Source organism: Camelus bactrianus, chromosome 23, assembly GCF_048773025.1.
Source record: "Camelus bactrianus isolate YW-2024 breed Bactrian camel chromosome 23, ASM4877302v1, whole genome shotgun sequence".
NCBI classification, from domain to species: Eukaryota; Metazoa; Chordata; class Mammalia; order Artiodactyla; family Camelidae; genus Camelus; species Camelus bactrianus.
Window position 1 is genome coordinate 3,894,464 of NC_133561.1, and position 123,804 is coordinate 4,018,267.

A 123,804-nucleotide genomic window follows, 5' to 3' on the forward strand; every position below is an offset into this window, starting at 1 on the left:
GGATGCTGAAAACATTTTCCATAAATGATAATTTAGCACACCACTTATCTCATCGGCTATCATGGCATACAAGCCTCTCACCGGCAGACACTGCCATCAATAGTATTATTGAAAGTACTCCATCACTGCTCGGGACAATCGCTTTTCCCTTTCACAGTGCAGTCTAGACTGTACCGAATGTTAATATCAGGGACCCATTATCTCACGTACCTAAGGTCATCCTTTCATTTGATCGATGATGGTGAAGAAATCAATGGCCACAAGTGAACTTTACTCTCTGACCTTACAGTAGGGAATTCAAGTGGAAAATGTGCCCTGTTTTTTATGCAGCCTGAGTTAATGATTTGTGCTGCTCTTACTGTCGCCCTCACTGCTTAGTGTGTTCTTTGTGGACGGTGGCATGAAAAGTAATGTCAGTTAACACAACTGTGTATTTTTAGTATTCTTCTAAACTATTTTAAATGAAATACAAGGCTTGTTACAAAGGGACTTAGACGTCGTAAATAATTAACTTTTTTTTTTCAGGAGAAGTACTGTGTACTTAACAAGGGGTCCCTGGTGCTGTAGCACTGGTAACACCTTTATTAAGCACACCGCTGAAGATGGGATCAAAAGACTTGGCTGTTATTATCCTATTAATCATCTCAGGAGAACTCTATGCAGAAGGTAAAATGAACTTTTTAATATTCTTTATTGTCTAAAAATTATCAAGAGAAATTCTAACATTCATTTCTCTTGAGCATTTAATATAGTCTTTCATTTATGTATACCAATTTTATTAAGAACATATTTCTTATAAACATAATTTGTTGTAATATTTAGACAGGATTTTTTTCTTTGGGGAATATTACTGAACTATTTGCAGAGTAATATAACTTTGAAAACCAAAACAAGACAAAAAGAAAAATAAAACACCTTTTGCATGTCTAGTTCCGAGGGCATAGGAAACCAGGACCCAAATACTTTAAAGAATTTCCAGGCTACGAGCGCCAACACTTGGAATTTGTATGCTAGGCTTAATTCTAATTTCAGACTAGAACCCATCCCTAACAGCGCAAAACTTGTACAGGGCCACTTCTGCGCTCCTGACGTGAGCTAACGCGGTAACTTCGGGAAAGAAGTGGCGGCAAAGCGCCAGCAATACTCTTGCCTCTTGACACCTTGGCTTTCGTCCGGATTTATTCTTCGGTTGGAGCCGTTAAGTAGTGTTGGTAGGAGGGCCGGAGGGTTGATTTCACCAACAAAGACACTTCTAAGAGTGGGAACGGGCTTTGTCAACACTCCTGTGGGAAAACGGGTAAATCAGGACCGTCCAGACAAGTGACACCCGTGGCCTCCCGCGCTGTGGAAGGCTTCGTGGGCGGACTGCCTAGTGCGTGGGATGGCTGTGTGAGCGAGGCCAGCTGGCGGTTACTTAGGAACAGTCAGTGGCGTTCTTGGCCTTCACGGATAAGAAACCAGGCAGGTCAGTGGGTGGCAGCAAAAGGCTCACCCCAAATAGGAAACCACAGCAATAAGGCTCTTTTAAAACACTTCAGGGAATCTGTTGAAATAAAATTCCTTACAAATTATAATCGTCTTTTAATTGAATAATTTACTATAAATTTTCTACCAAGAGGCCCTGAAATTGAAATTATGAAACTGAAATGAATAGCATTCATCTTAACTGATATATTTACTTCTACGATAAGAGAACTTTTGCGCGAACAGTTTCTCTTGATTTTATTTTTCTGTTTAAATAGGGGGAAAGCAGATAATACAACTGTCTATTATCTATACCATGAAAACATTGCAATATTCTGGCTGATTTTCTAATTATTATGTGGATATGATATTAATGTTATATTCTTTACATTATATGTTATATTATTATACACATTAATATTATATTAAGAATGTATATAATATAAGGAATGTAATATATAATGTAAAGAATGTAATCTTCTTTCACACAAACAAAATGTGTCAGCTTCCTGAAGACAGGGACCACCATCTCTTATGCCCATGCTTTCCCCATCCCCATCGGGAAACTTAGGGGCCAGACTGAGTTAATTGTACTTCTCATTTCATACAATCATCACTGGCCTATGAAAGGTGTCACTTTTGCTTTTTTGATACATTTTCCCTCTTTATTCCAAACCGTGAATTCCATTTCTTGGAGGACCAATTTGGACCCACTATAATGTGTTTGATCTATCCTTAAATATGCAAATATCTTTGTAAACTATGTCTGCATTTTATATATTCTCATGAACAGAAGCTTGCCGTAGATTTTATCCCCTTACTGTTTCCATTTACTTTTATTATATAAACATATTTCCCTGCTGCTGAATCTAGTTTGTTGCTCTTGGTGTTATGTCGTATTGTAGTGTTTCATATATTTGCTTATCCACTCTCCTAACGGTGGACACAGAGTTCCCTCGAATTTCCTCCTAACTACGAGCAACTCAGAAATGAATTCTGTCCTGTCATCACCTTATTTCTCTGCGACACTTTTTCTGGCCAGTATCTACTCCTTTGTGGGACAATGGCTCAATTCTTTTTCTTGATTTCCTGATTTATATCAGATTAGCATTTTTCTCTGCCTTCTGCTTCTAAATAGTTGATTTGTGGGAGCTTTGCAGATTATACATTTTAACTTCCTGTCAGTTTTAGACATTGCAGTTTTTTTCTTCCAAACTGTGATGTGTGTGTTTTGTGAACAATACTTTTCATGGAAAGAAATCCTTAATTTTAATTTAATCAAATTCAACAATTTTGCCTTACAGTGTCTGTTCCCTGCCTCCCCCCTATGCACGTCTGAATCAGACAGTGTGAATGGTGCCTTTGTAATTGTGCACATGGAGACCTTGGTGTCATAAACTTGGAATCTTCAAAGTTTATATTCTAGTGTGCCAATTTGCCTACAACCATTCTGCTACTTCCCACATTTAATGGGGCTGTTTGCATTAAGTAGCATGTTTCCATGCTTAGAGCTTCTGCTTATTTCTTCTTTATCTCACCAGCACCTTCCTGTGTCTAGTTAAGGATATTCACTATGCAAATTTGAAATCCTTGATCCTGTTTTATTACTTGTGCTCCATTGGGCATTGATTGTCCGTTTGGCTGACTTTCTTTTATTGTGGTTCAGCTCCTCCTGTTTCTCATTATGTTTTTCTCATAAATTCACCTTCCCCAAGACATACCTGCCACTTGGACAGGTAACGAGACTTCCTGGGGCAGGACGTGCCCCTGGACAGAGAGTCTTTGAAGCCACCACCTAGGATTGGCCCTTGTTTGCTCCCCTCCCCCTTCTGTGTTCACCAGAGCACTGCTAGTTCTGAAGGGTCTTGGTTGTAAACTGTGGTGGTCTGGGTATGGAAAATGCTGAGAATCCTCAGGGTCAGGGGTGCCCCTGCACATGCTTATGATCTGCTCCGCCCCTCCATCAGATTCTGGAGGGTTCTGTTACCCATAACTCCTTGCCCACGTCCCCCAGCCCTGCGCTGGCACTGCTGTTATTTTTTGTCTCCTGGGTAGCAGGAAGGTTGACTGTGACCCCTAAGGCATTGCAGGCAGGGGAGTCCCCGCTGCCCAGCCCTTCTTCCCCACACCTCTGTGCCCTCCCAGCCCAGCCCTGAGGGACTGCTCCAGGGTTTGTTTAAGTGTTTTTATGATTTTAAGGTCTCCATCGTTAAGGATGGATTTTTTTTTAAATAAATGTCTTATTTGGAGTATAATGTACACAGAAAAGTGCAAAAATATTGCAAAAATCATAAGATCCCCTTCTATAAGTGGTTATGAAATCTTCCCGCACCCAGATCAATATATAGAACATCAATTAGCCAGAACCCGGAGCCTCTTAAATTCTCCTCTAAGGATAATGCCCAAGTCGCCATCCTGACTTCTCTGATCACGGACGACTTGGCCGCGGGGTGATGTGCCTACGGTTAGGTGGAAGGAAGCTTCCAAAGGGATGCTCTCAGGACTCAGGGCTGACGGGTCTTCCAGAACAGGGGCGGCGCTGCCAAAGCCCAGCTCCCCAGATAGCAGGGGGAAGCCTGCCCCTCACCCCCTGAGCCGGAACACATTCCCAGAAAGAGGGCAGGAGCCTCAGGAGAGCTGGGGACTGGCCTGGGCCGACGCCCTCCCTGTGGCATCCTCCTCTTCATCCTGGCCAAGGGGCAGAGGACGGGAGGAGGGCCGTCTACAGGGGACGCAGGCTCTGCAGACCACATGCCCGCAGCATGGGCGGGGATGAGCGCCAAGGGTGGGGGTCAGGGGCTCCCCTCTGCCCACCTCCTGAGGCTGGGTGCGGGATGCTGGCCTGAGGAACAGGCGACCTGCCCCCGCCTGGCCTGACTGCCGCCTCCAGAATCTACAGTCCTCGGCCTTTGGCCTCGATTCTGGTCCTTGCCTCTCAGGTCACCGAGGGCGCGTGGAGCCCAGGCCGCTGCCAGCCCAGCCCCTCCTGAGAAGCCAACCAAAGGCAAATAAAGTTATTGCATGTTTGAGTGGAGAGAAGAAAAAAAGAAAAGATTCAGCAGAGTTTCGCAGCGGGTCTGCCGTGCCGCGCAGGAGGGGTTCCGTTAGGTCAGCGTCCTCTCGGAAAGTCCTGCCCACAGCCCTGGGCACCGGGTCTTCCTCCCAGAGCACCCCCCCGCCCCCGCCCCCGCCCACTGGGTCCTGCGTCTGCGCGGAGACGGCTGCAGGTGCACAGCCTGCCCAACAGCGTCAGGCCCTATGGTCCACCGTCGACCAGCGGCAGCCTCGGCTCCATCACCCGCGGGCTGACTCTGGCTCCCGCCCGGCTCCGCTCGGCCGGCACAGCTCTCGGACCGCCCAGGGCATCACCAGAGGCCGTGCGGTACCAGCGACTGGCTGCTAGTGCTGCCCACATCCTCGCTGGAGCAGGCCTTGCTGATTCCTCCTCCCATGAACGGGTTTCATGTTGCTCTGTGGTGTGGCTGGAGCCTTGGGGCATCAGAAGGGACTTCTCCATGGTTCCGGGCCCCGGCGGTGCTTCTGAGCAGCTGTGGTCAGAAGCACTGTCATCTCTGCTGGCCTTGGAGCCAGTCCATCTCCTGCCCCATCCTGGGGCTCCTCCTTCAAACCACAGCCAAGGTCAGCCCAGCCGGAGCCACCGCACACCCAGCACCCCCAGCTGGGTGCCTGGAGATGGGGGTTGGGGGGGTGAAACAGGTGAAGGGGGTCAAAAGGTACAAACTTCCACTTATAAGTAAGTCCTGGGTCTGTAATGCATAGCATGTTGACGATAGTTAATGATACTGTATCACATCGTTGAAAGTTGCAAAGAGAGTAGATTGTAAAAGTTCTCAGAATAAGAAAACAGAACTTGTAACTATATATAGTGATGAATGTCAACTAGACTTAATGGTGGTGATCGTTTCCAGTATATACAAATACTGAATCATTATGTCATATGCCTGAAATTAGTATAAAGGTCTATGTGAATTAGATCTCAATTTACAAATCACACACTTACTCATATGTGACTGGCTTCACTCAGTCGTGTGTCTGTGGGATCTGCCCTCAGCATCCACCATCCCTGTTGCTGTGCGGTATCTCCCATGTGCACAGTCTGAGGTGCGTTTATTTTCTGCTGTCACTTGGCTGCTGTGTCTGGCTGCACAGATCTGGTTTATGCATATTCTGCTTTGACAAAAACTGCCCAACTGTTTTCTCGTGAGATGTTGCACCAGTTCATACTGACTTGCAGTGGTCTGAGAGTTCCCTCTTCCCTGCGTGTTCACCAGCCACTGAGGGAGTCTCTGTTTTCCGTGTCAGTCATTTCAGTGGATGTGCGGACTATCTCACAGTCATTTAAACTTGCGTCTCTCTGGTGACTGGTCAGGCTGAGGCTTCCTTACTAGATTTCTCACCACTTCAATGTGAAGTTCTCCCTCAAGTCTTTTAATTATTTTTTAATTGGTTGTCCATCTTTTTCTTAAAAAGCAAAACAAAACAAAAGTCATTCATTTCAAAATCTGTAACTTCAAATATCTTAAGGAGAACCTCATCTATTCTAGAATTCTGTCCAATACTGGTGGCCACTAGTCACATGTGGCTCTTGAAATGCGGCTAGTCCAAATTGGGATGTGCTGTGTCAATGCACACTGGAGTTCAGACTTAGAAAGAAAAATACTTTTAATATATTGGGTCAAATAAAACCTGTTAGAAAAATTAACTTCAACTGTTCCCTTGATTCACGTGGCTTCTAGATATTTTAAAATTACGTACGTGGCTTGAGTTATATTTCTATTAGGAAGTGCTGTTTGACAAAATCAGGAAAAGCTTCTCTGAGGAAGCAGCCTGCCCAGACTTATTCTGACTGTTAAGTGTTGGGGTTGGTGGCAGATTAATTCTGATGGAAAAGGATTGTCACAAACATGCTTCAAATATTTAGGTAATAAAAATAAGTACTGAAGTACATGCAAACACATTGAATTTTCAAATGTATTGCAGCTTGATCACAAATTGTATGGTTTTAAATGACATTTACTTGACATTTACTCATTTCAGAGAAACCCTGTGGTTTTCCAAGTGTGGAAAATGGACGGATTGCCCAATATTACTATACTTTTGAAAGATACTACTTTCCGATGAGCGTAAATCAGAATTTGACCTTCTCCTGCTTGGCCGGTCACACAACTAAAACGGGGAAACGAGAGGCTCGCACCACGTGCACAGCGGCCGGCTGGTACCCAGAACCGCGGTGCTTCAGTAAGTCGAAGGGCTTGGCTAGTGTGCGAATGTGCAAACTGATCAGCTTGTAAAAACTGGGTCCAGTGAAATAAGGCAGGTGTTTAAACCTTCGGTGGATAAGAACAAAATCATTGGCCATAGTCTTCCTTACAAAATGAAAGCATATCCTGAAATTCTGTAAATCATGTCTTTCATTAAAATGTGATCTTTTCCATCTGTTTTTAATAATACCCTGTGAAAAGGATAAGGATAATTATTGAAATTGTTGTTATCACTTTGCAAGGAACAGCACTGAGTTACTTCAAGGAATGCAAACTTATACAGATAATTGTGCAAAAGCCAGAAAAATACTTTATATTGGCCTAAGGATGAACAAATTATTATTCTAATGTTGAATCATTCAAAGCATCACCTCTCCTTGGTATGCCAACTATCTCCTCTTCGAATACCCATTGAAAAATGTTTTTTTCCTGAATTTTGAGGTCACACTTGTGAAAAAGAAGCCTGATTAGTGCATCTCAATGTTTCACGTCAGGCCATGCTGGAGTCAGACTGTCAGCTGGCTCCCATTGGGTCCAGTGGCCTCTCTCGATTGAAGGCTTCCCGAAGCCCTGTTTTGCAGAGGAAGGGGGGGGCTTTACTTGAGTCTGTTTCATTTAGAAGAGAAAGTGGATATGGTCAGTATGGCGGCTGATATGTCCAGTAAATGTGTCCATGGGGTAATTATCCATTCTATGACCTGAGGACAGACTATAAATGTGAGCATTGCACTTTTAGTGTGAGCATGGACCATAGATTAATGCTAGTAAATAAATCTCACTTATATCTAGAACATTAGGGTAAATTAAACACCCTAGGTTTATTGACTCTTCTAGATTGGAGGTGAGAGCAGTGAAGTAGGGGCCAAAGCAGGATGAGGCGGGTTTAGCACTGTAGTGTCATGGTCAAGACACACCCTCTGCGAATGGACTGCTGTCTGTGAATCCCCCTCCACGACTGGGAAGTGGCTGAAACATTCTGAACCAGAGTTTCTCAGCTATAAAATGGGAATCATGCTGCTTCAATGAGATAATCCTTATAAAGTGCTTGCCACACAGCAAGTACGACATCGATTTAAACAAACGTGAACCTTGGGCAAGTCTCTTTGCCTTTCTGGGTTGATTTGTTATGGGGTCCATGAATGAGGCTTAAAAAATGATTGAACTCCATACGATGCTAAGGTAAATGTGATATCCAACACATGACTGTTCCAAGTCTTCACTAAAATACTCTGGACTCATATGCTTTGAGTGACACGTCTGTGATTCGGTCACAGTCTATGTGGCCTGACTCTGTCTGAAGTCCTGCCACGCAGGTAGCCCATCAGATGCCGAAAAAAATGAATGAACACAGTTTTCACACTAAGTTGTCTGCAGAATGGTTTAAGGATCCACACAGTAGGTATATGTTCTTTAGTTACATGATGTTAAAAATTATCAAACACAGTGGACTCAAAAGTACCAAGAAAGTAAGTCCGAAAGAAATTCCTCTTATTTGCCATTAATGACAATTAGTTAGAGGAAGAGCTCTGGATATATTTTCTAAAATAGTTGAGGTAGGGGTAGGAATGACTCTGAGAGCTGAAGTTAGTACATACCAAGAATTTCGGTATCAAATTAAATCCACATTTAAAGAAATTTGATGCACAACATGCAGGGTATTTCCAAAATTAAACTAAATCAAGAACTTGTGGAGTGAACATTTTTTCCTCTCTCTCCTTAAAATTCCAAGAATAATGTTAAACGTTTGAGAAACTTCATTTCATCAATTTAGAAAAGAAATTTTTTTTCTCATAGAAAAATGCCCTAAGCCTGACTTGAGAAACGGCTACATCTTTGATACAAAATTATCTTACAACGTTCAAGAGAACATGCGCTACGGTTGTTCGTCAGGATATAAAACCACTGCAGGGCAGGATGAAGAAGTGGTTCAGTGCCTCCCTGATGGATGGTCCTCTCAGCCAGCCTGTAGGAAGGAACATGGTACGTGCTTAAGAGTCATCTCCTAAATCTGTAGATAAGGGCCTGTGAGTTTAGTGCTTTCTTGTACTGGTAGGCATTTTTATTTAATATAATTGTTAATATAATTGTTCTGGATGCAGGAAGTTGTTATATTATTTCTCTCAAATGCTAAGTGTTTCCTTAATCCAAGGATTCCCAACTGCTACCACACCTACTCCAGGAGTTCCTACTTTCTACTGGTAAAAAAAGGAGTTGGAGTGGAATAAAAGGAAAGAGTCTTAATGAACATATTTTTTGCAACATACATAATTATTATTTCCTTCATTAGAGAAGAATTCAAAACAATGCACATTATTTTATACTATAAACCAATATCATATAAACTTAAAAATAATCCAATAATTTGTATATATATACACACATATATACAAATACATATATATATATATATATATATATATATATATATATATACTTTGTTAACATGTTGTTAGTTGTTTAAATTATACAAATCCACAAATGGGATATCATCAAGAAACACTGCAAAAGCCTTCTCTTGAATTATGGCTTTTGGTCAAACACACGGGACTAGAATTGTAAGAACAGAAGACGGCTGGGGTTAGGACACAAGGTGCATGAGAAAAGGGAAGCGAGAAGCAGAGGGAAACTTTGACTGTTTTTCAATGTTGCCAAGAGTTGCTTCTGTCATATATTCTTAAGATTCAGGGAGAACACTTTTTGAGATTTCTTTTTAATTACTCTAGGTTTCATGATAAAGTTCATAAAACAAATGACTTTAATTTCTTTTTAGAAATGTGCTTGGCCCCTGAATTACATCATGGAAATTATTCCACAACACAGAAAACATTCAGAGTGAAGGACAAAGTACGATATGAATGTGCCCCCGGGTACCACACAGCTTCCGGGAAGAGGACGGAGGAGGTGGAATGTCACTCGTACGGGTGGGCTCTCCGCCCACGATGTGCCAGTAGGTTCTCACTTTGAACACAGCTGCTTTCACTCTGAAACTCCCTCTCGAACAGAAATGGGTACAAGTTGCCTGCTAATTATGTTCCTTCTTTTATACTTTGTTTCTGGTTTTAATGACGTTGATAGTAGGCTTTGATCATTTCAACGTCTCAAATAGGAAAAATTCTTTTTAGCTCAGATAATTTAAAATCAGAAAAGCTCAATGTTATTTAATAAATACATCAATTGACAAGCTTTTACTGTGAATAACAAAATATGGCAAATTTGCTGATTTCTAGTTCAGATGTGGCACATAAGTAGGAGGTGGATTTTGTTCCAGCAAAAAAAATAACACTTCTTTGTATTTTTATTCTTTCATTTTTAGAATTAAAATGCTCTTCCTTAAGATTAATAGAAAATGGTTATTTTCATCCTGTAAAGCAAACCTATGAAGAAGGAGACGTAGTTCAGTTTTTCTGTCATAAAAATTATTATCTCAGTGGATCTGACCTAATTCAGTGCTATAACTTTGGTTGGTATCCAGAATCTCCTGTCTGTGAAGGTGAGTTTTAAAATTTAATACTCACACAAATACAATGTCATGTCTGAATCAGCTTTAATTTCTATGAAAAAAAAAAAGTCTCTGATGACATCTAATTCTTGTCCCAAGTGATATTTTTAAAAATAAGTACTGCCTTTTAGATCAGTGTTATTTTCTGCAATCTTAAACACATTTAATCTGAAGAAATCTTAAGTTTTATATTAGTTTGTAGAGTGGATATATGTTTTAAACATATTTTTAAAAATCTCATTATAAATTTCAAATCTCTTACTATAAAGAAAAACTTTTCTTATTATAATTGATCCAGTTGTCCCCAGTTAGCAGCTATATGAAGGTACTTTCTTATTATTTGGCCACATGTTTTCTGATGTGAAAATGCTGTTTTTAAAACAGTGGGGGAAAGAGCAGAAAAAAGCAGCAGAATGTTTCCCAGAGTGAAAATGAAAAATGAGGTCATCTAGTAAGAGCTGCCCTAAAATGGAATGTCTGTGGTTACGTTGCTGTCACTGGATGTGTTCAAGCAGGTGGTGTGATCGCCCGTTAGGAGACAGCAATGCAGTCTCACGTGATCACACCTGCAGTGCTAAATGAAGGAGGTCCTGGTCCAGCAGGGGAAACAGAGAACAGAGTAACTGATACAGTGTGACAAGCGGTAGAATAAAGTCAGGTGTAAAGTATTTGAACCAACTTTAAAGCCTCCAATTGATACTGTACGGAACAGCGTGACAGAGGTGATGGATGGTGTTTGACCTGAGCCTTAAAGGATAAATGGGAGTTTGAGGATTGGGAGGGAAGGGGTAGGTGGAGGGCTTGGTCGCCTCCATTTTCTCTGTAATGTAGAAAATAGTGCCATTTTAACACGCAGGAGAAAGATGGGGAAGTAAAACTTGGAAGACAGTGGTGAGGATCTGAAACAGTTGCTGGAAGGTGTGGAAGAGGGGTGACCAAGAGCACATAATGGGATTGCACAGAACTGCTGTTATTTCTAAATGCACTGAACAATGACTAATTTTTTGTTGTTAAAAATAGTCTTTTTAAAATTTCCAGTGGTCTAATAGTAGAAAGGAAGATTATTAGCAAATTGTCTGTAGCATATTATTCCAAAAATAAATGGCAGACATACTTCTCACCAATTCCACACTCCCCCAACCCAATTAGTCTGGTGCCAACGTTCCCGCTATGTTTTCTAGTCAATAGTCGTTAGATGCAGACTAGGCAGTGTAGTGGTTCGAATAACACCTCCTGCCCTCCCAACACACCCCCACCTCCCCAAAGACACCCAAATCCTAACCCCTGGAACCAGCGAGTGTTACCTTATATGGCAAAAGGGACTTTGCAGACGTGGTGAATGTAAGGAATGGCGGTGGGAATAACATCTGGGATGACCTGTGTGGGCCCTAAAGGTAATCACATGCATCATAAGTATGAGAGAGGAAGAGGGAGATCTAACCAGAGAAGGTTGAGTGTGAGATGTGACTATGGGAGAAGAGGTCGGAGTGGGAGAGCAGAACTGAAAAGCCCAGGCGAGCGGGCAGCCCCCAGAAGCTTGAAGAGGCAAAGACGCAGCTTCTGTCCTAAAACCTCCCGAAGGAGTGCAGCTCTCCTGACTCTTCAGTTTCAGCCCAGTGAAACCGATCCTGGGCTTTGGCTCCCAGAGCTGTAAGAGAAGAGATTTGTGCTATTTTAAGGCACTACCTTGTGGTCATTTGTCACGGCAGCCATGGGAACTTAACATAGTCAGTATTTTAGAACAGTTAAGAGCAGGGGATTTTAATTCAGACACGGGTTCAGGAATAGATCCACCACTTACACATTATTCACTTACTTTGTAAGTTTTAGTTTCTCCATCAGATGGGAGATGTAATAGTCCCCACTTAGCAGTTATTTTAAGATTAAAGGAGGTAAAGAATGTAGAATGCTTGCTTCTTTTAGTTTTCTATTGGCACGTGAACCACACACTCAGCAGCTTAAAAACCACACACTGACGTTCTTTCACAGTTTCCGTGGGGTAGGGTTCCTGGTGTGGCTGAACCAGCTCCGTGTCTGTGTCTAACCAAGCTGCAGTCAGGGTGTCAGGCAGGGCTGCGGTGTCATCTGAGGCTGGCATGGGGAAGAGTCTGCTTTCAAGTTCACTGAGGCTGCTGGCAGCTTTCAGGGCTTGGCAGGGTGCTGAGCAGAGCCTTGGTCTCTTCCTGGCTGCTCACTGGTGTGCCCCCTGCCCTGTGACCCTCGTCATTTGGAAGCTTACAAGGAGACAGCTTGCTTCCTTTCAAAATCTGCAGGGAGAGGGTCTCTGGGCAAGAATGGTCTTGCAATATTATGTTGCATCAGCACGTGTGTGTTATCACACATCCCACCCTCCAGGCTGTGTTCACTGGTTAGAAGCAGGTCCTACTTCCTGCTCTTGTTGGGGTGGGGGTGGGGGCTTGACTCAAGGAAGTGCAGGTCAGGATGTGGGGATCTAAGGGGTGACCCCAGTCTGTCTGCCACAATTCTTATGGTCCTTGGCACGACAGACAATTTATGAAATCTTAGGCTTTGTGCTCTGTAATTATATGACCAAATACCCCGACATTTTTCCGTAAGGAAGAAGAAGTCGGTGTCCCCCTCCGCCTCTGCCTGCGAACTCCAACGTTCAAACGCACTCAGCCACTTACCGTCACGGGGCAGCGGTGCGGCTGTCGTGTGAACTGCACTTTGAGATGCAGGGGCCAGAGGAGATGCGTTGTGAAAATGGAAAGTGGACAGAACCTCCAAAATGCGTTGGTCAGCAACACCTCAAATCAGCTTTCCCGAAAATGAAATCTGTGGGTGGAGCTAAACGGTCTCCTCTCTTTAACTTGTCCCTTTTCAGAGGCAGGCGAGCGGGTGGCCTGCGGCGAGCCACCCTTCGTTGAGAACGCGGCGGCGCAGCCCTCCTCCGGGGGCTTCCACAGCGGGGATAAGGTGACGTACGCGTGCGCACCAGGGTACCACCTCCGTGGACCCCCGGAGATAGCCTGTCGCGGTGGGCAGTGGACCGCGCCCCCCGCGTGCGCGGGTAGGTGGGCTGCAGCGGACGCTGAGCCTGCGGCGAGCGTGTCCGTCCCGAGGCGCTCGCAGCGCGCTTGCAGCGCCGGCCCGTTGCTCAGAGGCCTTTCAAGTCGGTGCCTTTGCACAGCACCAGCTCTGCTGCTTTTCATGAGTGTGTGGCGCCTCTGTAGATCATAATCCAAGGTAAAGAGGTGGGAAACTAAAGCAAGTTTTGAATGTCCTGATGGTGGTACTTTTGCGTCGGGCCATGCTTGGCCCTAATAAGCCCTTCTGAGCCATATGCCTGGTCGTTCTGCTCCCCGAGGGGCACAGCCAGGCCACGGTACCGCTCCCGTCTGCTACCCTTCCTGTGAGCCTTCTCGTTTCTTGATCAGGTCCGGGAGGGACCTCCACAAACATGTTTACACAATAGAGAAAAGCTATTAAGCATGCTGGAGAAATGAGCAGAATGAGGGAAAGACTCTGAAGACAGAGAGAAAAACGGAAATTTTCATCCCTGGGTTGTCTGAGATCTGAGATGAAGAAGGATGAAAAGGGAAAAATCATAATGGATAGTGACTAAGGATAGTTTTAGAACTGACCATAATCTTCAGGTTAAAGAACACTGTTTACCTTTCTGTACGTCCTAAGATTATCTATATTATGATTTCTTCATAAGCAAGAAAAGTGAAAAATATGCATACTTGTTCTTAGGCAAAACGTTTGCCATTTACTTTCACTTAGTAAATTTTAACAATACTTGAGCTGAACGTTTCTCTCATTTCTGGTGAATTTAGAAATCAGTTGTCCTAAATTACATAGTACAAATATTGAAGTGCTCTTGTATGGGTAACTGTATTATATCATGATGTCCTTGTAAGTCCACGTTAATTTTAAAATAACCTCTTTTTCTTAGAAAATACTGAGAATTGTAATGCTCCCCCTGTTGTAATAAACGGGGCTGTTGTTGGTGAAGCACTGACCAGCTACACAACAGGATCCTCGGTGGAATATAGATGCAATGAGTATTACCTGTTGAGGGGAGAAAAGGTATCTCACTGTGAACAAGGAAAATGGTCACCCCCACCTGTTTGCTTAGGTAAGACAGAGAACGCATAGAACCAAAAGATTTTTTCCCTGGCTTTATTGAGATACATTTGACATAACATTGTGTAAGTTTAAGGTGTACAATGTGATAATTTGATACACAAATATATTGTGGAATTATTACCACAATAAGATTAGTTTACATATCCTTCACCGCATGTAATTTTCTTGGTTGTCGTGATGACAACATTTAAGCTTCTGGCCACTTTCAAGGGTACAAAACAATACTGCTGACTCTGGTCCTCATGCTGTAATCAGATCCCCGGAACTTATTCTGCTTGTAGAAGAACACACTGAATTTGTTTCACCCTTGTGTTTGTATTCTTTGTAATCTATTTAAAAATTTTTTTTCCTTCCAGTTTTATAGAAATATAATTGACATACAGCATCTTTATACTTTTTGGGGGAGAGTGGTTAGATTTTATTAACAGATTTATTTTTTAAATGGAAGCACTGGGGATTGAACCCAGGACCTTGTGCCTGCTAGGCAAGCACTCTGCCACGGAGCTGTACCCTCCCCCTGTGTTTGTATCCTTATGTGATTTTCATATAATGTTTTATGCATGGAAAAAATGATTTTGTATAAATTTTTTTTCAAATATTGTCCCTTATCAGTTCTGTAAGCAAAAAATCCCTAATATCTTAGCGTTTAGGAGTGTACTAGTTGTTGCCCCACTACTTTTTTAAAAAATTGTGGCAAAATAAGAACAATAAAACTTTACCCGTTTAACTGTCATTAAGTGTGCATTTCAGTGGCATTAAGTATTTTTATATTTTGGGGTCTGATTACATTGTGTTGCCTTTCTCCTAACTGAAATTTCCCCTTAGTGCAGTCCTCAGGGTCTCTCAGCTGTCCTCAGAATGCTGAGGAGCACTGAGAAGAATAATCAGTCTACTGCTTTCCCCGGGAGAGCGTGGGGTTAGTAACTTTCTTTGCCACTGCTTCCTCGATTGAATGGTCACCTTTGTTTTCTCTTGTTGAGCAAATAAAAACATGTTTTATTCACTGATGTGTACCGAGTGGTAAGCGTTCCACAAATATTATACAACTAAATGCATTTTCTAGCTCAAGAGTTTTATTTTTTAGGAAGGAAATTATGATGAACGTAAGTGGTTGATGGTTCTAATTTATTTTGTTTGTTTTTAACGTTTCAAATTAAGTGGTTTTAATTTATGATACAATGAAGAGAATATGAAACATAAATTCATTTGATAGCAATAAAGGATCTACTTTGTTATGTATGTGTGCAGAGAGCTTTAATGATGACAGATGGTCCATATAAAATACAGCTTTTGATGCTTATCACCATTTTTATTGTAACAATGTGTCACTTTCATATTTTTCCAGTGAGTTTTAAAAAGAGCCTTTGTTTTACAGAGCCGTGCACTGTGAATGTGGACGACATGCGCAGAAGTAACCTGGAGATGAAGTGGCAGTATGAAGGGAAGATCTTACACGGAGACTTGATCGATTTTGTGTGCAAGCAGGGATATGACTTGCCCCCACCAACTCCGCTCTCGGAGTTGTCTGTGCAGTGCGACAGAGGACGAGTGAAGTATCCCTTATGCGTTAGGAAAGGTAAACCAATAGCGCTTCCTGACAACGTCTCAGCCGATCAACATCACCGCTTGGGTTCAAGGCAGAAGTCAGTCATCTGCTGCCCGCCTTGTCTGTACAACTGGGAACCATCTGGTCCATTTCCAGTCAGCACATACACTTAATAGGGTGGTTCTGCTGACACCCTTCAATTCTAGGAGTCAGTTTTATAAAGGGAGAAATCATGAGGCTTTGTAAATGTCGCCGGACTGTCACAGGACGGCTCGCCCTCCTGCGGGCAGTCAACACCCCTGTGAACCTCGCTCTCAGCGGGGTGTCCTGGGGAGCGGTCGCAGGGAGGGCTGGATGTAAGGGAGAGATTCTGTGTACTCCCTGGATGCGGGACGGTCACTTTTACCAAGAAAAAAGGGAAGAGAATACATACAGAAAGCATGGCTTCAAGAGGGGTCTTCCACACTTTCACTCTGGGCTGACGGAAACGGAAAGATGCAATCATGATTGTTAATACTTTGCTAGTTTTAAATGTGCATTTCATACGACAAGATTCGAATTGTCATCATAAATTTTATGGTATGAAGTTATGGCAGAAATGCCCTCAATATTTAAAAGTCACTTGAGCGTTGTCTTAAAACCGCCCTTACTGAAACACCTGCCCTTGTTTCTGCAGCAACTGTGGAAGCGCTGGGTGCCTGTCCTAGCGACTCATGACTTTAACGATTATTTTTGCAGAATCTGAAAGAACGTGTGCATCTCCCCCACTTATTAAGAATGGAGTCATCAAGGGGTCAACGGCGGGCACCTATGAAAACGGCTCCTCTGTGGAGTACAGGTGTTTCGAACACTATTTCCTGCAGGGGTCCCGGGAGGCCTACTGCTCCGAGGGCGCGTGGACGGCGCCGCCGCTGTGCTTAGGTACGTGCGCTCTCTGCTTAGCAAAACCGAACCGCACCTTTCCCTTTCCCTTTCCGTTCTCTCTTGAGTTGCTGTAACACTAACATAATGCTCACTTGGGTGCATCTGTGTGGTTTTATTAGTGTGCCTGTTTAATGACTGGCTTCTCTTCTTTCCTGGAGACCACACATAACCAGAGCCCAGCTCGATCTAGTGCTTTCTGAGCACAAACCGCACAGCGGGCACTGGTTTGGTGGGGGCTTTGGATGAAGAAGCCGTTGGTGTGACTGGCGCGCCACGGAAAGCACGAGATCGGGGCTGGGCGGGGGCCGAGATGGGAAGGGCCTGTTTTCAGGTTTTCCAGTTCTCAGGAGAAGTGCTGGTCTGGTACAGGCTTCTCTGTCACAGCTGAGAGCAGAAGTTCCGTGGATCAGTTTGTAACTAGTTTTAATTTAAACTGCATGTTTTGTAGAACAATGACCTTCTACATGACAGCACCGTTTGGCCTCATTTTCAAAACAATTTGGCTGCGACTATAAAGACCCTATTAGACTCTTTCTAGTAATCCCTGTCCACTCGTCCCCCATCTGGAGCACGTCCGGCGCAACGTCGGACACGTGGCATCTGTGAATGCTTGTCGGGAGTGACTGGGTAGAGTTCTGATGTGTCACGGTTACAGGTTTGATACGCTGTGTTAGCAAATCTGGACCTTTCATTGCTCTCAGAAGCCACGGCTTAGTGCTGGGGCACCCAGGAGGCAAATGAGAACACAAGTGGCCCCATTTTCTGAAATGATTTGATAGTTGACATTTTAAAAATACCTATATTTTTATCTTAAAAAAACAAAAAAGTTTGTTGGATATCCTTATACTTAAGTTTTTATTTTGTTTCGTTTTAATGCACAAGGAGAAGGTCACAATAATACTGTCAAAGCTTAGAATTTAAAGCATCTCAGTCCAATCTTGATATTTCTTAATAATGGGGAATTTAAAAGAGAAGAAATTGTCAATTACTTTGGATACCCTTTATGCATCAGGTCATAAAGTCTGAGTCAGTGTTGAGTATGCAGCTTATTTCTGCATTTCCAAAAAAATACTATCTGTCCAATAATCAATGATTTGTCTCGTGGGTATTTTATTTGAACTTTCTGAAGAAGAAAAAGGAAAAAGAATGTGATTTCAGTGACTATGGGTAACTATCAGTATTCTTTAAAAAAAAAAACACCTGTTTTTGTTTTCTGTCTTTGAAAAACTCAGTAACTGACAGGACGTACCCTTTTTCCAAATTCAAGGCAACAGACATAAATGGCAGACTGTTTTCTGTGAACTTTGAACATATTTTCTTTTAAATTTTTATTTATTTATTTATATTATTTATTTATGTTTTATTTTGGGGGGTGGGAATTAGGCTTATTTGTTTGTTTATTTAATGGAGGCACTGGGGATCCAACCCAGGACCTCGTGCATGCTAAGCACGTGCTCTGCCCCTGAGCTCTACCCTCCCGACCAGTGAGCATGTTTTCTGCCTTGAACATTAACCCTAACTAACTTACCGGCAGCTCTCATGCCTGGGAGCTTTAAGGTCGTCATGAAGGTGACTCAGTGGCTCCTGTTAGTGCTGAGGTGCATCAGGATAGTTTTCTGCTCCTTTTTCTTTTTTTCAGAGCCTTGCACCTTATCTCTCATCACAATGGAAAATAATAATTTACTCCTGAAATGGAATTTTGACGATAGGCCTTATATTTTCCACGGCGAGTATGTTGAGTTTCTTTGTAAGAGAAATACTTTCATATCCGACTTCCCTAGCATGGGCTCTGAGCTCCGAGTGCAGTGTGACCGAGGGCAGTTAAAGTACCCGAGGTGCATTCAGAGAGAAAGGTAAGAGAGGCTCGTGCCTGCAGCTGGTTTGTTTTGTTTTGCTTTGCTTTCCTTGGTCAGACTTATTCATGAGATTTATTATGTTACACATTTCAGAAATATCACATTCTCCAGTACTTTTCCTTTATGGTCATTAAAAAGGAAAAAAATTTATGTTTTGTTTAACTTTTTAAACCAAGTGAACTCCTAGAAGTATTAATTCAACAAGTTTTCTGTGTTGTCTAAAGTCAAGGCCCTGTTTGCTATTTGACATTTGTGACACTTTGGCAGTCGGGTAAATAAATCCATTTATATGAGCAATATTTAATGTGGAAAAACTAACCTATAAGTGCTGAGATAAGAGAGAAGCACATTTTCTCCCACTTCCCAGTCGAGGTTCAGGAATACATAGCAGCGAACTGGAAACACAGCTGTAGAAACGTTCTTCTGAAGGAAGAGCATGTTAGTAACAATGATTAAAATTGTGGTACTTTGTTTCAGAAACACAATTCTATACAAGATTTTGGACTTTCCTTCTGAAGTGTTTCTGATGTACCAATTTAAAAAGTAGATTTTCTACTACTTGATCAATCGAAAATAACCCCTTTCCTTTTTAAGAAAAATATTAAAAGAATGCAGTGAAATAATGTCATTCATTTCATGGGATCATATTTTGATCCTTTTGAAGATACATTATAAAATGGAAATTACACTCTGTGTTCAACTAAAATATTTTTTAAATGATTTATGGCGAAGTGCATATGGTACTTTTCTAGTGGCTATCAACAATGAGCTTTATGAACTACATAAGGAGGTCAGCTTTTTAGATACTTTGAACACTAGAAAAACTTTATAAGACAAACACAGGTGGAAACTTTTATTTTTAATTGTGGTAAAAACTGTGGTAGAAAAATTTATGTGTTATTTACATGTTTTAGTATATCCTGTCTTTCTCAATTCTTAGAGAAAAAGAAATAAGTAACTTAGACAAAAATTAAAATGTTATTGTAGTTAATGAGTTTTAAAAAGAAATTGGTGGTATAATTTTCTAAGGATGGTTACTTGCTTTTGTCAGTACTTCCTTAAAACAAGGACTAATTATCTGAAATGTTGAAGGGCTAAGATTGTAATAAATACTTGATCAAAAATGATGTTTATTTCAACTCCTCCCTTTCTTTCTTATCAAGGATGTTGTCTTATCAAGAACCCTAAAAGACATAAAAATGAATGGCAGAAAGAAGAATAGTATGTCAGCACATCACAAAATCCTTTATAAAACATAATTGTTAGAAGAAAAATGTTGAATTAAAAACCTCTAAGTTTTTGCTTGCTTGAAGAGTTGAATCTAACGTGTTTATGCTGAACATTTTCTTTATTTATAAAGAAAAGGCAGAACATGTTGTTTCATTTTTGGTCTGGATAATTTGACATGCGACCTAATCTTTGTTACATGTCTTTGATCTATTAAAAAATCAACCTGCACATCAAAATATTTCTGGTTCCTAATGCCCACTCACTGGACTATACTGTTGTCTTGAATATCTGTGCAAAAATTCACATTTGACCTTACTGTCTTCACTAATGTTAGCATTTTCTGCTACCTTCAACTCAATATTTATGTCAACACCAAAGAACCGAGCACACTTGGGCTGAGAAACTATACATTATGTTGGAGGACTTATTTTATTAAATTCAGAAGAGACTGCCCTTCAGACTTCCTAAGTGTAAAGAACTTTTGAAATCAACTGTTCTGTTAGTGCCGAGGCTAATAATCAAACTGTGAGTCAGCAAGCTGTCCTGAAATGAGATGCTTACAGGGGTTTTCACAAAGACACCGCTGACTGCAGTGAGGACAGACGGGGCCGAAGGAGCAAAGTGCAGGTTGGGGGAAAAAGCTTAGGGAAATCATCATCCAAGGACACTATGACAGCTTTCCCACTGCGGGGGGCGGGGGGCGGGGAGCAGGGCTGGTGCTAGGCAGCCTGGCGCAAGAGAGACTTAGGATGTGAAATCGTCACAGATGATTAGATGGGGTGGGAGGTGAGGTGGAGGACTGAGGTTTCTGGCTTGACTAAGGGGATGGGATGCCCACTGAAGCGTGACAGGAGGAGCTGGGGGAAGACATGATATGCGGGAGCGGGGGTTAGCACGAAGATGTTAGTTTCAGAAAGGTTCTGTTTAAGCTATTTGTGGGGTGGTCAAGTAAATGTTATGAAGCAAGCCGTTGACTCCTGCGGTCAGAGCTGTGGTCAACCACCCAGATTACCTTCACAAACAAGACGTAGCTCTCAGCTGCTGGGAGCTCTCCACGGTCAGCTCCGGAGGAGATGGCCTCATGGAAGAGAACCTTTTCTCCCAAGGTTATAACCTCTTCCCAGAGTGCCTGCACCAATGGCTGGTCAACAGGCGTTATAAAGACCCCACACTCCTACTCAGGACAGCCCCACTCCAGAGCTCCCCAGAGAGCTGGCTGATACCACTGGTTGAAACTTCATTGCAGCTCACCCTCTCTTACCTGCTTCCTTCCTCTCCCGTCCACAGGTGTGGATTCTAATAGTCCTCCCAGAAAACCTCCCTGGCTCTTAATTTCCATCGCAAAGCCTGTTTTCCTGGGAACCCAACGTGTTGCTTTTTAGAGAACTTTATGTTGCAGGACAGTTTTTATCACGGTGACTATGAAAGCACACTTTGCTTAGGTGATGTGCCATCCTTGTGGGACAGGGTTTCTGTGACAAAGATGAAAGGGTGGCTAACCCAGGGATGCCCCTAGGGCGTTCCAAAGCTCAGAGTGGCGCGGCCCGCTTCTGCACAGGGAAACTTTAATTTTTCAAAGGGACGTTAAGAATTCATAGACAGCTGTCTATTTCTTTGTTAAAAAAAAAAAAAAGGTCAAAACATTGGAGAACATCACACATTAAAACTGGATTCAGGGCAACTCAGCATGATTTCTTTGGAGGAAAAATGGAGAAAACGGGAAGAGTAAAAAGTCAAACATAAACTGGGAGGGTTGCCTAATACTTCTTCTCAAACGCAAATTGAAGACCAGTTATTAGACAACAGGCTGGTTTCAATCTGACAGAGATTTTAACTTATTTTTATATACGTTCAAAAATAACTTGAGAGAAAAATAAGAATTCAGTTATGTATTTATTTAGCATCAAGTCATTTTTTTCTATAACCAGATATCATAAGAATTCCAAGTTTTAAACTGATTTTTTTCCCAAATATAAGAGCTACTTGTCAGCATTGTAAACAGCTCAAACAATACAAATGTAAATAGAATAAAGAAAGAAAATTTTCTTTATTCTTCCCAACACGCTGGATCTATTTCCTCAGTTCAGAGATTAGCCCTGAAAATAATTTGCTCCATGTCTTTCAGACGTAAATATACCCACTTCAGTGTGTATTTATATACACACATGCATATTTTAATTTATATATATGAAGTGAGATATATAAATATTATATATCATAGTGTGTATATTGTTCTAAGACTTTCATTTTTACCTATTTTTACCTATCACCTACAGACCTGTCACCTTATCAGTTTATGTGGATCGATCTATTCTCTGATTGATGGACTTCGCAATCGTTTTATCTTCCTCACTTCCCTCCTTCCTTCCTCACTCATAGGTTGTAAGTGGAAATCAAATAAAAATAATGTAAAGCTGAAATGAAATAGTAGAATCCTAAATATATTTAAAAGAACAAATGTAAACACCGAAAAAGATCTTAATATTCAATAAGCTTAGATGTTGGAGGAGAGGGAGGGGAGGAGAAGGAAGAAGTCGTGAGCTGATGATATTGTTTCCCAGGAGAGGAACAGACAGACGTTGCCCCAAAGTTGAGGTATTAGTAAAAGAATTAGCATAAAGATGACTTTTCTCTTACCTCTCAGGAAATTCCAAGGGTTTGGAGAGCTATGAGCCAGGAACTGCGGATAAAAACCAAAACAGAAAGACACAGAAAACAAACAGAAGAGGAAAGCGGGTGGGGAGGGATAAATTGGGAATTTGGGATTTGCAGATATTAACTACTAAATGTAAAATAATAAACAGCAGGGAACTATCATCAGCACCTTATAATAGCCTATAATGAAAGAGTATGAGAAGAAATACAGGTACGTACGTGTAACTGAGTCACTAAGCTGTACACCAGAAACTAACACAACATTGTAAGTAGGCTATACTTCAATTAAAAAAAAGAAACCACAAATATGTATTTCTCATACATTTTTGGTCATCTGAATGACCAAATGTGTATTTTTCCTGTGACTAACCCAAGCCCACTGTAGAACGCACACACCGAGTGAGCCCCAGCGTGAGCGTGGATGTTGCGCTGCCCTTGCCCCCTCATGTAGCAAGTACCCCATCTGGGCTGGGAAGTTGGTAGTGAGGGAGGCTGCGGGTGTGGTGGGAGGCAGGGACTACATGGAAACAATCCGCACTTTCTGCTGTTTTGCTGTGAGCTGAAAACTGCTTTAGAACATAAAGTTTATCTTTTAAGTGAAAGTAATCCGTACGATACATAGTATGATCAGCTTGTCCATTTTCCGTGCTGGACCGCCACCTAAGAACCCCCGTGGGGCCCAGCGGGTGGAGTGGTCTCTGTCTGGAACTCGCCAGATAAAGGCGTTCTTGATCTATTTTCTGCTGTGGGTTCCTGGCAGTTTTGTGAAGCTCCTGGTCCCTTCCCAGAACAATGTTTTCAAATATAATGAAACCACAATTACCGTATTTAAGTACAGTTGCTATCAAAAGTGTTCAATATGTGGTATTTTAATACACCAAACCCTTGCTTGTCCCCCACCCCCAAATTTAGTGTTAGAAAATCCCCGTCTGATCTGGAGACGTGCCTTTCCAGCGAGAGGACGTTTCCAGCCTCCCTGGAGGCTGGTGGCCGCAGGACTACCCAGCGGTGAGCTGGTCACCTAAGGGGGCATCAGATTAGGAAAAAGTAAATTTTAACAACAACCAAATGCTTGTAGATTATGTTTTGAAATGTTGTATAATTAATGTATATATATAGTTGCATTTTAATAGAAAGCTTTTAGAAAGATTATGATTTTCTGTGGTTCTTCCACATTGTGGGCATAAGAGAAAAATATAAACATAGATTTAAAATGGTGGAATGTTCATAAATTTGGAGTGTTTGTAACCACTGCTAGCTGAACGAGGAAAGGAGGAAAAAGGGCCATTTACCACATAGAATAGCTTAGCATGACCTTGCTCCGTGTGCAGTCACTACTGTGGACACTGCGTGTGTTAGAGACAGACGGTCAAGACTCTCCAGCTGAACTGCTGGGTCCACGTTTATCGTCCCCACCTAACAGGCTGTGTGACCTTGGAAAGCGTAACTAGTTTTCTAGTGTATGAACTAGGAGTAACAACTCGACGAAGACGTTGTAAGGTTTCATACAGCTTATACTTACAAGGTGCTAAAAATAGTACTTGGCTAATGTTAACAAAAATTAGCTATTATGGAAAAGAATCTGAAAAAGAATATATATATATTAAATATAGATATATCTGAATCACTTTGCTGTATACCTGAAACATTGTAAATCAACTATACTTCAATAAAAAGACTAAACATTTTAAAATTAGCTATTTAGATTGTTTCATAATCTTATTTTATCCTAAAATATTCATCAGGTTGATGTTTTATTAGTCCATAAAAAAGATTATGATTATTAATTAATTTAATATATTTTTCTACTTTCAGATCCATGTATAATATCTGAAGAAAACATGAATAAAAATCACATACAGTTAAAGCTGAAAATGACAAAAATATTATGCAAGAACAGAGGAAATCATCGACTTTATGCATAAAATAGGGTGTAGCGCAGATACGTCAATGCCACCGTTTCGAGCGGTGTGTTGGGAGGGGGTGGGGGGCTGCCCCAGGTGTGCGTAAACAGGCACTGCCACCCAAGCGTGTGGCCACCGCCCAGCCAGCCACCACGCTTACTCTCTTGCTAAGACCACTTTTGATATTTTTCTGCTGTTCACTACTTTATTGCAAGAAAATAAAACTGACACGAGTTTCTTTTTTCAACTTTGTATCTTCTCACGCATATGTTAAAACAAATTAAACCATTAAACTTGTACCAAGACGATATTAACTATTTTTACCTTAGTCCCTGATACTAGACTACTTAACAACAGACTAATGAGCTCAGGAATGGCGGTGATGACTATATGGCCTTCTCCATATTGAACAGTACATTTAGACATTCAGACAAAACCAGTGAGCTTACAATTTATTTGGGGAAATATTGCAAACATAAAATTAGGTATTAAAATAGCAAGTGAGAACATCCACACTGGGGCCTAGAAGAAGAAGGACAATCCAGTCCCGAAGTTAGCAGGACGGGAAGAGCAAAGACCAGGCAGAAGTAAATGCAATCATCATAGGTTACAAAATTGAGACTTGCTTTTTTAAAAAGATAAAATCAACAAATCTTTACCTAGACTATGAAAAAAGATTTAAATGCATAAAATCAGAAATAAAAGTGGCAACAGATATAACAGAAATACAGCAGCACGTAAGAGATTACTATAAACAATTATATAGCAACAAATTGGATGACCTAAAAGAAATGCATAAACTCCTAGAAAAATATGACCTAGAATCACAAATAAATAGAAAATCTGAACAGACCAATAACAAATTATGGTTTGAATTAGTAATCAAAATCTTCCAACAAAAAAATGCCCAGAACCAGATGGTTTCCCTGGTGAACTCTACCAAACATTTCGAGAAGAATTAATGTCAACCCTTCTCAAACTCTTCCAAAACACTGAAGAGAAGGGAAGACTTCTAAACTTATTTTCAGGCCAGCATTAATCTAATATGAAAGCTAAATAAATGATGCTACAAAAAAGAAAACTTAAAACCTAATACCACTGATAAACATAGATGCAAAATTCCTCACAAAATACTAGCAAACCAAGTTCAAGAGCACACCAGGAGGACCACTCACACTGATCAGGTGGGTTTGTTCACAGGTCGCTAGTTTGGTTTGAATACGCATATCAATATGTGTGACACACCATAACAACAGGGTAAAGGGTATAAATATCATATGATACTCTCACCAGATGCAAAAAAGCATTTAAGTTTCAACATTTTTTCATGATAAAAATTCTCAAAAAATTAAATATAGAAGGAATGTACCTCGACATAATAATAAAAAAAAACAAGCCCACAGCTACAACCACACTTAACGGCAAAAGGTTAGAAGCGTTTCCTTTAAGATCAGGAACAAGACAAGGGTGCCCACTCTCACCACTTGTATTTGACGTAGTACCAGAAGTCCTTGCCAGAGCAGTTAGGCAAGAAAAAGAAATAAATGTCGTCCAAATCAGAAAGGAAGAGGTAAACTTGTCTGTTTGCAGATGACAAAATCTCATATAGAGAAAATCTTAAAGATTCCACCAAATAACTGTTAGAACTAATACACCAATTCAGTGTCCTTTAATGTGCTGTGGAACTGCTAAAAGATTTTGCTGCGAGTGATGATACACTATACCCTAAAAATACCAGTTTTCAACACAGATGGACCTAGAGATCATCCTTCTAAGGGAAGTCAGCCAGAAAGAGAAAAATTCCATATGATATCACTCATATGTGGAATCTTAAAAAAGAAAAAGAAAATAAAGATCAACATGAACTCACCTACAAAACAGAAACAGACTCGCAGACATAGTAAACAATCTTATGGTTACCAGGGAAAGGGGTGGGAAGGGATAAATTTGGGAGTTTGAGATTTGCAACTGTTGCCACTATACATAAAAATAGATTTTAAAAAGTTTCTTCTGTATAACAGGGAACTATATTCAATGTCTTGTAATAACCTTTAATGGAAAAGAATATGAAAACGAATACATGTATGTATATACATGACTGGGACATTGTGCTGCACACCAGAAACTGACACATTGCAACCGACTGTACTTCATGAACAAATATATCAGTTTTATCAATATCAGGAGCACTGTTTAAGGCCTTACCAAGGAAAGTAGGGGCCTGTCTTGGGATTCAAGAAAGTTTGGCTAAGGGAGAAAAAGGAGAGTCAAGGACTTCTTCAGCATCCTGTTAAATACCTAAGTGGCCTGCCACTTTCCCACCTGCCCAAGTGGAGTCATCTGGAGATGTTCGTCTCCCTAAACCGTTTCCCACTATGATCTACTGAATTCAGCAGTGTCACTGCGTGTGGATTTTTCCAAGCTCTGCTATGAAGACATTTCCCTCCAGGAGAGGAACAGAGGAGGATGGGAGCAGCCAATTTTTTTTTAACTGTATAAATATTTCTCAACAGTATGCTCTTTGACCAATTTTCAGAAGCTATAAATGCTTATTTTTTAAAAATAATTTTGCCCAGTTTTATTTCCACCTTTTGGGGAGAGACTATATGAAATTCCTCATGTAGCCAGTCTTAAAGCCCCTCCTAAATAAATTGATTTTGAAATACAATTTGTTCAAAAATTTCACGAAGCATTATTCGGCAAAATTATTCTTGACTAGATTTTCAAAATATCTAGAAAAATATAAAGATGATTAAGAGGGAACCTAATACTTAGTGCCCCTTGAAGAGGAATTTATAATAACCACAAGACTGAGGCTGTGTTGGAATGAGGACTGAAGACCTGCACTTGGCTGTCTTCTGAAAAAGCTGACTTCCTGGTCAGCAAGAGGACAAGGGGCTTCACCTCTCCTCCTCAATGGTCCATTTCTGAATGCTTCCAACTCAGACGCTTAGTAACTGCAACAGCAAAGAAGGTGCATGGCTATTATCATGCTCAAATATCAAGTGATGAATTCAGAGTATTAATGTGAAAACATGATAAGACATTATTTAATTATTTCACACTACCCTCTGTGAACTTTGATATTTACCAAAAGGATTTCGTTAACTAGCTTCCTGGTAGTGCACTGGATTCAAAGTCATGCTTATAACTGTAAATGAAAGCAGGATTCCGATCAACACTACGACTGCTGGACCATTTATAATTACACACGACTGCAATAATCTAGCCTGTTGCTCTTAATTCATGTCCTTCTAATATGGATTTCTACTGTTGGGGGACAAGGTAAGTTGAAAACATGAAAACAGATCTGAATATTTAGTTCCTCTCTCAAATGTGTGTACATCCATTTTTCAATGTGGTGAGAACATTGTGAATGAAGGATTATCATTTTAATGTATTTGTATGAAAATATTTCTAGGGAAAACAGAATGAAATTAATTTTCTCTGCTCTTTAAGTTATAAAGAATAAATAGCCACCAAACACATTTGGAGAAGAATTAAATGATGAAAAATCTGCATATAATGAAACTGAAAGGGCAAAGTACCAGTGTAATTCTGCACAAATCCTGCAATGCCACTAGCCAGGAAAAGCATCCCAAGAAAATTCGAAGACCTTCAAAATGTTTGGATATCTCAGATTTGTTAATTTAAGATTTAAATATTCTTAAAACAAGGAATTTTCTACTCTAATTTAATTACCATTTAACAAAGAAAGTCTCTTATTTATTCATTATTTTTTAATTAAAATATAGTTCATGTACAATAGTGTGTTAGTTCCAGGCATACTACATAGTGATGGGGTATTTGCATACACTCATTTGCATAAGTGATCACCACGCAAGTCTAGTAACCATCTGTCCCCAAATTATTACAATATTATTGTTCATATTCCTTACGCTGTATACTACATCCTTATGGCTTATTTATCTTACAGCTAGAGGTTTGCACCTCTTAATCCTCTTCATCTACTTCACACCCCCCACTGGCAACCAATCACTCTTTAGCTTTCTGTATCTGTGAGTCTGTTTTCATTCTGTTTTGTTTTTTAGATTCCACATGAGGTCATACAATATTGGTCTTTCCTTGTCTGACTTAGTTCACTTAGCATAATACCTGCTGGCTTCACCCACATTGTCACAAATGGCAAGATTTCATTTTTTATGGCTGAATAATATTCACATATATGTTTATGTATATTTCATGTTCTCTGTCCATTCATCTACCAGTGGGCACTTAGGCTGCTTCCACATCACGCCTATTGTAAATGCTGCTGCAGTGAACACAGGGGTGCAAATATCTTTTTGAACTACTGTCTTATTTAATAAAACAATACAGTATATCCTTATTTTTATATGTAATAAAACCAGTGAAATATCAGTAAGTTATTTGCCTTTTCTAAGTTTTTCAACAAATGTTGAAAGTGGAGAGAAATTGTACCTCACTTCCTCATCAATACTATAAAATATGTCTCATAATATTTTAAAAATTGTTTCTTGTTTCTCCTTATTTCCTATTGAAATAAAACCTATCGTATTCATCTAATTGCAAATGAAGCCTCTAGCAAGGTCTGCCAGAACTACTTGTTCCCGGGACTCCCGCGTCTCTCCCCTGCTCAGCTCCGGCTGCCTGTTTTCACTTCCATTTGGTGGAAATGGAAACGGCATTTGAGATGAGCTGATGAGCTCCAGCACCAGGCGGCCCACTGGACGCGCACCAGGCATCCTCCTTCTGTGGCCAGTTGATCCCGACATGCGTCAGCCATTGAGGACTGTTGTGAGCAGCACTTGGGTAGGGGGTGCGCTTTTGGATCAGTTGGTTCTGACGTGCATGTGCCCCTGAGGGCCCTCTGCATTTAAGAGAGTGCCTGATTATAGACTGATGAGAGCCCAGACTAGGCAGGCTGACGGCGTGCTTTGTTCTCTGTGCTCTGTGTTGATCTGTGGCTGTCACTCTGCCTGGGGAAATGGGAAATTCTGGTTCCATCCGTGGAACCATCTTGGATGAATTCTGACTGGAAAGCTTTTAGCTATGAGCCTATCACTAAGAAAAAGATACTTTACTGTAACACTGTGTGGCCACAACATTCTTTAGACTCCAGAGAAAACTGGTTAAGGTGAAACTCTTGAAAATTCCACAGTTTATTGGAATAAAAAAAAGGCAAAAAAGTTACCCCCAAATTTCCAGTTAATTTCAGTATATTAATATGTCAATAAGGTCTTTACATCTATTCTAACCAAATCTCAGACAACTTCCCACTAATTGGGTTTAATCCTTCTTCCAACAAATTAATTAAGTAAGTAGTTAACTGGTCTCTCCATTTCTAACTATTACTGATATCTTTTAAACAGTTAAAAACGGTCTTGGCCCGCATATCGAGACAGACTTTGGGACCCTATCAGATTTCAAACAGCCCTGACATCAGGCTTCTGTGGCCTTGGGCCCACATAATTCACTACAGGTAACAGGGACCCAAAGCTACAGAAAATAACAAGTTGTGTTTCAACACTGAGTCGTTTCAGGCCCGTGCTGTGTTTCTAGACAAGTTTCCATTATAAGCAATAGCTTGCTCTTCCCAGGTCAGTGGTCACCCCACTCAGTTCAAAGTTGAGGATTTTCAGTATATGAAGGGATAGGTTGAATTCATCTAACTTACCCAAAGGGCTCACCTGCCTGTCTAGGTGATCCCGTCAGTCAGGAGACACAAGGATGTTTTCCAAGATATTGTGGGTTATTATATCCTCTTCTCACTTCTAAGTGAGTTGGCAGAGTCTTACATTTCCAAGATTTATTTTAGATAAATGCCTCAATATACCTACAAAAAAGGAATAAAAAGCTAATCTTTTGCCTTTAGGAATGTGACTATATTCAAACTAATATAATATTTTAAGATGACAGACATGAATAACTGTTGAAATCATTTTATAACATTAGTCTGTTACATGCGTAAAGCTATTAAATAAAAGAAACCAAGGGTGTAAAGTTTATTTGTTATGTATCTTTTTTAAGTTTAATACAAAGTCAGATTTTAAAAGCTGTACAAAGAGAGCAAAAGACACTTTAGGTGCGTGTCACCAGCTTTAAGCTTCTTTCACTGCCCACTCTGAAGCGTCTGCGTCACTAACAGGGGATGCCAAGCGTGTCCATCAGCATCTGAATAGCTTTTAGAGGATTCATGCTTTCTTCCACCTTATCTCTTCTCAAAACCCAGTCTGGCTTCAGTCTGTGAGAAGAATAAAAACCTTGCATTAATCAAGGTCTTCTCTTAAAAGAGTTACCTCTACCGTTTTGTCTTAACTGAAACGTGGCTCCTCTGGACACCTCGCCTCCCTCACAATCTCTCATGTTAGGTGGGAGGCTTCGTATTCCTGCCTTTCCCGACTTGGAAACTATTTCTCTCCATCTTCCCTGAAAGATGACCCTGGCTCCTTGGAAGCTGAGGCTATTCGGCTACCAAACTCATGTGTTTGTAAACCTGGTTCTCCTTCTTCTCAACTCTGGTCCCATCCTCTGAACGTCGGCCTCCCGCGGCCAGAAAGGCAGCAACCTCACCTGCCTGTTTTGCCCCCTTTCCTCGGATCACCCTCTGCCCACCCCTTCGCACGCGATCACGAGACAGTCGTCCTCAGGACGTGCACCCGCACCGACAGCGCGGTGTGAGGCTCCCGCGCTCCAGCGCCACATCTGACTCGCCCCGCGCGCGCATCCTCCTCCCACGGCCACCTCCACCCGGCAGATCGCTGCCCTCTTCCCCCTTGTCTCGCCTGGGTCCATCAGCACAATCTCCTCCGCAAACGCCCTTAACTCTATTGTCGCTCTTTTCTACTGAATTCAACCGGGAAGTCCCATGCGGATTCCAAGTGAATCCAAAGCTCTGCCTTCTCCGTTCCTGGACAGATGAACGTGGATAACGAAAAACTACAGAGCCAGGCTGGCTGCTTTGATGCCAATGAGTGAAATTGCCTGGAAACTGCTTCCTCTCTCTTTCCCCAAGTTGACTATTTTATTCCTTCCTTCTTTTCAAAGGTCCTCTCCACATCCTCCCAGATCTGCTTCTGAGCTAGTGTTTACAATCTCCCACTTCACTGAGAAGACAGCAGCCTGCGAGGGGAGCGCCTACGTCTTTCTCACACGGATCCCTACCACTATGTGCAATTTCCATCTTCTTATTCTTTCCTGGGAAAAATCCAAATTTCAATTAATTGGGGAGTGGCCAGAGGCCGGAGTGTGGTATATCCATACAGCAGAACAGCACTCTGGGAGCTGAGAAGAAAATCTAAGCCATGCGCCGACACGGATGAACCTCAAAAGCATTCAGCTAATTAAGAGTCCGTCACAAAGAGCTACATTCTGTTTGACTCTACTCATGCAACAAAGCAGAAAAGGCAAAACTGAAAATACCGAATCATATCAGCAGTTTCCAGAATCTCCGGGTCAGGGGGAGACTGACTGCAAAGGGGCACGAGGGGGCTTTGCTGTGACAGGTGTTGAATCTTGGTGGTAGTGGTTTCACAGCTGAATACATTTGTCAAAACTCGCTGAACTGCACACCTATGAAACGGGGCATTTATGCTGTTGGGAGTTCTATCTCAGAAAACCTAACTGTCAAAGTGGAAAAAGAAAGAATATATTCATTCATGTGTTACAGTTTTAAAAACATAATTAAAATTATAATTATTGAGCCCTTAAATAAAAATCATATTTAGAAATGGTTCCCATTAATAAATTTAAAGCAGATCTACTTTTATCCTGTAAAACATGCATGTGCAACACCAATTTACAACTATTATACAGCTTGTGAGTAATTATAAAGCTAAACTGCTGTATAACCCAGGTCATGAAATAGTGCATTGTCAACACTGTAGGATTTATACCTAGTGGAGAACTGCTGAGTCTCTGAAAGGGAAGGAGAGTGGAAGGGAGAGGGAAGAAGGAAAATTAAACGTGAGTTAACTTAGTTCATCAAAATCAATTAAATCATTGTTAGTAAGTTAAAATTAACTTAATCAATTTGAAACACAATTTTACTGTCTGATTGGAATGTAAAGTCAGAGCTGAAGTTCCAATGTAATAAATTCTGGACAGTAAGTGAATTCACGAATAATAACAAATTTGTACCTTAAATCAATATAATATTTTTAATTTTATAGCATCTAATGAAAGAACGCTGCCAGAGATCTCTACAATAGAAGACTACTACTTCATAAAAAAATTTATCAGATATTACACTTGAAAATAGTACAGTGAAAGGAATTTCACTGTATGTAAACTCGTGGGTTTATAACAACAGTAAAGGAATAACTTGCAAGCATCTCACATGGTGTTCCATTTTGGTCCTTGTTAATCTGCAGGCGCCACCAGCCCCCAGTGGCGCCAAATCCACTTTTCACCCTCGGCTAGCCTCACCTCTCAGCAGCGTCCATTCTCTGTGGTGTCTTCCCGTCTGAGGAACGATTCCCTTTCAGGGCTCTTGCCTGGCTCTTTCTCTACTTGATTTTTGAAGAAACAGGGGTTACCCTAGGCTGAGTTTGGGACTTTCTTTTCCATGTATTCCCTTCTTCTGAGGCCGTCACATTCCTCTCCAGGCTTTAAATGTTACCTAATGAGTCCTGAATGTAATGATTCCCCTAAATTAAATCTCTAGGCTGATTCTTCTGTGCAGAACCACAGGCCCGACTTCCTAATGGCTGGTTTGTACTTGCCTCTGATGCATGTCATAGGCCCCTCAGGCTTCCTGGAAGCAAAACCCATGGTCAGCATCCTCACCTTCCCCCAGCCCTTCCCCCGTCCTTCCCTCAACTCTTCCTTCTCACAGTTACATCCCAGAGATAATGTGACGTCCCAGCCACCCTGTCTGCAGGCCCCCTGGTTATCCTCCATCCCAGCGGCTAACACAGGCTTTGTGACTTCATCCAGGTGGCTGCCTGTTGACTGTCATTCTCCTGAACTACCGATGCGGCTCCACACTGCACAGTGACACCAAGTCCACGGCCACAGTGGAGCAGCCGCCCCACACGTCTCCACGCTCTGACAGCAAAGGTGCTATCTCTTTGGTTAACCAGCTCCACTAACACCTGTTTTTTTTAAACTTCTAAAGTTACATGTTTTAAGCTAGTTAAAGCCACTGTTACCTCCATAGGTCTGCTGTAAACTGAATGGTTGGCCCCCGGAAGATAAATTCACATCCTAATCCTCAGGACCTGTAGTTTGGTTGGAAAAAGGGTCTTTGCAGCTGAATTTAACTGAAGGATCCCAAGCTACAATCATCCTCGATACCTGGACTGACCTTAAACCCAACAACAAGTGTCCTGACAAGAGACACGGAAGGAGGGGAAGTCTCGTGAAGACTGAGGCAGAGGACGGAGTTCCACAGCAACAAGCCAAGGACGCCGAGTCACCAGAGACAGGATGAGCCAACGAAGGACCCCACCTGAGAGCCCCAGAAAAAGCGAGGCCCCACCGACACCTTGATTTTGAACTTCTGGTTTCAGGAACCGTGGGAGAACAAGCGACTGCTGTTTAAGGCTCTAAGCTTGTGCTAATCTGTTACAGCGGCTGCGTCACTAATGCAAGGCCTCACAGAACTTCTCCAGAAGGAGAAATTCCGGGTGTCAGGGTGATCAGGAGAGGAGCTGGAAGCTGACGTTTTGGCCAATGAGGACTTTCGGCACCTCTCCGACAAGGCAGCTTGTCTCACGTGCAGGGAAGGGAACGACATGGCAGAGCTGATAAAAAGCTAGTTATTAGCCTTAGCATGTAACTATTTAATACCAGGAATTTATTGACTAACGACTAAATACTCAAAGCTGCAGGTTATTACTTCATCAACTACTGCGATTGTCTCCTGTTTTTTCACCAAAGGTTCTCCCTTGTTCACATGCGGTCTCTCCATCCTCAAGCGCCCTGTCTTGCTTACAGGAGGTACTCAATGGACGTTTGCCAAGTGGATGAATGAATGAATCGACAGTGACACAAACTGTAGGGTACCTTGACTGCTCACCTTGAAACTGTTCTGGTTCTTACAGGCGTTTCTGGAATGAAGGGAATGCTCATGGAAGAATTCTTCTTTTGGTTACAAAGTATTCTTTCAGTGTTCACTTTATGCTTATGAGCTGTAAGTCTGTAGAGACTATAAATACGGTCAACAACTTTGGACCTACTTCGAACATCCTAAAAAAGAAAGTGTACCTTTAAACTAGTAAGAAGTAAATTTTGTATATCTTCTATGCTAGCAAAATCAATCACAAACACACCATGCAGTAAACTATAAACTTTTAACAATGAAAAGCCAAGCTCTCCAAGTTCAGCAGTTAGATTGGTTTAAATTATGAATGAATTTATAGCAATTATGAAGGCAAATATTCAAAAATTATACACTTAACCCTATACTGAATAAAAAGCCAAACATTAAAGTCAAGATACCTATTATATATACAGTTTCAAGTCATATGAATTTTATGTCTTCAAAGCTTCCAGTTACTCACTGACCTCCGGTTTAGATCACCACATATCTACACCTGCCTCCTTCCTAGTGGTCTCCCCACATCCACACACATGCTCTCCGCAAACCATTCTTCAATCAGCAGCCAAAGTGATACTAAAACTTAAACATATTCCAGTGTTTAAAATCCTTCAGTGGTTTCCCACTGTTCTCAGGATAAAAACCACACGGCCTTTGGTCACCTCTACGCTGACTGTAATGCCTGGAGACAATAACAACTCCAATATCAGCACAAAAAGCAGGTGTGAACACATACAAAACTCTATTTCAGTTGTGATAATTACTGAAAAAGTATCAAAGTCTTAGACTTAAGAACATGTAAAAATAATCTCAAAGAAAGGAAACATTAACACTCACAGAAGCTCGATTTGTCGTCTTCAATAAAACAGCTAACAAACAGCAAGTTTTCGTGAAAATGCTTCTACTCTTGTCTGCAACTTTGTCACCGGGCTTTTCCTGGTACATCTGCAGAAGCTCCAACAGTGTGTCTATACAGTTTTCCATCTCATAGACTGCCGAAGCCGTTTTCTCATACTGGACGAGAACAGAAGGAAAGTAGAAGTTATAACAAACACAGAAACTCTTAAATAAGCAGCCCAACCAAAATGAAAGCTTACAGCCAAATCCTGGACCACGTGCAGCAGGTACTAAGGACTTCGCGGAACGACTTTCTGACGTTGTTCTCATTTCTGAGCCCATCTTATATGCACCTGCATTTTACTGTTTTTCTTCCCAATCTACTTTAAAGTTCCACAAAAAATGAATCAAATTTGAAATCTCTGAAAATGTGCATCTTGATGTACATAAAAGCAAGCTTAAAGACAAGGCCATTTTAGTGAGAACCTCTCAAAAAAAGGTAACTTATCTGTGATAGTTAATCATAGGGTAAGATTTAATTAGCTACCCTGGAGAGGAAGGTGAGCTTGCTTAAAGTAAAATAAATTTGATGATCGTTAGTCTAGAATATATTTTTCATGCTTCAGTTTCATATTGGAATTTGCATGGTGACAGATAATGCTAATGATACTAAGATAAAAACAACAGAACAATATGAATACGGAACACGTGCCTGGTCTGCGGTTCAGGTGCCTCACGCAGACTGACTCATCTAACCCTCACAGCAACATTGAGAGGTAGGTCCTGTCACTACGCTCACTTCACAGGTAAAGGAAGGGAAGCGGAGAGGCAAAGTAGCCTGTGATGCGCGGCAGAGCTGGGGCCTGAACCCAGGCAGTCTGGCGTCAGGGTCTGTGCTCTCAGCCACGACTCCTCAAAGAGAAACCCCCAGGTAAAGCCTCTACGTTACGGCTGAGAGGCTGGCGGAGGGGATGAATCTGTCATCTCAGTTCCTCTGCACGCATTATAGTTTAGCACAGATAACTGCCACCCATCCAAGGCCAACAGGCTCACCCCCTCACACCTGGAGTGTTACAGGGTGCCCAGGTTACAGCAGTAGCTTCATCACGTTTACCAGACATGATCAGAAGACGTTCTGCTGCTGACTCAGTGCAGTGGGTGCACGGACATCAGCTCTGGAGGCACATGAACACGAGCCCCAATCCAGCTCCACCACTTATCACACTGGGCCTCAGGCAAGGGACCTACCTCCCGTAAGGATGACTACTCCTTCTCTATGCAATGAGCAGAGTGATAGGAGCTCCCTTGGAGGATTAATGTGAGGACTAAATTAGATGGTGTGTGAAAAGCACTGCACATGGTTAACAAGTACTCAACATACGTTAGCCATCAGTGCTGGTAACACCATGAAAACAGAAGACGTAGTGTTTCTACGTACAGTCATGTTAACAGAGTAAACACGTCCCCCCGAGACTCCTGCCCCTAGTAGGTGAAGTTGAGCTTGGATGGAAGTTCTAGTGATGAACAAGCACAAACGTAATCCGCTGGGTCAGATTTCCTGACCGATGAACATTTCATTATTAAAAAGCAAAACCACCTTGGCGACATTAAGCAAGACTTGCACAGCATATCCGATGACTTCCATACAAGGAACGCTACGATTACAACTTCGGATCAAGACAAATATTTTTGAAATCGCTCCACTCTCGGCCATGTTCTCACAACAAAGTGAAGACAGTCTAGTAACTACCTCTGAAAGGGAAAAACAAGAGATACGTTCAAGGCAGCAAAATGACATCGTATTATCACAATGCGCTTCGTACACTCAAAGGTGAAAATGCACTTCTATCCTGCACAGGACATTGTTCAAACAAACCCACCGAGGTGCTTCAGCGCCTCGAGAATAGCAGAGAGGTACTTGTACGTCAGGAGGTGATGGAGAGCAAGAGCGGTTCTGTGGTACAGCTTGTTTTCCTCCCGAATCTCCCTGTTAACACACTGAAGTCGCTGCCGAATAGCTTTCATTTTTGTGCAGTCATTTTTCTTCCTCCAGGAATACCCTCTCCACAATGCCTTAAAGAGACAACACAGCAATTTTAAGGTTACAACCCCTGACGCTGCGAACTTATATCTACATCCACTTCCACAAAGTAAGTATTTTCAGTCAAATTATATGATGTGATCAGATACTTTGCAATTAAAACTTCAAATCGGGTCCTAATAAATAGAAAAATCAATTTTCCTAGGCAGAAATACATATAATATTCCTGTATATAAACTAAAGCAGCATAATTGACCAAGATGTCCCAACCTATTCAAATTGCTAAAATACTTTTACAACTCTCAACATCAACTTCTTCTAGGGAATTTGAAAATAGAGGGCTTAACAATGAAATTATGGTTGCATAGTGTTTATGAATTATTCTATTGGCCAATCTCAGCTCTTTAAAATGTACATGACTGTGTTTTTTAAATGTTAGATATCATGTAGATGAATTGCAGATCACAGTCTTGAACCAAAATCATAATATGTGCAGTTACCTGAATTTTAGTGATTCTGTCATTAAATTTTTCCTGCTTTCTACGGAGGAGAAAACGGCGTACTGCTTTCTGTATTACTGACGCGGCTCTGTTTTGCTGGCTTATACAATTTTGAGATTCATGCTGAATTTTTCTGATGCTATGATATTTCTGAAGACACCTCTTTTGCTGCAATCTTGCTCGAAACCACCTCTGTTTGAAACATACGAAGTTTTTTTTTTTACTTCTGGTTTCTTAAAATATATGTATGTATACATAAATGAAATAAATAGAACACTGTGTTGAGATACTGGCCAACCACCCCCCGCCAGGGCAGGACTTTTCCACTTCACTTGGCACAGCTCCTTCCAGGCCCCAGTGGGTGAGAGAGAGTGTGTGTGTGTGTGTGTGAGAGAGAGAGAGAGAGAGACAGTGTGCGCGTGTGTGTGTGTGAGAGAGAGAGAATTTAACACCGCACACCACAGTCCTCATTTCATAATTTATATGTCTTATCAAGCTACGTATCATTCTTCTATTGGTTTTAACTCGATGTTTTATATATAAGTATGTTAACATATACAAGCAAGATTCTTATCCAGGATACATAAAGAACTCCTGTAATCATAAGAAAAAAGAACTCAACAGGAAAACGAGCAAAGTATATGAAAAAAAATTTTTAAAGCACATCATACACAGAAAAGAATTTGAACAGCCCACACATATGAAAAAGTTTTTTACAATTGCTAGCAGTCAAAGGAAATCCAAAGCAAAAGAAAGACATAATTTTCTATTCATCAGAATGACAAAAATCTGTCTTCTAATGCCACGTGTTGGCAAGGATATCTAGAGAAACACGCACCCTCAGATGAGCGAATAATCATAGCTTTATCCTTGTACCAAAAAAATTAACTTATTTCTATTCCATCAAATCATCCTAACAGCTATATGGCAAAAGCTAAATATTATATGACCTTATTTATTAAATATCAAATAATTTTAAACAAAAATTACATCATAGCTTTATTGCAAAGGAAAAGCTAACCTGAATACAGATGGCTGAGTTAACCTGTTTATTATTTGCATTCTTCTGAGCCACGTGAAGTTTATATGCTCTCTGAATCCTAAGAGCAGACAGGTGGTAAAAGGCAGCTGCTGTGAAGCAAAGAAGCCTCGTCTTGGTTTTCTCTTCTAAAGTCTAAAAGGGGGAAAAAATTAACAATCAAATATTTGACTCTTAAACAATCAACCAATGTTTATTTTTGTATATCCTCAATACCAAATTATATAAATTAATAATAAGAAATTAACTCTTAATTATTAAAATTATTTCCATTGTAACTCAAAGTAATTATAATTCTTTACTATACAATTTTTTTCTTTTTCTTTTTTACCTCTTTCATGTGCACAATTTGTCACTGATTTATTTCTGATTGCAGAAATTATTCTGAGGGGGGAAGATAATTAGATTTATCTATCTGTCTAGCTAACTAACTAGCTAGTTATGTATTTGGAGGTACTGGGGATTGAACCCAGGACTTCATGCATGCTAAACACGTGTCCAACCACTGGGCTATACCCTTCCCCACTTACAATATTTTCAACTGTGTAACCTTTAAGTCAGAGTATAGAAAGCAAAATTATATTTGAGCAACTTCACTGAAGAATAATAGCAGTGAATTTAACGAGACTACACAGTAACGCCTGGCTAAGGCTTTGAATGTACTAACTATAGTGGGAGAAGTCTAGGAATATTAAACCCAGAAGAGGTTAGAGTGTTCCAAGCAGAACTGTTGAAGACGGTGATAGTAAAGCAGACAAGCACGCGAGGCGACTTCTCGGGTGTTGGACAGTCGCGCACACGCCTGGCACCAGACTCTTGCTGCGGAAGCTCTCTACGGTGGCTGCTGGCCTTCAGAGTTCCAACTTACACTCAAAAGAACAAAATACGAAAGATTTCTCCTTTACTTCAGTTACTTTGCCTCTGCCACTGCCTCATACATTGGATGCCCCAGGCATCGCCGATTCCCTAGGAGGAATTCTCTCTCACTGAAGGTGCGGAAGTTACCCCAGGAACGGTCACACCCCCTCAGAAAGCAAAAGGCGACCTAAGTAGCAACCTCCTTCGCACGGAGCCTCCCTCCTGCCCCTTTCAGCTCCCTCGTGAAGATTTATTACACAAGAGAAAGTGTATCTTGCGTTTTCAGTGGGCATCTATGGGAAGTGGGCTCATGGAACAGACCTCTCTGGCACCATGACCTTGTGACACGGGGCCCTGCAGAAGCTGAGTGGGTTCAAGTAAGTGGTTATATCAGCTTTGAGATTATCCTCCAAAATCTCACATTTCTTAACACAATTTAACATCAAATATTTTCTCTTCATGAGACTGCGATATTCTACTTAAAAACACTTAGCCTTTTCCTTACTAACCAAGCACGTACCAGTGCTTGTAGAACAAGCGCAGATTTCTTTAATTCAACATATTTCCTCCTTTCACACCTCCCCGCCTTCCTGGCTCGTAGGTATCTTTGTATGGTCAGAGCAGCAGACTTCTGCCGGAGAAAAGCCTGCCTTCCTTTATACCCTCTAAAATTTGCTTGGATCAAACAAGCAGCCTGATGTCTCTATAAGGAAAAATTTGCAAGTGATATTAATAGATAGAAATAATAATTCAACCCACTGAGGTTCTTGAATTTCCTTTTGTAAAATAAGATGGTGTAATTATGATTTTTTTTTCACTTTTAGTTTAAGAATGTCATGTTTCACACACCAGAAAAGGTGGTGGTGTGTGGTTTTGGAATTCATCGAGGTCTAGAGCTAAAAATAAGTTCTGATGAAGGTGCAAACCTGGAGCTTTTCCCCTTTTATCGTCTTGATACTTTTCATTGTGAATGAGAAAAGGACTAATGTCACGACAGGACAAATGCATTTGGTAAAAAGCCAGCTACACTCCAGAGAACGGAATGAGCATCACAAGCAGCTATGAGGGAAGCTGTTTGCAGCTTCGAGAACCACAGCGCGCCCCCAGCACATTCTAGATTCTTCAAACTTGTGCCATCCTTACAATCAAATACCAAGACACACAAAGTATCTGAACTGAAACGGAAACTAGGTTTGTTTTACAACATAACACCCCACCTACTAGCTGATTGACCCTGAGCAAGACCCTTCCCCTCTCCAGACCTTGGTTTACTCATCTGTAAAATGGGAATGCTAACTGTAAGTACCTCATAGAGTTATTATGAGGATCCAATTGGTAAATATATAACACAAGGCACAATAATAATAATGCTATATAATCACACATTGTGATTACCTGAGCATCGAAGTTTATAAGTATAATTTTAATTTTTATTTCTTTAATCAAAGACCATAGCTACTATAGCTATTCTAAAAACTGATGTTAAATATTTTAAACAGATCACTAATTGTGGCTTAAAGAGTATATTATTACGTGTTTGACTTACACAGGCATACTTCTACATCTATTAATGACTTTCTCCAAATAAATTATTTATTCTAAAAGTCACTTTGAGAATATTTTATAAATACAGATATATAAACAGAAATACTCACAAATGTATTTTTACGAGTGAATATAATTTTTAATTGACTGCAATGATGTATTTAAGATAAATGTATAATTATTGACTTATTTGTTTTCTGTTTTCTAAAGAAGTTCTTTACAAATGAACTGTAGTTTTTTTTAACACCTACTTTCATCATTAAGAATTGTTCACGAGCTGTTCTTCCAGAAAGTATAGCTCTCCATTTTCTCTGAATGATAATTGTGGATGCTCTCATATTCAAAAACCTAAAAAGTGATTATTGGAAAGCAATTTCAAATTACTTTAATTTATTCAGAAAGTATTATTGCCTCCCCCCATATAAATAGTAGAGGAGAAGGAAAAAATAAGAAAGACAATGAGAGAATAAAAAAGTGGAAAAATATAATTTATACTTAAGTTCTAGCAATCAGAATTTTACAAACACACACACATGTTAACACAATGCAAAAGAAGTTTTACAACTGGCAGTAATTACAGTGGTCAGGAAATACTATGTTCCACAATGAAAAAAGATTCTGAACAGGATCAGAAGGAAGCAGGATCATCCAGATGTAGACAAAGCCTAGATAAAGGGGTGGTGTGCAAATGACGGCAGAGCATGAACCCGAGTCCACGCTGCAAGAGTCTGAGCAGACAGGGTGGTCACAGAGGGAGCTTGGGAGGGTGGGCCAGCGTCAGGCAGATGAGAAATGTACGCTCGTTTGAAAGGAAAGATGGGCACCATCAAAAGATCTGAAAAAAAATATTCTGTAAACAGAACTGGAGAAAAATTCATGTTGTGAGGGCTGGAGATTAAACTTTAGGCATCAAAATAGTGGGAAGAGGTAACTGAGAAAGGACAGGCTGTTTGATCTGTTCATGGAAAAAGTGGAAAGATTAACTTAAGTCATGTTGCCACCTTTCTTAGAAAATAAGGCTGTCAATGGGAAAAATTTGGTATTTTGGTTCAGGAAAATTGGATACCGGTCCTTAATAGTGGAGTGTGGCAACTATATTTTTATTTGATAAGTCCTGATTCTATCTATGGAATTGATCAAGAAACTCTTCTAACACTAGGGTGCTCTCCTAAAATGATCTTTAAAATTGTCACTGATACACTAATTCATCAGTTCTGGGGACTGAAGAAAAATTATTACACTATGAAGTCAAAAATAATATAGACAATCTGGCAAGAGCTTCTGAATATGTGTTTAAAAGAAATGGACTAGGAATAGCGAAACAGAATTAACTGAGGCAAGTTGGGGATTAGGTCTGCATCACTAAGCGTAGAGTACAGGGAAGAATACAAAGTAAAAAAAAAAGTGAGAAACAAGTGTTGCCTATAGCTAAATAAACAAACAAAACAAACCAGTGAAACCAGGGCCCTAATAAGGAAACCAAGATTCACTAGATTATTTTATTTGCTTCCCACGCCTCCATGCCTATACTTACCCTTATGAACCTGCATGAATCAAATCTGACAATATTTTTTAAGGCTGTCTTAGGCATATATTCTGTTTCATTAATGGAGAAAACACCAACAAGCCAACCATACAAAGTAAGCACAGCAACTATTTAAAAGACACATCAAGGAGAAGTGTCATTCTCTGTACAGACTCGGCTGCCGCACACAGTACCGTCTTCTCTGCAGTCTGGCGTGGACGCAGCCCTGAGCGGTCCGGACGGCGCTCAGAACGGCCAGGTACTCTGTGCGCGCTTTCCGACACCGATACCAGGCTTGAATCTTGCAGGCAGCTTTCACTTTACATAAATACTTCCTGGCTTTATGTCTCCTCCACACAGTCTGTGAAACACAGAAATGTAACAAACATGCAATGAGATGTCAAAATTTTTGTAAATTGCAAAAAAAAAAAAAAAAATTAGTTATTGAAAAGAGTTAATGTACGGTTAAGCAAGGTCAACTGCTGGAATGGTCACACCATGACCTTCTGTTAGAAGCACTCCCTCCTGACACAGCGGGGCTCACCAGGTGAACACCTGCTGCTTCACCACACACCCTGTGGCTGGCTGCCCGCTAAGCTTAATACAACTAGATATTTTAAATTGTCAGATATGCACAGTGTCTGGAAAGCCAGATATGGGCACTGACCTCACCATCTCCACCCCTGTGAAAGAACAGAAGGGAAATGAACACACTGACCACCCTACTTTCAGGGACAGAATCGGAATCCTTCCCACCTCCCTGCCCATCCACCTCAGATGCCTCCTGGGTTTTCTGTCCAGCCTGCTGCAGAGTCCCGAGAGCATCCATCTCTCTGAGGACCATCAGATTTTCTGATTTTGGCAACCTTGTAGCACCATGATTGAAGGTTTCAGTGACAGCTATAACTTCTTAAGTGCTGAGCACTGTGCTAAGCGCTAGGAGCTCTTACAATAACATGGGTGAGTGATATTATCTCTAAATTAGAGAAGAGAAAATGAAGGCCCAGAGCAGTTGGTCCCCCCCTAAAATAACTTGTTGATGTCCAAGGTTAATAAGTGGCAGAGGTATCTTACTGAATCTTCACAAATATCTTCTGAGATGATTAAGGTCTCTATTTTACAGAAATTAATGTTGAGAAAGAAGAGAATTGTTACCATGTAGCCAGTATGCAAGAGTCAAGATCTGAACCCGAGTCTATTTGACTTCAAAACACCTACAAGAAATACGGCAGCTGCGCCTTCCATGGGGATCAGGTTCTAGATTTAGTCAACAGGCAAGAATTACATGAGCGGTCAAACGTCTCTTGTGACGTCCTGAACTCACTCAGGGTATTTCTATCTGGCATTTATGTAAACAAACCTGAATACCAACGTACTAGTATTCATAGTGGGAGCCAGATACCAGTATTTTTAACAATTCCAAAGTGATTCCAATGTGTGCTAAAGTTTGAGATTACCGTATATGTTGAAAACTAGATGTGTAACAGGTAATTTTATAATTTAATTACATAAAAAACAGTTGATGTTTCATAGGACTGTTATTTTGGCTTTTCCACCATTTTAGCTGAATCTAACCCTCATTGACACATCCTGTTAACACCTATCAGTCCTTAACTTCCCACAGCATTTGGAATTTGAGTATACCTCTCCTCTACCCTTAGTTTCTTTACACCATAATCTTACAGTTTTCTTTGTTGCCTCTTAATACCATGTATTGGCTTCTCATCCTTTAAATTGTGACGTTCTTCAGGGCTCCAGTCCTAGGTCCTTATCCTTTACCCGTGTTACACACCCTTCCTACACGGGGACCACCAGCTCCCACAACTTCAGTCACCAGTGTGTGCCAACAATGCAGAAATCACATCCCCAAACCCGCGCTACCCTCCGAACTCTGGATGAACACACCCAGCTGCCCCACTGGACGTGTGTGCACTGGGTCCTTCAACCTCACACACCCCGAGCTCAACTCTTCACCAGGATCCAAACCTGCTCTCTGCGCCAGTGAACGGCACCATCTGCCAAGTTACTTAGGCCCTAAGTATGGCTCGGTTCCTTGTCAAGCTCCCTGTAACCCTATCCCCCACTCACAATGACCCTCTTAATTCCACTGTTGCCTCTACCAGACTGTGGCCTGCTTTCCCCCACTGCAGCGAGCAGCCTCCTAGTGCCCAGGCCTGCTCCCCTTCCAGTCCATCTTCCATGCTCCTGCCTGAGTAACTTCTTAAAAATAAAATATGATTCCGCCCTTCTCCTGCTTAAACTCCTCTAGAACTTTTTAGTCCAGAGGGTAAAGACCAAACTTTCTCTGGCCTTACAAAGCTAGGCACACCTCACTCCATCGACTGCAAGCCTGGTGGCACATCACTCCATCGCACGTCCACGCTGTGTCTCATTTTTGAGCTCCATGTGATCTCCTAGAGCTGGCACATTCCTTTGATGCATTTCACTTGGCTATTTCCAATTCACCCTTCAGCTTAAGCTTGACATCTCAACTTAAGTGTCACTTACTCTGGGAAAAATATTCCATTTTGGAAGATAACTGAAATGGTTATGTAAGCTAAGCATTGTTCTTTAACCTGCTTAAACTCATTTTATAAATTCCAAGAAATATTGGTCAAAGAAAAAAAATGAAAGCTTTACATTTAAATATGCAAAATACCTGGATTTTTATGGCACTATCTTTCATTTTCTGAAACTTCCGTTTCTGTAGAAATCCTTTCATTCTAGCTTGAATAATGATGACACTGCTCCTTATTTGTGAATCAACTTCTCTTTGATGTTCTGCAGACAAAAAGGCTCTGTGGTGACTTTTTAAAACCACTGCTGCTTCTCTGTACGATGAAAGCTGCTTCCTGGCTTGCCAGGTCCTGAAGCGCTGCTGTAGAGTGACAGCAGCCCTCCTCTGCTGCACAAACCTTCTCCGCTGCACCGCCATCTGAAGGAAGGACTGAATTCGTACGGCAGCACGCTTCTGTGTTTCCAGTTTCCTTGTGACCATTTTACGGAAAGCTTTCTGAATTGTAACTGCAGCCTTTCTTTGAGAACAACGCTCTGCCTCCTGTAAAGGACCAGTGAGAGGGGCCCCACGCAGCCTGGGACTCCCAAGTGCTGAGCTTTGACCGGTTTCACGCCGAGTTTCAGGTCCAGAACAGCAGGACGCGGGCTGGGTGGTGAGGGCTGCCGTCTTTTCCTCGGGCATGTCTTTTAATTTCTGTCTAACTTTCATACCTCTAAAAGCGGCCTGCAGAGTTCGAACAGATCTCTGAACGGCTAAAAACCTTTTCCTTTCCATTTTCACTCTGACATATGACCTGTAATAATTCTGTATAACCACGATCGCCGTTCTCCTTGCTTGATAATCAGCTTTGGCCCTGTGCATTCGGTAGGATGACTGAATTCGTGTGGCCGCCAGGTGCATACGCTGGATACTGGCTCGTGCCTTAAAACCTCTGTAGTGGGACTGTATACAAACGGCTGCCTGGGTGCGCACCGCACTTAGCGCCCTGTATCTCCTCTGAACAAAAATCACCTTTGCTCTAAAGTGGAGATAGTGCTTCCTAACTTTAAAGGCTTTAAAATGCTTCTGAACAGTGATGGCAGCCTGAAGCTGCCATTCCTGAATCTGTTTCCCTGCGATCGTATCCTGAAAATCCGCTTGCACACAGGCTGCTGCTTTGAGTGCGTTGTGTTGAAGAGCTTTCTTTTTGTTTGCTCTGTATTTTTCTTGTATTAATTTTGTAGCCCACTGAAGCTTCTGGTAGAAAGAATACTGCCTGTGCATTCTGTATGTGCTTTGTATTATGACAGCAGCTCTGTGTTCTGCCCTTAAGAGCTGTCTTGCTCTCATCCCCCTGTATGCAGCCTGAAGGACCACTGCAGAACGCCTTTGTCTGACATAAAGTTCTCGTTGCAGTTTTGCAGCTCTGTACGCTCTGTAACGTCGCTGAATTAGAATGGAGGCGCGTTTCCAAGTCTGAAAGGTGGCACGTGTTCTGAGCGTCCTGAAAGCTGCCTGGATGACGGTGGCAGCCCGGTGCACCTCCTGTATCTTTTTCCTCACCAGCCACCTTCTGTACGACGACTGGATCTTGATGGCTGCCTGTTGGAGCCGTCGGAATTGTTGTAGGTGATGCTTCGCACAAGCATTTGCACGATATTTTCTCTGAATCCACACGGCAGTTTTCCTGAGAGACAGGAAACTTCTCCTCATCATCAGAGTCCTAAATCTCCTCTGGATAAGAGCTGCGGCTGAGTGCATCTCTCTTAAGTGTCTCCTGGCTCTCATCCCCCTGAAAGCAGCCTGAATGCAGATTACGGCAAGTCTCAGTCTGTTGTATCTTTGAAGTTGTAAGTTCCTTTCCCTCGCTGCCCGGTACTTCTGCTGCACCGTTTTTGTCACCTTCTTTAACTTATAAAAGTAAGTTTGCTGTCGGTGTCTTCTGAAGTGGGACTGGATGAGCGTCGCTGCTGTCTGCATCTTTCTCAGGGTCTGCCTAACTCTGCCTCCTCTAAAACTGGCCTGAATTAGAATAACGGCTTTCAAAATTGTCAGGTACTCTGCGCGCTGAGTTTTAGCTTGATGATGCGCTCTGTATCTGACTTGAATTACCACAGCTGCTGTTCTCATTTCCCGGTATCTCAACTGTGATTGATGCATTTTAAACACGGCTTTAATAAAGGTGGCTGCCGCGTGCATACGCTGAATCTGCCTTCTCACTCTAACACCTCTGTGAACAGCTTGCACTGTCACTGCTGCCTTCCTGAGATTCAGATAGTCCTGACGCTGACGGTGCGCAATTTTGGTATCTCGATACCACCTCTGAATTGTAACAGCTGACGCTCTGCAGGTTGCATATTTCTTCTTGGTTAGGTGAGCTCTGTACCTCGCCTGGATGGTGGCCGCCGCCTTGTGGCGCTCCTTCATTTCCCTCCTCACTCTCACACCCCGGTAGGCCGACTGTAAGATTACTACCGCGGCTCGCGTTTTCAGATACCAGTGACGCTGTGTCCTTCCGGCCCTGTACGCCCGGTAGCGCGCCTGAATCACACAGGCCGCTCTCCTCACGGCTCTCCACTCCCGCCGCTGCGCGTGCATGCGGTAGTGCGCCTGTATGACCACGGCACAGTCGTGCTGCTTCTGCAGCCGCCGCCGCGCCGCCCGGCCCCGCCACGCGGCCTGCAGCACCACCGCCGCCCGGCGCAGGCCCGCCAGCTCGGTGCGCAGCCTCCGCCCGGCCTTCCGGGCCTTCAGGTGCTGCTGGACCGCGCGAGCGGCCGCTCGGAGCGCCCTGAACGCCTTGCGGGCCTTGGCCGTTCTGAAAGCGGACTGAATCTTCGCGGCCGCTTGATGCTCCCGTCTGATCTGCTCCCGAACCTTCCAGCCGCGATAAGCAGACTGCAGAGAAATCACAGCTGCCCTTGTCTTTAAAAAGCATGTTCTTGTGTCAGAAACAGCCTTGCGCGCCCGGTACCATCTCTGAATCTTGAGGGCGGACCGAAGCACAGCGTGGTATGCCGCCCTTTGACGGCGGCCCCGGAAAGCAGCCTGAATTTGGAGGGCAGCTCTCCGTTGCTGTTTGACTAGCTGGCGCACCTTGTAACCTCTGTAAGCAGCCTGCAAGCGAGTGACGGCTCTTTTGACTCGCAGGAAGTCCCTCCTCTGACTGACCTGTGCTTTGTACGCGCGGTAGTGAGTCTGAATGACGACAGCTGCTTTACGGATTCCCAGGTAGGACTGCCGCCTGTTTCTCATCCTGAAATAAGACTGCAGGGAAACGGCAGCTTTTCTCTGCAACCTCACCTGCTTTCGGACCAGGTACCCTCTGACAAATGCTTGCAGTTTGATGCAGGACACCCGCTCGCATTCTTCTCTCTTTAGCGCAGCTGCTCTTAAATGTAAATACTGTTTGCGCGTTTGTTTCATCTTGACCACTGATTGTAACTTTACTGTAGCATGTTTTAGCCTCAGAAACTTTTTTCTGGAAATATAAGCCCGGTAATATGACTGAATCTTTATAATAGATGTGCGGATGTGAATAAACTCTTTTCTGGCTCGCATCCCTCTATAGGCAGACTGCAGGACAATGACAGCTGAACGTGTCCTCTGGTAAGATACTAGAGCTTTCTTGGCGGAAATATAAGCTCGAAGATGAGCCTGAATTACAAGAGCGGCTTTCTTCATCCTCCTGTATTTCTGCAATTGTTGACGTTTTCTTACGTGTGCCTGCAATCTGATGACAGCTTTCTTCAGGTTTAGAAATTGAAGTCTGTCGCGCCTCATTCTCCAGTACGACTGGAGGACCCGGGCGGCTCTGACCTGTATGCGCAGGCGCCGCGCCTGCATCCCGCGGAGAGCCGCCTGCAGGCGGAGGGCTGCCGCCCGCTTCTGCAGGTAGCTGGCGCGCTCCGCCTTGCCCCTCAGGTGCGCTCTGCAGTGCTTCTGGAGAGTCAGGATAGCCTCCTTTTTCCTTTTATATAACTTTTGGGCTTGAAAGCTCCGAAATCTTGCCTGAATGATGACAACACAAGATCGAATGTGAATGTATTTCCGTAATTCTCTGCGCATCCTATACCACGACTGTATGGCCACGGCAGATTGTTCCTCTCTGGCGCGTTTCCTGACGTGCCATCCTCTAAAAGCTCTTTGCAATGTTATTGTAGCTTTTATTTGTAATTGCATTTTGCGTTGCTTCCATCTTCTGAACGTAGACTGGATTACAAGGGCTGATGATTTTAGCATTTTGTATCTCTCTTGATCGTGCCTTCTCTTTAAAACAGCACGCCAGTGCCTCTGAATTGTAACTGTGGCCCAAAGATATCGTTTGTAAGAAGCAACAGCAATTATCATTCTTATCCTAGATTGCAGGATGACTGAATAATGTTTCAATTTCAGAAACTGTTTTCTAGTGGAGTATCTTCTCCAACATCTCTGAAAAAGGTAAGAAAGGACACAAAGTAAAACAGACACAACTTTCTATACTTAACATTTTTTAAAGTATTAATTTTTCTAACTTTTTTAAAAAAATAAACACATTAAATTTAAAAGCAGTATATTTTTAAGAAGATTGTTGTTTCTTTTGTTTATAATTGAGCTCCTACATGGGTGCAGCCTTATTCCTCTACCATGTGTCCACCGTGGTTTTGTTCCTGTCCTTCAGCTGACAAGAAATGATGTGTGCACCACATCTCTTCAGATGAAAAGATGCAGAAGTAATTAAGACATTTACCCAACTACAGTTAAGCTTATTTATGCAAAATGACTTATTTATGCAAAATGGCGCTACACTTTGTACACATGTAAAGAATTGTTAAGCTGCCTTAAGAGAAGCAGGACAAAGTGAAGCAGGCTCCGTGCTCAGAGTGGCAGATTCCATTCTTTTTTTTTCTCCTTAGTTGGTTGGTTGTAAAATCTTCAAATTCAGAAAAGGGTCAGTGTAGATAGTGTTACTAATAAAGTAACTAAAAAGAAAGAAAACAAACTAAAATGTAACACTAAAAAGTGTTAAGATTATTGAAAAGACAGGAAAGGGGAAAGGGAAGAATGAAAGGTAACACTCAGAAAATAAACAATAAAATGACAGACCAAAATCTAAACATATCTATAAATATCTAAAATATAAATGGTCTAAATCATGAGTTAAAAGACTGAGATTTTCAAAACATAAAAACTGTATGCTGTCAGGACTTCAAGTCATATATAATGAGGTAAGCAATTAATAAGTAAAAGGAAGGAGAAAATATACCCCGCAAATACAATCAAGTGAAAGCTGGAGTGGTTATAGTGATGGTATAGCAAGGTAGACTTCAGAGCAAAGAACATTACAGAGGATAAAAAGGAACATTACATGATATATATAAAAAAAAAAAGCTCACCAAGAGAACAATCCCAAATGTGTATGCACCTAACAAAAGATCTTCAAAACACATGTGGATAAAACCAAAAGGAGAAAGACATACCCACAATTATTGTTGGAGACTTAAACACTGCTCTCTTAGTACAAGAATTAGCAAACAGAACATTGGAAGGATATGAAAGTACCGTCAACCATAATCAACCAAGTAGATCTAACTGACATTTATAGAACACTTCACCCAACAACAAAAGAATACACATTCTCTTCAAGTACACAGAACATTCACCAAGGTCAAGGACCGTCAAACGTTTTCTGTAAAAGGCCTACAGATTGGGAGGAAACAGCTGCGAGTCACTGTCAAAGAACTTGCATCCAGAATATAGAAAGATGTCTCAAATCTCATTAATATAAGCACTCAGTTATAATAGGCAAAAGATTTCAACAGACACTTGGTAAAGAAGATGATCAAAAGGCAGTTAAGCATTTGAAAACATGTACATCAATAGCCATTAGGAAAATGGAAATTAAAGCTACAGCACCACCACACATCTACCACAACAGCTAAGAAACACTGAGATCAGCATTGCCAAGGATATGGAGGATATGCACACTGGGTGTGGAAATGCAAAATGGGACAGCCACTCTAGATACCAGTTTGGTGACATCTTATCAAGCCAAACATACACTTAGCAAATGACCCAGCATTCCCATTCCTAGATAGTTACCCTAATGATATAAAAATCACCTAAAACTGGAAACAATACAAATATCCTTCAACAGGCTGACATATAATCAAACTGTGGTACATCCGTACACTGGAATACTACTCAGCAGTAAGGATGGCTCCATTTATATGAATCCTCAAAAAGGCAAAACTATAGTGATGGTGGACAGAGCTAGGTTGCCTGGGGCTGGGTGTGGAGAGAGAAAGGACCACAAGGAAATGGAATGCAAAAATCTTCCTGGGAGATGGAACTGTTCTGTATCCTGGTTGAGGTGGTGATTACACAAATCTGCAGATGTGTTTAAATTTATGGAACTGCACACCAAAAAAAGAAAAGTGCATTTCATTGAGTGTTAATTAAAGAATTTAAATTAAAATGTTGATCAATGTACAGTTAAAACTTTTAAAATTTAAATTAAAAAACATATATGTTATACCTAGGAACAAATGAAGATATTTAAGACCTCTTGCATCAGACCATAAAACCATTTTAGGAGACATTTAAAGAAGGTCTAATTAGATAGGAAATAAATATACCATGGTCAGTAGCTAAAGATATCAATTCTAACTAACTAAACTGACTTATTCAAGTAAATCTCAATCAAATTCCAACACTTCTTAAACTTCAGATTCAAAATGTATATGAAAATGCAGAGGCCTTAGAATAGCTAAAAACTTCTTAAAGAAAAACAAAGGGGGACTCAGCTACCAGACATCCAGATTTCATGTAAAGCTAGAGTAAGTACATGGCTCAGTGGTAGACAAAAAGAACAGTGAAATAGAAAAAGCTTCTACCAACAGAACCGCACACACAAGAATACTTGACGTATGCCAAAGGTAGCTCGGCGGTGAGGCAAGTATGGTTATTTCAGTAAAATGTATCTGAAACAATGGATAGCCATATATACAAAAGGAAAATGGCACCTAATACAAGTCACATGCAAAAATTAATTTCAGGAGAGATCTAAATGTGAAAGACAACACATTAGAGCTTTCGGATTACAACAGGAAAATATTTTCAAGGCCTTACGTTAAGAAAACACTCCTTAAATGGTTTACAAAAACCCACTAACCATAAAAGAAAATTAAGGACTTTCATTGGAAAGACATGAAACTGTAAATCATAGTCTGGAAGAAGATATTTACAACACACATATCCAACAAAGATCTAATAACCAGAACATACAAAGATCTCTTATAAATCCACAAGAAGGCAAACGATCAAAATAAAAAATTGAAGAAAAAGATACTTGAAATAACACTTTACCAAAGAAGATTTTCAGTATGAAAAGATGTTCCATGTCATTCATTATCACTATACAACCACTAGAATGGCTAAAATCAAAGAGGTAATTTCCAAGTATAATGAACAGTTGGTGCTGTCACCGCCTTAGAAAACTCTTTGGTAGTATCTACTAAAACTGAAATACGTATAACCTTAGACAAATAATTGTACTCATGGGTATATGTCAAACAGAGTGAATATATTTCACACCAAAAGGCACGTTCATGAAAGCTTTAGTCAGAACAGCTCAAAACCAGAAGGCCAGGTGCCCATCAACAACAGAACAGATAAATTGTAAAATGTTATAAAATGAAAGTTAAAACTCAGCTACATTTAACAACACCGGTAAATCTCCACAAATATCATGTTGATTAAAAGAATTTACACTGTCTGAACCGATCCATGTAAAATTCAAAAAACAGGTAAGACAATAGGATACTGTTTAAGGAAGATATGTAACAGGAAAGCTGCGTGATCAGCATGTGTTAGGATAGTGTCTGCCTTGGGCTGGGCTGGGGGAGTTAATTGATTGAGAAATGGCTTCTGAGAGGCTGGCATTTCTTGACCCAGGTTGTGGTTACACAGGTGAAAAACCATTAGGCTCTACATTTGTGTTGTGTGCAATTTTCTATGTGTAATAGTTCACATTTTTAAGAAAGGTTCAAAGAAAGATCATTTATTGAATCAGAGTCTCTCACTAACAGTAGTAGTAGTAGCCAGAAACAAAAAATCTCCAAAGTTATAAAATAGACAAAATTATGGGATGAAGTTTCAATGGCATTTACATAGGGTAAATTTAAATAGTACATCTCTCTGATGTTATTAAAACAGAATCTAGTATCGAAAACTAGCATATAGATGCAAGGAATATCTCCATTATGCGAAAAGATATGTTACTTTTCTTTCTTTCTTTCTTTTTGTTTTTACTAAGTAGAAAAATAACAGAGGTATTCTATAAACTGATTATAAGTAATATTTCCAGTATGTGCCAACTAAGTGGGCTGGAGAGGAAGACGTGCACACTTATCCCCAAAGAGAAGTTTCCAGGACTCATAGTAAAGATAGAAAGAGAGCTTGGCTGGGTTGACGGATACATAAGGGAGAATGGAACTGCATGACCCACAGAGTGGAAGGCAAACCTCGAAGGTAAAACAAAGAAGACGGGTCAGGGTACAGAATTAGATTGCTGTCCAGAGCAAAGTAGGCATTTTGGTTGCGGAGGTATCAAATATTTGTTAAAGTACCAGAAGTATAATAATTTAAAACTTTTTCATGTTTTATTGGCATCCTTAAAAATGTTTAAACCTTTTAAAATTCAGAATACCATACCTGAATAACGGATGCTGATTTATTTTGAACTTTTTCTAGTTTTTCCTTTTTTAACATTAACAATTGTCTCTTTGCTAACAGTCCTCGCCAGTGTTTCTGAATGAGCAACGCCGCATTAATCTCCTTTTCAAATCGTCGTTTAGTTAGAAAATTAATTACAGCTGATTGAATAATTCTTGCAGCTTTGTCTCTCTCCTAAAAAAAAAGCAAATATGAATTAAATACTTAATCACTTAAAATCTTAAATTATTATTTGTAAGAAAATCATCTGTTAAGTATTAATCAAATTGACACTGGAAATAAAATACGCCCCAGACTTATTGTGTCACATGCTCATCTCTGTAGTGCAGGTACCTCTGGGCATGTTGAAATAGCTGATAGGCAGACTTGCAGATGAGACTTATATGATGAAACAAAGATTCCTAGGAAATATCATCCTAAGATAAGATCACAGACATGTTTGATTTATCACAGATCCTCAGTAATCAATATAAAGGCAATTTAACTGTGGTACTTTTCTCAGATTATGGTGCAGTGAATTCATGCTTGATTTTTAGGAAAGCGATGAATTGTAGGAGGGAAAAAAAAAAAAAGAAAGAGACCCTAAGGTAAACAAAATGCCTTAGAGGAGAAGGTATTATTGCTTTGTTACAATTTGAACAAGGAATTCACAAAAAGGGAGATTCAAAATATTCACCTCAGCACAGAACACACTGTGGCTTTCGGCCACAGAGGCTCAGGAGAGCAGAATGTTGGGTTGTGAGAAGTGGTGTCAAGACTGCCCCACTGCATCCGTGGCCCCAGGGGCGTCAGCTGCCCCGGAAGCACCAGAGGTCAGTACCCTGCACATCTCTCTTACTTCTAATGAATTACTATGAATAACAGCACATTAAATACTAGGCTTGTGGCACTATTCTGAGCACTTCCTGAATGATCCCTCTAACCCGGCTACAACCACAAAAACAGATGACCAGTACTTCTCTCTCTGGGCCATGGTCAAGCAGACACTCCACTGGCTAGGACAGCCAGAACTTGACGCAGGCAGTCTGGCTTTAGAGTTTGTGCTCTTTACCACTTTGCTATACTCCTCAAGGCTAGATTTATCACTTCGGTTCACCTGAATTGGAAACTAGAATATAAATTATTCCTCTGGGATCATGTGGAAAGGAACAACTGATAGTGTGTCTGAGAACTTACAGCATTTTGCTGTCTGGGACAGCCCACCACGCAAGGGGGGGCTCCACAAAGAAATTAGCCACAGATTCTAATTATTATCAGTTGTTAGTATCTCATTACAGAATGAAAACGCAGCTATGGAGGGGATCAAACTGCTACTCTAGCAGAGGAAAAGGCAGTTAATGAACTGAGCCAGCTACTATGGAATGGTGAGGGCCATATACTGGGTCATTTCTGGGTGATAAAAGACTAGATGGTTCCACAATCTGGCTGAGGAATTATGTCCAATGAGCTGACTAAGCCATCTGACATCACTGCAGTGCCCCTGTGAGCCTGTGGCCTGCAGGCTATTGAATCCAGACTAAAAGCACACCCCTCAACACCCACAACTTCAAAACATATCACAAAGCTCCAATAATCAAACTACGGTACCAGCATAAAGACAGACATGTAGACCAATGTTACGGAGTAGACAGCCCAGAAATAAACTCCATGTAACTGAGTAAATAATCGTTAAGTAGGATGCCCAGACCACTCAATGGGAAAAGAACATTCTCTTCAACAACCAGTGTTGCAAAAACTGGTGTTTGGATATCCACATACCAAAGAGTGAAGCTGGATCTTTATCTTACACAGTATACATATATTAACTCAAAATGAATTAAAGCCCTAAATGTCTAACTCAGAAGTATATAACTCTTAGTGGAAAGCATAGGGTAATGTTTCATAACATTGGGTTTAGCAATGTTTTATTAAATATGACACCAGAAGCACAAAAGCAAAAAATGGACAAATGGAATTACATCAAACTTAAAAAATTTTTGTTCCTCAAAGGACACAATCAACAGAGTGAAAAGGCAACCTACATATTGAAAAAAAGTTGTAAATCATATATCTATTAAGGAACCTGTACCTAGAATACATAAATATTTCTTACAACTCAACAACAACAAAAAAATCAGATAACTCAATTAAAATATGGGCAAATGAACAGACACTTCTCCAAAGATGACATACAAATGGCCAACAAGAATATGAAAAGATGCTTAACAGTGCTAATCATCAGAGCAATGTAAATCAACATCAAAATGAGGTATCTCTGAACTTTACAAACAAACAGAAAATGACAAGTGTTGGCAGGAATTGTGGAGAAGTTGCAATCTTCGTGTACTGTTGGTGGGACTGTAATATGTGACTATGGAAAAGAGTATGGTGGTTCAAAAAGTTAAAAACAGAACTGCCATATGATCCTGCAATACCACTCATAGGTAGAGATCCAAAAGAACTGAAAATGTCCATCAACAGATGACTGGATAAAGAAGATGTGGTATATTTATACAATGGAATACTATTCAGCTATAAAAACTGACAACATAATGCCATTTGCAGCAATATGGATGTCCCTGGAGAATGTCATTCTAAGTGAAGTAAGCCAGAAAGAGAAAGAAAAATACCATATGAGATCACTCATATGTGGAATCTAAAAAAAAAAAAAATACAAAACAGAAACAGGCTCACAGAAACAGAATACAAACTGGTGGTTGCCAAGGGGGTGGGGGGTGGGAAAGGGCAGACTGGGATTTCAAAATGTAGAATAGATAAACAGGATTATACTGTATAGCACAGGGAAATATATACAAGATCTTGTGGTAGCTCACAGTGAAAAAAATGTGACAATGAATAGATGTATGTTCCTGTATAACTGAAAAATTGTGCTCACATTAGAATTTGACACATTGTAAAATGACTATTACTCAATAAAAAATGTTAAAAAAAGACAAAAAAATTCATATAAAACAAAAAAAGAACTGAAAATGGTCCAAAAGAGATGTTTGTACACCCCTGTTCAAAGCTGCACTATTCACAACGGCCAACCTAATGCCCATTGAAGGATGACTGGGTAACAAAATGTGGTATATACACACAACAGAACACCATGCAGCCTTAAAAATGAAAGGAACTCTGCTACAGGCTACAATATGGATGACCCTTGAGGACAAATGCTAGGTGAAAGCTAGTCACACAAGGACAAATACTGTATGAGTCCACTTATATTACGTAACTAAAGTAGCCAAATTTGTAGAAATAGAAATAGGAAAGTGGTTACCAGGGACAGGGGGAGGAGGAAATGGGGAACTGTGCTTTAATGAGTACAGATTCTGTTCTCCAAGTTGGAAAATCTCTGGAGATCTGTTTTATAATAATGTAAATATACTTAACCCTACTGAATCATAGTGTTCAGCAAACTTAAAAAATATGAATAACTTAAAAACAGTTAAGATGGTAAATTTTATGATGTGTTCTTTATCACAATTTACAATAAAAAACAATTCGGGGGAGAAAAAGCACCCCATTTATTTGCCTTAAAAAAGTATGATGCTGTTCAAAAGTAGCATTTGAGTCTGAAGCTTAGAAAAAGCTCCGGGGGCATTTTTGGATGCAATCAGCTGACATAAAATGAAACTTAACTCAGTTTGTAGATCATCTGAGTCTCTGGCAAACTAATGTGGAGCAACCGTAGGTGACACTAGAGAAGCTACAGAAGGAAGGCAGATAGATCCAAAGAGCCAAATACACTATAAAAACTAGCAACTATTTGAAAACTTACATAAACTAATGGCCGAAGCTCCGATACCTGCAATCACTGACTCTGAGGCAGCCTGTATGCCCTATTTAATCCTGCACTGTGGCTGAGCCAACCTGTTCCCTGTCTGTCTGTCTGTTTATTTTTTTGCTTTGTATATGGGCCAAATACAGGATTTACTTTGCTTTGGAGTTGGTGCCTACTCACTCAGGAAGAACTAAGAGGTAGAATGTGTCTGGGGACCCTTGGACAGGCCTGCTTTATTCATCAGGTAATTTGGGCCACCAGCCGCATCACTACAAGAGCTTGAACCATTCTATTTTCACACTTCTGGTTTAAATAAATTACAATAATGACTAAAGAAAAATATAAAACTTGAAAAATAGCTACCACAAGGTAACGGTTATATGCTTACTAGTTTATAATACTTCTACGAGAATATGAAAGGAGCCTGCTGTTTAATGTTCCAAACAGCAAATGAAATGGTACAGACGCACCTCAGTATAACTGTATAAGGAGCATGGTCACCTGGAGAAAGGAGAGAAGCAGTGGTTTTCAAAAAAAGGAAATTTCCAATACTTGGACCAAAGGAATAAATCAAGAAAAAGGATCTTGTGAGGAAAAAGCTAAGAAATTTCTGCAATTAATATGTGATTAATACAAGACTATCCTGAGCAGAAAATTAAGCAGATTTCATTACAAAAAAAATTAATTGATACCTGTTTCTTAAAATCTTATAACTCTCTCATTTAATGCCATGTAATGAATTAACGAAATAATTTGAGGACTGGCCAGGAGAATGTCTTCCCTGAAAACTTTCCTAAAACAATTCTCCTAGAAGCCTCCAGAGGTACAAGTTATCCTCCAAAGATATGCGGGCAAGGAGGCAGATCCCAGGAAGATGAGGGGCAAGAGAAGGCACAGAGGACGTAGCAGCAGAGAAGACGACCTGTGAGCGTAAGTCACTGCCTGTCGCCCAAAAGTTACTACCAAGACTTCGAGTGGGGCAAGAGCACAGCTATTTCAGTTAGTGATGTTGGCAGGTCTGATATGGTGGGAGAGAACACAGGGCACGCTGAAGGGCTGCCAAAATTTAGCTATTTTACACAGCTACTGAGAACTTTATCACCAGTGCACTGCAATTCAGAACTGAGGAGCAATCTTGGGTGAAATATGTTCTTTAATATCTGATAAGATTTATTAAGCATGCTGCTGCTATTATTTTGATTTTTCCAAGTAAATACAGCATTATTAGTGGAAAGAGTAGGGCGATAAAAGGATTTAAATAGTTTGTTCAATGTCATCAAAGAGACCATTTCCCAGATTGTTAAACATGACATTTTTCTCAGAACTCAAGAAAACACTTATTTTATGTTAATTCAATATATTCATACTACAGGGGTCACAAAGGGAAACAGTAAGTAACATCCTTCTCCCTGTGCCCAGTTCCTAAACATTTTGAGAAATAAAACAATGGAAACCAAAATGCCACTTTTAAACTAGTAAAGGATAACCTGGAAGACAGTTTCACTCACGGCAGAGGAAGTGAGCTGGCTAATTGCACTGCAGAGTTAGACAGGTGACACCCACGCCCCAGGGGCACTGGTGGAGGTCCAGCCACACCCCAGGGGCTCTGGTGGAGGTCCAGCCTCCCAGAGCACAGCGTGAGAAGTTAAGGGAAAACGTCTGCTTCCTGGAGGCAGGGCAGAGGCCGAGAGGAAGGAGGGAAGGGGCAGTCAGGCATCCCTGGCTTACTTTTCACACACTTACAGCAGGGATAAATACATTATTCTACTTTCCCTGGAGCGGACTGAGGAGAAGTGTGGACAGAGGCGGGAGAAAATACTGAATGTAGGAAACATCAGGAGTTCGGAGAAATATTCATCCCCACCTCCAAACACTCAGCTATGAAAATCACCTCAATAATTTCTAATGTCGGTAAAACAGAAACAACACCAGGGATCAGCCAGCTGACGTCTTATGACCTACAGTTTACATCACAGCGCTTCCGCCCCTGAGGAGTACCTGATGGCGCTTTCGATCTTCTCTCAGCTTGTGTTTTCTCCAAGCTGTTTGTATTAGTCGAGCAGCTCTCGTTTCTTTGCGAAGATCCAAAAGCCTTGCACAGAGAAATGACAAATAGGTAATAACCACCTAAGACAAAAATAAAAGGTGAAAAGAGAAGTTCCCGTGAGACAGAGAACGCACAGCTCCCTTTCGTCTTCTGTGAGCAGCTACTGTCGGTTAAGAAACTTCCACTCACCTTTTCGTCCGGAATCGTGTTCGACATGTCTGAATGCTGGATCATAGCAGGTATTCCACCAAGGTCTCGGACTGCGGACCTGACCAACTGAAAATTTTTCTTTTCATTTTCAAGGAGTTCTTTGTATAGTTCTGAAGTATTTTCTGCAATGCAGGTAAGAGAGAGCGATTAGATTAGACTGCTCAGGCCAGAAACCAGACAGGGCAATAGGAAAACTGGGAAAGTTAATCAACCATCAGGGACTAACCGTGATCAAATGCTCGAAGAGACAAATCCAGAGAACTCTCATCAGATTCAGACGAGGAATTTAGCACCACTGAGCCAGTCTGCGCACACTCCACGGTCTGAGTCGTACGCTGACATATAGCATCAAAAGGCACGTAGCAAGGATGGTAGTGGTGGATCAGGTAACATAACACACGGCCATCTGAGAAAGACACTGTAAAGTTCTCCACCTGATTGGGAATATCAGACAAATAATTAACAGTGTTTAGATAATAAGAAAGATACCAGTGATTTTGTAGTCCTTGTTTCCTTTTAATAGCTAAGACTATCTCATCAGTTCCTATTAGTACCTAGTGTAATACCACATTCATAGCCAAATTCTCACCTGTAATATATTAGCTATTTCAAAAATAGAATTTGATTATGTTATTGTGCTGGGTTGGAGAGCATTTGTCAAAAATTTATGTTCCTCCCAGTATCTCAGAATGTGATCGTATTTGGATATGGGGTCACTGCAGATTTAAGTAGTTAAGATAACCTTGGAGTACGATGAATCTTAATCCGGTATGACTGGTGTCCTTATAAGAAAAGGAGAGACATGGAGCAGATACACAGGGGGAATGCTGTGTGAAGACAGAGGCAGTGACTGGAGTCAAGTGTCTGCAGAGCAAGGAAAGCTAAAGATTGCCAGCAACACTGGAAGTCAAGAGAAAGGAATGGGGGTGAGAAAGGATAAATTGGGAATTTGAGATTTGCAAATGTTAACCACTATATATAAAAATAGATTTTTTAAAAAAATCCCAAATTTCTTTTGCATAGGACAGGGAACTATATACTCAATATCTTGTAATAACCTTTAATGAAGAAAGAATATGAAAATGGAAAAAAAAAAGAGAGAAAGCCATGGAACATTCTCCCCTAGAGCCTTCAAGACTCTAGCACTTAATTAAAACATAGAATTTATCTATATATTTGACAGTTTTTCTACTGATGTGTGTCAGGACAATTCATCTTCATGTGTTTATACTTAACATGCATTTCATACAGAAACGCAGCACCAATCTAACAAATGATTATGTAAGATTCCTTTCCTCCCCACCTCCAACAGCGGGACGAGGTCCTCTAGTGCCCCCTTCTGCACGGTGGGTGTATTTGCATTTGGCTTTATAACGGGTATGATCCTTTGGGTGCACCAGTTCTATTCAAGTATCTCCTATTAAGACTCCCAACTAGGGCGTTTTTTTCCTTAGTGATATGTAAAATATTTGTGCATTATACACTTGGTGGCAGATTAGATGAAACTAGGAAGGCGACAATCCCTTACTCATTACAGGAAATGTTTGTTTATATATATCAACTAAATCGTTTAAGAAATTAAAGAAAATATTTTATGCATTAGGTGTAATTGACTTTAACCAAAATTTATTTAAAGAAACTGGGCTAAAACAAAAACAAAGAAACTTACTTTCTTATTGTAGAAGTCGCAGACAGCATTCACCCAGTCCATTAGGAGTTTTGTGCTTTCACTGTGCTGTTCAAGGTAAGCGCTGCGCCTTCTGTCCTTCTCCTGATTGACATGGCCATCAGAACAGCCTGGCAGAGCAGACACTGCTCTCTTCATGGTCTGTGTGTGCTTTAAAAAGTCAATTTCTTCCTTTAACTGATCTACATTAAGGGAAATATTCACCTGAAATACAAAAGGAGGATAGATATCTTTATTTTTTCACGCATTATTTTTGACCCACAGAAGCTAATGTCTTCTATTATCTTTTTTTTTTTTTTTTTAAAGCAAACACCATCTACGTGGGAGGGATGGAATGTGTAAGTGGTTAAGAGCGTGGGAGTTGCGGCCACACATGCCTGGGTTCTAATCTCATCTCTGCTTCCTGTCAGTGATGTCACCTTAACTTCATTTTCCTCCCCTAGGCAGTCATGATAACAGCTACCTTACAGGAGCACCGTGAAGATTAAATTGGAATATATATAAAGTAATTATCACAGTTCCTGGGACTAAATAAAGTAGTAATTAATAGTTACTGTTGTTACTTTATCTGATGAAAAATGCTTTTATAAATCAATACTGAAAGTTGATAATATGAAGTACAAAATGTGTCAAATGTACAATACCTGAAAAGCCAAGGCTATTTTCCAAAGCAACGCCAGAGTTTTCTCCCTGTGCCTGTCCACGATATCCTTAGATAGGATTGCATTTCCTGCAGATGGGAAGATAGTCCGTAAGCACAGCATATGGACACATCAATTTTCAGTGAGAGGTTTTATCTTTACTCAATTGTTACCATGCTCATCATTCAGCTGAATTCCTTGGGACTTGAGAATCTGAAGAACAATGTCAACATTGTGCATTTTTTGAAGACGACTTATTGCAGGAATCCTGAGTTTCTTTGAGAGATTCCAGTTTCGTGTGAGAAGTTCCATGATTCGCCTAACAATAGAGGAATTTTCTTATGAAACTGTTAGATAACAACATACATGAACGATGAATTTCATTTAAATACAGTATCACCCAAAGCAGGCACTGGTCACTCACTGTAGTCACGCCAAAGTAAGTTTTGAGGATTCCAGTTTGTAGTGAGGAAGTACTGTGTGACCTGGAGCAAGACACTCTGAGTTTATGTCCCACTGTCACCATATAGAGTGTTACTTAAATATTTGATAGCTTAATTAGTTCCATGCTTTTCCCCAGTTCATATTCTGGGGCATCAGTAGTCCCTACTGAGACCCTGTTACATGCCAGTAGGGAAAAAAAAACGTGGCGAGGAGACAAGGTTTCTAGACCTAAAATTGACACCATTCTCCTGAACTTATCCCAACTTTTAAAAATCTTAAATTTATTTCATTATACAGAAGAGCAAGAAAGATTGTATATGTACAGAAAAAAGTGTTTTCCAGAAAATTTTAGTCTATTCCACTGAGCAAAATAACTCCATTTCTCCTACTTACACGAGGCGCACCCCACACTGCAAGTCGACAGCAAGATTTGTAACAGCAAAATCAAATTCATCAAATGGTGTCTGAACATGGTTCACAGGTAATCCTAATAAGCTAAGGTGACGGGAAAGATCACCTTCACCGCCCAGGAAGTCTCGTGAAAAAGCCAGAAGGATTTCTTTACTAGCCTATGGAGAAACGAGTGGCAGGTATTATAGCCCAGTGTTAGACTTTTATTTACAATAAAAGCAAATTCTTCAAAACATTCTGTGCATATAGAAATAAAGTAAAATTAATAATAGTATAAAAAGATGGTCAGTTTCATATTATACAGTAACGATGCAAATCTATTTCCAATTTAAGACTTTTAAGAAAGTGCTCATAATTAATACTACTCTAAAAATTAGTAGGAATTTGATAACATACTAAACTAGGAAAGAAAATTTCCCCCAAATTAATTCCTCAGAGACATAGCTCCATCATTCTCAAATCGAAGCTAAGAACAGCATGATGTGCTGGTGAAGCATCAACCGAGTCAGGCAGGGTCAGAGCTCCTGGTAGGGCTCACCAGGGAGGGGGTCCTGTTCTACTCCAGAGAACTGTTCTTCGGGAAACTCACTTTTTCTAAGGAGAAAATATACAATAAAGCAAGCAAAAGTCTTACATGTGAAACATAAAATATAAAATGAAAACTGTACCTTGAATTCAGCATCTTTACAGAAGAGACAAGGGTCATGGTCAATCAGTCTGGAGATTTTCGCATAATCAAGGAAACAAACCAACAACAACAGCTTTTTCAGTGTAAACTTAGACAGAGCTTCTTCATGACCTGAAATGAAGTACAAAAAGGGCAAAGCAAGTTAATCTGTGTAAGATAGTTTTTTTTTATTTGAAATTATTTTTCTGTATTTATTTATTCTGCTGTGCTTTTAGTCTGCATATTTCTACTAAGGATTCTTGAGATGTGACTTATATTTTAAAGTCAAATTATCTTGGAATTCTTTATAAGATTATAAAAATCCTCATATTAACCTTTCTTTTTTTTTTCTGATATTGTTTGTTCGCTTGCTTGTTTGTTTTGGCAGGGGGAATGTAAATTGGTGCAGGCCACTATGGAAAACAGTATAGTAGTTCCTCAAAAAACTAAAAATAGAACTACCATATGATCCAGTATTTCCATTGCTGGATATAGAGCCACAGAAAATGAAAATGCTAATTTAAAAAGACACATGCACCCCAATGTTCATAGCAGCATTACTTACAACTGCCAAGGTATGGAAGCAACCTAAATGTCCATCAACAGATGAATGGATAAAGAAATTGTGAGATACATACACACAGATACACACACACGCAATAGAATACTACTCAGCCACAAAAAAGAATGAAATTTTGCCACTTGCAACAACGTGGATGGACTTGGAGGATATGATGCTTGGTGAAGTAAATCAGACAGTGAAAGACAAATACTGTATCATCTCACTTATATGTGGGATCCAGAAAGTATAACATACTAGTGACTATAACAAAAAGAAGCAGATTCACAGACATAGAGAACAAATCAGTGGTTACCAGTGGGGAGAAAAAAGATGGGAGAGGCAAGATAGGGGAAGGGGATAAAGAGGTACAAATTACTGTATGTAAAATAAAATAAGCTACAAGGATACACTGTACAACATGGGCCAATATTTTATAAAGCTGTAAGTAGAGTATAACCTTTAAAAACTGTGAATCCCTACATTGTACACCTGAAACTTTATAGTACTGTAAATCAACTACACCTCAGTTAAACAAAACCAAAAACACAAGTTTTACCTGAAAGTATGATAGTAATAATGTGCTAGAAACACAGTCCTAGTAAGCACAATGTGCCTTTCTTAGTGTCTGACATGTATGAATTCATTTGATACTCACAACAACTCTGTGGGGCAGGTACCATGTAATAACTTTCAATTCATGGAGGAAACAGAGGCACAGAGACACTAAGTGTTCCAACAACAAATATTTAATGAGCACCTACTATGTGCAGGCACGAGCCCAGGTGCCACATGTACAGTAGCAAACCGAAACAGCTCTGATCTCCATGGGGCTTGCAGCCTGCTTGGGAGGACAGGGTGGGTAAAGGCAACAGGCAAACGTAATTGCAGTGTTGAAGTGTTGGGGAATGACAGGGAGTGCTGGGGTCAGGAAGGGAGGGCAGTGGAAGGAGAGACCCACTCACATCGGTTTCTCTGGAGGGTGAGGCTTACACAGACAAGAAGAAAGACAGCACAGCGCAGGGAGAGTGCGGCTGGGGCGGAGCTACTTGCCGTCTCTGTACAGATGAGGAACGGTTGGGTGCCTAAACTCCGCTGCAAGATCAGGATTCCAAAGTAAGCGATTCAGAATAAACATCGCCAACCCTGTGACATCACTGTTGTCTTCCAAAGGGATGAGTTCTCCATATATGGTCTAAGAAGAAATTCAAGTTAAAGTCAGGGCTCTGTTATCTCAAAGGAGCACAGGGATGCAGAGGGAAGGGCAGACAACGCTCTTCTAAGAAACTGGAGACACTCCCTTTCCTAAAGAGCACGGGAGTGATGGAGAGACTTGCCCAACAACCTCTTTGAACTGAGCATGTATGTTTTGTGCAATTTTTAGTGTATATGGTATACTTCACAATGAAAAAAGACAAATGCTCAGGACTAAGATAAGTTCTTAAAAATCATGTGACAAGCAGTGTTTATAATTTCTTCCTTTAAGTTAAAAAACTATCAAATGTGGGCCCGTTGTTCAAATTTAAGTACAAATTATTATAGTAATTATCATAATTACAACTTTCCCCCTAAGTACATCAGGAAGGCACAACAGACACCTGAATAATTCTAAATTGTCTAATAGTTAACAAATGGAAAACCATCTGTAAGGCAACTAAGATAATAACTTGGGATGTGCAGATCTGTATATAATTAATGATTTTAATGTGACATTAATTTAACATCAAAACACTAATTATTATTGATTTTAAAAGCCACTTTCTAGAAAAAACTAAAAACACATCAACACATCAAATTATATTCCATAAACTTACACTGACAAAACTAGACAAAAGCATGGCAAAGTATTAATACCTGCCAAAATAGAGACATTTTAGATTTACTTACTTTTTTTTTTTTGGCCTTTGATGCTTTCCTAAGATCCTTAAAAGCCATGCCTACTAGTGGAACCCTAAAGTGTGGTGGTAAGGGAGAATGTTTTATTCACAGTTATTCATCCCTCCCTTCCCTTTAAAAGGTCCTTTTCCCACCAGATGGCATAGACTTGCTGTGTCTCTTGTGAGAGAATAAATATTTCTGCCTCATTAGTGTTTGGCCAAATAATGCTCTTTGGCCAGAAATACGGGTGGTACTGACGCACACTACATCTAAGCAGGAGCTTTGAAAGGCATTGCAGGCTTCTACCTAGCTCCCCAATTTTTACTTCTGCCACAAAAAAGCTATGTCCCAAAAAAGAGAGATTCTACTTTAACTGAGGTTCTGGAATTACTTGACATGTGAAGCAGAGCCAGTTGATATGTAATTTTCTAATTAATCATTCATTGAAAAAAATAAATTGAATTGAAATTCAATTCAATTGAAATAAGAATTAAAACAAGAAATTGTAGCAATGACACTGTCAAGCGGGGCGACCATAGAGGCTCATCATTCATTCTCTCAGCGCCTCCATTTCTTGATAAATAAGAGCTAGATTATTGTAAAGATTCCTTTCAGTTTTAAAGAGTTTTCTATTACAAAACCTACAATAAATTGAAGTAAGAATAAGACATCCCTCATGACAAAGGCAAAAAGCCTTCAGGAAATATGAGTTTACCAGTAAGACTAAATGAAATGGAAACACTACGGATTTTAATAAAAGCATATATTTTTTTAAACAGCAACTCTTAGTGGCTTTCTAATTCAGTTTGTTTTAGCATTCTAAATATTATGGAACTGTGCAACATGTGAACAACTCAAAGTACAATGATGTTTTTATGAGCAGGGTTCCATCAGAATGGTTCCAATGGCACCAGACTGGTGTAATTCAAATCCTGACCAGTCACTGGCATTCAGCAAGTCACTTAACATCTAAGCCTCTGTTTTGTCAGTGAAGTGGAAATAATGACACACACCTCCTTGGGTTTTATACAGGTTTAAAACAGCCTAGTATCGTCATTGGTAAATACTCACAAAGGAGCTTAATCTACTTGTTATTATATCCAGTATCAAATTACACATATATAAGAAACCGATAGGAAAACTGCTACATAACAAAATGGCAATAGCATATAATGACATGGTCTATTAACCTAATGAGCATTTCTTAAAGGACCTTAAATTTCATACTGAAAGATCAGTTAAGCTAACCAAATGACTTTATAAGTAGAACTGTATTTTATTAAAGAGTCTATTAAAAGTATCTAATAAAAAAGTATATCTTTTTTCAAAACCAGAAAGGTGTACTTACCTCTAGGCCGATTCGTAGCCACAAAGGATTATATGACAGCAACCAGTTCAGGACTTTCTGCCGTTCTCCTGAAATGCACGTGAAAGGCAAGTGAGGTCAGGGAGAGAAATCAGCGGAAAAAAGGATAATCACTTACAAAGTTAATTTGAATAAAGTATAATTCCACTCTTCAATATATATACATTATCACATTTAAGTATGTGAGATTTTAGGCAGCCAAGGCAAACTATATATACATGTGACTCTGAAATACAAAATTTCTAGCGTGTTTTTAAAGAAGTAAGCGCAAGATTTCTGTAATCTTCTTACCCACATCTTTCCAGAGGTGTCTGTCTTTTCGAACAATTAACCGCTTAGCTTCAATTTCAATTTCAAGCTTTTTCATAGCTTTAACCATTTTCTCAGATGTAAACAAGCGACACGCAGCACGGCGTAATCTGTTCAGCCTGCACCGAGCAGTGTACGTTCTAAGCGACATTTCATCTTTGGTGGGAGCTCTAGGGACACTTATCTTATGTTGACTCTCTACTCCCAGAAGAAGAGTGGTAGCATTTACTGGGTAAAGACAAAAGAAAGAATGTTTCTGGTTAAACAGTATTTTTATACATTTTAAAATCACATTTTCTCTAAAGAGAACTAAAAATCATGCTTTGTTTACTTTTGGAAAAGAAAAGTGACCTTAGAGATCATCTAATCAAAGAGCCTCTTGGTGTAAAAACCCTAGACATGCTTCTCTAACAAAACAGAGCGGTCTCTGCTTGAACTCTGCCACAGTGGAGAAACCGTCCTCTTAAAGTTAGCCTGTGCGGTGCTCTGACAGGTTAAATATTAAAAGGGTTTTTCCGTATCTTGAGTTGAACTGACCCACAGCTTCTGTGGGACAGCAGCCCAGGCGATGCTTCCTTCTCTTGCAGGAGAAGATCCCCCAAGCATTCCGCGGACAGCGTGTTTCCAGCCGGTTCTGCACTCGAGTCTTCTCTTTTCCAGAACAGACACTGAGATGTTTTAAAAAGTCCCCATATCAACTGTTTTTTTGGATTCCTCATAATTATACACGTGCCTACACACGTCTTAAACTACGTTATGGTGGAGACAACATCCCTAAAGTGATCAGGCCGCACAAGACGGTTAAATTGATTCACCAGGACGTGACACTTTATTAATGCAGCGAACACTGAACTGGATTTCTAGGCAGTCATGATGTGCTGTTGACTCAGACTGCATCTTTATTAGAATAGCATCCAGTCACTCAAAAGGCTAGAATCACATCAGCTGCTGAGTGAGAAAGGAAAGTAAAAAGAAAAAGTAAAGTTTGGTACTTTCAGCACAAAATTCTCACCCACACAGCCTTGAGCATTCACGTCAGTGGATTAGTGAACCATGCCATTCACTACAATACAATAAACAAATACGTATAATGAAAGAATGAAAAGTCATGTTAGAAATGACCTCGTAAAACAAGAGTATCATTTAATTTAAGCATTAATGATGTTTACCTTCAGAAATACTTGTTTTCACAGTGAAGTCATCAGGAGTTAATATAAAATTTAGCCACCAAGTAAAGCCCTGTTCCTGCTTTTCCTTCCAGCGTTCGTCATAAAACACGTTTTTTGCAGCAAACGGCATTGGGTGCCTAGGAATACCTAAGAACACAATCAGGTTATTGCACAAGAAATTCTCCTTTAAATTATTATACACTCTATAGCAAAAGACCATTTTAATCAGCAAAACCAACTTTAAAACACTGAACAATGTTTGCTTTTCCACTACTTGCTGGAAATGGTTGAAAGCATTTTGGGTATAAAATGTAGTCAAAGTAAAAAGAGAAAATGTAAGGCAGTGCTTCCTGGTTATTGAAAAGCTCCAAGTAACGTGAGTCAATTTCATTAGCGTCTGAGAAAATATCCTACTTATTATCTGAATACACACTTCAACAATTCTTCAAGGCTTTTATTTGACAAAAAAAGTACCAACTCATTTCCATTTGAAATGCAATTAAAACTTCACTTCAGAAAAAAAAAACAACTTCACTTCATGTCAGGTTTTAGTAGACTTTAACGATATTAAATACTTGCCTGTTTTTAGTGGCTTTATGAAGGTCAAATTAGACTGCGCCACAGGAACAATGGGTCTTGTCCTTCTGATTGTTTTAGAATTAGGAGTTCTGTATCCTAATGAATCTAAAATACATGAGAAAGCAGAATGATAGCATTTAAAAAATGAAATAATTTCCCAAATGAACTGCCACCGAGTTAAAATCTATGCTTTCCACAATCATATCGTTTAGCAAATATTGAATAACCAGTAAGTGCCAGGTACTATGCTATGAACTCAGGCAGTAAAACCTACGTCTGGAAGTTACAGACCAGAAACTATCATTTATGTTGTGTTTATAGAAGCTGCGATTCAGATGCAGCCAGTTCACTGTGTGTTTATTATGTACAGCAGACTCTGTGCCAGGTGCTGAGATGCAGGATGTAGAGATGCGGTACAGAGCTCAGGATGTCTTCAGTCTAGTGCAGAAGTTCAGGAAGAACCACCACATCCTATGTAAAGGAGAATTACATATAAGGGGGTAGGAGGACACGGAGGGGGAGCGCTGACGTCACCTAAAAGGCAGGATAGGCTCCTGGTGGGAGGACACCCGAGCAGTGGACATTACACACCAGGCACAGGGCCTTTGTCAGAACTGCAAAGTGGCCGGAGCCAAGATCACGCATATAAAAAAATTTAAAAATCAAGGCAAAAAGAGGCTGAAAGAGGGAAAAAAGAGTGTAATCATATTAAAAATAACAGTGGCAGCTATTTGAACACTTTGTGCCAGGCACAATCAGAGTCTTGTAATTTAGGTTGCCTCGTGATCGTCACCAGCAACCTATGAGAGATGCACCAATTTTATGGAATTCAGACACTGGAGCTTAGAGGAGCTAAGCCAGTTGGTCAAGGTCACACAGACTAGTAAGTGGCAGAGCTGGACCATCCAGCTCCAGGGCCCGCACTATCACTCTGTGAAGTACCTGGTTTGTCAAGGCAGGATTTAAGCCTAGGAAGTAACATTGTTATCCATACTTTAGAAGACAGTGTGGACGGTGGAATGAAAGGAGTCAAGACAGAGATGGAAAGCTAAAAGGAAGCTATCCCAGAGGCCTACGTTAGCTCCGATGAGAATTCAAATGAACACATGAGTAGTGCAGACAAATCAGAGAAGAGTGATTTTCACAGAGGAACTCACAAGACTTAATATCAACTGACAGGCAAGTGATGCAGAATGAACCCCAGATGACAAAGTAGATGATGGGTGGTACCTACAAAGGGAAGCGTGTGAAAGTCACAGAGGCAAATAACCCAAGCGAATGCAGTTCACTGCCTCAAAGGCAGGTTTACACCAGCTCCTGCTGCAACAGGAGACAAACAGAGCAAGCTCAGGCCCAGGACAGAATTCAGCCCACAGCTGTTTGTGGACAGTCTGTAAGCTAGGAAGAGTTTTCACATTTATAAATACTAGTTGAAAAAAGTCAGAACAATTATATTTCATCACACATGAAAATGACATGAAATTTGGTTTTGGTGTCCATAAAGTTGCATCGGCACACAGCGTTCATTTACACACTGTCTGTGGCTGTCCTCCCTTCTACAGTGGCCCAGCTCTGTGGCTGTGACAGAGATCCCATGTCCTGCAAAACCTGAATATTTACTTTCTGAACCTGTAGAGAAAGTTTGCTTAGCTTTGATTCAGAAGAATTGCAAATCTGTGCCAATTGTCAAAATAAGGAACATGATTAAATTGTTACACAATATTGATTAGGCTATAAAGTTCTTTGCATTTTAACATATTTAAAGATTAAAAATACAAGGAAAAGTTCCTCATTTTGAAGCCTTGCAGAAGCTGGTCCTTCTGCAAGGAACCGTTTTACTTTATGGGAACCTCCAGTCATTCACATAAAGCCAAGCAAACTGCCTCCACTGCTGTGCTTCCCTGATTCCCTGTGCATTGCTCAGAGGACTGGGAGCAACTCAAGGGCAGGAATGGTCTTTTCTCCTTGTATCCAGAGCTTAGAACAATGCCTAGAACATAGTAGGTACCTTAATGTTGAATGAATGCATCTTGAAAAACTGACTTCTCTCTCTGCCCTCTTAAGTTTGTCAGAACAGAAAGAAGGCAGAAGCACTCTTAGTGAGTTACCATGCTCATAAATCAAACATCCAATGTGTGCAATCCTCTTTAAACCTTGCAAAGAGGCTCAGCTCAGCTCGTTGGCCACCTCAAACAAACTGCAAGTTCAAGTGTCAACACATCAATGGATTATTTGCTCATTCATTTACTGCGTCGTTCATTCATCATTTATTGCACATCTTGTAGGAGATCAAAATAGATGTGTTCCTTTATATTCAAAGGATTTATTTGGTCAGAACATTTCTATAGGAAAAAATAATGCAGGCAAACAAATGTAGTTAACAGGTAGATATGAGATGTTGTATGCTGCATTCAGATTTGCTAAGGGAATGTACCAAGAGGGAAAAGTCATCAGAGAACAGAGTACTTGAAATCAGTGAAAGATCTGAGTTAGTGAGAAAACAACAGATATGAAAATTAAGAAAAGAATACATGGTCAAGAATAAGACAAGGATGCCCACTCTCACTTTTATTCAACATAGAATTGAAAATCTTAGCCACAGCAATGAGGCAAGATAAAGAAATAAAACGAATCCAAGTTGGAAAGAAAGAAGTGAAACTGTCACTATTTGCAGATGAAATGATACTATAATATGGAAAACCCTAAAGACACCACTAAAATACTGTTATTAGAACTAATAAACAAATTCAGTGAAGTTGCAGGATACAAAATCAGTATACAAAAGTCTGCTGCATCACACTAAACACTAAATTTACACTAAATACACTAAGAAGAAACTATCAAAGATTTTTATTGCATCAAAAAGAGTAAAATATCTAGGAGTGAGGGGAACGATGTCCCCAGGAGCCTGGGGTGAGCAGTGGCCTCTTCTGCGCTCCCAGATGCAGAGATGAGGCCAGGTCTTCGCTGGGCCTTCGCAGCAGGGCCTGGACCAACGCGAGGCACGTGAAGTGCCTCCACTGGGGCAACACTTGGCAGGGCGGGGGGGTCCTCGGTAATCCAGACACGTGTTTCAATGCAATTTTTTTTTAAAATAGAAATTAATGCAGAGAAATCTTGATGAACAAAACATCAAAAGTTTAAATAAGAACACGATCACAACACTTGACTTCAGAATTCAGCCCCACACTACATTGCACTAAGCAAATGGGTAAATAAAAAGTACAAGTGAGTTCAAGCCGACCAACAGCAACTTAGTAAACCAAAAGAAGCAGAAAATATGCCCTTTCATGGTACACCTTCATTAAAGACTTTTTAGCAAGACTTACCAGTCTTCTTCTTCAGGTCCAGCTTCCCCCTGTTGTGCCCACGACGCGAGGTGGACGTTATCACTCTTCTCGTGCTTCTAACAGCTGAGGTTTTAGCCTCCACAGGAGAAAAGTGGATCCTTTTGATTTCTTGCACTTCTGTGTATTCTGTGACTGTAACTCTTACATTTTCACCTCCTGTGTTTCCCTCACTCTTTCTTTTACGAGCAACTGAAGCTATCTTTGGGGGAGGAGTTACTACATTTTTATAATTCTTAGGTTTACTTAGCATTGGATCTGTAGCTGGAAGATAAGGATGAAAATCATCTTTCTCGTTTTGATCATCTATTTCTTTTTTACATTCACCCACTACACTGTTGAGACACCTTTTTGCCTTTGGTTTATTAGTCTCCGTTTGGTTTTCTCTGGCAGAGGTGGGCTTTCTCTTAGTAACAGTGGCAGAAAGTATTGGACGTCTCTTAAGTGGTTTATTGTGGCCGTGACTGGGAATAACCTGAACTACAGAAAATTTAGGCTGATCCTGTTTTTTAAAAGTGTAACAGTCTGACTTCATTTCTAAAACTTTGGATTCTTCAAAAATAGCTTTTGGAGATTTTGAACCCTGACATTTAGGAATACCAGGTAAAACTTCATTTTTTCTCCCATCTTGAGGAGACTGTGAGGCCTGAGAATTTACATTTAATAATGGTGATAATTTACATGTTTGCTGAGATATACACACATAGGCCATATTATCTTTTACAAATTGACTTGGGGATAGAGTTGGATTAATTGTCTCTGATTCTACGTCATGATTTAGTCCATAATTATCCTTTATGAAAGAATCTGGACTTAAAATTGTCTGGTAAGTTTCATGTACACTTTCTGGTTCCAAATGTACAGACCTTGAATTACCACTGACAAACATATCTGGTGAAAGATGGATCACTAATTCTGGTTCATTATAAGCTGCATGGCTATTATTCACAAAGGAACCTGGACTTAGAAAATTTCCTTGGCTTTGTGTAAAGTTCAAAGTTGAAGAGTAAGTTGGGGTAAGACTTAGTTTACTATTCTCTTCAATTTGGCCATTGACATTATTTACGGAGTCAAAGGAAGTTTCAGTTAGGACTTTCTCATTAAAATGAAAATCTTTGGAAACGTTGGCACCTGCTACTTCCAACAGCCCCCCGTTCTCAGCTGCAGGAAGGGACGTGTAGGTCGTAGACCGACGCACAGAGAGTGGCACGCGAGTCTCTCCATGGCACTCTTTGAATGCGGGACTAATAGGTGATATAGGTATTTTATTTCCTTCAAGGATTAGAGAATTGTTTTCTATTGGGGAACAGCTTTCACTCATGGCCAGATTTTCACAGGCTTGTAGTGGGCTCCTAACTCTGTCAGCTTTGGGGGAAACACTAAATGTTTTATTAACATTTTGAATATTTGAAATCTCCTTGTTACGACTTGAGGAAGCTGACACTTTCTTCTTATTGATGGTATCCCAAAGACTCCTCTGCAAAGTAAGCAAAACAGACAGTTTGTTGAAAGCTATTGAGTATTACCTTTAAATAAGAAATATTATGTATGTTACTCACTTCAAGACTGTTATCAAAATAATTTTTACATATTATTATTTTCTTAAAGTAAATTACAGAGTGATTAAAACATTACCTTTTTCTTTTTCTGCTCTTCTGCATTTCCTAGTAATATAGCTTGGTGTTTAAGAATATCATTTACAAGAAATGTCACAATCTCTCTTACTCGGCCTCCTTTCAAAGGTGTCCAGGTAATAGAAATAACAATTTTTTCTTTAGGCTGTAATAAAAACAACACATTTTAAATGACTGTGACAGTAGTGATGTATAATAACCAAAACATATTGTATACCATTTAGACTACAGTAGAGGATTAATGATTGTCAGTCACCTGCACTCTACACCCTAATGACATTTAACACGTCAAGTATATTTTCCTACTCTTATCTCATTTCATTATAAGGAAATCAGCTACTAGTAGTAACAAGGCTCACAACAAAATAAAATTATAATAAACTCTCAATTGTATATGAAGGAATGAAACAGTCTCCAAATCACTTTATTTTGGTTCAGTGGTTTTTTTTTTTTAACAACTTAATCATGTATTTCTACTTCCTTAGGATAGGTACAGAACTTCTATTTCAAGTATAATGAGCTTGTGTCAGAAAAGACTTTTCCAAAAAGAAATGTAAAGATGATCAACTAAACCCCTTGTTCCCCGTGAACTTCTCTGAAATCCACTTCATTGTTATTGATATTTGTCAAACACTTATTATGCTCCAGGCATAGTCTCAGGTATCTAATAGAACTAGCCTCACCCTCACATCCCTAGGAAGCTGGGACTGTGATGACGCACATTTTACAGATGAGCTCATCAAGGTCCAGAAAGCTTTCTTTGTCAAAGTCATACCATTAGTAATTAGAACCCGGACAGTCGGAGCCCAGAGTTTAAACTTTAACATCTACAACCCACAGCCTGGCGGGAATTTGCCAAATGCAAAACCCTAACATGACAAAACAAACCCTGTGTCTGTTGTTTTTCAGAGGAAAAAAGCCAAATTTTGTTTTATTTATTTAAACAAATTAAAATAGAAGTTTCAGGGCTGGGTGAAGCAGCCGGTGCTGACGCAAAGCTGCAGCGGCTTCTCCAGAAGATCCAGCCACGATGGTTCACGGAGGTGCTGCCCTGAACCAGATTGCCAGTGTGGGTGCAACAGCCTTCTACTGGGAGAAGATGCCACCTTGGACTTCCGCAGTGACAGAGGAGTCAGTGCTTGGCTTCAAAACTTCAAAGGACCAGCTGACTCTCTCCTTAGGGGCTAGTGCAGACAGTGGCTTCAAGGTGAAGCCAGTGCTCAATTTCCTCTTCTGGAAGTCCCAGGGACCAAAAGAATTATACCAAACCTACGCTGCCTGTGACGATGTGACTGAATTGCTGCAATTTCACCATAAAGCTTGAATGGATGAGAAGCTGCTGCTTATGGATGAGCAAAGAGAGTGGCTTCTTGAGATGGAATCTACTCCTGGTGAAGATGCTGTGAAGATTTAGAATAACACATAAGCTTAGTTGATAAAGCAGTGGCAGGTTTCGAGAGGATGGAATCCAATTTTGAAAGACGTTCTTCTCTGGGCAGAATGCTATCAAACAGCATTGATGCTACAGAGAGATCACTTCTGAAAGGAAGAGTCTATCAGTGTGGCAAACTTCATTGTTGTCCTATTTAAGAAATTGCCACAAACACCCCAACCTTCAGCAACCACCACCCTAGTGAGCAGCCATCAACACTGAGGCAGGACCGTCCACCAGCAAGACGGTTACGACTTGCTGAAGGCTCAGATGATGGTTGGCATTTTCTAGTAATAAAGCCTTTTTAACGTAAGGTAGGTACATTGTTTTTTGAGACATGATGCTATTGCACTCTTAATAGATGACAGTGTAAACTTTTACATGCTCTGGGAAAGCAGAAAATTCACGTGGCTCACTTTGTTGTGAGTTTTGCTTTATTGCAGGTCTGGAACCAAACCCACAATACCTCTGAGGTCCGCCTGTATAGCTGACTTAATCGGCATATCTATCAAAATTCTTTCTCATTGAGATTCAAATGAAATTTCTGTTTAGGATAAATTCAAGAGTGTGAACTCTTACTACTTCTCAATTTATATATAGGACATTTTAAGAGGGGGCATTCCTTCTAAAGAGTTACTGGTATTTAACAAGTAAGTTATCGAGTGCCTAATGGTACACATAGTACCTGACACATAGTAGGCACACATTAAATATTTAAGTGACAAGATTCTTGAATGAATGAAAAATCGACATGGTCTCTGGCTTCTTTATTCTTTCCAATGAAAGAAATTACAAAATCTAAGTGAAAAGACATATACAAAAATGTAAGTTCCAAGTACTGTTACCAATGAAACAAAAAAGGGTCTGAGATTCAGAGCAATAAATAGTGAAGGGGACCTATCATCTCTGAGTGGGTGATAGGAGATTGTAACGTCTAAGCTAAGACAAAGTACAAGAATGAGGTGGACAGACAGAGCTAAGGGAGGAGCAGTTTAGCAGAACATACAGCATGTGCACAGGCCTCATACAAGACGTTGCCTAGTGTAGCTCCAGGAACAGATACAGGACCAGCATGGTTTAATATTAACTAGTGAGGGGGAAATGACCTGCAATCCAGGAAGCTGGAGAGATGAGCAGAGGACTGCTGTATATATGTAATCTCTTTAGCATATCTGAATATTATAAATAACATTACTTAGCTGTACATTTTGTGGCTGCAGAGGTTTCATTTTGTTTTGTTTGTTTGTTTGCCTATTTTATTTAAGGCATACCAAAATGTAGTTCTAGTCTTTTTATTTCTAATTGAAAGCTTAAATCGCTAACCCAGGAAGTGAGCACATTTGGAAAAAGATGCTCAGTGTTCACTCCCTTTTCCTTTCCCTGCCTCCTCCTTCTTTATCCACCTCCTCATGAGGAAGTCCTTAGTTAATCTATAACAATCTATAGACTGAGGCAGTGAGACCAAGTTAGTTCTGAGAGAATTTTAAAGGGACTTATATAACTGATACCTGCTTTCTGAACTGCAGTGAGAGTCTATCAACAAAACTTCATCTATTATGGAGACAAATACTCTCAGAGGTGTAAAAACTGAGTTAAACATAAAGATAAAGCATTTTGCTTTTTTACTCCTTGTAAATCCTCATTTGTTTCCCCTATTAACTCCCCCTTGCTTTTAAACTCTTAGTAACTCAAATAAAATAAATGAAGGAACAGATCTGTTACTTATTTTCCTTTAAATATGCCACTGTCAACTTCAGTAATGACATTCTTGGATATGCATCACTATTAATTTTTTGAACAGAGGCATTGCCATGAGTCTGCTGCAAGTGTTACTCTTTTACGTACATTCTGAAAGACACCGGAGAGTCAGAATTACAATGAAAAATGTGGGCTGCATCTTCCTCCTTTGGGAGAAGATGAAAACAAAGGTTGACAATCAATAAACAAGATGCTCTCATGCATTTCCATTTAGTCCTAAGATTCTGTGGTCTTGGTTTACAGAAAGGTGACACACTTTTACTAGTGACAGATAGAAAAGTGACAGGGGTAGCCAGTTAGCTGAAGCTGCTTGTTGTCAAATGGAGCTGGCCCGCCACCTTGTGGCCATACGTCCAATGAAACACAACTATTCCAGAAACCTGGCTGTGAAGGAGCCTGGGAAGAGCCAGGGCAAGCTCAGCCAAGTCTTTCAGTGACACCAAAACAGCATCAAACTCATTGCAGACAGAAGACAGGATACTTATTTTCTTAAAGAAGCACAAGAAGCTCACGTTACAGCCCCTACTCGTCTGTAGCAGGAGCTTCTATTTCCACAACTGGCACCAAGGGGCCTGTGAAACAAAGAGCATCTACCTGAGTTGTTCCCAGCCCAGGCTGCAGAGCTCACTCGAGGGGTTTGTGAGAAGCAAAGACCCCAGACCCTGCCCTGAGCCCTCCCCACGAGGGATGCTGCAGCGGGGCCCTCGAATGGCTGGTTTCAGCTGCAGTCAGGGAGCAAACGCCACGGAGCTCAACCCCATTCAGTAGGGTGGGTGGCGATTTTAACTGAATGTCCTCAAAAAGATCCAAGTTATTCTGTTCAAACACAAACCAACCAACCCCATACACTACGGCCGTCATATGGAGATTCTAACACACCAATACTGTCCAATTAACAAAATGTTTAGAAGATTAAATGAAACCCCAAATTTCATTTAAAATTTTTCCTCAGATAGTTTACCCAATAACCCTGCTCCACAAAACATATCCCCACTGACAGTCTCCTGACCTTCATTCCTTTTTAGGCCTAGGTACGTGAACCTTGTAGATTCATTTTTATACTAATAGTGAATTTCTCTCTCTCTTTGGCAAATATAACACTTTACCTAGTAAAGTTCTGTGGTTCTTGAGCTGTTATCTTTGTACATAAAACCTGTTTAACATGCAGTTTTCTGTACTTGTCCCCAGAAGTTCACGTTAGTAATTCTGCAGTGGTGAGTAGAAATCTCCCTTAATTAACAAGCAGCGCAGACACGTCTGATGCAAGTGGCTGCCCTGATCTCAGACACACGCTGCTTGTCGCTGTGACATGCTCCTTCACCAAGGTTGGGGGAGGTGTTTCACTCAAGGGATGTTCTAATATTTCTTTTCCACTACACTGGTTTTCCAAAGGCGGGCCCTGGACCCAGTAGCTCAGGCATCACCTGGGAACTTCTTAGAAATGCAAACTGTAGCCCTAGTCTACGCCTAAGGCATGAGAAAGTCTGGGGGTGGAGCCCCAAAAGCAGGTTAGCCAGCCCTCCAGGTGGTTCTGATGCACTCTTAAGTCTGACAAGCACTGGTCTCCTCAGAGCATCCCAGACCCTTAGGGGCTGTTTGATGGAGCTTCTTCTTGTTCTTCGAATTTACCCCTCATCCTCCTGACAGACGTCTTTAGGAAAGAATCATGCCCCGTGCCTATAACAGTATAAGGGAAAGTGCATGGCATTTCAAACCACAAGACCTGGATGGGAATCCCAGTTGTCAATTGCTCGGACTAAAACCATGCATAAGTATTTTTACCCTTTTATTTCCTCATTAAAAATTTGGAGAACATTTATCCGGGACACAGAGTCAAGACCTCTGCCTGAAGCTCTCTCATTTGAGCACCCTGCACGGCTGCCGTTGGCAAGACTTCCAGGTTACAGATGAGAAAAGAGACACACAGAAGACTCAGGACGTGAACTTGCCTGCTGCCTTGCCTGGCCCTGACCCATCAGACACAGACCCTTTGACAGTGTTGCCTTCTCTCCAAATGTGGTCAATGCTTCCATGAGTTTGTTGTGAGGATTAAATAAGGCAACAGAGTTTAAAAGAACTTGTAAAAAATAAACATCATGTTTGTATGTATTATCTTAATGGTTTGGTGTGTTGAGTGGAATCAGCACTCAAACCTGAAGCTGAGGGAAAGCAACACCTAATAAAAGTTTTGTTTTAAAGCAGAAACCATAAACCATCAGACACAGAAGGTTTTAAAAAATAAGATCTGTGAAATTTTACACTATAAAAGTGTAAATTATAAAAAAAAAACACTTTAGTTCCACAAAACTAAAAAAGAACATGTAAAAGTATTATGTAGATAGAAAAAAGTATGTATCTTTCTATGAAAAGAAAAGCAAGCATTTATAAAATAGAGAAGGACAGGTTCTTAAGTGTGGCTGAACCACTGCTTATGCACAAGTCAGTGGACCTCAGGTTAGAGCCTCTTCTCACAGCCTTGTGAAGTGGTTATTCAGATAAGGAGTGAGTCGCCCTCAGCTAATGTTTGTGTTCCTTCCTCCCGCCCCCCCCCCCCTTCAGAGGTTCTGTACAGTGGAAAGACCACAGCAGTCAAAATAACAAATCAAATTATCTGGCTTTTGGTTACAGGAATGGGAGCATTACTCTGGGCAATGCAGTGCAGACAAGCTACCTAGGAAGTTCCTGAAAAACACATTCATGAAATTAAATCAGATTCACGATTAAAACTACACTACAGCAAAGGGGGGAAAATAGATTAAATGACTAACTCTCCATACTTGTTCAAAATAACCCTGAAGAGGTGTTTTGGTTTTGTTGGCTACAGACATTTAGCAAAAACAAAGCTCACTCTTTCTCCAGAATAGGTAGCTATCCTGACTCTACAGGGGGTCAAGTTTCCCTATGGAAAGTAAATTACATACTAAGATGACTAAATGGAAAGCAATTAAAAAACTCTACTCTAACCAAGGTAATCCTGGCTATCTTAAATATTTGGATATTTGGACAGATAATATTAATTTAAAAAGTGCCATCTGTTACTCTAGAACCCAAAACTTTCTTAAGGCCCGGAGTCTATGAGAAATGCTTCTCTGCAACTGAGGGCTTATAGAGTGCGTCTAAGGACGCTGCGCGCACGCGCGTGGACGAGCTGTCAGCGCCAAGCCACCTAGACCCGGCATTCTCTGCACCTGGGACAGGTGCTCACCTCGAGTTACAGGAGGGCACTGGCTTTTTCCTCCGCGCGTCTGTCGTCCCTGTTAGTCCCGAGCCCACCCCTCCCGAGAGGCGGCGGGAAACCGCGGGCAGCGGGGCCCGGCCCGCCCGAAGCTCCCCTACCTGCAGCACAAAGGTGCTCGGAGAGACTCGGAAGCCCAGCTCTGCGGCCGGGACGCGAGACAGGCTCACGGCCGCCGCTTCCTCGTTGGGGTTGTCCAGGACCAGAGGCAGTGTCCGCGAGGCGCCCAGGCGCAGGTCCCCGAAGCAGAGGAAGGGCGACCTGCGGAAGTGGCTGAGGGACAGGACCGCTGGGGACGCCGCCTCCTCCTCGGCCCGGCGGCCCCGCAGCCCCGCCGGCGGCCTCCGCTCTGGCGGGCTCCGCTCCCAGCAGCCGCGCCCCCGACGCCGGGTCGCCATGGCGGCCTCGGGCCCTGCCAGGCTTCTTCGAGCGGCACCTACAGGAACGCCGACAGCGTCCCCTCGGGGGAGCCGCGGAGACCTGGAGCGAGCTCGCCCCCTTTCTTGTCGGGAGGCCGGGACCCCGGGGAAGCAGCGGCCCCACAGAATCGCAAACTCCAGTTCAGGAGCGGACGGCAGAGGCACTGCGCTCGGTTTAAACTTCCCGCCTCGGCCAATGGGCGCGTCAGGGCCCGCTCACATCCGCGGGGGACCAATCAGCGAGCATCCGCCTAGCCAATCAGACGACGGCGCCTTATTTAAACGTGCCGACGCCGCGCGTCGCTTTCTGCGCAGCAGGCGAGAATGGCGGCGGTTTCCGGCGCCTCTGAGACCCGGGCTTAGACTTGAACCTCGCTGCCGGTTTGTGAACCTGTCGGTTGAAGGGAAGAGAGTAACAGCACTTCCACAGTAAACGCAGCAGTCACTGCGGTTGCCGGGACAGCCTTAGGTAAAACCGTTAAGTAGTCAGAATGGGTTCACTCCTCCCTGTTCCCCCAAGTTCCGGCCCGGGGTTACGTTCCCGAGCTTTCCGCCCGCGTTTCCTGGGGCCGCAGTGGGGGAAATGCGGACAATTAAATGTACAGGGAGTGGGAACGTGCTGACCTCAGTGACTGACCCCAGCAGGGCCGCAGTAGTTTTACAGGCGGGTTCTTACCGCGGGATACTGGGAGCAAAACTAGGTCAACCGGCGAAACCTGAGATCCCAGTGACTCGTCAGTGATGGTTCTGACAGGCATTGCCCTTGACGAATAACGTCTTGGTTTTAGTTTTACTTGTAGGTATCAGATAATAATGATGGCAGCTTACCTGTTGCTATTACTTTTTGCCAGAGTGTTTTAAACCCTCTGCATGTTTATCTCAGCCTTCACTTCAGCCCTGTGAGGGAGGTACCACTATTTGTGTTTTACAGACGAGCAACGCCTGGCGTCCAAGCCGGCTAGGAAGTGGCAGGGCCAGGAGAGGCACACGGCCGGTTGGGCTAGTCTTGCTCTTCCCCACTACGCTGTACTGACTCTAAAGACAGTAGGGAGCTTTAAAAAATGAGGTGGGATGTGTGTGGGTGCGTGAAGTGTGTCGGAAGGAACGTCCCTGAGTGGAAAAACAACACGAGGACGGTGACATATGAAATTATATTCACTGACACCCATTTTGGCCTATTTTTTTTTTAAAGTTTACATTAGCTTTTACGCTTGGTGGTGTACGGCCCGTGAATTTTGATGAATGTATAATGATATATATCCATCGTTAAAGAATCATACAGAATAGTTTCACTGCCCTAAAAATCCTCAGTGCCTCATGACCTAATGTTGAACCCTGTTACCTTAACAATATTTAAACCAAATTGTTTATAGAGCTTTTTTTTAACAACAAAAAAAAATCCTTTAGGATTGATGCTCAATGAAAAACTACTACATAACTTTTCAGCAAAATGTTAATATCAATTAGAGTAATTTCAAATACACTTAAATTATATCCATATTTCCTATTGTGAATGCTATTTGTTAAAATAACATTGCAAATGTAAGCCCTCTTAAGCTTAAGACATTGTTTGTTTCAAGTCTGTTTAACATGATAACACATTTTGTTCATATATGCTCTCCCCTCCTAGTTTCTCTTCTTAAAGCAATGCTGTTGACTCACAATTGAAAAGAAAAGAAAAAAAAGAAAAAAAAAACCCACCAGAATGAACTGTATTGGATATTTTAAATTTGCCCTCCACTTCCCCCCTCCACCCTTTTCCAGCCTGTTCTTTGCTGTGGGATGCTGATCTGTGTTATTTGCTACACCCATAAAGTTTCTTACTCTGTGGCTTCTGCTTTGCTTCAAAGGGGGAGGTGAAGGTACTTTCATCCCCTCCCCCCTTTAGGCTGGCTACATCTCGACATAAAAGTCCCACGTACCTAGAGAGGTTCCCTATCTGGGGATGCGGGTGTGGGAATGCCATGTTGTTACTGGTCCCAGGCTATTGCACGACTGCTTGTTTCCCTGCATCCCAGTCACATCTTTGCAAATAGTCCCTTTATTAAACTTCCTCGAATTGCACTAAACTGGGGACCGTTTCCTTAATGACCCTAGCTCAAACTGGAGCCTTAGGAAATTACCTCTTAAGAGAGAGTTCTGAATTGGGTGGCTCCTGTTTGAGGAGCCCACAGATAAACTCTTGCTGGGGAGAAACACATCATGATGACTTTAGGGATGTGGTAGCATCATGATTCCTTACATTATCAGAGGTGGCAGCAGGGAACAAAGTGCACGTGAAAGGCAGTTTATTCAGGATCAAGTGTCTGAGGCTCACAGTTGCTATGGCAACAATTTACACATGATTATAAAGCTTAGAGTGTCACCTGACCACAAGAGAGTGCATACATAGGGGAAGAAAAATGAAAATCTATGAATATCCAAGGGTACCACTAAGAACGTATTTTGAGAACAAGAATGTGTGGACAGAAACTGAAGAAGTCCCTCAATTCCTGTGGTCTTAGGGAAGATGTGGCCAAGGACTGAGCCCACGTGTCTGATGGTAAATGATGCAGACGGATTACATACTCAGCCCTGCCAGCTCTCTTAGCTAAGGGGAGGAGTGGGACCCTGGGAATGAGTATGATATTTGGGAAAATTTAAAAGGTGCGAATTTGTAATTCTCCCCATTTACGCAAAGCTTTCTTCCTAGGAGAGACAGCCCCCTGTACAGTTTCATTATACTGATGACATTTGCTAATTAAATCTGATGAGTAAGAAATAGCTGTCAAGAAATGTGAGGATCTGAGATTTTTAGCCTACTAAAGTTTTATTGGAGCACAGTGGCACACATTTGTGTACATATTATCCACGACGGCTTTCACATTGAAACGGCAGAGTTGAATAGTTCCAGCAGAAATCATATGGCCTGCAAAGCTGGAAATATTTAGTGTTCGACCATTTACAAAGTAGTTTGCTGACCAGGGGTCTAATCTGGAGAACCATATAACTGATAAGGCGAGCAACATTCTATTATCACGTCAAAGTGGGACATACCAGCCCAGGGCTGAGCAGTCCCTGAGTTCACGAGCTGCACAGACAACTTGGGTCCAGTGCTATCTCCTCCTACTACTTTGCTGACTCTAATCTGTACCTCGGGAAAATTGGAGATTTCTTTGTGGCCATTTCATAAAGGAAGAAAAAGCCTGGTTTATGGATGGATGTGTATGGGAGGCCAGATGCAAATAGAGCCACACTTGGGCCTCCTCCCAGGGTTAGGTGAGAATACGCTAGGTGAGCACAATTGTGGATGGTGATGCATCTAGTCCACTTCGGAAGGAAGAAGACATGTCTAAGGTGAAGCTCTCTGCTCACTCATGGGCAACAGCTAACAGGTTGGCCAGCTGGTCCAAGCTTTGAAAAAACAAAATGTAAAACTGGTGTCTAGTAGGTTCGGGGAGGAGAGGCACGTAAAAGGGCCCCTCGAGGGACAGCAAGCTAAGAAGTTTGTTTCCCAAGTAAATGCCCATCAGAGATCCAAGGCAAAGGAGCTCAAAAATCAGGCAAATAAGACAACCTGTCCTGTTGGACGTCGGCCTCTTTCCTTGCTTGGGGAACCCATGGATGAAGTGGCTGTGGCAGCAGAGATGGGGGCTATAGAAGAGCTTAGACTCTGTCTGCCCCTTACCAAGGCTGGGCTGATGTGCCACTGCTGATCCGTTACCAGAGGCCAGTGCTGAACCCCCAGTATGACTCCCTCCCCGAGTGGGACCAAGCTGCTACCTGTGGCATGCTGGTTACAGTGAACCCTTTCTATCGTGGAAGAGGTGACACCTTCCTCTCTGGGATAGGTGCATCTTCTGAGTATACACTGTTGTTGTACTTGTACCCCCCCCCCACACCCACAGAATTGTAGAATGCTTTCTCTAGAGCCAGTGAATCTGTGGTGGTTTTCAAAATGTGTCTAAAAAGTCTAAGCTACACCTCCCTTCAAGAGGGGAAGCTTAATTTGTGTCCCTTGAGTGGTGTGGACTCAGTGAGTCACAGGGCAGCGTGATGCAATATCACTTCCTAGATTAGGTTATAAAAAGACTGCAGCTTCAGTCCTGGCTGTGTTCTCACTCTCTCTTTTTCTTCCGCAGGGGGAAGCCAGCTGTGTATCACCAGGTAGCCCTGGGGAGAGAGGTCGTGTGGGGAGGAACCACCTCCCAGAAGTGCGCTTGGAGGTCAAGCCTGCTCTGGGACGGCCCCTGGAGACTCAGCTCCCGTGAACAGTGGGCTTCGACCTCACGAGAGATCCCAGCCAGAGCCCCGGCTCGGCCTCTCAGCCCTGACCCACGGAAACCGTGAGGTGAGAAATGTCTGTTGATTGAAGCCACTAAATTTGGTCTCATTTGTTACACAGCAAGAGAATTAAGTGTCCCACACACCACTGCCTCCAGAGGGAAAACTTACTTTGCAGAAACGGGCTCCTGCCTATAGGAGTAACTGGTCTTCTAACACTTGGAAGCAGCTGCCTGCTGAGGCTCTGCTGTGGATGGTGCGGATGGAGACCCAGCGGGCAGGGTTGGGCATTGTCCTGGAACACTGTTCATGCCTTAAAGCAGCAGTGGTGCCTGAATGAGAGGGTGGGGTAAGAGTGGCCCCTATCACTGTTACATGCAGTCGCCCATTAGTGGGGTTTTGCTGCTGCAGACTTCTAGCCATAAACAGCATGTGACTGCTTCATGCGTATCAGTCACTATTAATACCTGAGTTTATATTAACTAGCCACTTAAAAACCATTAAATAGTTTGATAAGTTATTCATTAAATATATTAAATATTTCAAAATGATATCTAGCTTATGAAAAATAAATAAAACTGTAGTAACTGTGCCCCAGACACTGGTTTTCTGTGTCTGGTGTTCTGTGGTCTTTTCCTTCAGTTTTTAGGAGGTAGGCAGAGTACTGCATTGCCATGCTGTGAAATTGTTCAATAAAACTGAGAGATGCTTTATTAGGACCAAGGAAATTTATATTTATTTTAAATATCAAAACAACACAAAGAACTAGCTCAGTATACAATACACTTCCTAGTCTTCACAGAGAACTGAATTTTTCTATAAAGACATTTGTACTCAAGAAACACGAGACAGCCAAAATATCTATAAAGTCACAAGATACTTTACACACAGTTGACAAAATAATGAATTTTGATATTTTAGATTTATCTTTGTAATTGTTTTTAAGAGTCCTTAATGATTGAAAACAAAACTTAGGGCTGGAGACTGGAAAGTAAGTTCAAAGGCATTTCCACTGTAATGCACATCATGAACCCCACAATGAGAACAGGTGCTACACAGCGTGGAGCAGCCAGAGGCCCACCTCTGTGCTCACTTTTGGGCAGCCACGCTCGCCACTTGTAGTACACTTGTATTCACAGGGAAGCAAACAGTCCGCTTGTTGGGAGGAATACACATTTTGTGATTACACCACAGTACACTGTCCAACTTTAACACAAGCAGGAAAGCAAAGAGCAAAGTAACAATAAGTGTACGTGCTCTTCATTCAAGAGATGTTTTAGAATCTCCAACAGTAACGCAAGCACCGAGATTACTTCCTTACCTAAGAATTTGGGAAAAAGCAGAACAAAAGGGGTGTGTCCATCTTTGTATAGCCTCTACTCTTGGAATATAATTCTTATTTTCTCTTTATATGTATGGTTGCAGAGGCCAAATTTAAATTGTTCAGGGAGTTTTCCAAGTCACAGACTTAAGATCAATGCACATGAAGTTGAAAGATGAAGAGTGAGTGGAGCACACGCTCCCCCCCGAACCTTCCTCCCCTCCTCCACACACCCTGACCCTGTGGCTTCAGCCTTATTAAGGCCACTTCCAAAGAGGAAGAGCAGGAAGTGTGCCTCAAGTAGAAATAATTTAAGAGGAAATAAGGGAATGATCCCCCCAAAAAGATTCTGCAGACTTGACCGACTGAGGAATGTGCAAAAGAAAGGGGAGGATCTAAAAAGAATTGTCTCTGGTTCCTAGAAATTAGTAGGAAATTCTTCTCACGTTACCCATTACTCAGTCTAACAGTACATAACATTTACTGTAACACTATGAAAAGTTTTAGAAATGCTACTTGTTCCTTATTCAAAAATACATTTTGAGTGACTTTAAATTTGGCACTGAATCTTAGAATAATCCAAACACGACTTTAGAAGCCCTAATGTTTCCCTAGTTGATCGACTCAAGTTGTCTGGTGGTTGGTGTTGCTGCTTCTAAAGAGACTCATCTGAAAGCCTCACCTCTGGTTCAGCTTCAGGCAAACTGGGAAAGAAGCTGTTCAGTGCAGAGCTGGGTAGTTGGTAGCTGATTATTGAAAAGAAAAGGGGTGAATCGGAGGAGGATCGGAGAGGCAGACACATTATTCTTTTTATTTTATTTGTCCAAGCCCTCTGATGAGCATCTAGAGACAGGCCCAGTGTGGCTTCACAGTGACTATAAGGGCCACAGTAGCAGAGACTGAAAAAATAGAAAATCACTCTAGTACTTGGTGGCAATTTCCCTACATAAACATAAAGCAACCTCAAAAGAGAACTTTCTTGGAATACACTTTTTCTGTAAGGTAAATATACTTATCTTTAGTTATTACTGTAGATAACTTAAACCCAAATAGTGGTTTGCTCCTTTATAAAGTGCTTTCACAGTGTTCGTATTTAAACCTCATAGCTGGCTCTGAAATAGATGGGACATGCTGTATTCCCATTTTATTTTTTGGTTTTTGTGGGGTTTTTTGTCTGAGTACTTTTATTTTTATTTTTTTTATTGAATTACAGTTGATTTATAATCTTATATTAGTTTCAGGTGTACAGCATAGTGATTCAGTATTTTCATAGATATTTTCAATATTTCACTGATTATACTCCATTTAAAGTTATTACAAAATATTGGCTGTATTTCCCTGTGCTGTGCCCTATATTCTTCTTGCTCATTTACTTTTACAAAGCAGTTTGTGTTTCTTAGCCCCATACCCCTATGTTGCCCCTCTTCCCTCCTCTCTCCCCTCTGTTAACCACTAGTTTATTCTCTATATCTGTGAGTATGTTTCTGTTTCATTATATGCATTCGTCTTATTTTTTTAATTCTACATGTAAGTGATAACATGGAGTAATTGTCTGACTTATTTCACTAAACATAATACCCTCTAGGTCCATCCATGTTGCTGCAAATGACAGAATTTAATTCCTTTTTATGACTGAATAGTATTCCATTGTGTGTTTATACCACATCTTCTTTATCCATTGATCTGTCTTGATGGAGACTTAGAGTGCTTCCATATCTTGGCTATTGTACACAGTGCTTCTATGAACACTGGGATGCATATATCTTTTGAATTAGTATTTTCATTTTCTTTGGATATGCACCCTCAAGTGAAATAGCTGGATCATATGGTAAGTCTATTTTTAGTTTTTTGAGGAACCTCCATACTGTTTTCCATAGTGGCTGCACCAATTTACAGTGTACTAGGGTTCCTTTTTCTCCACATTCCCGCCAACATTTGTTATTTGTACTTTTTGATGATACCCATTTTGACAAGTTATTTCATTGTGATGATTAGCGATGTAGAGCAGTGTTCACATGTGCCTGTTGGCCATCCATATATATTCTTTGGAAAAATATCTGTTTGGGTTTTCTGACCATTCCTTCATTGGATTGCCTAAGTTTTTTTTGGTATTGAGTTGTATAAACTGTTTATATGTTTTGGATATTAACCCCTTATCAGCCATATTGTTTGCAAATATTTTCTCCTATCAGTAGGTTGCCCTTTTGTTTTGTCAATGTTTTCCTTTGCCATGTAGAAGCTTTTTAATTTGATTTACTTTGACTTGTTTATTTTTGTTTTTGTACTTTTGCTTTCACTGTCAGGCCCAAAAAAATCATTGCCAAGATGTCAAGGAGCTTATGCCTGTGTTTTCTTCTTGGAGTTTTACAATTTCAGTAAACTTTTTGAGTCTTTAATATATTTTTAGTTAATTTTTGTGTATTGTGTAAAATATTGGATCAGTTTACTTCTTTTCATATGGCTCTCCAGTTTACCGAACACCATTTGTTGAAGAGACTGTTGTTTTCCCATTTTAAATTTTTGGCTTCTTTGTCATAAATTAATTGATCATATAGGTGTTAGTTTATTTCTGGGCTCATTGTCCTGATCCATTGATCTATGTGTGTCTGCTTTTATGCCAATGCCACACTATTATAATTACTATAGCTTTGTAATATAGGTGTGTGATGCCTTCAGCTTTATTCTTCTTTCTCTAGACTGCTTTGGCTATTCGAAGTCTTTTTTGGTTTCATGTCGATTTTAGAATTATTTTAGAATTGTTTATATTTCTGTGAAAAATACCATTGGATGTTTGATAGGGATTGCATTGAATCTGTAGATTCCTTTGAGTAGCATAGACATTTTAACAGTATTAATTCTTCCAATACATGGGTCCTGAATATCTTTCTAGTTATTTGCGTCTTCTTCAGTTTCATTTATTAATGTCTTGTCGTTTTCAATGTATAGATCTTTCATCTCCCTGTTTAAATTTATTCTGAGGTATTTTCTTCTTTTTGATGCAATTGTAATTGAAATTGTTTTTTAAATTTCTCTTTCTGATAGTGCATTCTTAGTGTAAAGAAACAAAACAGATTTTTATGTATTGACTTTATAATCTGTTAGTTTACTGAATTTGTTTATTAGTTCTAACAGTCTTTTAATAGAGTTTAGGGTTATCTATATATAATATCATGTCATCTGCAAATAGTGACAGTTTTACTTCATCTTTTCCAATTTGGATGACTTTTTAATGTTGAAGAATATTACATTTATAACCTCTTCACTGAGATTTTTTACCATAGATGGATGCTTACAGACCAAAAAAATTTTTAATGAATTTTATTTGTACTTGGCATTCTGAAATATTGGGGCAATTATAAAACAATCTTGCTTTTTTCCCCCACTCTCACCTTTACAAACTCGATATATGTAAAATAGGACTCCACACCTCTTCTACTTCTTAATTACTTTAGTCAAATGCCATCGTACCTGGGGTTTAGGAGAGACTGCATGTTCCAGTCCTTTAATCACATGCTTGTCCCCACTGGCAACCAGCCCCTATCCTTAGGTGCTTTCCCAAAGTCACCTTATTAAATAGCACATATATACATTTATCACTCTCAGCACTTAATAAATTCACAGAGTTTTTAGAACTGTGAGCCAGGAACCTTGGAGGAAGACTAAATGTGTATAAGAAATATATTTTGGTCATCTGAATGACAATATAGATACATATTTTTATAAATCACAATGTCACAGGAAGAAACTCTTCCAGACTCATTTTATGAGTCCAACATTACCCTGATACTAAAACCAGATAAGGAAACCACAAGAAAAGAAAATTACAGGCCAATATCCCTGATGAACACAGGTGCAAAAATCCTCAAAAAAATAGTAGCAAACTGAATTCAACAGTACATTAGAAGGATCATACACCATGATCAAGTAGGATTTATTCTAGTGATGCAGAAGTTGTTCCACATTCACAAATCAATCAGTGTGATACATCACGTTAACAAAATGAAGGGTAAAAATCACATGATCATCTCAATAGGCGTAGAAAAAGCATTTAACAAAATTTAAGACCCATTTACATTAAAGCTTTCAATAAAGTGGATACAGAGGGAACATACCTCTGCACAGTAATTGCCACATACGGCAACAGCACAGCTCACATCATATTTAACAACGAAAAGTTGAAAGCTTTTCCTATGTCATCAGCAGAGACAAGGACGCCACTAAAAGAGCTCCTGGACCCAGTTCCAGTGTGCTTGTGTGCCTGTGTGAAGGCTTCCCAACACCAGTGTATGATTCCCAGACACCAGGAGGGTACCCAAGAAATCAACTTAATTCTGATACTGTTTACCCAGAGATAAAAGCAGATTCCAAGGGTAAAGGGCTCAGTCCACCAAGAGCACCCTTCTCTTCAGACACCAGTTACACGCCCAGGTTGTTGCCGGTGCTTCTGACCAACCAGCTACAAACTGGAGGTTCCAACAACCCCCTCCAACTCAGGAAGCCAATCAAAGTCCAGGTTGTTACATGTACTTCTGACCAACCAGCTGTAAGTCAGAGGTTCCCATCCCCCTCTCCTTGGCTTTAATTAATTGAATAAAATAGCTCACGAAACTCAAGAAAAAACCATTTACTCACTAGATTTACACCTTATTACAAAGAACGTTAAAGGCTACAAATCAAGAGCCAGATGAAGAGATCAAAAACTACAAGATATCACCTTACACCTACCAGAATGGCTGTTACTGAAAAGACAAAGTTAATAAGTGCTGGCAAGGATATGGAGAAAAGGGAGCACTTATGCACTGTTGGTGGAATGCAAATTGGTTCAACCACCATGGTAAATAGTATGAAGTTTTGAAAAATTAAAAATACAACTACCACGTGATCCAGTAATTCTACTTCTGAGTATTTATGCAAAGCGAATGAAAATACTAATTTGAAAAGATACATGGACTCCCACGTTGACTGCAACATTTACAATAACAAAGATATGAAAACCACCTAAGTATTCGTGGATAGCTGAATGGATAAAGAGAATGTGATATATATATTCAATGGAATACTATTCAGCCTTAAAAAGAATGAAATCTTGCATCTGTGAAAAAATGAGGGCGTTACCCTAAGTGAAATAAGTCAGAGAAAGACAAATGCCATATGATTTTACTTACATGTGGAATCTAAAAACAAAAACAAATAAAACAAATAAACCAATGGAAAAACTGAGCTCATGGGTACCAGGTATTGATGAGTGGTTGCTGGAGTCTGAAGGTGGAATGGGGCCTTGGGCAAAATGCGTGAAGAGGGTTAAAAAGTATAAATTTCCAGCTAAAAAAAGAAAGTCACTGAGATGAAATGTACAGCAGGTAACTCTAGTTAAAATACTGTACTGTATATTTGAAAGTTGCTTGGGGAGTAGATCTTAAAAGGCCTAATCACAAGAAAAAAATTTTGTAGCACTGTATGGTGGTGGGTGTTTAAACAACACAGCAACAAGGTTATTACCTTAAAATATTTTTACTTCAATTATTTATCTCTTTATTTTGATCTTCAAGTGTTCATGTTTTTGTGAAAATTTAAAATGTTTCTTCTAGTCAACAGATTTTTACCTACACTGTTTGAAATTAAAAACAGAAGTATCATATTTCAAATACTTGTGATTGAATGTTTCCCAAACTCTCTGTATGAGCAAAATCATGAAAATGTTATTAGATCTGGAGATCATTACTAAAGAGGTGTCTATAATTCTCAGCATGTATTGTCTGCATCATATATATTCTTATTTTAAAATAATTATTGGGTTCAAAGGTGATATACTTTAAAGATTACAAGTTCAGAATACACTTCAGGATAAAGCAGTTAAACACCAAATCTTTCCCCTACTATCTCTAAATTTTATAGTTTTAAAAAATATTTTGTTGTGCTTCTTGCCAATCTTTGTTCTATAAAAACCTTTATTCACCACCAAAGCATAGTGTGTGTTTGTGTGTGTGTATGTGTGTGTGTGTTTATACTTGATATTGGATTTTTAAACTACTTTTTATGTCAAGATAATGATAGTTATACACACAATTAGATTCTAATTCCTCTTTATGACTTGTTTGGTTTATTATATGTGCTAGATAGACATCTTGTAGAAGAACATGCATTTCATCCTTTTTACTATACTTTTCTATTAATAGAGAAGCAAAAGTAATAACTACTAGATCTTATTACTAGCATAGGTATGACACAGTGCTTTTTACGTGTTTGTGATGTTGTTTCACAGATTCAGACAAGCATTTTTTTTTTCCATTTCCTCTGAAATAGAGTCTCAGAAAACTTTAAGAAAGTTGGGAGAATGATGGATGGAAGGAGCACTGGAGTGATTCCACCTGATTTCTCACAAATTCTGATTTATGAATAAAAGGAGTTAAACAATACTTGATCAACTGAGAAGAATTGGTTCAACAATGAACAATTCTGAATACATCTGCATATTTCAGTTTTATGGCTGCATTTTAACTGTTGTTTTATCCACAAGTAGGATACGCCATTTGTCCTTCCCGACAGGTTGCTCGAAATGTATGGGCAGGTGTCACTCTACGATATCCATGTTTACACTGAAATTCAACACTCTCGTTGGTTTTAGAATAAAGTTTTTTATCATGTCTCCATCTTAATTCTATATTATGTGTTTTCATAATTTCTTCTGAAATTACACATGCCTCTGAAGTTTAAAAAAAAACATAAGACATTAAATAGTATACAAATGTTTTCCATAGAATTTCAGACTTTCAAATACAATGTTCTAACTGGGCCAGGACTTCATCCTCTAAATCTTTTCCAAACCAACTCACTGAAAATCCTTTATGTAGATTCCATCAATTCAAACAGTTAATGATGTATAAATAATGTACTGTTTACTGTAAAAATTAAATGCTATACTTAATCATCATGTCAGTGATCATATGAAGAGCTTTCCTTAAGGAATCTTTTGTTGCTATTGTTGCTTGAAACAAAAATTTTCAAACTTTATTTCTGCGCATACTAATATCCGTTAGTCAGCCTACAGAATGGCAATTTGTTAGTCCTTGGAAACTCTACTAGAAACAGCTAAACATCATGTTCATTGCACTCTTTTCCCAGGATCCACGAGAAGATTAAAATACTCACCTAAGCATTTGGGAGGTTCTGACCACTCTCCATTCCTACATATTACATTCCTGTTTCCGTCCAGTTCATAGTAGGATTGGCACTGGTACTCAACGGTCGAGCCCGGAGGGTACACTGGCAACGGGAACGAGGTAATGTCTCCGTTGTCTATAGGTGGAGGAGGCCCACATTTTCCTTGAGAGTCTAAGGAACATGTTGTTAGATTTATTGAAGGACCAAAGAAAACCCTCCACAGTTCAAAATAAAGAAAGCAGCATAGTGTGCAGCATTAAAGCTTGCGATATCTAATAACATGAAAGTTACTGAAGAAATTTTCATCACTACACTGAGGCCTATTTTACAGCCAGTCCTTTCACCCCACATGAAAGCACACATAATACATTAACAAATATGTCTTCTTTGTATTATTCCAGTATTAAAAAATGTTTTCTTAGTGAATATACGCTGTGCAGATGAGTACGTAAGATAAACAAAAAGTTCTGTGTCCTTGTATAGAACGTACAGCAGTGCCTACTGAAGCCCCAGTCATTTTTAATGATTTTCATTTTTATTACAAAAGAAACATCAGCTCCTTTAATAAAAGTCAAGAATTACAAACGTGAATAGTGGGAAAGGGAATGCTGCCTTCTTTTTCTGGACAAGGTGAGGTGGAAACATTCTGCTCATTGCTTCTGCTAAGTATTCCTTCTGCTAAGTAAACACCCCGAACATATGATGAACACCAACAGAGGAGACTGTGGAGGATGGAGAGAAGTCAGTCTGGTTGGCGACCTTGGGATTCAAGGAAGGACACTGTGTTTTCACTTCGCCCCCTGTGTGTCCTGGACTGGGCACTGAGACTGCAACCCAGGAATATTACCCAGTCAGACGAAAAAAACTGCTCAAGTAGTGCTCACATCTTTGTCTTTAGGTGAAGCCACCTAGCAAGACAGAAACACTTTTACCAATCCTGACTCACTACAGAAATATACCGTAGAAGGAAGCTGACAGCCCTCTCCCTGCCTTGATCTGCAGAGGCCAAGTAAGGAGCCTGGACTTCCACCCACAGGCTGAGGGAACAAGACGCCTCTCTCCGTTCTCCTGCTGTCAGTGGAGGCCAAGTGGGAAGGCCAGACTTGCACCCTGCATGGCCGTAATGGAGGCCTGATAAATAAAAAATTTCAATAAAGTCCTTAGTCTCAAAAGGCAATACTCCAAACGCTCAGGATACAACTGAAAATCACTCAACATAGCAAGGACCAGAAAAGCCTCAAAACAAAAAGGAGAATCGACAGAAGACAACACTGCAATGACACAAATATTGAAATTACTGGACAACAGTTTTTAAAAATCCTACTGAATTTATAGAACTAAAAAATAGAGTAAGAGATTTTTTTTTTTTAAAAAAAAACAAACTGGTTGAACTCTACAATATACTGCAGCTGACAGAAGGATAAATTAACTTGAATATAAACTAATTTTGAAAATAGACTGAAAACAATGGACAGAGCTTCGTGGACCTCTGGGAAGACAGCAAAAGATTGAAAAGAAAGGGGTTGGAGATCAAAAAAACTTTAAAACTATGGTTAAAAATTTCCCACATAGGGCATAAGGCATAAATCTACATACTGAAATATCTGAGTGAATTCCAAAGAGAATAAATGCAAAGAAACTTTCATCAAAATACATAAGACATACCAGATCAAACTGCTGGAAACTAAAGAAGAAGAAAAAAATCTCAAAAGCAGCTAGATAGATACTATGCAATACCTATATGGGAAAATGGTTCAAACACCAGCAGGGTTCTCATCCATGGCCACAGAGCCAAACAGAAGTCACAGCATTTCCCCAAGGCTGGAAGAAAAGAGCTGTCAACCCCAAATTCTGTATCCAGTGATGCTATCCTTTAGGATAAAAGGGAGAAATAAAGACATTCCCAAACACAGGAAAACAGAGAATTTGTCTCCCGCAGACCTCTACTTAAAGAATTGCTAAAGGAAATCTTCAAATAGAAAGGAAAATATAACAGAAAAGGGATTGAGAATTTAGTAAACAAACAGTGCAATGGACTTTAAAAATAGGGGTAAATATAAGACTATCTTTTCTCTAATGAGTTTGCTAAATTACGTTTGTGCAAAATTGTATCATTTCATAAGGTGCTCAATGTATGTGGAGGGACCACTTAAAATATTTATGTTACAAACGTGAGGAGATTAAATGGGCCTAATGGAAGTAAGATTTCCACATTCCACTTGAAGTGGTAAAATGTCTATACAGGTAGGGTGTGATAAGCCTGAATGTATGTGTTAAAACCTAGAACAATGACTTAAGAAAACAATGCAAAGAGATATGCTCAGAAGTAACGCAGAATATCAAAATTAAACTACTTCATCATGTTGAAAAATCCACAGGAAGGACAAGAAAGGAAACGGGGATGAGAAACAAAAACACACACAAAACAAACACTAAAATTTTTGGCTGCCATGGTCCCTAATATGCTAATAGTTACTTTAAATTAAATGGTCGAAATACAGCAGCTAAAAGCTGAAAATGTCAGGGTGGACACGTAAACAAGACCCAACTATATGCTGTCGACAAGAAATTCATTTCAAACATGAAAACATACGTGGGGGCAAGTGAAAAATTAGAAACACTACATACCAGGCAAAAGTTAGTTCCTTTGAAAACCACAAGCGGCTGATCTGTTATTTTCTTGGCTTCCCTTACTTCCTGAACTCTAAACACTCACGGGTCCCAGGACCAAGTTCCCAGACTCTTTATTTAATGTGCACACTAAGTCCTTGAGTAAGCTCAGCCAGTAACATGCCTTTACATACAATCCATATGCTGAAGATGCCCAAATTAAATCACGTCCTTCGCAAGGCCCCAGGTCCCTATCCCATGTCTCACAGTGGAATTTCGTGTCAAACTGGAATATGTTGGGGTGTCAGAGGTACTTCTGGTATCTTTAACCCATTTATTCTTCAGGATCTTAATACTTAAGACAGGAAGTTTTCCATGATTCCAACTGTTCAAACCTGGTCACATCTTTCACAAAATAAATATGTCAGATTACTTATTCAGTTGACAAAAAAACTGGACTTTAACCGCCACTGTTTCATTTGCACTTAAAAATTGTTCCATAAGAACTACTTCCTTATATATTTATATTAACATTATTTGTCCCTGATAAATTCTTTAATATTGGGAGAGTAGGTAAGATACTCTACCTTTGCACTGAGGTGGTTTTGTCCAAGTTCCATTTAAACATGTCACTTCTACGTCCCCAAAAAGGTCATAAGGTTTGAGGCATTCATAACGTACTCTGTCACCAGACTGATATCTAGGCTTCGGGTTTTGTAGAGCAGCATTTTCCACACTGGGTGGATTCACACAGGAAACATCTGCATAGAAAGAAAAAAAATCTCTAACATAACAATCATTTTGAGTAACACTTCAACAAATGGGATGTCATTCTTGGATACGCATCACTGTTAAATTTTTGAACAGAGGCGTTGCCACGCGTCTGCAATAACAGTGTTACTCTCTTACCTACATTCTGAAAGACACCAGAGTCAGAATTACATTAAAGAATGGCGGCTGCATCTCCTTCCTTTGGGTGAAAATTTTAAAAAGGTTGGCAATCAATGTACAAGATGATCTCTTGCATTTCCATCTAGTAGCCTTAGTTTACAGAAAAGCGACACACTTTGACTACTGACAGATCAGAAAGTGACAGGTGTAAGCAGTGAGCTGAAGCTGCTTGTTGTCAGATGGAGCTGGCCGCCACCTTGTGGCCATACGTGCAATGAACACAACTTCCAGAAACCTGGCTGTGAAGGAGCCTGGGAAGAGCCAGGGCAAGCTCAGCCAAGTCTTTCAGTCACATCAAAACAGCATCAAACTCATGGAGACAGAAGACGGGTGGATTATTTCCTTAAAGAAGCGCAAGAAGCTCACGGTACAGCCCGTACTCGTCTGTAGCAGGAGCTTCTATTTCCAGAACTGCCATCAAGGAGCCTGTGAAACAAAGAGCATCTACCTGAGTTGTTCCCAGCCCAGGCTGCAGAGCTCACTCGAGGGGTTTGTGAGAAGCAAAGACCCCAGACCCTGCCCTGAGCCCTCCCCACGAGGGATGCTGCAGCGGGGCCCTCGAATGGCTGGTTTCAGCTGCAGTCAGGGAGCAAACGCCACGGAGCTCAACCCCATTCAGTAGGGCGGGTGGCGATTTTAACTGAATGTCCTCAAAAAGACCCAAGTTATTCTGTTCAAACACAAACCAACCAACCCCATACATTGCAGCCGTCATATGGAGATTCTAACACACCAATACTGTCCAATTAACAAAATGTTTAGAAGATTAAAAGAAACCCCAAATTTCATTTAAAATTTTTCCTTGGATAGTTTACCCAATAACCCTGCTCCACAAAATATATCCCCACTGACAGTCTCCTGACCTTCATTCCTTTTTAGGCCTAGGTACGTGAACCTTGTAGATTCACTTTTATACTAATAGTGAATTTCTCTCTCTCTTTGGCAAATATAACACTTTACCTAGTAAAGTTCTGTGGTTCTTGAGCTGTTATCTTTGTACATAAAACCTGTTTAACATGCAGTTTTCTGTACTTGTCCCCAGAAGTTCACGTTAGTAATTCTGCAGTGGTGAGTAGAAATCTCCCTTAATTAACAAGCAGCGCAGACACGTCTGATGCAAGTGGCTGCCCTGATCTCAGACACACGCTGCTTGTCGCTGTGACGTGCTCCTTCACCAAGGTTGGGGGAGGTGTTTCACTCAAGGGATGTTCTAATATTTCTTTTCCACTACACTGGTTTTCCAAAGGCGGGCCCTGGACCCAGTAGCTCAGGCATCACCTGGGAACTTCTTAGAAATGCAAACTGTAGCCCTAGTCTACGCCTAAGGCATGAGAAAGTCTGGGGGTGGAGCCCCAAAAGCAGGTTAGCCAGCCCTCCAGGTGGTTCTGACGCACTCTTAAGTCTGACAAGCACTGGTCTCCTCAGAGCATCCCAGACACTTAGGGGCTGTTTGATGGAGCTTCTTCTTGTTCTTCGAATTTCCCCCTCATCCTCCTGACAGACGTCTTTAGGAAAGAATCATGCCCCGTGCCTATAACAGTATAAGGGAAAGTGCATGGCATTTCAAACCACAAGACCTGGATGGGAATCCCAGTTGTCAATTGCTCGGACTAAAACCATGCAGAAGTATTTTTACCCTTTTATTTCCTCATTAAAAATTTGGAGAACATTTATCCGGGACACAGAGTCAAGACCTCTGACTGAAGCTCTCTCTCATTTGAGCACCCTGCGCAGCTGTCATTGGCACGACTTCCAGGTTATAGATGAGAAAAGAGACACACAGAAGACTCAGGATGTGAACCTGCCGGCTACCTTGCCTAGCCCTGACCCATCGGACACAGACCCTTTGACAGTGTTGCCTTCTCTGCAAATGTGGACAGTGCTTCAATGAGTTTGTTGTGAGGGTTAAATAAGGCAACAGAGTTTAAAAGAATTCCAAAAAAGTAACCATTACATTTGTATGTGTTATCTTAGTGGTTTGGTGGATTGAGTGGAATCAGCGCTCATACCTGAAGGTGAGGGAATTCAACACCTAATAGAAGAACAGTTTTGTTTTAAAGGAGAAACCATAAACCATCATAAACAGATGGTTATAAAAGATAAGATCAGTGAACTTTTACACTAGAAAAGCATAAATTCTAAGAAAACGAAACCAAAAATCTTTAGTTTCATAAAACTAAAAAAGAACAAGTAAAATTATTATGTAAATAGAAAAAAGTACATATCTTTCCATGAAAAGAAAAGCAAGCATTTATAAAATAGAGGAGAAGGGCAGGTACTTAAGTGGAACTGAACCACTCTTATGCACAAGTCAATGGACCTCAGATTAGAGCCTCTTCTCACAGCCTTGTGAAGTGGTTACTTAGATAAGGAGTGAGACTCCCTCATCTAATGTTTGTGTTTTTGCCCCAAAGACTTTCAGAGGCTCTGTTCAATGGAAAGACCACAGCAGTCAAAAAAACAACTTAAATTCCCTGGCTTTTGGTTACAGGAATGGGAGCACTACTGCGGCCAATGCAATGCAGACAAGCTACCTAGGAAGTTCTTGAAAAAAACATTCATGAAATTAAATCAGATTCACCATTAAAACTACACTACCGCAAAGGAAAAAAAATCAATTAAAACACTGAAGTCTGCATACTTATTGAAAATAACCGTGAAGAGGCATTTTTGACTTTGTTTCTAGAGACATTTAGGCAAAACAAATCTCACTGTTTCTCCAGAATAGGTGGTTATTTAAATGGATTAAATGTTCCAATCAAAAGACGTGGAATGGATACAGAAACAGGGCTGTCTAAAAGAGATGGACCTCAGAGCTAGAGACACATGCAGGCTGAAATTGAGGGGATGGAAATAATACTGTATGCAAATGGAAACCAAAAGAAATCTGCAGTGGCAATATGTATATCAGACAAAATAGATTTTAAAATAAAGACTGTTACAAGAGACAAAGAACACTACATAATGCTCAAAGGATCAGTCCAAGGAGAAGATACAACAATTGTAAATATATATGCACCCAACATGGGAGCACCTCAATATATAAGGCAATTATTAACAGATATAAAAGGAGAAATGGACAGCAACACAATAATAGTGGGGGAACGTAACACCCCACTTACATCAATAGACAGATCATTCAGACAGAAAATCAATAAAGAAATACAGGACCAAATGACACATGAGGCCAGATGGACTTAATTGATATCTACAGAGCATTCCATCCAAAAGCAAGAGAATACCCATTCTTCTCAAGTGCACATGGAACATTCTCCAGAACTGATCACATGTTGGCCCACAAAGCAAGACACAGTAAATTTAAGAATACTGAAATTGTACCAAGCATCTTTTCCAACCACAATGCTACGAGGTCAGAAATCAACTGCAAGAAAACAACTGGCAACACTGCAAACACATGCAGACGAAGCAGTATACTACCAAACAACCGGTGGATCACTGCAGACATCAAAGAGGAAATCAAAAAATACACTGAGATAAATGAAAAGACAAGGATCCAAAACCTCTGGGATGCTGCAAAATTAGTTCTAAGACTGAAGTTTATAGCAATAGAAACCTACCTGGGGAAACAAGAAACATCTCAAGTAAACAACCTAGTATTACTCTTAAAGCAGCTACGAAAAGAAGAATAAACACAGCCAAAGTTAGTAGAAGAATGGAAATCATAAGGATCAGAGCAGAAATAGATGAAATAGAGACTAAAAAAAAAAAAAAAAATAGAAAAGATCAATGAAACTAAAAGCTAGTTCTTTGAAAAGATAAACAAAATTGATAAATCATTAGTCATACCCATCAAGAAAAAAAGAGAGAGGGCCCAAATTAATAAAGTCAGAAAGAAAAAAGAAGTTACAGCCACCACCACAGAAATACAGGGGATCATGAGGCTGCTATGAGCCACCATATGCCAACCGAAAGGACAGTGTAGAAGACATGGACAATTTCTTAGAAAGGCACAGTTTGCCAAGACTGACTCAGGAAGAAATAGAAAATATGAACAGACCAGTTACCAGTACTGAGATTGACTCAGTTATTATAAAACTCCCAACAAACCAAAGTCCAGGACCAGATGGCTTCAGAGGTGAATTGTCCCAAACATTTAGTGAAGCGTTAAGACCTATCCTTGTGAAACTACTAGACAAAATTGCAGAGAAAGGAACACTTCTGAACTCCTTTTATGAAGCCACCGTAGATACCAAAGGCAGACAAGGATATCACAAAAAATGAAAATCACAGGCCAATATCTTATGACTATAGCTGCAAAAATCCTCAACAAAACTAGCAAATCGACTCCAACAATGCATCGAAAGGATCATACACCATGATCAAGTGGGATTTATTCCAGAGATGAAGGATTGTTCAGTATCCACAAATCTATCAATGTGATACAGCACAGTAACAAACTGAAGAATAAAAACCATATGATCATCTTAATAGATGCAGAAAAAGCTTTTGATGAAATTCAAATATATGATAAGAATTCTCTGGGAAGTGGGCATAGACGGACCATACCTCAACATAATAAAGGCCATATATGACAAACCCACAGCTAACATCATACTTAATGGTGAAAAGCTGAAAGCATTTCCTCTAAGATCAGGAACAAGACAAGGATGCCTACTCTCGCCACTGTCATTCAACATAGTTTTGGAAGTCCTAGCCACAGCAATCAGAGAAAAAAAAGAGAATCCAAATAGGAAAAGAAGAAGTAACACTGTCACTGTTCATGGATGACATGATACTATACGTAGAACACCCTAAAGAAGTGATCAAAGAACGACTAGAGCTCATCAATGAATTTGGTAAAGTTGTAGGATACCAAGTGAATGTACAGAAATCAGTTTCATTTCTATACACTAACAATACAATTCCAGAAAAGGAAATTAAGGAAACAATCCCATTTACGATCTCACCAGAAAAAATAAAATACCTGGGAATAAACCTACCCAAGGAGGCAAAGGACCTGTACACTGATGAGAAAAATTGAAGATGACATAAACAGATGGAGAGATATACCATATTCTTGGATTGCAAGGATCAATATTGTTAAAATGGCCATACTACCCAAGGCAATGTACAGATTCAATGCAATCGGTATCCAATTACCAATGATATTTTTCACAGAGCTGGAACAAAACAAAAGTTAAAATTTGTATAGAAACACAAAAGATGCCAAATAGCCGAAACAGTCTTGAAAAAGGAGACTAGATCTGGGGGAAATACACTCCCTGACTTCAGTCTGTACTACAAAGCTGCAGTAATGAAAACAGTATGGTACTGGCCCCAAAACAGACACATAGATCAATGGAACAGGTTAGAAAGTGCAGAAATAAACCCACGCACATATGGTCAATTAATCTACCACAAAGGAGGCAAGAATATACAATAGAGAAGACAGTCTCTTCAACAAGCGGTCCAGGGAAAACTGGACAGCTACCTGTAAAGGGCTGAATTTAGAACATTCGCTAATACCATATACAAAACTAAAGTCAAAATGGATTAAAGACCTAAATGTAAGACCAGATACTATAAAACTCCTGGAAGAAAACATAGAACACTCTTTGACATAAGTCGCAGCAATATTTTTTTTTCAAACCATCGCCTAGAGTAATGGAAATAAAAGGAAAAATAAACAAGTGGGATCTAATTAAACTTAAAAGCTTTTGCACAGCTAAGGATACAATCAACAACAAAAAGACAACCCACAGAATGGGAGAAAATATTTGCAAAGAATACAACTGACAAGAGACTAATTTCCAAAATATACAAGGAGCTCTTACACCGCAATATCAAAACAAAACAAAACAAACAAAACAAGCAACCCAATCAAAAGATGGGCATAGGATCTGAACAGACATCTCTCCAAAGAAGACATCCAGATGGCCAACAAGCACATGAAAAGAAGCTCAACATCACTAATACTTTAAGAGAAATGCAAATCAAAACTATAATGGGGTATCACCTCACACCAGTCAGAATGGCCATCATTCAGAAGTCCACAAATGATAAATGCTGGAGAGGGTGTGGAGCAAAAGGAACCCTCGTACACTACTGCTGGGAATGTAAGTTGGTGCAGCCACTATGGAGGACAGTATGGAGGTTTTTAAAAAATCTAAAAACACTTACTATATGATCCAGAAATCCCACTCCTTGGTATATATCTGAAAGAAGATATAATTTGAAAAGACATGTTCACAGCAGCACTATTTAAAACAGCCAAGACATGGAAACAACCTAAGTGTCCATCAACAGATGACTGGATAAAGAATATGTGGTACACACACACACACACAATGGAATACTACTCAGCCATAAAAGTATAAAATAATGCCATTTGCAGCAACATGGATGGACGTGGAGATCGTCATTCTAAATGAAGAAGTCAAAGAGAAAGATAATACCAGATGATATCACTTATATGTGGAATCTAAAAAAAAAAATGACACAAATGAACTTATCTACAAAACAGAAACAGACTCACAGAACAAACTTATGGTTACAAGGAAGTAAATGGCTGGGAAAGGTAAAATTAGGAATTCATAATTGGCACCTCTTGGGGAGTGATGAAAATTGTAGCTGTCTTGACTATGGTAGTGGTTTCATGGGTGTATACATCTAATAAAATCATCATATTGCACATCTGAAATGTGTGTACTTTACTGGACAGGAATCATACTACAATAAAAGTGTTAACGGCCCCCTCCCCAAAAGAAATTCATCCTAATTTGCTATAGATTTCTTCATCAAATAATAAAGATCTTTATGTGAAAAAAGAAGATGTTCAAGTGACCTGAAGCCATATGAAAATGTGCTCAACATGACCCCTCATCAAGGATGCGCAATATTATAATGAGAAGCAAACACTGCTCCACAGCCACCAGAATGGCTAAAACCGACAGACTTGCAACGCTTAATGTTACTGAGGAGGTGGAAGAATTAGAACTCTCATACATTGCTGGTGATCATTCAAAATACTAGTCCAAAGACATTGAAGAACTTTGTAGCAATGTCTTGTATAGTTAGCCCTGCTGCTAGTTTGTTATCCAGCAATTTCACTTCAGATATTCACTCAAGAAAATTAGAATGTATTTCCCCGGCACCCACTAAAAGGCTTAAACAAGACTGTCTACGGCAGGCTTATTCACAAGCAGAAAAAACAACGGAAATTAACACCAACAGGAGCATGAATAAGCAGACTGTGATATATTAATATTAAAACAAAGGAATGCTCTTTTAAAAAATACATGAATTACTGATACATTCAGTTACATCTATGAATTTTTAAAACAAATTTTGTTGAGTGAAATGTGTCAGACACAAAGAGTACATATTGTTTAACTCCATATATATGTACATACACATATATAGATATTGCTTAATAGGACTTCCCTAAGATCCTTCATGATTTATTTTGTTTTCGGCTCATTAAAACATATACTTGGCATACAGTAATATTTAAACTGTAACCAGCAGTTCAATTTTATTTTTCTACATAGCGAATAAACAAAAACAGAAAATCCATCTTTTCACCATTTTACTCCACCCTAGAACATACCACAGCTGGATTATGGTAATATTCTCCTAACTGGCCTTCCCCTCTCTTCTTGGACATCTCGATCCATTTTCTAAAGAGTAACCATAGTGATCTTGTTTCACACTCACTTTGTGTCATTTCCCTGCTTAAAACCTCTCAGAGGTTTCTTTTTCTTTTTTGAAGACATCTTTTATTCTTTAATTCAAGTAGAGTCAGTTACAGTGTGTCAACTTCTGGTGTACAGTTCAATGTCGCAGTCATGCATATGCATATACATACATAGATTCATTTTCATAGAAGGGTATTACAAGATATTGAATATAGGTCCCTGTGCTATACAGAAGAAATTTGCTTTTAATTTATTTTTGTATATAGTGGCTAACGTTTGCAAAGCTGAAACTCTCAAAGTTGATCTCTTCCCACCCCCTTTCCCCTGGTAACCAAAAAATTGTTTACTAGGTCTGCAAGTCTCTTTCTGTTTTGTAGATGGGTTCATTAGTGTCCTCTTTTTACTCTTTCTTTAGATTCTACATATGAGTAATATCATATTTTTCTTTCTCTTTCTGGCTTACATCACTTAGAATGACAATCTCTAGGTCCATCCATGTTGCTGCAAATGGCATTATTTTATTATTTTTTAAGGCAGAGTAGTATTTTATTGTATAAATATACCACAACTTCTTTATCCAGTCATCTGTTGTTGGACATTTAGGTTGTGTCCACGTCTTGCTATTGTGAATAGTGCTGCTATGAACGTTGGGGTGCGTGTATCTTTTCAAAGTAGAGTTCTCTCTGGATATATGCCCAGAAGTGGGATTGCTGGATCATGTGGTAAGTGTATTTTTAGTTTTTTGAGGAATCTCCGTAGTGTTTTCCATAGCAGCTGCACCAAACTACATGCCCAGCAGCAGTGTAGGAGGGGTCCCTTTTCTCCACGGCCTCTCCAGCATTGATCATTTGTGGACTTTTGAATGATGGCCATTCTGACTGGGGTGATTTGATATGTCAGTGTAGTTTTGATTTTCATTTCTGTAATAATTAGGAATATTGAACATTTCTTCAGGTGCCTGTTGGCCATTTGTATGTCTTCATTAGAGAATTGCTTGTTTAGGTCCTCTGCCCATTTTTGGATCTGGTTCTTGTTTTTTTGTTGTTAAGCTGTATGAGTTGTTTGTATATTCTGGAGGTTTAACCGTTGTCAGTCACATCATTTGCAAGTATTTTCTCCCATTCCATAGATTGTCTTTCTGTTTTGCTTATGGTTCCTAATTGAACATGGACTAAAATCCAAAATCTTGATCATGGCCCTAAAATTCCTGAATTATTTACTCAACACTTTGCCTCGTCATGAGCCACAATGGTCTCCTTGATTTTCTTCAGAGAATACAGGCTTGTGGTGCATTAAGGCCATTTATCTGACTCCTCCTCTCCAGATGTCAACCCTAAGGTTGGGGGAGATTCCTAAACAACCTTACACGAAATATGCCCCCCACCTCCAGTCATGTTCTTCATATTATCTTTTATAATGTGCATGATTCATAATTTTCAGTCCTCAATTTCTTCTTTTTTTTTTTTACCATTAGTGTTATTTCTACTGTCGGTCTCTCACTTGACATTATAGCCTGTGAATAAAGAGACAGTGACTCTTGTAGAGGATTGATTTCCAACACTTACGGAAGTGCTCGGTGTGTAAAAGGTGCACAGTAAATATGGACTAGATGATTTGGTGATGCGTGCAGACGTCCTGAGGACGAGAGTAGAGCTTGTTCTGAGAGGCTTTGACTGTGCTTTAGGAATCTTACTCCCAGGGTTCCCAAGTCTCTTATTCATTGAAGTAACATTTAAGTAACATTTAAGCAAAAATATGAGAAACTCCAAGTCAACTTCAACACCAATATATTCTTATTTCTAATATGGTTCATATGAAACAGTTTTCCATATTTTAAATTACAAACTGTAAGCCTAAATTTTGGAACTACGCGGTTGTAACGATGTGGAAATTATTGATACTTTTGTGCTGATCTTTTAAATTTAGCATTTACCAAAAAAAAGATAAGTGCCAAGTAAACTTGTTTGCTAAGCCATATGATTTTGCAAATGTGATATTTTCATTATCTCTCTATGACAAATTTAACTTATCATGTTATGTCAGCAGATCTTACACAGTTTTACTATAAACATTAACTTCGTGCTACTTAGACATAGAAGTGTCTTTCAAAGTTTTCCACTGTGTTTTTGCTAGTGTTTTCTATCATTACCTACATTAAATTTATGCAAGCAGACAAAGTAATTCTTAAATGACGATCCAAAGATTTGCATGTCTACCTAGACACAGTTGGACCCCTGAAACTAAAAAGATTAGGACAGTAGCAAATAGCATTACTTCACATATTTAATACTGTTGTTTCTCCGTAAGATGAGAAGAATGCGGGATCGCAGAGGACAGTGTTTTACTTACGGACACGACTGCATTTAGGAGGGAGGGACCAGCCGCTTTCTGTACAGGTGATGCCTCTCTGATTATTTGGAAGACTGTAGCCGGTGTCACAGACAATTTGTACAGAGTCACCCTCCTGGTGTATTTGTCCTGAAGATGCAGAATGACCATTTTCCACCCAAGGGAAAAAGCACTGTCCTAAAACCCAAAAGATGACTGATATAGATGTTGCATTGAAAGAGTATTACATTTTTCGTACTTCGAAAGAGAAAACAAGGGCAAAAGTTGGTTTCATAAAAATAAGGCCATGCATGTCAAAGTTAATATGCAATATCATTAAGTATTATTTGCATATATAAGAAACATTTTACGTCTAAAAATTACTTTCCACAAATATCTTCTTATAAAGGCGAATGGCACATGTCATCTTTGCTGGTCCCCCCAGTACCTGCCACCATGACTGTCTAGACTCTGTGGTGCCTTCAGGCACACCCTCTCCACTGACTGACTACGCTGAACGGTTCATCTGGATAATGATGGGGGTGTTTACTCACTGAGACACTTTGGAGTTGGGGACCATCCTTTCTCTGTACAGGCTATTGGAGTCCAGGGTGATTGTGAAGGAGACACAAATTTGTGATCACAGGTGTAGTAGAAATATTTCCCCATGTCAACGGGAAAAGTTTCTTTGTATTTGTTTTCATCGTATATGTTTCCATGTTTTATCTCCGGAAAATCGCAAGTTCTCCCTTGAGAAAAAAAAAACGGTATCCTACATGAATAAATACGGAACACATTTTACTAATCCCACCGATGAATTTATTATTCTACTCAGTTTAATTATTGCACTGTATCAGTGAGCAGAGATTGGGACAGCCTGTAGTTAGGAGTACAGAGGTACGTGAGGGGTTCCTGATGTTTAAGTTCTTTGGAAATATTTCCAAGATGAGAATCACACAGAAAAATGTAAACACCGAGGAAGAGGATAAAAGTGGTTGTATCGACTAAACCTCCCAGATGTAGGAAGTTTGCTTCTGGCCAGATGGCAGGACTGTCTGTGGCTCTGTGTCCCTTCTTGCGCCTCTCCTTCCTGTGTCCTCCACAGATGTCCCCTCAGCATCCCAGCGCTTTCTAGCCCTCTCCTCCCAGGCCGGGTCACATGCTGCGTGGGCTACCTGTGTGAACAACTACATGTGCACGTATGAATATACATATGTATTCAGGCATTTATGTTTAGTCATACATGTATCTATGGCTGTGTGTTATATTTTCGGTGAAACAGTGAAGATAATTTGAATGTTAAATATATTTCCTAAAGGAAAAAATTAGCAACAGAGTATCCCAAGACATATTACTAAATGCTGACGAGTGTCTTCTGAAAGTACCTATGTAAGAATTTAAATATACTTGAGTGGAAATCAGGAAAATAATTTTTGATTATTACTCTACATTTAAAAAATGTAGGATTGTGTTTATTTACTAAGGCTGCCGTAACACAGCGCTATCAACAGGACGGTTTAAATAACAAACATTTATTTTCTCACAATTCTAGCGGCCAGAGGTGCAAGATTGAGGTATGAAAAGGTTTGGTTCCTTCTCTGGCCTCTCTCTTGGCTTCTCCCTGTGTCTCTACACGGGCTTCCCTCTCTCTGTCTGTGTCCTGATCTCCTCCCCTCAGACCAACACTAGATTTAATGACCCAGAGCCCACCCTAATAACCTCATTTTGACTTAATTACCTTTTTAAACAACATACCTCCCTGTACAGTTACATTCTGAGGTCCTGGGAGTTAGGACTTCAACATATGAATTTTAGAGGACAGAATTCAACCTGTGCCCACTAAATACACAAAGATGTTTCTATTTACACAAAAGTGTGCTTCTACAGGGCGGATTCCTCGCTCTGTTGAGAAACATTGCTACGACTCAAACTTACAAGGCATTTAGCTCAAAGACTCCTTTTAGAAAGAGCTCACGGAAGGAGAAGAGTTTACACTGGACAGGAATCTTTGTTATATTGTTGTTATTGCTGTTGCTAGTGAAGGAAGTTGCCCCAGTAGAGACTTATTTAACATACAAAACCAACCATGCAGCAAATTATTAAAGTGAATTCTTTTTGTAAGTTAAGGAATAAAACATCGTGATTTGCCTTCAGTTCATAAATGGTGCAACGAGGAATCCTAAAGCATATCAGAGGTTTTGTTTACAGTAACTTGGAAAGGAGATTTGTTTTTTATTTTGAATAAAGTAAGACAGTAAAAAGATATTGTAATGAAGGATTTATAAAATGTTTAAAAGAAGGAGAGAACATATTTACGTTAAGAAAATCTTAAAGATTGTATATATTTATAAAAAGAGCTTTTAGAAGTAATACCTAGAAATACATTCGTTCTTAATTTAAAAGTAAGTTAAAGACTCTACAATTATGTTTCTTATGTCTAAAATATAATTATTTAATCTACAACAATTGCATTCAGATAAATTAACATAGACTACTTCACTGTAAACGTGAAAACACTTTAGTGAACAATGTCCTAGGGTTAATGCTCTAAAAATTATTTACTGAAATATTAAATCGATCATGATATTAATGACTTAAGTTGTATTAAGGTATAATTAACATAGTGAACTGAATATATTTGAAATGTTTGATTTAATGAATTTTGCCCTATGAATCCATGAAACCATCACCATGTGCAAGATCATAAAGATACCCATTGCTCCCAAAGTTTTCCTTGCATTAAAAATAAGAACCCTTCATTTATTTTGAAGTCAGAAGGTTCCTAATGTTGTGTGAGCATATTCACTTCGTAATGAGCGTTGAGAGTCTTTTTGATGTAGAAGTCAAAAACCAGAGAAAGCATAATTCCTTTTTCCCTTGGAAGAGTATGAGATAATTTTCCTCTAAGGTTACAGTTTGTAAAGATGACACAATACAGTCAATTCCTACGAGCCTATTATTGAAATATAGAGACACGTGAGAGTAGATAAAGCATGAAGTTACCTTTAAAAGGCAAACTGAGGGTTCAGCTCTGTTTTCAACTTACTTTGTCCGTGAGCACAGGAAACCCACAGGGGGAGGAGGACAGTGGTTAGTAGCAGCATGTCCGATACGCCCACCGGTACGTTCGTACAAGGACCTCCCGTTGTGTTCCTTGGGGTTTTAAATCTGCTTCACTAGCAGTTGTTAAGTGTGACTCTGATTTAAGGGCATTACCATGATGCTAGTTAACTGAGGTCACTTTGTAAATACCAAAGTTCAAAGAGCTTTGAAAATCCATGAATTCCGGGTAGTGGTTTCACAATAATTTCTTGAGTTCATTCCCTGACATGTACGTGTACACCTGTTTCAGGGACGGTAATAGACGGGCTCCCACAGTGATACAAAACACTAATTTTTAAGTTAAGCACTTCTTAAAAAAAGGTGAAGTTCTTTCTCAACCCGGTGAATCACGTGAATAACTGAGTCCATGTCACTAACGCCTTCTTCTGTCCTTTATTTACCTTCACCACCTTCTCCACTTAGGGGTCTATGAAGATCAAAGTGTATTTAGAATTAATTTCACCATCTGTGTTTTCTTGTGCTTAAGGCAGCAGTGATTTTTAAAAACTCATATGGGATCACACTAGTGAGTACAAGAGCTTCAGCGTATTCTTGGCATTAAATATTTTTTAACGTGCTTTGAGGCACCATTGTTTTAAATAATATCTTCAGGTACATACAATAGTATTGCTTTTCTTTTAGGAATGTAACTCAAGAATTCTCACCTGTTCTTTCACTGACACTGATTGCATTGTTTCTTTATTTTTTATATGTATGTTTATATTTATATAGCCATTTATATTTGTCATCATTTAAAATACAATTACTTAATATAAGAATTCTTTTCAAGCAGATAATTAATATGGAAAATATAATATTAGTATAAAGGAGAAAAAAAGTCACCCTGCATTGAAATTTATTTATTTATTTCCTCACTGTAACTACAATGGTTTCAAACTATTAAATAATTTATTAGGGCTATGAAATGAAGACTTCCAGAAGAGCAAAAGAGCGTATATTGGACTAAACATTTTATAAATAAAAATTATAAGCTAACACATATGATTGAACTGACTACATGAGAGAGGAAAAACAAGGAGAATAAAGAAAGCGTTCAACCTCTGAAAGAATGGAATCAAATTGTGAGATCCGAACTTAATTATTTTCTGAACTTAGACAACACACTCACGTCCACGTGGCACATGGATGGTGGAGCTCAAGGAGAAAGCAAGGGTCTCATTTGTGTGAAAGTTCAGAGATGTGCCTCTGGGGCTGGCGGAACATCCGCCAGGTGAGAAGAGAAATCTATGAAGGTCCACCCGGGAAATTCCTCATAATCTTCATTATCTCTCATTAAAGTATCTACTAGATCTACATGAGCATTCATGGGGCAAGACTCCAAGCATCCCAATGGAAAGAAATTGCTGCAAAGCAGAAAACTAAAAATTTCAAATATGTGCAGTGAGGAGGACAAGGAGTTGGGAGTTCAAAGCCAGCATAGCTTACTGAATACTTCACATTTTACTTGAACCCAGATGAACATGTCTGGAGTAAATACTATGTCCCTGGACTTGACTGACGCAACACTGAAACACACCGACCTTAAGGAAAAACAAACCTTAAACCCAAGACCGCACGGGGTAATAGTCTTCCACTAGGAGCATAACTTCTATTCTGTGTTCCTTTGTGAGACGGTTAGACAGGTGCAGCATTGAGGGGAGACAGAGAAAACAGAGTGGCACTATTTTCACTATTTTTAGGAAAATAATGAATAAAACGAGCAGGAGGTAGTTCTGCTGGCTTTCCCTTGGCCTTCCTCCCCATTACAGACCTCACTCACTGCTCAGGGAACAATGCATGACATCTTCCTGTTGCTCAGCGTGTCTCTCCCGCTTCTGCATTCTGGAATAGTCCGCCATAGGGAATAATGACAAGATGTGTTCAGTGGCCCACTGGAGCCACTCTGAGACTGAACTGAGCTAAAACTCTACTGTTCAGCTGACCTCCTCACGTCCCTGCTCTTACTGGCTGCTGTGGATCATGGTCACACTCTGGGTCTCCTGGAGTGTGCTGAGACCCAGTATCCAGTAATCCCCAACATTCCTGATTATTTCTTTCCCTCAATGCACGAACACCTTGGTAAACATCCATAGGTCCCTTTGGGGAAGGCTGGGAGGAGAACGAATACTACAGATCTCCGGGAGTGTACCATCTTCCCTTTTCACAGATCCAGTAGAATTCCCATCCACTGCATCCCTAGGGACAGCAGGCTGCATGAACTGCCATAGGGCTCTGTGAGCACGGCTGTTCTGATTGCTGCTTTCACTCTTCGTCATGCTGGCCACAGTCATTTACCTTTGGCAATTAATTGCAGCCACATGGCCTTTTTGCTTCAATTATAGCCATCACATTTAAGGTTCCCACTGTCGAGGCAGCGTTTCCCACTGTGACTTTCTGACCTGGAGAGGAGAAGAGTCACAGAGCTCTCCAGGACACTCGGGCTCCCACTCCCAAGCTTGTTTCGCACAGTCGTGGTGTAAGGGCCCTTCAACAGTGCCGGAGCAGGTGTTCACTGCTAAAAGCACTCTCATAGTCCAGGCTCCCTAAGCCTTTGGAGCTCTTCCATTCTGGTACACAGAGGCAGTCCTGGCATTTCAGCTTCACTTAGTGTAGGCCACCTTGTGGTCAGGGGATGAGCAAACCTGCTAAACAGAGCCCTATTTAACCCCCGAGTTACAACATTAGTTCCGAATCTCTGCTTCGTGGGCCCATAGCAGTATATTCTGCTGGATTCCACTTTATGTTCCTTCCACCGTTACCCCCCACCCTTAATATCCATTCCTATGCGTATTTCCTCAATTTCTATCCATATAAATGGGTCCAAGATACCGTTCTTCTGGAGTACAGCACACCGCCTCACGGGTCACACATTGGACCTCACCTGTCAGAGCTCCCTAAAACTTGATTCTCCTGATCAGTCTAGAAACAAAAGGAATGGTAGTGGTGTGTCCCGAGGGAATCAGCTGTGTCCTGCAGGGCAGTGTCTCAGCGGAGGCCGCTGGAGTTTCCTCAGGCAAAGCAGGGCTAGTCCCTCAGATCCCGTTGGAAGGACTGCTTCTACCGGTAAAGGAGACAGCAGAATTTAGGGGTTCAATGTCCAGTTTTGCTAGGTTCTTTCCACTTAACTCCTTTTCAGTTTTGAGGATGTGATTCCTTCCCACTTTGACAGCAGACATCCTGTGTGGTTGGAAATTTAATTTGCGTTGTAATTCAGGCACTGGTAGGGTGAGACTTGGTTCATTTTTCAGCGATCTCAGCTCTGAGGATACAGGAAATAAGCGTTTCTTTCAGAACCAACGTAAAAATTTTAAGGGGATTGTGCAGCATCTGAACTGTGACTTTGAATTCCTGAGCTCCTCTTTTCTACTCTTCACTTATCTAGTAAAATTAGGATCAACCAGCCAATCTAATTATACTCATTAGTTTGACAAAAACGTGCTAATATGTCAAATACGTGCCTCCTGTAAGTATGATTTATAGCGTCCGCTGTTGATAGGCCGTGCGTCTGTGTTTCCACACATGCCATGGCCATCAGTGCCCTCTTTACTGCTTGTTGTAGATTCCTTAGTGCTCTGCGAATATGTTCCAGAAATACCAGAATCAGTTCCAAAAACTCATCATTCTTCTGGAACCACTCACGTTACCAAAATCTCCATCAGTCAGACTTCTCCAGATGAACAGAACCTATATTCTCTATCAGTATAATACAAACACACATACACAGGGTGACAGAGAGACAAAGAGAGACAAACAAACACAGAGACATTGAGATTTGTTTAAAGGAAATGGCTCATGTGAGTGTGAAGGATGGCAAGTCTGAGATCTGCAGGGCAGGCGGCAGCCTGGAAACCCAGGAAGGCTGTACGTCGCAGTTTGAGTTTGAAGGCAGTCTAGAGGCAGAGTTTCTTCTTCCTTGAAGGATCTCGGTGTTTTCTCTTAAAGCCCTCAACAGACTGGATGAAGTACACCCACACTAAGGAAAGTATTTTGCTTTGTTCAATGTCTGTGATTAAATGTTAATCACATTAAAAAAAATGCTTTCACAGAAACATCTAGACTGATAATGTGACTAAACAGCCGAGTAGTGCCGCGTAGCCAGGTTGACTCAACGTAAACCAGCACACTGATGAACTCGGATTTTTCCTTCAGGAGATTCCCAACCAAACTATGGAAGATCCACCTGGTCTCTTCTTGTTGCTTGTAGTCAAATACATGAGATCAAATATACCTTGAAGGATGAACTGTCAAGCAGAAAGGAACCAGCACTAGATGATGTGAAAATTCTCAGCTTATCCACGTGTATGTACTCACCATCAAGGCAAGAGGGGCTGGTCAACCCTTTGCTTAAAAGGTGAGGCATGTGACTCGAGATGCAATCCGACAGCTCATCCTAGGCCAGCGCCAGGGACCCTTTATGCAGGAGAGATCTGTGATGGGCCCTCAGGTCTGAGAGCTGGCGCCTGCCAGAGACTGACGAGGCTGTTGAGAATGTTCTCCCAGCAGAAATGCCTTCAGCCTGGCCTGAAAGCAACAGGGACCACACAAAGTAAAGGAAGAATGTCTTCCAAGATAGGTCCGTGGATACAGAGGTCTGGGCCAACAGGGTCTCTCCTCACCGTGGTCCAAAAAGTTGGGGCTGCCACGCCAGGGCACCCACAAACAGAGCATCAGTTTCACAGAGGAGTTTTCTCAGGCTTGACATCAAATGGAGTTTCTCCTGCTGGGTTTTGGATTTGGCCAAGACCTCAGACTCCCTCTTTGTTTCGATTTCTCCCTTTTTGAATGGTAATCTATCCTATGCCTATCTTAACATTATATTTGGGAAGCGTATGACTTGTTTTCTGGTTTCACAGGGTCACAGACACAATAGGAATTTTCCCGAAGGTTGGACCAGAAACTGAGTCTCACCTGTAAATGCTTTAGAAGATATTTAGATGGAATTTGGGCATTAGAGTTGATGCTGAAAAGGGTTAACACTTTGGAGGATGTTGGGATTGGATGCATATATTTTGTACCTGGGAAAGATATGAATGTGAGTGGTTGCAGTGTGGACATTACGTGTTGAACAGTGTCCTCTAGAAGATCTTTTAAAATCCTTACACCCAGGGCCTTAAAATGTTGCCTTATTTGGAATTCAGGTGTTTAAAAGGTGTAATCAAGTTAAGATGAGGTAATTATGGTGGGCTCCAATCAAATGTGAATGATGTCCTCGTAAGAAGAATGTACCAAATAAAGGCAAAGACACATAGGGAGGATATTTTGTAACAAGAGAGGCAGAGATTAGAATGTCGCAGCTGCAAGCAAAACCAAGTTTGGATGGCCACTGCCAGAAGCTACGAAGCAACGGAGAAAATTCTACCCATTCTCAGAGAGAGCATGCTATCAAAGGCACAAATGGAAGCAAGAGGAAGCAAGCGCTATTGTTATTCTTTTTTTTTTTTAATATATTTGTTAGATTTTATTTCTTGAGTAATAAAATTCTAGTGTAGAGCACAATTTTTCAGTTCTATATGAACATACATACGTTCATTGTCACATTTTTTTTCACTATGAGCCTCCACAAGATCTTGTTTATATTTCCCTGTGCTATACAATATAATCCTGTTTATCTATTCTACATTTCAAAATCCCAGTCTGTCCCTTCCCACCCTCCCCCCCTTGGCAACCACAAGTTTGTATTCTACGTCTATGAGTCTGTTTCTATTTTGTATTTATGTTTTGTTTTGTTTTTAGATTCCTCATATGAGCAACCTCATATGGTATTTTTCTTTCTCCTTCTGGCTTATTTCACTTAGAATGACATTCTCCAGGGACATCCCGTTGCTGCAAAGGGCGTTATGTTGTCGGTTTTTAAGGCTGAATAGCATTCCATTGTATAAATATACCACTTCTTCATTATCCAGTCATCTGTTGATGGACATTTAAGCTGTTTCTATGTCTTGCTTATTGTAAATAGTGCTACTATGAACTTTGCGGTGCAAGTGTCACTTTGAAGTAGGGTTCCTTCTGGATTTAGGCCCAGGAGCGAGATTCCTGGGTCATATGGTAAGTCTATTCCTAGTCTTTTGAGGAATCTCCGTACTGTGTTCCACAATGGCTTTCCTTGCTTCCCTCTCCCACTCTTAATGATTTAAATGTCTTCTTTTACAATTTTGTGATTATTCTTTTCATAATTCATGGCAGTTATCACCTTTCCAGTTATGAGTTTCTCATTTTTATAGCATCCTGCTTCTTTTCAATTTTGAGTAGACCTGTCAATATTTCTTTTAGCATGGGTTTAGTGTTGCTAAACTGTTTTAGTTTTTGCTTGTCTGTGAAGTTCTTTATCTCTCCTTCTATCCTAAAGGATAGCCTTGCTGGATAGAGTATCCTAGGCTGCCTCTTTTTTTCATTCAGGACTTTGAATATATCTTGCCACTCCCTTCTGGCCTGTAGTGTTTGTGTAGAGAAATCAGCTGAAATCCTTATGGGTTTCCCTTGTAACTCACTCCTTGTTTTCCTCTTGCTGCCTTTAGGATCATTTCTTTATCCTTGATTCTGGCCATCTTGATTATAATATGTCTTGGTGTGGGTCTGTTTGGGTTCTTCCTGTTTTGGGGACCCTCTGAACTTCCTGTACTTGGATATCTGATTCCTTTAGGTTTGGGAAGTTTTCAGTCATGATTTCTTCAGATGCCTTTTCAGTTCCCTTTGTTACCCTTCTGGAACACCTATTATGCATAGGTTGGCACACTTTATATTATCCCATAGGTCCCTTCTATTGTTTTCATTGTTTTTTATTTGTTTTTCTTTCAGCTGTTCTGATTGGGTGCTCTCTGTCGTCCTGTCTTCTAGGTCACTTATTCGTTCCTCTGCATTTTCTAGTCTGCTTTGCACAGCCTTTAGGTCAGCTCTCATCTCAGCAATTGAGCTTACTAATTCTACTTGGTTCTTCTTTATAGCTTCTGTTTCATTTTTGACATATTTTATATCTCTAAACACTATCTGTTTTAGATCCTTCAGTACTTTGATCACTCCTTTTTTGAAATCTTGATCTAGTAGGCCATCAATGTCTATTTCCTTGATCGTGCTTTCAGGGGATTTCTCTTGATCTTTTAATTGGAAATGGTTCCTCTGCTTCTTCATGCTGCTCATATCTCTCTGGCACTGTGGCTTAAGGAGTATGAGTTATCTAGTTCTCCTGGAGACACTGTGCTCTTAATGATTTTATTGAGAGGTCTTTGTGTCTTTGCCCTGTTTCTCAAACTCAGCTTGCTGTTTCCAGAGGCCCTCCATTGGCACCCTGTTGTGTGCTCTCCCAGTGGCTGTAGGCTAACAGATCGCACCTCCTCCCAACACTGGGTCAGGTGCTAGGCTCTTATCTGGTGGGCAGGCAGGTCACTCCCCCTCCTGATGCTGCAGTCAGATGCTGCGCTCGGGGGAGGCAGGTGGGCGGATCACGCCCCACCCCCAGCACCGTGGTCAGGTGCTGCGTTCCTGCTAGGAAAGCAGGTTGTCACCTGCCCTTTCCTGGCGCCAGTAGCTCCGCTGCTCTGTGCAGCTGCCCGCTCCGCCTCGGGTCGGCGTTCCGAAGGTGGGCTCAGGGAACACCGAGGAAGGGCCCCGCCCCTGCTCCGGGCCAAATCTCAGCTCCTTGTTTGTCTTGGCAGCAGGAGTTCTCTGAGGTGCCAGGGCAGAAAGATCCTATCTGCCTCCAGCTGTAAAGAAGTCTCAGTCCTGCCCAGGAGGTTGCAGAGCCCCCAGGCGCGGATTCAGGTCTCAGCACCCCCCCCACCCCCGCAGGCAGCTGCACACAGGAGGAGGTGGCGGCTGTGGCTGCGCCTCTCCTCTCTTCTCGGGAGAAGCGCCAGCAATGGTGGCGTGGGTCTGAGGAGATATAGGCTACGGCACCCCTCCCCCCAGGGCACACCAGCCGTGTTGCTTTCCTTTTTTCGCAGTTTATGGGGGACCAAGGTTGTCCTGCTCTGTGTCCCCTCCCAGCCACGGACCGCAACCCCCTGCCATCCCCCGGGGCCGCCTCAGTGCAGCCACCCCCGTCCTCCACCCAGCTTGGGCAGCCTGTCCCGTCCCCAGCTGCTGGCTCGCGTCTCGGGCTGGGTGTCACGGGGACCCTTTGTGCCTGTTTAACTCAGTTCTGTTGGTCAAGGGATGCTTGGGGCAGATCGGAGCCTCAGAGGCTCCCTCTCCATCCCGCTGGCCTCTCCGTTGGAGGGGGGAGACCCAGCGAACGAGCGCCAGTCCTCCTTTGCCGCTGCCTCCCCGCGGGATGGGTCCCACACTGTTTTGCTTTTCCTTATTTCTTTTTTCCTTTTTTCCTGCCAGATTCTTGGCATCTTTGTCTTTCGAAGAGGGTGATATTCTGTCGGTGTTGGCAGGAGCTCTGGTTGGCTGGATGGGTCCAAAGATGTGAGTTTTGGTGTATTTGTGGGAGAGGGTGAGCTACCAGCGTCCTTCTACTCCGCCATCTTGCTTTTCTCCCTATTGTTATTCTTATGAGAACCCCAACCCCATCCATAGCAGCCACCCTGATGGCCTCATGTGACCACAGTGACTTCCAGAGATCCTACCTCTTAGTCCTATCACATTAGGTTTGGTTTCAACATCCAAACTGGGGCTTTATTGCATCTTGTTTGCAATGCTGACAGTTCTTTGAAAAGGAGCTAACGAGAGTTCTCTTTCATGTGTATTGATACTTTTACGATGTTGCCATGTGCTACCTGAATTCAGGTCATAAACTGATGAGCAGTGATTTGTACTTAATGCAGATCTCAAATATATGTTGATGACAATATAATAATATTGGACACTGAACAGTAAGTTTCAGTGGTTTTAACTATAGGAGTGAAACATATGACTAACAGAATTTGGCCAGTAAAAACAAAGTTCTATTGACTCAACAGTTGATGGACACTTGGGTTATTCCCATTTTGTGGCTATCCATTGCAGAAAAGGCAAAACTGGGCACAGAAGAGAGATTAGTGGTCCCCAGGTGTTGGTGTTGGAAGGAGTCAGTTGTCTGCAAAGGGCCAAGAGAGAGCCTCTCAGGGTGAACGGACTGTCCATAGCTTGATTAGCTGGTGATTATGGAACTGTATTCATTTGTCAAAACTCCTTGAACCATCAGGTAAAAAGTGTAGGCTTTACTGTAGGTAAATTATACCTCAGGGAAAATGAAAACAAAACCCAAAAGGTCCAGAAGAAACAGTAAAATTGGGGGGAATAACCAGGGCAGTAACCACTTGAAGAATTCCAGAGATAAGTGAAAATAAATTCTGATCATTGTGCCTCAAAGTTAAACAAAAGGCACAATGTTCTGTTAGGTGTTTTGAATTTTGTTGAGCACGTGTTCCACGTTTGCAAGTATTGCTAGTCCTGATCCACAAAACTCTCTGCAGGAAAGTTGTATTTGTAAGCGGGCCTGGGCACCATCAGGCTGTGTCTTGCCATAATATTGTGTTTGATAAAACTGTCATCTGTCATCTCCTGGAAACTAAGAATGCTGTTGATCCTTAAATCTTTCAAGGAAATCATTGCAAAAAAATAGTAATAATAAAAACCAGAATGATGTGGGTTAGGCACTTCTTGCTTCATTTAAGAAAGATGTCCAAAGTAGGGGCATGTGGGCTCAGACTAGAGATGGCCATTTTATAAAGGGATGATGGAGGAATGTAGCTTTGAAAAGGGATTTGAATACTTTGTGGTCTTTAGTCTAAATGGACTGAAAATGGAATGCTGTGTAGATACATAGATAGTGTTGAAAAGGCAACTATTCCTGTGTCCCAAACTGGTACTCAAGCATGCATGGCTTCTAACACACAGCTACTTTCCTCTTGAGTCTGGATTGGAAGAGCACATGGGAGACAAATGGATTTATTTCCAGAATTTCAGAAAGCATCTGTCTAGAGTTCAGATACAGAGGAACTGACCTAGAAGTCTATTAGGTTTGTCAATGTGGAGAGACAAGGTTCAGTAAAGAAAATGTGCAAAGCAATAAACCAGAAGCTTGAGATTTGTCAAGCAAGGGACTGACTCCCCCGGCAGGGTTTTCCTGTGGTTCGATATTCTCTCTCTAAGGACCTGCCACCGTGTTAGGGTCTAACCAATCTGAAGCTGCCATGCGACAGAGACTTGGGGAGAGAGCACATGGAAGATATGCTTATCTAAGGTTTTCAGATGCTGAACATAGACCTCTTAGCTGTATTATTTCCATTTAATTTAAAATAATTACATAACTCTAACAGGAATCTATTTTTATTACAGAATAACTGCAAATACCAAACATCAAAATTTAAAAGTCAACACCTGGTGGTTCTTCTATCAAGCTCTGTAGTATACTTTTTATAGAAATTTTACAGCAGCTCCTTAAAATATTACATTCTCAGTTTCATTTTTTAATTTCATGTTTGTGAAATACTTGCTTAAAATTACTCTTTTTGGTAAATTAGACTTTAATAAAGTTAAATTTTATGCTCTTCAAAAGACAATGTGGAAAAAAGGAAAAGAAAAGCAACGTACTGAGAAAATATTCACAAAATGCCCACCTGACCAAGTTGTTGTATCCAGAATATATTAAAAAACGATTGCAACTCAATGAGGAGACAGACTACCTAATTAAACGGGGGAAAAAAACTTGAATAGCTACTTCACAAGATATATTAATAGGCAAAACACATTAAAAAATATATCAACATCATTAGTGATCAGGGAAATGCAAAGTAAAACCACGGGAAGATATTGCTGTACACTCATGAGAATGGAGAAAGTCAGAGGGACAGTAGAGCTGAAGCGGTAGGGCATATGCTTAGCATGCATGAGGTTGAGGGTTCAATCCCCACTACCTCCCCTAAAAATAAACAAGCAAACCGAATTCTGCGCACCCAGAATCTTTTTTAATTAAAAAAAAAAAAGAACAGAGAAAATTAGAAAGAATGACAGGACTAAGTATTGGTAAGAACGCAGAGCAACTTCAACCCTTATATGTTGCTGATGGGGATATAAAACGGAAGCAGCACTTTGGGGAACAGTTCGGTCGTTTCTTATAAAGTTAAACATACACTGAATCATAGAACCCAGCAGCCTTACCCCTAGATTTTTGCCCAAGAGAAGACATATATCCACACGAAGACTTACACTTGGATGTTGATAATAACCTTATTTATAATAGACAAAAACTACAAACAATCTAAAGATCTATCAGCATTTGTAGTACAGGAACAAACTGTGGTCTATCCATACGGTGGGGAACTACTCCGTGATGAACACACATGAACTCCTGGCACATGCAACGACATGGATAGATCTCGAAACAATTGTGCCGAGCCAGAGAAGCCTTACACGAGAGTACTATATGATGACATTTCAGTGAAATCTTAGAAGAGCCAAATCTGATGCACAGTAACAGGAAACAGATCAGGGGCTACCGGAGGGTGGGGAGTATGGGCCTGGATGGGCACAAGGGCATTTTGGGGGTGATGAAACTGTTCTATATATTTGATTGTGGTGGTGGTGCTACATTAGTGAATTTCTCTAAAGTCGTCAAAATCTTTTGATCATTAAAATAGGTGCATTTTGCCTTATGTGCACGTTAAAATTGATTTTTAGAAAAATGAAAGGGAAATAAGAGGCATTAGCAACATAATCTGGTTTACATTTTGTCAGTTCAAATCAAATCAAATTCTAGTTCGGCTTCTCTGAGCCTGTTCTGGTCATCTCGACTGAACGGGGATAGCCAAAAATATGAACTTCGTATCTCCAAATAAAACTTCTGAAGATAATTTATATTATTTCTACAGCTAACGAGTTCTTTACACTTTTACATTGTGTCTACGTTTTAAATTTCAATGTCTCCCAGGTTCTGTGATGGGACTGCAGGGATAGTGGATGTCCTCACTGCAGCCTTCAGGATGCTGACAATACATAGCGCACACAAATCACTGTTATTTAGAGAATTCAAATCATAAGAAAATATTCTTTATGAAGACCACTGTTAAATAGAGTCTACTGTTCCTCTAACTCTTCAGAGCCACCTCACAGCCTTATGTTTCATTTAAGCACAAAAATAGTACTCTATAGTTAAAAAATTTCTTGCTGGTCTTTTGAATTTTTAAAAAAATTTTAAAACTTTAAAATTTATTTTTAAACAACTTTATTGTGGTGTAATTTCTGTGTGGTAAACTACACATATTTGAGATGTATAATTTGACGAGTTTTGATAGACGTATACACCTAACCTATGAAACCACAACCACAATCAAGATACCTGACGTTTCCGTTTATGTCTTCCCTCTCCCCTTCCCCCTATAGGTTTGTTCTCTATGTCTGTGAGTCTGTTTCTGTTTTGTAAATAAGTTAGTTTGTGTCTGTTTTTAAGATTCCACAGGTAAGTGATAATCATATGGTATTTTCCTTTCTCTTTCTGGCAAGAGTACTTTTAAGAGTGATTCTAAACCATTTTATTTTTATTCCGTAGGTTTCATAGCGAATAAAAGTCCTTGAGCTTGGTTTTTCTTGATGGGTTTAATAGACTGATTCCTCCTAAGGCATTAGTATAAACCTGAAGTGCTTTATTCATACTAGACTTAGCATGTATTACTTACCACTTACACTTTCATGTGAGAATAAGGCCACTTTTCCCCTCAAGAGAATTGGATGTGTGTAGGATATGTTCATTATTCTTTAATTTAAAGAAGAAGTCTGAGATTTATTCAGAAATATTCTCACATTTGCATGGAAGGAAATTAGTCCTTATCTATGCATATTAGTCTCATTTTTTAGCTTAAAAACCTATGACCTTCCACTAAA

General features: G+C 40.5%; 3 protein-coding genes across 9 annotated transcripts; 1 reads left to right on the plus strand and 2 right to left on the minus strand.

The window, feature by feature from the left end:
* The first annotated feature begins 313 nt into the window (after positions 1-313).
* Positions 314-24,720, plus strand: F13B (coagulation factor XIII B chain). 4 transcript variants are annotated; one of them, XM_045517636.2, is made up of 13 exons: positions 314-407; positions 526-666; positions 6,523-6,723; positions 8,541-8,726; positions 9,517-9,693; positions 10,060-10,236; positions 12,823-13,002; positions 13,091-13,276; positions 14,165-14,347; positions 15,734-15,934; positions 16,643-16,825; positions 18,468-18,681; positions 19,848-20,152. In XM_045517636.2, exons 2-13 carry the CDS (start codon positions 603-605, stop codon positions 19,870-19,872), a joined length of 1,977 nt encoding a protein of 658 aa, XP_045373592.1. In that variant the 5' UTR covers positions 314-407; positions 526-602; the 3' UTR covers positions 19,873-20,152. The 4 variants fall into 4 exon arrangements, with proteins under 4 accessions (XP_045373592.1, XP_045373591.1, XP_010954591.1 ...); XM_045517635.2 differs by having other exon boundaries at positions 320-412; XM_010956289.3 differs by having other exon boundaries at positions 376-666.
* A 5,658-nt stretch (positions 24,721-30,378) lies between these two features.
* Positions 30,379-81,588, minus strand: ASPM (assembly factor for spindle microtubules). Of its 3 annotated transcripts, XR_012501782.1 has the most exons (29): positions 81,292-81,588; positions 74,767-74,910; positions 73,114-74,608; positions 69,785-69,889; positions 69,206-69,352; positions 68,019-68,264; positions 67,710-67,777; positions 65,537-65,678; positions 63,926-64,056; positions 63,240-63,415; positions 62,576-62,721; positions 62,406-62,491; positions 61,744-61,965; positions 60,301-60,508; positions 60,054-60,196; positions 59,816-59,944; positions 54,031-54,225; positions 45,499-49,767; positions 43,034-43,200; positions 41,566-41,662; positions 40,290-40,472; positions 38,894-39,046; positions 37,873-38,064; positions 37,212-37,404; positions 36,929-37,083; positions 35,332-35,508; positions 34,474-34,643; positions 31,875-32,075; positions 30,379-30,696 (listed from the first exon to the last, which is right to left on the minus strand). XR_012501782.1 is itself a non-coding variant. In XM_074351589.1 (28 exons), the coding sequence occupies exons 1-28, from the start codon at positions 81,586-81,588 to the stop codon at positions 30,594-30,596; spliced, it is 9,939 nt and encodes a 3,312-aa protein (XP_074207690.1). In that variant the 3' UTR covers positions 30,379-30,593. The 3 variants fall into 3 exon arrangements, 2 of the variants coding, with proteins under 2 accessions (XP_074207690.1, XP_074207691.1); XM_074351589.1 differs by lacking the exon at positions 31,875-32,075; XM_074351590.1 differs by lacking the exons at positions 31,875-32,075; positions 40,290-40,472.
* Positions 81,589-87,412: 5,824 nt separating this feature from the next.
* Positions 87,413-111,108, minus strand: LOC141573276 (complement factor H-related protein 1-like). 2 transcript variants are annotated; one of them, XM_074351596.1, is made up of 6 exons: positions 110,948-111,106; positions 108,456-108,650; positions 107,923-108,099; positions 97,552-97,725; positions 94,343-94,525; positions 87,413-87,939 (listed from the first exon to the last, which is right to left on the minus strand). In XM_074351596.1, exons 1-6 carry the CDS (start codon positions 111,003-111,005, stop codon positions 87,914-87,916), a joined length of 813 nt encoding a protein of 270 aa, XP_074207697.1. In that variant the 5' UTR covers positions 111,006-111,106; the 3' UTR covers positions 87,413-87,913. The 2 variants fall into 2 exon arrangements, with proteins under 2 accessions (XP_074207697.1, XP_074207696.1); XM_074351595.1 differs by lacking the exon at positions 87,413-87,939 and adding an exon at positions 91,104-93,896 and having other exon boundaries at positions 110,948-111,108.
* Positions 111,109-123,804: the final 12,696 nt, after the last annotated feature.

Excerpts from the sequence above, each read along its gene's own strand:
- F13B (XM_045517636.2), top strand. The coding sequence starts at position 603 with ATGGGATCAAAAGACTTGGCTGTTATTATCCTATTAATCATCTCAGGA. Across the intron at positions 9,694-10,059 it reads TCTCCGCCCACGATGTGCCA|AATTAAAATGCTCTTCCTTA; the intron begins GTAGGTTCTCAC and ends TTTCATTTTTAG. Across the intron at positions 13,277-14,164 it reads CGCGCCCCCCGCGTGCGCGG|AAAATACTGAGAATTGTAAT; the intron begins GTAGGTGGGCTG and ends TCTTTTTCTTAG.
- ASPM (XM_074351589.1), bottom strand. The coding sequence starts at position 81,588 with ATGGCGACCCGGCGTCGGGGGCGCGGCTGCTGGGAGCGGAGCCCGCCA. Across the intron at positions 69,353-69,784 it reads CATAAAGCCACTAAAAACAG|GTATTCCTAGGCACCCAATG; the intron begins GCAAGTATTTAA and ends TTGTGTTCTTAG. Across the intron at positions 37,405-37,872 it reads ACAGAATCACTAAAATTCAG|GCATTGTGGAGAGGGTATTC; the intron begins GTAACTGCACAT and ends TGTCTCTTTAAG.
- LOC141573276 (XM_074351595.1), bottom strand. The coding sequence starts at position 111,005 with ATGCTGCTACTAACCACTGTCCTCCTCCCCCTGTGGGTTTCCTGTGCT. Across the intron at positions 108,100-108,455 it reads CCCAACTCCAAAGTGTCTCA|GACAGTGCTTTTTCCCTTGG; the intron begins GTGAGTAAACAC and ends TTTGGGTTTTAG. Across the intron at positions 97,726-107,922 it reads TCCTAAATGCAGTCGTGTCC|ATGTTTCCTGTGTGAATCCA; the intron begins GTAAGTAAAACA and ends CTTTCTATGCAG.